Source organism: Durio zibethinus, chromosome 6, assembly GCF_047325235.1.
Source record: "Durio zibethinus cultivar Kanyao isolate XHJ-2024 chromosome 6, ASM4732523v1, whole genome shotgun sequence".
Classification (NCBI taxonomy): Eukaryota; Viridiplantae; Streptophyta; class Magnoliopsida; order Malvales; family Malvaceae; genus Durio; species Durio zibethinus.
Genome location: NC_143167.1, coordinates 20966640 through 21110818, shown reverse-complemented (window position 1 = coordinate 21110818; position 144179 = coordinate 20966640). Strand labels below are relative to the sequence as shown.

At 30.6% G+C, this 144179-nt stretch overlaps 2 protein-coding genes across 8 annotated transcripts; one reads left to right on the top strand and one right to left on the bottom strand.

Moving 5' to 3' along the window:
- Nucleotides 1-74785: 74785 nt before the first annotated feature.
- Nucleotides 74786-91929, top strand: LOC111285785 (protein DETOXIFICATION 27-like). Of its 7 annotated transcripts, XM_089762260.1 has the most exons (9): nucleotides 74786-75407; nucleotides 75503-75621; nucleotides 81767-81823; nucleotides 82565-82627; nucleotides 82724-82797; nucleotides 82881-82931; nucleotides 83632-83806; nucleotides 85142-85219; nucleotides 91377-91929. In XM_089762260.1, exons 2-7 carry the CDS (start codon nucleotides 75578-75580, stop codon nucleotides 83643-83645), a joined length of 303 nt encoding a protein of 100 aa, XP_089618386.1. In that variant the 5' UTR covers nucleotides 74786-75407; nucleotides 75503-75577; the 3' UTR covers nucleotides 83646-83806; nucleotides 85142-85219; nucleotides 91377-91929. The 7 variants fall into 7 exon arrangements, with proteins under 7 accessions (XP_089618386.1, XP_089618387.1, XP_022731124.1 ...); XM_089762261.1 differs by lacking the exons at nucleotides 85142-85219; nucleotides 91377-91929 and adding an exon at nucleotides 84592-84710; XM_022875389.2 differs by lacking the exons at nucleotides 83632-83806; nucleotides 85142-85219; nucleotides 91377-91929 and adding an exon at nucleotides 83186-83364.
- Nucleotides 91930-92060: 131 nt separating this feature from the next.
- On the bottom strand, nucleotides 92061-125459 carry ISA1 (isoamylase 1). Its single transcript, XM_022876093.2, has 18 exons — nucleotides 125011-125459; nucleotides 124428-124610; nucleotides 124205-124297; nucleotides 121538-121690; nucleotides 119933-120024; nucleotides 116603-116744; nucleotides 116414-116521; nucleotides 115057-115142; nucleotides 106620-106691; nucleotides 106401-106527; nucleotides 105424-105510; nucleotides 104623-104715; nucleotides 104205-104363; nucleotides 102756-102839; nucleotides 95684-95764; nucleotides 95517-95599; nucleotides 95305-95422; nucleotides 92061-92508 (listed from the first exon to the last, which is right to left on the bottom strand). Exons 1-18 carry the CDS (start codon nucleotides 125353-125355, stop codon nucleotides 92245-92247), a joined length of 2370 nt encoding a protein of 789 aa, XP_022731828.1. The 5' UTR covers nucleotides 125356-125459; the 3' UTR covers nucleotides 92061-92244.
- Nucleotides 125460-144179: the final 18720 nt, after the last annotated feature.

The following is a 144179-nucleotide window of genomic DNA, read 5'->3' as shown; positions in this document are numbered from 1 at the left end:
CTTGTAATTAATCACCAATCTTAATTTTTTACGAACTTGTTCTAAATGTTTATTGACATAAAATGTGTCACATGCCTATGAAAAAGAGGTTGGTTCAATTAATCCTTGAGCCTGGATAAGGAAACATTATTGGATTGCCAGTTTGAAATGATCTGGGTTCATGCTTGAATAACTTGCTTTTGTGAGATTGGAATTTTCATCTTTTTGAAGGGAAGGGTAATGAAAAATTCAAAGTTTTTCCAAAAAGGGTGGTAGTATTTTTGGAGAAATTTTGAATAGTTTTCTACACAAAAAAAGTGAATGAATTTCTGTCTAAATTCTTGAATGACATGTGAATGAATTTCTGTCTAAATTCTTGAATGACATCTGGTTGGATGGTTAAGGTGAAGAGGTGGAGAAGGTTTTTTCAAGGTCTAAAATAACTTTCAAACTTTATACCTTTTTCACTAAGTCTTAAATTTGATATACTGATTATGACATCAAAACCAATAACAAGGTCTTTTTGGAAAAGTAGAGATCTTAAAATCTTTTGAGTTATTTAACAACCTGAGAAAATCTGAAAGGTAACAGAGTTGTTGATAAAGTCTGTAGATAATACATTCTCATCAATAGTCTTGAAAAAAAGTTTTTTGTTTTTTTGAAAGGTTTTTGGTAAGACAAAATAGGATTTGCTATGGTTTGTGTTGCACCAATGTCAAAGAAAGTGGTAACTGTTATGGAAGGAGAATATTTATGAGTGAAGATCTGAACTGGAGCTAGAGGTAGTTTTAGAGGTTGAAAGGTTTGGATTTTTTAAAGTTCTTAGATTGTCATATACTCATAGCATCAATCATTTGTAAATTCATCTGAGTAATCAAACTGCTTGATCATAAATAATGTTCTTTCATTCTGCTCATTATCAAGGGAAAAGATTGATTCAAGGTTATTATCAGAGAGATTAATACTAGAGATATTAGCAATGTCTTAGATTATCTTGACTGATCTTTTGTCTGACTTTGGGTAATTTTTTACAAAATGTCCTCATTTTCCACAAAAAAAAAAACATTTTAAACTTTTGATCTTTAGGTTTTTTTTTTCTTGCAAACTTGAATCTTTTGAATCTTCTAGGCTTTTCTGCTTTTTTGAACAATTTTTTGGATCTAAAGAAATGTGAGTTTTTGGGAAATCTGAATTTTTTAAATTACTTTTTTTTCTTGTGATTGCAAAGAATGTGGAGTTCTTAGAAGAACATTTGATTTGGAGTCCAGAAAAAGAGTAAGAGCATGGTGTCTCTAACTTTTTGGAGTTGTTCACCAAGTTTTTGATGTATTTATGCTCTTTGCAATTCTTGTCAAGGGTTTTTAACATTAACTTGTAAATATCTCCAAGGTTCATGATTCTAAAATCAAGAGATCTAAGATTCAATTATGTCCTTATTTACTGTGCAAGTTCTTCTGAAATAGAGTTAAGAAAAGCTTGTTTCAGGTTGACATCATCAAATCCACCAAGTATACAGCAAACAAAGACACAGCTGAATCTTAGATCTCTTGCTATTAGAACCATGAACTTTAGAGATATTTACAAGTTAATGTTGAAAGCCCTTGACAAGATTTAGAAAGAGCATAGATAGATCTAAAACTTGGTGAACAACTCCAAAAAGTTAGAGACACCATGCTCTTACTCTTCCTTTGGACTCCAAATCAAATGTTCTTTTAAGGACTCCACATGTCTTTGGAATCACAAGAAAAAGAAGCATTTTAAAAAATTTAGATCTCCCAAAAACTCACATTTTTTCAAATCCAAAAAATTATTCAAAAAAGCAAAATACCCTAAAATATTCAAAAGATTCAAGTTTGCAAGAAAGAAGAGAGACCCAAATATCAAAAGTTCAAAATGTTTTCTCTGTGGAAAACTAGGACATTTTGCAAAGAATTGCCTAAAGTCAAACAAAAGATCTATTAAGATGATCCAAGACATTACTAATATCTCTAGTATTAATCTCTTTGATGATGACCTTGAATCAATCTTCTCCCTCGATGAAAAGATCACTGTTTATGATAAAGCAATTTGATAATGATGAGTCTGAATCTGCCTCAAATTACTCAGATGAATTTATAGATGATCAATGCTATGAGTACATGACAGTTCAAGAACTCTAGAAAATCTAAACCCTTCAACCTCCAAAACTACCTTTAGCTCCATTTTAGATATTCACTCATAAATATTCCCCTCCCATAATAGTTACCATTTTTTTTTGACATAGTGTAGCCCAAACCGTAGCAAATCCCATTGTCTTACCCAAAAACCTTTGGAAAAAACAAAAAACTTTCTTCAAGACTACTGATGAGAATGTATTCTTTATAAACTTTATCAACAACTTTGTTACCCTTCAGATTTTCTCAGGTTGTCAAATAATTCAAAAGATTTTAGGATCTCCACTTCCCTAGAAAGACCTTGTTATTGGTTTTGATATCATAACCAGTATACCAGGTTTAAGACTTAATGGGAAAGGTATAAGGTTTGAAAGTTATTTTAGACTTTGGAAAAACATTCCCAACCTCTTCACCTTAACCATCCAACCAGATGTCTTCTAAGAATTTAGACAGAAATACATTCACTTTTCTTATGCAGAAAACCATTCAGAATTCCTCAAAAAATGCATCACCCTCTTTAGAAAAACCCTAAATTTTTCATTGCCCTTCCTTTAAAAAAAGATGAAAATACCAATCCCACAAAAGCATATCATTCAGGCATGAATCCAGATTATTTTAAGCTAGCAATCCAAGAATGTTCCCTTTTCCAAGCTCAGGGATTAATTGAACCAACCTCTTATTCATGGGCATGTGAAGTGTTTTATGTCAACAAACATTCAGAATAAGTTCATGAAAAATCAAGATTGGTGATTAATTACAAGCCTCTTAACATTTTCCTTGCAAATGATAAATTCCCCTTTTTAGACAGAAAAACTTTGTTTGTAAATTTGGCAAATGCAAAAATCTTCTCTAAGTTTGACCTGAAAGTAAGATTCTGGCAATTAGGTATACATCTACATGATAGATACAAAACAATATTTTGCATCCCTCAACACCATTTTCAGTGGACAATTATGCCTTTTGGATTAAAAGTTGCTCATTCATTGTTCCAGAAAGCAATGACAAAGATATTTACTCCTATTCTTGATAATGCATTAATTTAAATTGATGATATCATACTATTCTCTCTAGATGTCACTTCTCATACACAGCTATTGGATAAATTCTAGCAGATTGCTCAACAATATAACATAATGCTCTTAAAGAAAAAGATGATCATTGGTGCCTTGAAAATTGATTTATTAAGCATGCATTTAAATTATGGATAGTACATAGCTAAACTGCATAGGTGGCTAGCATGCCTAGCCATGTCAAGGTAAGAGCAAATGCTTCATCATAGATCACACTATGATAACCCCTGATCATGATTCTGACTGAATCTTGTTCGTAACTATTATTTTCTAGGAAATTCTAATTCTTCATTACAAAAGCTAGTCTAGATTTTATGAAGAATCAACTTTTTTAACTCAGAAACTAGTACCTAATATCACAAGTTGTCTAACGCCATGCGTAAAGAAAATAAGAAATTTTTTTAGGGTACAATATAATAAAGAATATAGAAATTTGATTGCTAGAATAAAAGATAAAAATAGTATCACTCATGACGATTATTAGTACAGTATTAAAATTTTAATTTTAATAATTAAAATTTAATTTTCACTATTTCAAATATTAAAAAAAAAAAGAATCTGTGTAAAAGGAAAATCCTTGCATTTTAAAATTTGCTCATTATATCAATAAGTTTTTTTTATACAAAAATATCTTTTTAATGAATTATTTAATTAACTTTACATAATTTACATTTTAATATTTCCATGCATTTTAGACATTTATTCATAAGAGTCTAAACTTATGTCTTTTCTATAAACAACCCTTAAAAAATAATTTATTTTTAAAATTTTTTTGATTAAAAATTATAATTATAATAAAGTATTATACCAATATATAAGAAATCATTAAATAATTAATCAATAAACCAAATCATAATTAGACAAATCTAATATAAAGTTAAACCAAACTTACATTTAATGGGACTTGAATATGGGATTTCAAGATTTTAAGATATTTTCCTTACCACTAAGAGAATAAGTACTTCATTGGCTCATTTTTTTTTAAAGTTACAGTATAATGAAAATGGATATTGAATGCGAAAAGAAAATCGGTTGAGATGAAAAACATGAAATAAACAATCATATAAGTGTTTGATTTGCAATTTTAGGTGAAAATTTTAAAAGAAACTATACCTTCCGAATATATATTTTCGAATACTTAGGTCTCTTACAAAAACAAAAGTCCGTATATATAGATCATTTCTGGTAATGTACATTTGTCTTTTTTAGATATTATAATTTTATTTAGCAAATGAAATGCATATTCGATTATTTTTAAACGTTATCGAATTTGCACATCTAGTAATGTAATAACATTTTTGGTTATGCATTTTCAATTTAGGAGTGAGAATTTATGGATTTTAACCGAATTAACTGACAAAAAACTAAAATTTAATTAAATTATGTTTTGATTTTTTAGAGTTTAGCGGTTTTGTTGGTTAAGGGGTCAGTTTGGACTGTTTAATTGGTCAGTTTGTGATTTTGCAAATTAAAAACCAAACTAATCCAAAAACTAAAAATTAATACAATTAATGTGAAAATACCCATCTACCTAATACCAATTTATGTTATGAAACCCTAAATTTCCTTCATCTCTTTCTCTCATTCAAGCACACTTCTTAGCCCTTTACCCCTCTTTGACTCTCAGCCTTTTTTTCACACCACTTAACCCTCTAACTTTTATGCCTCTGGCCTTTCGGCCCTCTCTTAACTTTCATGCCTCTGGCTTCTTAGCCTTCACCCTTTACAACCCTTTCTACCCTTACGATTTTCAACCTCTTTTCAACTATCAACCCTTACGACTCTCATCCCTTACTCGACTTTCAGCCTGGTATGTCTAGATTGACATTAGTGTCTAGTTTTTAATGTTATTGTTTTTGGATTTATGATTCCTAATGTGATTGTTTGATTCTTGAATTTTGATTGGGTGTATTATTGCATTGTCTAATATTGCTGAAAGTAAAATGTAAATAGAAAAGATAAAGTCTACATATTTCTTTCATTCTTCTTTCTTAAGAATTATGTTTTACTACCATCATCTTTAAATGAAGTGTTGAAACTTCATTCTTGTTGAATTATGACTAGCCTATATTATTAATATGGTATATTAAATTAGTCTTCTCTTAACATTTCTTTTTCTCCCATTTAATGAATATTCAATGTTTTAAGGCTTGACGCACTTATTTTAAAACTTTTTTAATGTAGGTGGATCTCTAGCAATTGTCTTAGTTTTATATATTTTGCCATAGCTAGCTATAAGATGCATGCATCTACACGTGTGAATTTCTTTTATTTAGACTTCATTTACTTTAATAAGTGACACTTATACTCTTGTTTAAGTTTTTTTTTTTTTGTAATTTCATTTGAAAAATGGAAAAACCAAAAAAAAAGATAGATTTATTTTAGTTCAATTTATTTTGTTTTTTCCTTTAATTGATTGGTTTAATTTTTTATAAACTAATTCGATTAAATTGGTTTTGAGATTTTTAGAATTGAATTAATTGAACCAATCAATTGTTCCAATTAATTAATAAGCCTACAAAAATTACATTACAGAAACATAAAAACATACAAGATATGTATATACATATATGAAAAGGTATAAAACATATAGGATAACATACAAGATATGCATATGTATATTTGAAAAGGTATAAAACATATAGGATATGTATATGTAAAACTTATCGAATATGCATATCAAAATGTATCAAACCTATCATATATGAAGATTTATTGTCTCATTTTTTCTCCATATTCAAATATGTAGAATAATTTGGATATTGTTGTAGTTAAGTTGCATTAATCACCAAACAATTTGGATAACAAAATTGGTTATAGTTGTACATTTACTACTAATGAGGTGAGATTGCATCTTAAAAGTTAGATTATCTTTCATTCGAGTAGAGATAAAAATTGACAAGTCAGTTATGTTGTACGGTGTTTTGAAGCAACAAAGCCTTTATTACATGGGTTAAAGAGGTTGGAAAAGAGAATGTTTCATTGTTGTGATTACTCTAAGTCAGGAGGTTTTGGAAAAACTTAAAATACGATTGGCATGTGAATGAAGTGAAAAATGCTGACAACTAAAAGATAAGTCTAATATAGAACAAATTCATTGTAAAGGAATAGGATGAAAAAATGTGGTTGCCTATTTAAGATACATGAGATTAAATTAGCAAGGGATGATGGGTGGGATTTGAAAGTTGTAGGTATGTTTCATAATCATCTATTAACAAAATAATTAAAGGGTCATTCATTTATAGGTCAATTATCTAATAAATAAAAAATTGTAGTGGCTAATATGTTAAACAATATAATTAGACCAAAGAACATACTTATGACACTAAAATAACATGGTGAGAAGAATGTTACCACTATAAAGATTATATATAATGTATGCTAAAGATACAGATTTATTAAGAAAGCTGTAGATTACAACTAAAATAACTCACAAAAAAGTTGAACGAGTGTAAATATTGGAGTGGCATAGAAGTAACGAGTCTACTGACTCTGTAAGAGAGTTGTTTTAGGCACATCCTACATGTATAGATTTGTTGTATGCCTTCTTTAGTGTTCCGTTTATGGATTAAACCTATAAAAACAGATAGTATCTTTTATTGCTCGAGATTGTTGGTATGGCATTTACTAATCTTTCATTTTTTGTTGTATTTGTGTACATGAAAATTGAGTGCTATGAGAACTATACTTTGGAAATGATGATTTTAAAAAGTTTGATGTCGTTTAGTATAGTACTTAGTGTTATTGTTACTGATAGGGATTTAGCATTGATAAATGCCATAGAATCAATGTTCCCAACATAACAAATCTTTTATGTAGATTGCATATCTTAAGAAATGTACTTGCTAATTATAAGAAGTTTTTTTTTTTTAACACAAGGAGAAGTGGAAGACATTCATGTTAGGTTAGAGTGTTTTTATGTTCTCTTTTACCAAGGATGATTACCAAAGGCATTTAAGTTCATTAGAAATTGGTTATCACACTTATTTAGCAGCACTTAATTATGTGAAAGATTAGTGGTTGAATCAATATAAGGACATATTTATTGTTGCTAGATAGAAAAAATAATGCACTTTGGTAATTTTACAACAAATAGGTATGATGTAAATCATTTCAAGATTGTTTTGATTTTCACAATTTATAATAAAACATTTATTGTAATATACCTTTTCAAATTCGTATAGGCCGAGAGTGTTTATGCAAAGTTAAAGAGACATATTGGATCCTCTTAAAAGGATTTTGATTTATCTTGAAAAATAATCATCTTTTTTATTGAGATGCAATATACGGAGATAATGGTTTCATTTAAGAGAAGTCTAATGATTGTGGAACATAATTACAAGCCAACATTGTTTAAAAAGTTTTAGTTTGGTGTTTAGGAATGCAGTAAATATGATTTTGATTGGGGTAAAATGAGCAAATCAAGTTAGGATTGACAATCAGGCTTGTAGTTACGTGATCAAATGCATACATAGATTGTCTTGTGTGCACAAAATTGTAGAACGTATAAGGGTAGGAAGCCCAATTTCCTTATTTGTAATGCATCCTCATTGGAAGAAGTTTGACTTGATGAAGAGCAAAGTTAATGAGGTATCCTTTAAGTTGACAATTGTTTTTCAGGTAAAGTGTATTGTAAAATGGTTCATGGCATATGATGAGGTCGATAAATTAGCATTGAAAAGAAAGTTAATAGAATTAGGTGATCCTTTAATGACTTTTCTGGTTCCATCACTAGAAAAATGCTAAGATAAAAGGATGCAGAGCCGTAAAAATAGACACATCTACTCAATGTAACCTTATACACTAAGAAATATTGTTATCTGCTCAAGATAGTACATTTCCAACTAATTGTTCCTATTTATGCTTGGAATGGCAAAAATGTAACAAGATTAAAGCAAGAAGTACTAAATGGCAATGAGCAATATGGAAGCAATTATTTATCTAGAGAGTGCATAAACATAGCAAATGACATAAATAGGCAAAATGAATCAATAGGAGCCGAATGCAATGGTATAAGTTTGGATGAACAAACAACTTAACTAGAAATCTTAAGAGCATGTAAACTAAATGAACATGGAATTACAAGAATGGAAAAGTGATTAAGAATGGCATATGAAGAAGAGACAAGTATTTAAGGCAAGGTAATGAACAATAAATGTCATAACAAATTTGTCGACACCTAATTTTGTCTACACAAAATCTTGATCATTTGTGAAGCTCTTAAAAGTCAATTTGATTCAAATACAATATTTCTTTAATTTTTACAAATTTCTAAAATCAAAATTTAGACCAATTTGATCAAAATGCCTTAAGGTTAGATCTGATCATATTTGATTAAATTTGGTTAAACTTAATCAAATCTAGTCAAAATCAGCCAACAATGGTCAAATGAATGAAACTCGGGTCAACTTTTAAAATTCACAATCAGATTGAAATCAATGTGGATTAAGATTGAAATTTATGGTTTTAAAGTATTAAAAAGTCTAATTGCACTATGGGAAGTGTAAAATTATCGAAATATTGTTATGTGTATTTTCATAATTTAGCCTCATCAAAGTTGAATTTTTGTGAAAACTTTTAGATAATTAAATTTTTTTAGGATTTTTGAGGCATTAAAAACCTAAACCACACCTTGAGAGGTATGAAATTACAAAAATACATTTAGGGGCATTTTCGTAACTTAATTTTCCCAAAGTTGAAATTTTGTGAAATGCTTTAGAACAAGGTTTGGTATTAGTAGATGAATTTTAGAATTTTGAAAACTTTGATTGTACTTTGGGAGGTATGAAATTACCAAAATGCCCAATTAAGGGTAATTTGGTAATTTGACCTTTTTGATGTCAATTTGTCACAAAACTTTCAAAATCATATTTTTATAATATTTTATGATTTTTGGTGCATTCAAAACTATAATAGTACCTCGAAAGGTGTGAAATTATAAAAATACCCGTTATGAGTAATTTTGTAATTTGACTTTCCCGAAATTAGATTTTCATGAAAATTTTTAGATCTTAATTTCATAATATTTCATTTTTTTGGTGCTTTAAAATCTCAAAAATGAATATGAGAACACTGATTTTCAAGAAAATAGCTTAAAGATAAAAAAAACTTTGTATTATGGGTGAAATGATGTTTTCACTTGATCCAAGAGCTTTAAAAATTACATCTTTAGCATTAGATAATCTAGACCATTGGATCACATTGAGAATCTTGATCCAATGGCTAAAGTTAGCTCTTTGAAATCAAAACAAGAGAGAAACTTGGACGCTTGGATGAGTTTATGATCCTAAGGCCAAGATTCAATTTTAAAGAGATATTTCATTGCCTTATTTTGAAGACAAGTCACATTTTTTCCAATTTGAGGATGAGAATAGAAGAGCTTATGAGAAAAATAGAGGAGGGAAGAAAAAAGATAAAAAAAATTATGAAAAAAATAAAAATAGAAAAAATCCATGTGAAAAAAGTTTGAAGGTTTATTTCCTTGTTATCCATTTTGCATTTTTTGTACTTTCATCACATATTCCATTGCAACTTCATATTGTTTCTTCTATTTTCTTTGTTTTCTTAAAGCTTTATTGTTCATTTTTGTTTGTTTAAAGCTTGAATCAAACTTCATCTAATTAATCAATAATTGGATTGAAGTTAAAAAATAAGAAAAACAAAATACAATCCACCATTAAAAATCTAAGTTTAAGGTTCGGCCAAATCTCTTCCACCATGGTCGAACATCCTTTTAGCTTTACTTTAATGTTTTCCATGCTTTTTATGTTACCCATGAATGTTTTGGTTTAATGATTAACTTGTTATTTGCATGGTTTATGATTGGTTTTGTGGTATATGGATGATGTTTGGCTAATGTTCATATTTTATGATTTTCTTGCTATTTTAGTTTATTACATGTTTGGTGGAATTCTCTTTGAAGTAAAAAAGGCTTTTGAGTCTTGGTTTTAAAGATGTTCAATGCATGCTTAAGTGAAAATGAGCGAAAATGATCAAAAAATTGCCATGAAGGTTCAACCATGGAGGTTCTTGTTTTGGCCGAACCATGTCTTTCATTTTATAGTAATGGTTGCTTGATTTCATATGTGTTTGATTCTGTTTTTGGTTGGTTTATTAAGTTTTCAATATTTTTTTTATTTAATTTTCAATGAAGAATATGTTGATTTAATGGTTGGTTTGAGTGATTTTTGTGTTTGTTTGGTTGGGTTTTGAAAAACATGAATAATGAAACATACTTTCAAAAAAGTTTTGTGTTTGATTCATTTTTCTCTTGATTTTCATAAACAACTTGTTTGTGATTTAGTTTTGTAATTGCATAGGCTTGTAATTAGTTTGTTTCTTTGTCATGTTTTTGTCACAGTCATCATTAATGGCATTTTTGTAATTTGTAATTGTAACATGCCTAATTCATTAAAACCCTAAATTTTGATGAAACCCTAAATCCTGAACCCTAAATCCTAAACCATAAACCCTAAACCCAAAATCTTAAATCTAAAACCCAAAACCCAAAACCCAAAACCCAAAACCCAAAACCTTAAACCTTAAATCTTAAACCCCCAACCCTAAATCTTAAACCCTAAACCAAACCCAAACCCCAAAACCAACCCTTAAACCCTAAAACCAATTTTGCATTTACATTTCATCTTATTTTCCCATTACATGCACTTTTATATTGTCATGCATTCATTGTTCATCATTCATGTTTAAATTGTCATCCATCTATCACATTATTATATTCATACATTTCATGCACATGTTTTCAAAAATGAAATTTAAAAGTAAAAATGTTTTAAAATAAGATAACATTTCAAGTAAATATAGTTATTGAGGTATGGCATAACTATAGGGAAACTCTTTGTGATAATTATTTATGCGAGCTATTATCTCAGTTTTTTGGGGTAATTTGAAAACCCTTAAATTAGAAATTTTTTGAAGCAATACCTAATTATAATAGAGTGAAAGAAATGTTTTGATATTTAATGTGTTTTTATCTTGGTTTAAAAATAAAAAAGTTATTTTTTAAAATTTGATTTTTTTTAATTTAAAAAAAAAAAGAGAGAAAGAATTAATTTTAAACACTAAAAAAAATATTTTTTTTACTAAAATTCAAGTATAACATGCATTCAATTGGCACTGTCTTTGACGGGCTCTATAAGGATGTTAATCTTTTTTCACATGTAACTAACTCCTGCATCCAACTTTAATTTCACAAACTGCAAATAGTTCTTTTCATAAAATTTTTAAACTTATTTTAAATGTTTTATTAAAAGGACAAAAAATTTTAGGTGGCTAATCACACCTTAAAAAAGTTTGGTGGTGACTCTTTATTTAGTTTTTATTAAAAATATTTTGAACCCTCGTTTTACAAATTTTCGCATTTGTTAGCTTTCAGGTCACACACTTTCAAGTCTTGAGATGTCGTGACAGCTTGACGACTCTGCTAGGGACACATTTTTTAGAGTTAGGCCAAATATTAATTGTACATTATCCTTAATTTTGGTTTAATAGTCCTAATTAGTGTTTACTCTTAATTCGTTGATCTTCATTTTCTTGTTAAATGAAAAAAATTAAAAAAATGAAAAATTAAAAAAAAAACAAATAAATCATAAAAATATGAAAAAAAATGTTTTGGCTTCAAGTTTTCTTGTTTTCAAAAGGCATAAATTGTTTTTAAAAAAGTGTATGTGTGTTTTGTATTTTATGCATATTTAAATTATGTCATTTATTATAAATTGTTATTATTCACTTTGTTTTTAATAATTGTTATGGGGGCATTTAAGATAGAGGTAGTTTTAGGAAAGTGTGAAAGGTTTGTATGTTCATTCACACACTCTTACATCTACACAATCAGCTTCTATTAGATGTCCTAAATGAAGCAAAATAATAGTACAGGCAAGTTTAGCACTTTTATAGGTCTAGTTTTAGGATGTTTTTTTATGTAGAATTGGGAACTTTTGGAATGTATGAGAACTTTTGTTGATTTAAAAATTTTCTAAAAATGAATACCCCTATTTATATTTAATAATATATTTAAAGATGTTGACAAAAAATAATGATGGTTGCAAATATACTTCTATCAAATTTTAAGGTGGAAGGAATGTCTCTAAATGACCCTACCTAAATATTAAAGAGAATTTAAGCTCATTTTCAACAATAATAATAAAATTAGACTTACACATCTTGCATCATTTGTGTGAACTCATTGTTTTTCATGCTAGTTAAAGACAAAGAACGGTGATTGTAAGTATACTTTTGTTAAACCTTTGAAACAAAGAGATATTGTTAAATGTTTTACCTAAATATTGAAAGATTTTTAAACCAACTGTTAAGGCCAATAATAAGATTCATATAATGTGTTTTTGACTTTTGGAAATTTATAAAAGGTTCAAGAATAGCACATTTTAAAAATCATGGATCGAATAGGCCTAAGAAGGGATGAGGGAAAGGGTTGTGGATATATGTCAGGATGTTGAGAGGTAGTTAATAGAATTGACACATATATTGTGAAGGTTCTCAAAAGGGAATAGAGTTGTTGAAACATATGGGGCATAAGAAGAAGTTGCTGTTGAGTAACTGTTGTACTCACCTAGGTTCAAGCATCCCTAGGTTTAGAATCCTCTTACTACACAAGCATCATTAGCAAACTACCAACCTTACATTTATAATGGTACTTCTGTTAGACCATTTCCAATTCAGATAAATGTCAATCTCGAGTTTACTCTCTATGATCCCATTACGATACCCAACTTAGATGATCCTTAAGAATAAGAAAAGTTGAAAAATGTGCTAGAGTTGGTTAAGAACATTGAGATGAAAAACAAGTACAATTAGCTGAAAGAAAAATTAGGGTGATAGAAGAAAATGATGTCTTAAAGAATATCGATGCCAAATAGCTTAACCTAGTTCTTAACCCATTAATCTCTAAAAAGTTCAAGGTTTTGACAATTGAGAAATATGATGAAAGTGGATGCCCTAAAATGCATTTGGCTCGATTGTCATAAGAAAGGTGGGTATGCCTATGATGAAAAATTGCTTATTTATATCTTTCAAGAAAGTTTGACTTGGGTAGCAACCAATTGGTATTATAGTTTGGAAAACAGACAGATTCATACTTGGATTGATTTATCTCATGTATTCTTAAAGTGATCCCAACATATGATAGAGATAACCCCAAATTGATTAACCTTTCAAAGCATGAAAAAAAATCCCAATGAGAGCTACAAAGAATATGCCGCTAGATGAAAAGAGGTACCATCACAAATAGAATCATCCCTTACAATAAGAAGCTAAATTTTTTATTTGTGGATGCCATTCTTTCTCTTTATTATGGTAGGTTGATTGACAATTCTTTTTTGAAATTTACAGACATACTACTCACCATGGGTGGAATTGAGGATGGGATAAAAAAGGAAAGAATTATGGGTATTGGTGGCAAAATTCTTAATGAAAAAAAGGAGTTATTTTAGGTGAACACACTCGAGAAACAACAGTTGAAAAGTGAAATGAGGGAAACTTTGGTGTAATGCAAGAAGAGTTGGTGAATGCTCATTTTCACTGGTCACCACATTTATCCCAACCTTGTTACAATTCGACACCTCAAGATAGTAATGTTTCTCAATCATTTCATCCTTATGTTCTAATGTCTATATCCTAAGCTCTTTTACCATGGATATTCACAAAACAAAAGATCAACTCAGTTCATCCACAAACTCATAAAAGAAAGAGAGTAAAAACATGCCACTCACTTCCAATGTCCTGCAAAAGGTTTTTCCTTCTGCTTGTCAATAGTCATATGATTTTCCCTATCCATGTAAAGCCTAGAAAGCCTTCTTACTTAAAGTGGTACGATCCCAACACTAAATGTGAATAACATAATGTGGTCAGAGGATGTTTCATAAAAAATTACATTGCTTTCAAGTTACAATTTAGTCATTGATTGATGCAGATCCTACGAAATTTAAAGAACTGGTTGGTGGCTATGATAATTGATAAGAGTGGAGTTATAGGTTAAGCTTGTATAGGTGAGGCACTAAATATGCGACCCTTTCTTATTTAAACTTATATACCATCTTGAGAGCACCATTGAGGATGAGAATTTGGAGTTTGGTTTGAATATTTGTATTGAATAAATGGAAATAGTGCATTGCATTATCTCATTGTATTTGTGAATATAGTCATTTGAAGTTTTAATTTGTTTTAAGTTTGGGTTTTTAAGATTTTTCCTGAAAGAAAGGAAATTATTGGATTTGGAGTAAAGTCTCACATGGTTAATTTCCAAAGTCATAAAGAAAAGAGAAAATAAGAAGAAAAGAAAAAAGTGTCTTGAAAAGAAAAAAAAATAAAAGAAGAAGAAAGTTTTTCTTTTCTAATAAAAGGTGAAGGAAGTTTTGAAAGAGTTAGCGATCACTATTAGAAATGAGCTTACTAAAAACCTTTACACCTTTTCAAACTATTCAAATGATTTTACTCCTCAACCATGACCCTTCAAGAGGTGTGAACTTGAATCTGTGGACCTTACCTTGACTTGATAATATTGTCATACAAAAGAGTGATAAATCTTTTTTTAAGCAATGGATAATAAGATAGTCAATTTTGAAAAGAAAAATTGGATTCCTCGAAGATTAGGCAAACACAACATTTTTTAAAAGATTTTGTATATGGTAATTTGATAAATGTCGAGGTTATGCTATACTTTAAGAAGTCTCCCAAATTTAGAGCTACCCAAATCCTTTAAGATGATCCTAAACTCACCAGCCTTTTAGTCATCTACACTAAAAATTATCCTTATATAGTGTCTTAAGGCACATTGGCCAAAAAGAAAAACTTCATTACCCTCAAGATAACTTAAATTGTGATCAACTCATTTTTTTTTAGAGTGACATAAACCGTTTAACACCTTAAGCAAGTTCATTCCACAAGACTCTTTTGTTCAGATTAACCTTCAATAAGGATGGATTGTTAAAGCAAGGTGTCTTTCTCAAATGGTGGTAAAGAAAAAAGATAGAAAGAAAGAATAAAAGAATAAAATGATAAAAAAAAGAAAAAAACATTTGATTGTGACATCATGCACTTGAAACATTCAAATAAATCTAAAAAAAATAAAAGATCTCAATAAATTTATAAAGAAACCAATGAGAAAAGACCATAGAGTTTAAAAAGAGTAAAAGATTAGGAAAATAAAAAAAATATTTGTTCAAACTTTTTCTTCCAAAAAGAATTGCTTTTCAAATTTAAGCAATTGTGCTTGAGATGATAAATGACTATCTTTCATCATCCTTTTACAAATGTAAGAAATTTATCCCTTACTACCCTTTTAAGCCTAATAAAATTCTTTCAAAATAAACCTAGCCAAGGATTACTCTTCACACTAAGAGGCAAAAAGGGATGCATATAGGGGTTAAGAATGGTAAAGTTTGAAGAAGGGACCCTATATGCTAAAGGCAAAAGTCCAATAAAAGGTTTCTAAAAGTTTTGAATCCACTAAAAAAATGAGAACATAAGAAAAAGGAAAAAAATGAAGCAAATAAGAGAAAAAAAGAAAAAAAAGATCAAAAGAAAAGAAGAAGAAGAAAGAAAATAAAACAACAAGAAGAAATGAATATTAAGTGAAGAATATGGGAAAATAAAAGGACATATGCCTCAAAGTGAATTTTTCAAATGAAAAAATGATCATTTGTTTAATTACCTTCAAACACTTATTTTGGGTCTATTTATCCCTGTCTTTGAGAACCTTGAGCCTTAGCCTATGTTATGTCCCAATAAAAGTTCATATTTGTTCAAATATGGATGCTTAAAAGTGAAGAGTTTTTTTTTTTAGAAATAACCATAAAACTCATGAACTTTTTTTGTCTCTCTTTATTCCATAATTACCAATTTGGACCGTTATCTCATTTTGGAGAGGTTTGAATTCTTGAGTATATGATGTAATAATAAAAAAAGAAAAAAAAAGAGAAGAAGAAAAAAAGAGAGAAAGAGATGAATGTGACTCTAAGGTGAAAATCCTACAAAAAGATAGTCTAAAGCAAATCTTGAAGCCCTTAAAGTCACTTTTAATATTGACCATAGCCCTTTGAAAGATCCAAAAATATAAAGGTCCCAAAAGTTTAAGATACATAAAAAGGAATTGATTTTAAAAATTTGAGCTTTCTTTCCTCATCCTTAAATAACCTTTCAAAACTTTAAGCCCACTATAGCTAACCTTGACATCTATCAAAATGCCATATTTGAATGCTAAAGAAAATATCTGACATGTTTGATTTTTAAGGAGATTTAGTCTTGTTTTAAAAAAAAAATTTATGCTTCATTTATGAGCAGACAAAGAAAAGTATAACTCCTCTTTTATTCTCTTTAAATGGTGAAGCCTTTTTGAATGAACTGAAACCTTCACATCGTTGAATCATCTAATTCATTTGGAAAGAAAAGTATCACCTTTTTCATTTCTAATAGGGAATGCCAATTCCTAAAGGATTCCCAAAGTCACATTTGTTTAGATATTTCATTTCTTTTTAACTATGGAATATTATAATATGGGGCAAATTTTGTTGTCCATTTTAAAAAGTTTTTAAATAACCAGTCACATATTCTTGTGAAAAATAAAGTAACACAATTTTTTTTTGTAAAAGAAAACTGTTAAATTGTGACAATCTTTATACCAAGTTAGATTCAAGAAAAAGTAGGTTGCTTTTCATTAAAGAATTATGAAAAAAAATTGTCAAAAAATGATGGTATGTTGTCTTGTTTTTGCAATCAAATCCAAAATGCATGTTGCATGTTGCATATTGCATATTGCATATTTTGTGTTTGTATGTTGAAACTAGAAAAAAAAAAAAAAAGAAAGCATGTTGGAAATGAAAAGAAAGTCAAGAGAAGCTAGAAAATGGAATTGGTGAAGGAGCAGGAGAATAGTAAATTAAGATCATTTTGAAAAAAATGAAAGATCGTAATGAGTAAGCAATGGATGATCAGTAGAATTGAAAAAGATTCTTTAGAAAAGAAAGGTGTTTTTGTGTTTACATCCATGATTGGGGCATATACATCAAAAAGTTTTGGCATTTGCATTCATAAGAGGCCTTTGCATTGTAAAAAAGAAATTTACTGGTGAGAAAATTTATCATGCACTTGTCTAAGTAATTTATGTCATAAAAAGAAATTCACATTGGAATCATTATAGGGTCATCCATATGGAAATAATATTGGCATCTACATCATGAAAAAGTTACTTGTATTTGCATTGAATATTGGCATCATGAAAAAGTTCTGTCATGGATCCATGTATTTTGCATGAAGATATTTGCATTTACATCATTTGTTGAGATTTGACATTTGTGTCATTGTTGTATTTGTCAATTTTGTAAATATTAAAAGAAGATAAAGAAAATAGAAACACTTTAAGTTATGGCAAAGCAAAAAAAAAGAAAAAAAAAAGAAAAAGAGAAAAAAAAAGATAGAAAAAAAGTGATATCCTAGTTTAAGAGACAAGAAAAAAATGAAAAAAAAAGGAAAAGGGAGAATAAAAAAGAGAGAAGAAGAATAAAAAAAGAAAAAAAAGGAAAAAAAAGGAAGAAAGAAGAAAAAAAAGAGAAAAAAAAAGTGGAGGAAAAAAGAAAGAAAAAGAAAGAAAGAGAATGCCATAGGAAAAGAGAAAAAATAACAAAAAAAGAGAGAAAATAGTTTAACTAGAAACAAAAGTGATAAATGAGTTTGAAGAGTAAAAAAAAAAAATCTACAAAAAAGGAGGGGTAGCTAAAAAAATAAATGAAAAAGATGAGATATGATAACAAGTTGAGTTCTTAGAAAGAATGAATGTCAAGAAATTTTGGAAGAGGAGAACTAAGCCCAATTTAGCTAACATAAGAGAGAATTAAGTCTAGTCTAACTGGTATAAATAAAAATTACGCCTAGTCTAGCTGTTACCTATGGAGAATTAAGCCCAGTCTAGTTGGCACAAAGGATAATTAAGTCCAATTTAACTGGCACAAAAAAAAATTAAGCCTAGATTAGCTGGCACTTATTGACACCAAGGAAAATTAAACCCAATCTAGTTGGAACCTATGTAGACTGGCACTAAAAGAAATTTAAACTAAGTTTAGCTAGCACCGATGAGAATTAAGCCTAAATTAGTTGGTACCTATGAAAATTTAAGCCAAGTTTAGTTAGCATCGATGGAGAATTAAGCCCAATTTAGCTAGCACAAAGAAGAATTAAGCTTAATCTAACTCGTACCCAGGAGAATTAAGCCCAACTAGCTGGCATTTATGAAGATTTATGCCCAATTTAGCTGGTAAGCCTAGATTAGCTAGTAGCAAAAAAAGATTTTTAAAGTTCATTGTCTATTTTCATATGGGCCCTTTGCAAAAAAAGTTTTAAAAAGACAACAAAAAATAACAAAAAAAAACAAAAAAACAAAAAAAGAAGGGAAAAGATAAAAGAACCCTCAAACATGAAAACAAACAAGCATTCAAGCACAACCCTTTCAACCCTTAGCCCTGGATAAAATCGATGTCTTTGGTCTTTGCATTATTTCTTATTCTCATAAATGTGCAAAGAGAATAGTTGTAGACACTTAATTTTGATCAAGCAAAATCTCAACCATTTGTGAAGCTTTTAAAAGTCAAATCGGTTCAAATCCAATATTTCTTTAATTTTGACAAGTTTCTAAAATCAAAATTTAGACCAATTTGATCAAAATGGGCCAAGGTCAAATTTGATCAAACTTGGTCAAACTTAGTCAAACTTGGTCAAAATCCATCAACAATGGTCAAAATGGATGAAACTTTACTCAACTTTCAAATTTCACAATCAAATTGGAATTAATGAGGATTAAAATTGAAATTTATAGTTTTAAAACATTAAATAGTCTAATTGCATTCTAAAAAGTGTAAAATTATCGAAATGCCGTATAGGTATAATAATAATTTAGCCTTCTTGAGGTTAGATTTTTGTGAAAGCTTTCAAATCATAATTGAATATTTTTTTGAGGATTTTCAATACATTAAAAGCCTAGATTGTACATTAAAAAGGTATAAAATTATGAAAATACCCTTAGAGATATTTTTATAATTTAACCTTTCCAATGTTGAATTTCATGAAATGCTCCAGATCATGATTTGGTATTATTTTATGATTTTTAGAATTTTGAAAACCTTAATTGTACCTTGAGAGATATGAAATTACTAAAATTACCTTTAAGCATAATTTCATAATTTGATCTTGTCGAGATTGGTTTTTCACAAAACTTTTTAGATCACGTTTTTATAATTTTTTTTATAATATTTGAAGGATTCAAAACTGTAGCAATGCCTTGAAAGTTGTGAAATTACTAAAATACACTTTAAGGGTAAATTCATAATTTGACCTTCCTGAGGTAAGATTTTCACGAAAATTTTTAGATATTTATTTCATGATTTTTGGTGCTTTGAAATCCCAAAAATGAACATATGAACATTGATTTTCATGAAAATGGCTTAAAAATTGAAAACTTTATATTAAAAACAAAATGGTATTTTCACTTGATCCTTAAAATCACGTCTTTGGTAGTAGACAGTCTAGATCATTGGATCATATTGGGAATTTTGATCCAATGGTTAAAGTTGGCTCATTGAAACCAAAAACATGGGAGAAACTTGGACCCTTGGATGAGTTTATGATCCTAAGGCTAAGATTCAATTTTAGAAAGATATTTCATCACCTTTTTTTGAAAAAGAAGTTAGGTCTTTTGCAATTCAAGGCTTGAAGAGAGGACCTTGTGAGAAAAATAGAGGAAGGAAGAAAAAAAAACAAAGAAGAAATCCTAAAAAAATAGAAAAAAGAGCCTTATGAAGAAAGCTTAAAGGTATACTTTCCTTGTTATCCATTTTACATTTTTTGCATTCATTATTGTCTAAATTCTCATGAAACCCTAAATTTGAAACCCTAAGCCCTAAGCCTTAAGCTCACAACCTTAAACCTTAAACTCTAAACACAAAACCCAAAACCCTAACCCTAAATCCTAACCCTAACTCATGAATCCTAAACATAAACCCTAAACCCTAAACCCTAAACCCTAAACTCTAATCCCTAAACCTTAAACTCTAAACCCTAAACCTAAAACCCTAAACCCAAAACTTAAATCCCTAAACCTTAAACCCTAAACTCTAAATCCCAAACCAAACCCCAAACCAACTTAAACCCCAAAACCAACCTTTAAACCCTAAAGCCAATCATGCATTTGCATTTCATCTTATTTTCCCATTACATGTATTTTTATATTGTCATGCATCCATTCTTCATCATTCATGTTTAAATTGTCATCCATCCATCACATTATTATGTTCATGCCTTTCCTATACTTGTTTTTGAGAATGAATTTTAAAAGTAAAAATGTTTTAAAATAAGATAACATGTCAAGTAAATATAATCATCGAGATTTGACCTAACTATAAAGGGACTCTCGATGATCATTATTTATGCGAGGTGTTATCTTGATTTTGTAAGGTAATTTGGAAATCCTTAAATTGAAAATATTTTTGAAACTCTACCTAATTATAAAAGAGTGAAAGAGGTATTTCGATATTTAAGGTGTTTTCAGCTTGGTCTAAAAATAAAAAAAAAAAGTTTTTTTTTTTAAATTTTGATTTTAAACACTAAAAAAGAAAGAAAAGGAATTAATTCGAAACACTAAAAAAATAGGACCCTTTTTTACCAAAATTCAAGTATAACATGCAATCAATGGGTATCATTTTCAATGGGTGTTGAGGGGGTGCTAATCCTTTCCCATACGTAATCGACTCTTAAACCTAATTCTAATTTCACCGTTCATAAATTGTTCTTTTCTTAAACTTTTAAACTCATTTTAAATGTTTTATTAAAAAGATAAAAATTTTTGGGTGACCAATCACACTTTAAAAAAGATTGGTGGTGACTCGTTATTTTATTTTTATTGAAAATATTTTTAACCCCCGTTTACAAATTTTCCTATTCATTCAGCTTTCGGGTCACCCACCCCTTGGTCCCTAAATGTCGTGACAAAATTAAAGCAGTAATACTAGTTGGCCAAATAACATGAACATTAAAATGAGCAAGGATGCTTAAAATATTAAACACAAAATAACCATAGCAGTAAGTGGCGTAAAGTAAATGAAATTGAAATTACTATATAAGCTTAAAGTGATGAGTAAGTTGGCAAGACAAAGCTAGAAGCTACCACTAACCGAATGTGCTAGTATGAACTTAAGAGAAAAAAACTGAGTAGAAGTGATGCTTTAAAGGCTAGTTGAATTGCTTCACATGATGATCAATGCTAGCACTTAAATTGGCCGAATGTTAAAAAAAAACAAGAAAGAAAAATGTTACAAAGTTGAATTGAGATGAAAGCAAGGGAAACCAAAAGATGTAAAATGCTTTTAAGAGAGTAAATTGGTAAAGTGAAGTAAAAAGAACTTGAATTTGACTTGAGTAGAACTTTAACAAAACTTGAATATAACTTACAAAAAACTTGAATTGAAATTGGAAAAGTTTAAAAACAAAATTTTAAGGGCTAGTTAGTCACCCTAGCCAATTTTACATTAAAAAAGAACAAAGAAACTTTTGCCAAAGAGCCTAATGGTGCCTAAGAGAAAAAAAGAAAAGAGAAAAAAGTTATGTCTTTCCTCTTGAAAGCTAAGCTATTTATAGGTGAAAAGCCAAGCTATGGAGGATCAACCTAAACATTTTGTTTTATTTAAAATACATTCAAATCAAAAGCTTTCTAATTCTAAAATGGTTCAAATGCAAACTAGGAGAGAGAGGTCTAGGTGGCCAATTACATGGCTTGTTCCTTGAATGTGATTGGTCCAACTAGCCATCCAATGCTTATGTGACCCTACCATGTCTCCTTTGTTTAAATTTTGAATGGAGAGATTAAGAAGATTTATCTAAGATTGTGTATCTTTCTTGATCTTGTTTGATTTGCTTTAAACTCTTTCAAATTTAGACTAGATTTTGCATGGTTTTTAAATTTTGAGGTTTCCTCTCATCCTTGTGCATGCATGGCCTAATTATACTAGGCTTTTCAAATTAGGGCCGGTTGCACATATGGGCTTAGTGTTTGGGCAAATGCTAGCCATCACCTTGTAGGGATTTTTCCTTTCATTCAAACCATGAAATTCATGCAAACTTTTAAGCATTTTAGGTCTAATTTTGCTAGAATTTCTGAATTGTTCATGTAAACATATAAAATAAGAATTTGAGCACAATAAAGGATAAAATGTTAGGAAATAAACAAATATCACTAAAAATTTTCAAAATTTAAGATAATATTGACCTACAAAAAACTTTAATTTTTACAATCATCATACCCCTACACTTAGCTTTTCACTTGTTCTCAAACAAAATAGTCTTAAATCAATTATGCTACAATCAAAATATATGGATTCAAAGTCAACGTCTTATAAGTTCTCAATCATGTACTATGGTATTATTTATAGACAATTATGAATATAGATAAGACATAAAATTTATTTAAGAGCGAGATTCTAATTTTTGGCAACTTTCATATGTATGTATTTATCTATCTTTAATCTATGCATGTAATTTAAACAAAGGGTATTTAAAGTATATTATCAGATATTAATTCAAAACAAGAGCATACTTTATAAGCTTGTTTTCTTTATACCTTCTCCATTAATATAATACATACTTAGCCAAAGATCAATAGGCCTTTTGTTGGCTTGTAATGTAAAGCTTGGGTTAAAGGTATGATAAAAGGATATTTAGGCTTTGGAACCTTTTGCTCATGCATTACTCTTAAATATTTCTTATACTTGAGAATTTTTTAGACTAATCAAGGCTAAGGCATCTTTCTAACTTTGGAATTTTTCTTTTTCTCATTTCTTTTTTCTTTGGGAGTTTTTTATTTTTTTCTTTTTGAATTAGCCATTTTTAGCTTAGCACATCATATTTCTTATGCATCCCTACCTCTTATATGTATATAGCTTTTTCTCAAATTTTGTCATTAAAATCCATAAGCATGTAGGGTTGGGTGGAAAAGATGGATAAAACAAAAATGATTAGGCTTATTTTATATGGGTAATTAATGAAGAAAGGATGACATAGGCTCAATCAAAGTTACTAAGGATAAATATTTAAAGGTTAGCTTAAAAGGCTCAAGCTATCCAACAATAGTCTAAATAATTTTTTTAATTAAGTATCGTCTAAGATTTTCACTCAAGGGATGAGTAGGCAAATTCTAAAATAAAACTCATGTTTTAAATTTCTATGCAACTTTATAATTACATAACTTTTCATAAAGAATGATGCATGTCATAGATCTAAACTAAAGTGCACACAATGTGGAAATTAATAGTCAAAAGAAAAGCATATTCATGACATCATTCTATGCTTTCACTACATTCATACTTTTCCAAGAATCATACATAAGTCAATCATGATCATATTATGAAAAGTTAACCAATAATACATTATCATGATTCCAAGCATATCAATTTAGTTTGAAAAAAAAGATTGTCAAGGGGTATTTCACAAAATTTAAGAAAAGTTTTTGCATAAAAAGGTCTTTCCCTCACACTTGAACTACACATTGTCGTTAATGTGAACAACTAAATAGTTAAGTGTTAAGGGAAAAAATGATACTCCCTTATCTTTTCTTCTTGAGGTCAAATTCTTTAAGCTTCTCTAGCTTTAAGTTCTTTTCATCCCTATAAAAATAGACAAGAAACAAAATCAAAGTATACATGTTTTAATGAAATAACAAAATAATAAAAAAATTGTAAAAACTTGGGTTACCTCCTAAATAGTGCTAGTTTTAGTCAAGTTTGACCATTGCTAAATTTTAATCAAAACTACCACCCTCTTTTCACTAGTGTCCACAATCTTCTTTTAGTGAGTATAAGATAGAACTCATTTTTTTGGAGTTATATTTTCAAATAGATTTTTCTTTAGCTGATTTTAAATTGGGGGTCTTATAGAAGTTTTTCACTTTCCCATTTTTTACTCTAGTAACATTTTACACCTCTTCTCAAATGCTTCTTTGTTTTCCTATAATGAAGGTCATTTCTTTATCTTTGAATCTTAGAGTAATTATACAGTTGAAACATTTACTAAGGCTTTAGATGTTGCTAAAAATGGTCTACCAATAGGATAGGGGCGTTTATGATATCCAAATGCATAATTGAAAAATTAACAAAGAAAGTATAGTTACACACCTTTACCATTAGGCATGTGATTGTCCTATCTATTAGTCTTACTTGGTATGTTACTGGCTTTAGTTCTCCAATTCCAAGCTGTAAATAAACATGCAAAGGCATTAGATTGATGCTTGAACCTAAGACATATAAAGCTTTATCAAAGTACATAAATCCAATAGTGTAAGAAATGTAGAAACTCCTTAGATCATTTAACTTGGTGAGCATAATTTCTTACAATTCATTACTATATTTTTTTGTCAGTGTCACCTTCTTTAATTCCTTAAGTAGCTCTTTTCATTTGGGCTTTGATAGTTTTGGTGCTACTTTAAAGGTTTGGTTAAAGGTGGACATTCTTGTAATGATTTTCATTCTCTTGAATTCATTTTTTTTATTAGATTTTTGCAACTAGAACTAGGCTCTTGGCATCTTTTACTATTTTTATTTCTTCTTCGGGTTTTTCTTCATGCACTTTTTCTTATGAGATTTCTTTAACTTTCATTTCTTTTTTAAGATCTTTCTCTCTAAGATCATATTCTATCTCACCTTCTTCTTTCATTTTCTCAATTTCAACTTCCATATCTACCTCAATTTCAATATTTTCCTCTAACCTCTTTAGAAAGTTAGGTAAGTTAAACACCATTACTTTATCCATGATGTTATCATCATTAGAGTAGTATACCTCTTTATCTCATAAAAGAATATAGTGATGCATTCTTCTTTGCCTTATCTTTTTAGGTTAGATTTAGTGTTGTTGGGCAAGGTTTCTATTAGATAATTGGTTAAGGCATTAGCTAGTTGGTCCATTTGGATTTCAAAATTTTTTATGGACGTAGCTTTGTATTCAATTGTAGTTGTTTGGTTTTACAAGATGTGTTAAACCATTTCCTCCATGGATAACTTTTTTCTTATGGTGAAGGTTAGTATGATGGCTATTGTTGGTGAAAATTTAGGGTTTATGCCTAGTTGGTGTTAGAGGCATAGTTTTGTTGGTTACTTTAGGAGAAATTTAGGTGGTTCTTCTAGCTAGGATTCTAAGTATTGCTAAAAGGGCTGTATTATTACTTGGAGAGGATAGCATGTTGGATAGATTCAGTTCTAAACTAGCACTTATCAATTGAGTGGGTTCTTTCATAAATATCATAGGTCAGGAAAAGGCTTTGTATGGCTTAGACAAAGGCTATGGAAGATTAGGTACTTTAGGCTTTTACTTTTTTAGTCAATGTGATTAGTTGAGAAGTAAAGTTTGGGTGTCTAACTCATACACTTCAGTTGCCTTCCTTTGGACTTTTTTTTGGTAACCCTCTAGTAGTTGTTGGATACTATTCCTTTATTAAGTCGTAGGTGTCATTAATGGACTTGCTCATCAATGTACCTCTAACATATAAGTCAATGGTTGTTTTTGTTAGTGTTACTAACTTATAGTAAAAGATTTGCAATTGCAACTATTTAGGCAAGCCATGGTGTAGACACTTTTTTAATAGCTCCTTGTACCTCTCCCAAGAATCATACAGTGACTCTTCCTCTAATTGTTGGAATGTTGTGATATCATTCTTCCACCATGCAATCTTGGTTAGGGGAAAAACTTGGTTAATAACTTATGCACCAAATCATCTTAAGTTGTAATTGAACCAGGTGGAAGTGAAACTTGTCAACTATTTACCACTATTGTGCTTAAAAGTATCACACAACTCAAGAAAACTAGATAAGTGAATATTATGATCATCATTTGGTAGACCATTGAACAGCATTGAGGTTTGAACCATTTGGACGATATATGGCTTTATCTCAAAGTTGTTCACTTGGATTGCAAGCCTCTTATGGACAATTAGAATACATCAAAGTGGAACAACATAGTCTTTTAATGTTCTATGATCTTCTCTAAGGTCTGCGATTGGGTTAGGAGTTATTGATTGCTTTCTTTTAAGTCTTCTAAGAGTTCTCTCAATTTCTTTATCAAGTGAAGCTAAGTCAACATTTCTAGTCCCACACATACAAATAAAAGATTAAAATTGATAAATAAAAGTAAAATATAAACTATAAGGAAAAAGATTTAGTATTAATATTGGTAATCTTATATCGAAATTATCCCTGTCAATGGTGCTAAAAACTTGATCACTACTATTTATGCCTACAAGTGCATATCATTATCAAGTAATAAAATTGTAAGTAGAGATCATTCCTATAGGGATTATATAAGGGTTGTAGATATGGCTAAGTACCAAAATTGATCTTTCTAACCTTATATTTTAGATGATGTGAGAATGTATGATTGGAAATGGCAAAAATGTAACAAGATTAAAGCAAAAGGTACTGAATGAAAATAAGTAATATGGAAGCAATTGTTAATCCTAAGAATGTATGAAGCGTACCAAGTGACATAAATAGGCAAAATTAATCAATAGAGACCAAATGCAATAGCATAAACTTAGATGAACAAACATCTTAACCAAAAATCTTAAGAGTATGCAAACTAAATAAACATGGAATTAAAAGAATGGCAAAGTTATTAAGAATGGCATATGAAAAAGAGACAAGTACTTAAAGCACAGTAACAAACATTAAATGGCATATCAAATTAAAGCAGTTATACTACTTAGGCAAATAACATGAATATTAAAATGAACGAGGTTACTTAAAACATGAAACACAAAATAACCATAATAGTAAGTTGTATAAAGTAAATGAAATTAAAATCATTATATAGGACAAGAATGGTGAGCAAGGTGGTAAGAACAAAGCCAAAATCTACCAATGGTCAAATGTAATAGTATGCACTTATAAGAAGAAAACCAAGTTGGAGTGATTCTTTAAAGGCCGGTTGAAGTGCTTTACAAGATGATCAATGCTAGCACTTAGATTGGCCAAATATTAAGAGAACAAGAAAAAAAGATGTTACAAAGTTAAAATAAGATGAAACAAAAGGAAACCAAAAGATGTAAAATGCTTTTAAGAAAGTAAGTCGATAAGTGAAGTAAAAAAAAAAACTTGGATTTAACTTGAGAAGGACTTTAAAGAAACTTGAATATAACTTAGATACATGTTGAATTAATATCGAAAAAGTTTGAAAATAGAAACTTAAAGGCTAGTCTATCACCCTAGCAAATTCTAAATTAAAGAAAACAAAAAAAAAATTTGCTAGAGAGCCTAGTGTTGTCTAAGAGAAGAAAGATGTGTCTTTCCTCTTAAAAGCTAGGCTATTTATAGGTGAAAACCAAAGCTAAGGAAGATGAACCTAGACATTTTGTTTCTAGCTAAAATACATTTAAATTCAAAAGCTTTATAATTCTAAAGAGATTTAAATGCCAACTAAGAGATAGAGATGTGTATGTGGCCAATTACATGGCTTGTTCCTTGAGTATGATTGGTCCCACTAGCCATCCCTTGTTTGTGTCTCTAATAACACTTAAATATATAGTGATTTACAAATTCAATTTAGTGAAAAATTTAAAAATTTGATTGAATTTGGTGCATTTAATGTTTATTTTCTTAATCTTTAGGTTTTTCTACTTATAGTAAGATTTCTATCATTTTTATGTAAGAAATGATGTAAGATCAAGACAAGCATTATCCTTGTAATTTTAAAATAAGTATGTAATTATGGAATGGAATTTGACTTAAAGTAGAACTATAAAATTGACTTAAGGTAGGAGTTATGATGCCATGAAGACACCTACATGTATTTGGCTACATCATTTACAAGAGTATTTCATGCACATATGTGATAAATCAAGAGTTTTATGTAAGTAAAAACTTTAGGAGACATTCGACCAAAGCAAGTTATGTTTAAGAAAAACTCTTTTGATCATCCATTTAAAGAGTTATAGTTTAAGAAAGATTGTGCATGATAAATATCAAGAGATTGGATGATAAACAAATACCTATTCTTGGATTACAAGCCTTAGCCAAACTTACCAAGAAGCGAGATTAAGATAAAAACATTCTAAGATCCAATGTCCAAGATGAGTTCCTAAGATAGCATGATTGACTAAGATGATTCAAAAGGTAAGAGATCACATTCAACCACCTTCTTTACTAATCAAGATAACTTCAATCTTTAGAGTTTGATAGGATTAAAACTTTGAGCTTGTATTTACCCCTTTAGCCGAACCCAGCTCTATAAAAGGGGAGGCTAGTTTTTGTTTCCATCTTTCCACACTTCATATTCTATTCTTTTATTCTTCTTTTGGTTTCTTTAGTTTATAGTTTTTTTTAGTTCTTTTTATAATTTGGCTAAGGTGATAGATTAGCAACAATTAAAATTGTTTTCTAAATTTTTCTTTCAATACAAGTATTATTTTATTTAAGATCTAGTTTTCTCAAAGCAATCTTTCTTTTCTAGTTTCGATTTACATTTTGATTTATTGTTTACAAGTTTCAATCATAGTTCTTTTACAAGTCCAAGCTTTTGGTTTTCATTAGATCTTTATTTCTATTATATCTTTTATGCTTCTACAATATTCGGCCTTCACAAATCTTTTTTCTTTCAAAGCATTCTTTATTTTAAGTTCTAGTTATATTTGGCCAACTCTAATACTTGCTAAGTGACATTTGGTTAAATAGATCTAGGACTATACAATCTTTCTTTTATGTTCTTGTTTACATTTATTGCAAATCAAATCAAGTTTCACTAGCTTAGATATAATGGATTAGTTTATCAACTTTGGTACTTGAAATCCACCAAATATTTTAATTCTATAATCCTTGTGGGACAATACTCTTACTCTCATCACTTTATTACTTGATTACGATTTGTGCACATGCAAGAGAAAATAAGCAATCAGTGTCTATGTCATGTCATTTTTGTTTGAATTTTGAATGGAAAAAGGAAGAAATTTAGCCAAGATAGTGTATCTCCCTTTATCTTATTTGATTTGCTTCAAACTATTTCAAATTCAAACTAGATTTTGCATGGTTTTTAAATTTTGAAGTTTCCTCTCTTCCTTGTCTATGCATGGTCAAATTATACTAGGCTTTTGAGAGTATGGCCGATTGTACACATGGGCTTGGTGTTTGATTGAGTGCTAGTCCATCAACTTTAATGGATTTTTACCTTTCATACAAACTATGCAATTTATGCAAACTCTTAAGCATTTTCAGTGCAATTTAGCTAGAATTTTCAAATTTTTCATGTAAACCTATAAAACAAGAATTTGATCACATAAGGGACAAAATGTTAGGAATTCAACAAAGATCACTAAAAAATTTCAAACTTTAAGGCAAAATTGACCTAAGAAAAACCTTAATTTTTACGATCATCACCAACCACTGCCAATTCAATGAAAATGACGAATAGGAATAAACTCCCTTGTTCATTGCTCCTAAGTCAAAAGCAAAATATGATATATTGATAGTTTTTTTGTAAAGCTATAACCATACATACAAGATATCATGGATATTGAGCTGGTTACATTATGGTTTCTATTCTATTACCGGGTTGTTGGGTATGGGTTAAGATAGTTGGTCATAAGTGCAACAAGATTTTATTGAAGAGCTTATTAAGTATTGAGGTGATTATGTTAGTTTATATAAATCCATTGTGTTTCAAGACTTTTGCTCTATACAATAAGTGAATGATCATACATAATATGGGTCATTGATAAACTTAACAACATAATATACTTCTTATGTACAACATATATAAGTATATAAATCGTAATATAAATATTCATAAAATTATAAGTATATAAATACAAATAAAACCCTAAAAGTTTGATAAAAAGCCTTGAATTCTTTTATTTTTCATTTGAAAATATACAAGTAAAAGGTTAGTGGATGATATTATAAATGTTAGAGGTGGAAAGAGAGTAGACGATGCCATAGATTCTAAAGATAGAAGAAGAGTGAGCTATGCTATTGATGTTGGCGATGGAAGAAAAGTGATAGATGCTATCAATGATAGCAGTTGAGTGTAAAAGGGTTAAGCTTGAAGGCGAGATGATGATGGTCAAAGAGGAGGAGTGCCATATGTCACTATAGCTAGTGGATGGTCTAGAAATATAAGAAGCCTAAATAGTTGAAAGATAAGTTAAGGAATCAAAGTTTAAGGTGATGTAGTTGGTTTAGACTGACTATTATTGGCTGCACTTAATGACTCAAACAATATAGCACTCACATTAAGAATTACTCCACTTCTTATATCCACGCTTTCATCCAACCTATAAAAAATAATATTATGAAAAACAAATAGTGCCTTCATTATACGCTACATTACAATAACAAGATAATCACTATCAATTTAAACCTAAAAAACCTATCAAACAAGAATTTGATCACACAGGGGATAAAATGTTAGGAATTCAACAAAGATCACTAAAAATTTTTAAAATGTAAGGCAAAATTGACCTATGAAAAACCTTAATTTTTATAGTCATCACCAACCACTGCCAATTCAATGAAAATGATGAAAAGGAATAAACTCCCATGTACATTGGTCCTAAGTCAAACGCAAAATACGATATATTGATAATTTCTTTGTAGAGCTATAACCATACATATAAGATATCATGGATGTTGAAGTGGTGACATTATGGTTTCTATTCTATTGCTAGGTTGTTAGGTATAGGTTAAGATAGTTGGTTACAAGTATGACAAGATTTTATTGATGAGCTTGTTAAGTATCGAAGCAATTATGGTAGTTTGTATAGATCCATTAAATGTGTTAAGGAGATATTTGAAACATTATCATGTTTTGAGACTTTTGCTCCATATGATAAGTGGATGATCATACATAATATGAGTCATTTGATAGACTTAACAACATAGTATACTTCTTATGTACAACATATATAAGTATATAAACCATGTATATAAGTACAAATAAAACCATAAAAGTTTGAGGAAAAGCCTTAAGTCTTCTTTTTTTTCAATCAATTATATTACAAGTAAAAAATCAGCGGATGATATTGTAGATGTTGGAGGTGTAAAAAAAAAATGGTGCCATAGATTCTAGAGATGGAAAAAAAAAGTAAGCTATGTTGTTGATTCTAATGATGGAAAGAGATTGATAGGTGCTATTGATGCTGGTTGTTAAGCATGAGAATGTGGTACTTGAATGCAAGATATTGATGGTAAAAAAGATAAAGTACCAGATGTCACTGTAAATAGTGGATGATATGGAAATGTAAGGGGCCTAAATGGTTTAAGTGTAGGTTAAGTAATCAAAGTTTGAGGTGATACAGCTAGTTTAGACTCATTACTATTGGCTGCACTTGATGACCCAAAGAATATAGCATGCACATTAAGAACTACTCCTCTTCATATATCCACACTTTCACCTAACCCACTAAAAATAACATTATGAAAAATAGATTGTGCCATCGTTATATGCTACATTACAATAATGAGATAATCACTATCAATTTAATTAAAACCTAAAAAACATAATTGCTAATAATATTAATAATAACAAATAAATTGATAGCTTAAAATATCATTTGTTAAGCCATTATCAGTAGGTCATGACTAAAAACTTGATCTATGTGTTGGGTTTTGAATAAATTGATGTGAGAAAGATACATACCAAGCATTATAGTTCGATGCGCACTTGCCTAGTGTTCGACATCGTTGCTTTCGAGGCTTTTCAAGCAACACATATATATCCTATATATCTTAATACTGGTTCAAAAAGTCATACGTAACCTAATAAGTGTTTAATGATGTACATCATTTGGCTTGAGAAGGGGCCAAAGGGGTTTAAAGATTGGTTTGTACAAAACCTAATTGTCGTAAAACCCTTTTTGGATGATATGACTTAATAATAGCCCCACACTTGATACAAGAAGAAAAAAATGTAATCTCAAGTAATGGGTGTTGTTCTTGTTTATCTATATAAGGTTATCAACAAACTTAAGTTACTTGCAAGTCATCTAGTTTCTCTTATATTGCTTGCAATGTATCAAGATAAGTGTGAACCTTCTAACATTAAGTACGAGGTAAATCATCTGACTATGATAACATAACTACTAGACTCAGTAATGGAAAATGTACATAAACCCATGCCTACATCAAATACACAAGTAATCTTTAATCTAATGTTCCCTTGCATAAAAGAAAGCAAATAAATAAAATCTCATATAATAATCATGTATATATACCTAAAAAAAGTGTTAGATAATTAGCAATTTCGTGCATGTTAGATTTACTTATAATACTAAGCCATCTATATAAATATTTAAGGCAAACTACATCCTAAGCATATGAACTAGTGGCATTAAATCACTAAATAGAGTTATGTACGCTATTGAAACTTTAACTACACTCTTATCAACAACTAACGTACACCCTACCACATGGGGCACAAATGCCCTAGTAGCACACTATATGGCCAGATCAAAAGATGTCTTAATCACATCTTCAAAACTATTTCACAACCACTACAGCTTTACCAATGACTTATGATAAACCTTGGTCTTATTAGCTACTTGAGCTTTTGCCACTTTAAGTAACCAGATCAACATGAGTATATGTCATATCAACCGTCATACTAAAATGATACCATCGCTCCTATTATTGGTGTGTGAAGAATGACTAACTTGTCATCCATTGAAATTTTATCCCATAAAATGGTTAGTGAAATTTGTTTGTTGATGCCACTGTTCACAAAATGCTGATACTATTGTGTTATTCTCTAATCAATAAGTGCACTCAATCAATTATGGCAACCGTGATTGAACTACATTAGCATGAATACATGGGCAAGAACCATTAAAAGGCAAGTGTTATAATTTTAGACCATGGCTAATCAATTTCAACAAAGCTTGATTCTACAACAACATTAAATAGAATTAAGTTATTAACTTTACAACTATGTTAAATATACATAAATTAAGTAAGAGGAATAAATAAACAAATTACATGCATGTATTGATTACCTATCCATTCTATATATCCTTTGTAACATGAGATCTAAAGCTCTTTAAGATAGACATATCCGTCAAGCCTCTAAGAAAAGGCTCAGACATCTCATCTACACTATTTTTACCTCTATTACAAAGCTTGTGGGTGGAAAGTTCCTCTTCAAATACAATATCATTCTATGAAAAGTCAACTACTACTTCAACATCAATTTGTTAGATTCGTCACTCTTTTCAAAGGCATTCAAATGGTTTTAACTCATACTTGGGCCAAGGTCGACTGCTCCACGTCCCCCACCTTTTCCATATCACATCTTGTCTATTCATGCCATATTTTTTGTTACATAGAATGAAAGGACAATGGTTTTTCACTCAACCATTCCATTCAAACAAATTCAAAGCTAAAAGATAAATGAACCACAAACCATTTTATGTTACCTATTCTTCATGTTATCTATCTTTGGTCATTACCAATATCCTTAAGATTTCAAATCCATATGGATATGCATATCTATTCACATTTTGAAATTGAGTGATATGCATATTCATAAGGTTTTAAAACTATACAAATATGCATATCGATCAATTTCAAAGCATAAATGGATATGCATATCCGTTTAGTTTTAAAATCCTATGGATATGTGTATTCATTGGCATTCAATTTAAAACGAATGTGAATGTTTGTAAGCTTTCAAATAAGGACAAATATGCATTTTCGTCTTTTCTTAAAAACTGACAAAAACATAATTTCGTAGGTCACAATAGCACATAAAAGTTAAACAAAAACTCAAATTTCATTTAAAATAAATTACTCTTATCTCGAATTGATTTACTTTTAGCTGTCGATTCCATTTGAAAGTTGCCTTAGTATTGAGAATGATTGAAGTTTTTAAGTTCACGAGTGAGGGTTTTGTGAGATTGATAAATGAGAAAAAAGAGTCCATAAAAATTATAGACTTTTAGAGATTGAAAGCTTAAAGGCAATAAAGGTGTGAGGATAAATAGACATGATGAGGTCTTGGTTGTGAAGAGCAAATGTTTCTATTTTATGTTAAATTTTGATTGTACTTAACATATTGTATGAATAGTAAACTTTTGGTTGTATTTAGAATTTTCCTTTGTAAAAGTTTCAAATACTTGCACATAACACGTAGCACAAAAAAGAAAAGGAAATGATGGGGGAATTTTAAATATAATGATTTTATTTACACACTCAAAATGGTGAAAATTTGCACTTCCTTTAAAATAAAATTTAAGGAAAAACTAATATGATCAAATTTTTATTTGAAAATCTTCTAATATCCAACATTTCTTAAAATCTAGAGTGTTTGGAAGTAGCTATTTCTTCAACTATGTTATTTTGTAAATAGATAGTGAAACAAACTAATTGTCCCAAGCTTAACTCGAAATCACAATGTATCTCAATCCACCAAAGGTCCAAGTTCAAAATGCCAAAATTGAGCTTTAGGTTGGAACAAAGATTTTGTTATGGGTTAAAAAATGCCTAAATATATGTCTATTTTGATGAACCTTAGACAATATTTTCTTTATCGAGATATTATTGCTGATTGTTTTTAACTACTAGACATTTGGATATATACCCAGATGATGAATGAAATGAAAAAGAAATCATTATGGCAAATTTCTCTTTTTACAACTTCTTTTATTTTTTTACCCTTCTTAACTACTCCTATCATTAGAGCTTTTCTTGACCTTCAATTATGCATCCTAAACCACGTTTTACTATTAAGGAATCCATTAGCAACCTCATTGACACTATAACTTCTCAAATTCAATAGCTAGTGAGGCCTTAGAAACCATATTTGACACCAAATGTATTGATTTGACTTTACATTATTTACGACAAATGTTTCAACCTCCACAATCTTCAAGTTAAGATAACCAATCTAGAAAAGAGCTTTATCTCTATCCCTTTACGGCCTCTCCCTCCATTGTTACCTACCCCAACATCTTTTTCTTCAAACTCATTGTTTTTCTATAGATTGATCAATTCCCTCACATGTTTTTATGGTTAAATCTCAAAATTTTATGTCACCATTTTTTTTTATTTAATTAGCTAGATTGGCTTCTCCATGTTGAGAACTATTTTGAGTTTCATGTTATTCTTTGAACTTAATGCCTGTCAATTGCTACCTTTTATATGATAATTTAAGCACTAAGTTGGTACTAATAGATGCACTAAATCAACTCCATGATTCTTAATTCAGGTTTAGCTTTATCTTAATCATCATGCCACATGCTTCAATCTCAAACAAACTTTTAAAGTCACTTAGTATTAAATCAAATTTGAAAATATTTTCAATTGTGTCTGGGGTCTTCTTATTGAGTATTTGCTTAGCGTTTTCTCTAAGGTTTACACCCAAATATTCAACATGACCTTTTCATTCTATAACCCCAACCTTTTACCCAAGCTTTAGGTCTTGCTAAACTTGCAGAATTCAAGCTCTTGGATTCACAATCAACTTCATAATGGTATTTCTAGAATTTTTCCTCCCTCCAACATCAACCAAACAATTTCCACCTCTATCATGCTTATCTTTTTTTGAAATGAAAGCATGTCGAGTGAAAGGCCTTTATTTCAATTGTAATGACCAGTATAAATTAGGCACCACTGTTAGACAATCTTATTTTTGTTAATCCAGGCTAATGACATTCCACTTCTTTTAGACCTGACTAAACATAACTCTTCTATGGCTTTATCATTGACATCATTTTAGCTACAACTACCACTTTGTTGTTTTTCATAAAAAGACCTTTATTCAATCTAGGTTTCTCTCCAAGATATTTTTGGCCAATCATGGCACAATTTTGGGGATTAGGTCTTTGTTTTAATTGATTCTGATAGTGCCCACAACCTAATTCGAACTCGGAATGCCAAACACCTAAGCCAGTTGGCTCAACCTATGTCATCTTTCTTTGTAATTATTGGCAACAATAACTTTTTAACTTGCATTGGGCTTTGCTTTATTGTAACATTGGACCTTTAAGGCCATCAATTTCAATTGGATATTTTCTTATTAGATGTTTACGAGGTTGATTTCATATCGAGTATTTTGTGGTTCTCTCACCTAAGACAAATTGTCTTGAACTTTTATGCCTTTTACATGATAGTTTACCTATTGGATTGACCATACTTGTCATATAAACATACATTCAAAAATTGAATATGAGCTACAAAATAAACAAAGAAAACCAAATCCACACACAGGATCAATTTGTTGTAACCTTTCTATCAGTAAGCATACAAAGTATATAACAAATATTAGCCAGTTGTTATCTTATACATAATCCAAAACTCAACATCCTCCACTGTTATCTTGTACACCAAGGCTCAATTGATGCAAACTAAAGTCGTCCAAGAATTTGCCTCTAACAGTAATCCACAGATATGAGAAATTAAAATCTTTTAAAGATTAGGATTGTGTTTAGCCAAATACTATGCTAGTAGTTTAGGATTCAAAATTCTTCCCTTTGTTTGTGACTTTCACAACTAGCAGTTGATAATCTTAACAACACAAAATGTTAGCTTTGAATTGATCTAAGTTTTGATATAACCTAAAATTAAGTTAAATTTAATGATTTTCCAACTTATACCACTTAGAAAATTTTTTCTTAAAAATTACTTTTGGTTGAATTCTTTGAAAAATTACAAAATGTTATTAGACTCTAATTTTCTAATAAATTTACTCTTTTAAAATGAACATTATTGGTAAATATATGTTTGAGAAAAATAAATCATTTTTCCTTGGTCAAAATGTCAAAATATACAAATTTAGGAAGAAAGAATCGACCCCAATAGAGAAGATCAATCTCCTTACTTTTGGAATGGTTATCTTCTATTTTTAAGATTAAGGATCGATCATATATATAGAAAGATCAATCCCCTAAATAATAGGACCTTTAAAGTCAGAACGCTCTTCCCTTATTTTTAAGCTAGAGGATCAATCCACAATGGATCCCTGCATTTTTAATGGTTACATTTTTTTATCTTAAAGCATGAGGATCGATCACTTAAGGTAAAGGATTGATCCCCTCACTTAAAAAAGTACGAATAAAGATAAAATTTGAAAGAAATAATGGTTATTTCTCATTTTCAATGACTCACAATGACTAGAAATAAAAAAAAAAAAACCACATCAAAAGAAAGCCTTTAACACATTTAATATTAAGAGATTACATTCAAAGCATCATAAGTCAAGATTTTTCATTTCTAGAGCATTCAAAAAGCAAAAAGTAAATAAAAAAATTCTTATATTATTCAAGCTAAGATTCTTATTGTATAACCTCTTCATCTTGGTACTTAAATCTTGTAAACACCCGCTTATTAGAGGTTTTCTTGGCTTACAAATTGCTTTAATATCCAAATAGGATTATAGGCAAGAGATGTGGTATCCTTTTGAGAGCTTTGTAGTGAGGTTGGGTAAAATCTTACAAAGGGTAGAGGTTAGTATCTTGTGCTGTGTAAAGATAGAGATTGTAACTTATAAAACAACATTCTACTAATGAATTTGAAACTTGGCTAAGAAAGCTAAGGGAGAAGACGTAGGCACCTTCCTAGAGAAGGGTTGAACCCCTATGCACCATTATGTTTGATCTTTTTTCCCTATTCATTTCTTGCTTATTTTTTATTATCTTATATTATCAATTCTTAATATTTGAATTTGAGTGTGCTTAAAATTTTGATAATCCAATTCACCCATATTGGATTGATTTACACATTTGATCTAACAATTGGAATGAAAGCTTTGGTATCTTTTATAGGTCTAGCAACCTTGTGAGAAAGATCCTGTGACTCAAATCAATATTGTTTAAAGTGGTGAAAAAGAACACATGGCTTTAAAGTTTAAAAAATATGGAGACAAAAAGGAAGTGGAAGATATCTAACATGAAGTGTATCATCACCCTTAAAATGATTACTACTTTCATTCGTAGTGAAAATCTCTCTATTATATGGCCTCCACTCTTCATTGGTAAGAATTACTCATATTGAAAGATAAAGATAAAGCTTTTTATTCAAGCAATGATTATGAATTGTGAAGGGTGATTGTAAATGGTCCTCTCATTCCAAAATAGATGGTAGAAGGTAGAGAAATCATCAAAGAATAAAATGAGTGGGATGCCAATGATATCAACATGGCCCAACTCAATCTAATGGCTATGCATAATTTTTTTTGAGCATTAGGTCCAAGTGAATGCAATAAAGTCTCATTCTATGACAATGCCAAGCAAGTTTTTTGGAACAACTTAGTAATCACGCATAAAGTTATAAATTAAGTTAAGGAATCAAAGATCATCATGCTCACACTTGATTATGGACTCTTTAAAAACTAGAAAAAAGCATTACGGATAAGTCAAATCACTTCTTTGATATTTATCAATAGCTTAAAAGCTCTTGGTAAGACTTATTATATTATTGAAATGGTAAAAGAATTGTTAAATAGTCTACCAAAGACTTAAAAAGGAAAGGTAATCTCCATTGAGGAGTCCAAAGATCCCCACATTTTATCCTTATATGAGTTTATTGGTTCTTTCTTAACTTATGAGATAAAAATGAACATGGGCAAGAAAATACAAAAAAAGTAAGAATTATTTTGAAATCAACCATTCAAGAAGAATAAAAGGTTGAACAAGAAAAGGTTGATAAAGATGATGAAATGGTTATATTTGTAAAAAGGTTTAAGAAGTTCATAACGATGAAAAAATTTTCAAATAAAACAAGACCTCAAAAGAAGATGATAAAAAAAATCTAGAGAAAATGATCCAATTATATGCTATAAGTGTAAGAAATTGGGTCATATCAAGTTTGATTATCTTTTGTGAAAGAAACAAAATGCAAAAAAGCCTAAGAAGAAGGTAATGGTGGCTATATAAAGTCATAGTGATACTTTTGATGATAATGACTCTTATACTAAGGAAGTGACCAACAAATGTCTCATGGCTCTTGATGAGCTCAAGGTAACTTCCAATTCTAATGATTCAAATCCATATACATTTTATGAATTGTAAGATACCTTTAATGACTTGACCATGGAATTTGAAATAATGAAATGAAGTATAAAAAAATGATTTTCAAATTGAAAGTAGAAAATAAGTTCTTGACTAAGACAAAGAGTGAATTGGAAAAGGAAATTAAGGTTTTGAAATTCAATGTTAAAGATTTGACTAGGAAGAATATGAATTTACAAAAAAATTTTTCTAGATTTTATATAGGACATCAAAAGCCAAATGACTTGCTTGAAACTTAAATAGCTTTTTGTTGACAAAGATGGATTATGATATAATGGTAAAGATAATAAAACTCAATTAAAGAACTTTTTTGTTAAAGTAAATGATTGAATTAAAACATCTAGTTCATATGCATATTGTCATAAATTGAGTCATTCTATACAATATTGTTCTTTAAAGAAAGTCACTTATAGAAGTAAACTCATTAGAAGTATGCGAATTCTAAAAAGAATCAAGACATCTCAAGATGAGATTACCAAAATGAAATAGATTCCAAAAGGCACAAAATTATAAGTACTAACACTTAGGGACCCAAGAAAATTTGGGTACCTAAAGCAAAAGTTTGATTGTCATTGTCAGTGGATGAACATAGTTACAAGATAAATTCAAGCAAGAATAATCCATGGTGCCTTAAAAGTATATGTTCAAGACAAATAATTCAGGGCAATAATCAATTCAAGGACTTAAGGCCTAAATGTGATAGAGATGTTATATTTGGAGACAACTTCAAAGTTAAAATTGAAGGAATTGGTTTCATTGGTAACAATACTTCCATGAATATTGAGAATTTCTTACTTGTTAAAGGAGTCAAACATAACTTGATTAGTATTAGTTAATGTATAGTAAAGATTTTGAAGTTCTTTTTGAATTTGTGTTGTTAAGTGATTAATGACAAGACTAACAAACTTGTTTTTAATAGATATCATCAAAGAAATTTTTATGTAGTTTATTTAGATGATTTATATTCTAAAACTGTTTGTTTTATAGCTTAAAAAGAAAATGAAAGTTAGATTTAGCATAAGAGACTTGGACATGCAAGCATGCATGTGATTTCAAAACTTTCTCAAAATTATTTAATAGTTGGCTTACCAGAATTGAAATTTGAAAATGAAAAGGTTTGTAATGCATGTGAAGGAAAACATAGAAATGTTTCTTTCAAACCTAAAATTGTAATTCAACTAAAAGGCCATTAAATTACTTCACATTGGTCTTTTTGGTCCTACTAGAACAATGAGCCTTGATGGTAAATAATATGGATTTGTTATTGTTTATGATTTTATTAGATATCCATAGGTTCTCTTCTTGCATTGTAAGAATGAAGCTTTGTAAAAATTCATCACTTTTAGCAAACAAATTCAAACTAAAAAAGAATATGCAATTTATCATATTAGAAGTGATCATGAAAAAGAATTTAAAAATCTTGGTTTTAATGAATTTTATTGTGAAAATGGTGTTAGGCATAATTTTTTGGCTAGAACTCTTCAATAAAATGGGATAGTAGAATGGAAAAATAGAACTTAAAAAAAATTGTCTATAACCATGCTTGTGAAAATAATTTACCTAGATATTTTTAGGTGGAAGTCATAAATACTTCTCGTCATATCATAAATAGAGTTATGGCTCGACCAATTTAAAAGAAAACTCCATATTAACTTTTTAATGGTAAAAGGCCTAACATAAGCTATTTTAACCACTTTGGTTGTAAATGCTTTATTTTGAACAATGAAAAAGACAATATCAAAAAATTTGAAGCGAAAAATTATGAAGACATTTTCTTAAGGTACTCTTTGAATTCAAAAACTTTTAGAGTCTTTACCAAAAGAACTTTGATTGTTGAGGAATCTATACATGTCATATTTGATAAATTTAATCCTCTTTCGAAAAAGTTTTTTTTTTTCATGTTGATGATATAAGTATACATAAAGGAAATATCGATGATACATCTCATGACATTGAAGAGAACAATAAAAAAAAATGATGAGTTTTTTTGATAAGTTCCTAAAGTAACTACCAATTGAATAAGAACCTAGTCTCCCTAGAGAAATGAGGTATGTAAAAGTTAGTGAGGTTATTGGTGATCCATCTCAATAAGAATTAGATCTTTATTCAATATTTGCAATTGTGTTGCTTTTCTCTCCTAAATTAAACCTAAAAATATTGATGAAGCCTTTAGAGATGATCATTGGATTTTAGCCATGCAAGAGGAATTAAATTAGTTTGAAAGAAGTAAAATGTGGAATTTAGTGTCTAAGCCTAATGCTCATCCCACTATAGGTACTAAATGGGTGTTTATAAATAAAATGGATTAGAATGGTAATATGATTAGAAATAAGGGTAGACTTGTAGTTTAAGGGCATAGTTAAGAAGAAAGAATTGATTATGATGAGACTAATATATCGATTATTAAACTAGAAACTATTAGGATGCTTTTAGCTTTTGCATCCATTAAAAATTTCAAACTTTTTCCAATAGATGTCAAAAGTGCTTTCTTAAATGTTTACATTAATGAAAAAGTTTATGTTGCACAACCTCCCGAATTTGATAATCCTCATTTTCTAAATCATGTTTTTAAGTTGTCAAAAGCTTTGTATGGTTTGAAGCAAGCTCCTAAAGCTTGATATGAAATACTTTCAAAATTTTTTATTGAAAAATATTTTAATAGAGGTAAAGTTGATCTACTCTTTTCATTAAGATTAAAGGTAAAAATATTCTTGTAGTGTAAATGTATGGTGATGATATTATAATTGGTGCTACTAATGAATCTATTTGTTAAAAAATTTCTAAAATTATACAAGGTGAGTTCAAAATGAGGATGATGGGAGAATTTACATTCTTTTTGGGACTACAAGTAAAGCAAACAAAAGATGGCATCTTCATAAATAAAGTAAAATACATTAAGGATTTGCTTAAAAGGTTTGGTAAGGAAAGCTCAAAGCTTTACTCAACTCCTATGAGCTTTTTAACTAAGCTTGATAAAGATGAAGAAGGTAAATGTGTCAACTCTAAACTTTATAGTTCTATGATTAGTTCATTGCTTTATCATACCACAAGTAAGCTCGATATAATGTTTAGTGTATAATTAATTATATGCTAGATTTCAATCATCTTTTAGAGAATCACATTTGCTTGTTAAACGTATATTTAGATATCTTAAAGACAATCCTAATAATAGATTATGGCATCCAAAAAGCTTCATCTTTTGCTTTGTATGATTATTCCAATGCTAAATTTGGTAGGTGTAAAGTAGATAAAAAGAGCATTTTCGGTACTTATCAACTTTTTAGAAATATGTTCATATCATGGTTTTTCAAGAAATAAAATGGTTTTCTTTTATCCACAACCAAAACAGAATATGTAGCGTTTAGAAGTTATTATGGTAAAACTTTTATAGATTAAACAACAAATGGAAGATTTTAGAATTATCATGGACTGTATTCTTATAAAGTGTGATAATACTAGTGCCTTAAATCTCACTAAGAATCATATCCAACACTCAATGACTAAACACATTGAGATATGACATCATTTCATTAGAGATCATGTGTATAAATGAGATATAGTTTTTGAATATGTTGATACCTTGCATCAATTAGTAGATATTTTCACTAAACCACTTGATAAATATAGATTTTGTACAATTAGGGATGAGTTTGGATTAATGAATGCACCTTGAATGCTTTGATAGCCTATATATTGCTTACTTTGGTGTTTTAATGATTTAAGTAAGGATCTTCTTTCCTTATTCCTTTTTTGCTGATTGTTAATTATTTTACTTATATTATCTAATATCTTAATATTTGAATTTGAGTGTGCTTAAAATTTTAATAATCTAATTTACCCCTCTTGAATTAATTTACGCATTTAAGCTAACACAAACAAGAAAGAAAAATCTTTTCTTCTTGAAGGAAAACAAAGTTACGGCAACTCTTAGAGTCAAACCCTACAGTCGCCAACCCTAATGGCTTTATCTCCTTCTTGTGTTTCTTAATTGCCAAATTCTCTTATGCATTCTACAAGGGATAGTTAGACATGTGTTTTATAGTCAAGATTAAGTTCCTTGTCATACAAAATTGCATTTTTATTCTTTTATGTAATTCAACCTTTTAGTTAAGTTTTAATTTTGAAAATTACAATTCCACAACACCAATCCCATTTTAATTCATCATATCATCCTATTATGTATAACCCATTAGACTCAACATATTGGCAATATATATAATACAATTCAATTAAGAATTTTTTTTTTATATTTCTAGACCATGAACGCATCTGGTAACGCATCATAACCACCCAAATGTTAGAAAAGTCAAGATGGTTTGACTAACTTTTCAATGTACATCATGTTAGTCTAATTCAATGCTTTCATCATATATCTTAAAAGGACAAAATGCAATGTCCAATGTCTTCTTTCTGATCTTTTCATATTAATCTTGCAACTTCTATATTAACTTTTTAGATCTTAGCTACCTTGGCCAATGACTTCACAGTTAATATTAGCTATGAATAAATGAGATATTTTCCTTCATATCACTTGAGTTAATGAATATTCTCTAGATCACTCATCTACCATTGTATGTTTCATGCCATACCCAAAAACACCTTTTTTAAGCATTAGGTGCCCTGACCTTTATAGTTGCAATCAAGGCATGACAATTAATATATAAAATATCTTGATATCATAAGTTAAAAGATTACTTACACTACTAACGCATGGAAGTATACTCCATAGATACTTAAATGAAATGCCAAATTAGACTCGCATAGTGGGTCATGCTTAGTTTTTAACAAGTACCCACATGCTATCTTTAAATATCTTTATATTTCAACTTATTAGATTAATTGCTTACTTCATAAATAAGGAGGCTTAGCATGTACTAATCTTTAAGCACTATTCTGCCCTTGTTCACAACAATATAACTACTAGTAACATATTTAGGAACAAAGTTTTGATGCATAAGGATCAACTAATTATAACACTTTATAATTCTTTTGCAAGGCTTATAGTTTTCTAATGGCTTTATCTACACAAGTAATTAATAACAAATTATTTAATAGAAACTTATAGATTAAGAAATAATTCATATATTAATAGAAAATAATGTCTATTACATGATATAAATGACTAATAAGTGTTTTTACAACCAACCACAATTGGTTCACAAGGTTTACACTAACATTACCATCATAGGTTTTTTATCACTCTATTTGGAGAACAATATTATAAGCCTTTTTCCTTTTATAATCAATTATGTTGCCTAGTTTACAACAATGCATTTGCATCCACCCATTTTCTCTCTATCTAGCCCACCCAATCCATTTATCAACCTATTAACTAGAAACAATTTCATCCAAACTTTCAAAAGTTACTTGACAAATTTCAAAAAGTCTTTGACACCTTTCAAGGTTTTCCATCTTCTTGACCCTATGATCATTATATACACCACTTTCCTAAATCTAAATCAGTGAATGTTAAGTCGTATCAATACCTTACAATCAAAAGAATGATATGGCGAAACTCATTACAAATATGCTATAAGATTGTATAATTCGCCAAGCACAAGTCCATTCTTTTCCCTTGTTTTATTAGTCTACAAAAAATATTGCAGTTGGCAATTTTATGTTGATTATAGAGCAGTTAATGCTATAACGGTTAAATATTGCTTTCCAATTTTAATAGTTGTTGAATTACTTGATGCATTCTATGATACTTCAATTTTCTCTAAAATTGATCTCTGTGCTAGCTACCTTCCAATTTGTGTGACTCTTGAAGATGTCTATAAAACTTCTTTTCACTCGACTGATAATCATTTCAAACTTTTGGTTTACCTTTTGAGTTGTCAAATGCCTTGTCCACTTTTCAAGTTATTATGAATGATTTTTTTTTACCCTTATTATAACGCTTTTTATTGGTTTTTTCAATGATATATTGTTATATAATTCTACTTGGTCAGATCACATTATAAGCTTTTAGAAAAACATGGTTTTTATGCCAAAATGTCAAAATATTCTTTTAGCTATACATTTATTAACTATTTAGGCCATGTTATCAATGGATAAAGAATTCAAGTTGATTCTTCAAAAATCACATCCATAGTCAAGTAGCCCTAACCAACAACTCTAAACGCTTTATGAGGTTTTCTTGGACAAACAAGCTATTATCACAAATTTATGCATCATTATGCCATAATCGTAGCTCTTTTCACCGGTTTGTTAAAGAAGGATAAATTCTCATAATTACCTAAGGCATTTACTACCTTTACCAATCTTAAGATTGTTATGATTACAGTCCCTATCTTAGCTCTCTTTTTCTTCTCACATTCACAATTGAAATAAATGCTTTTAATGTAACAATAGGCAATGTTCTATCACAACATAATCACCCAATAATATTTTTTTAGTAAGAAATCTGGTTTTTAGATGCAAGGAACCTCCACTTATGCTTAAGAAATGTTTGCAATCACATAAGCAGTCCATAAGTGGTGCTTGTACCTTATTAGTCATTCTTTGATCATATACATTGACCAACAAAGCCTTGGAGGGCTTATGTCCCAAACAAAACAAATTCTTAAGCAACATAAATCGTTTATCAAACTTCTAGCTTTTAAGTACACAATCTAATATAAATATAAAAGACAAAATTGAGTGGTAGATGACTTTTCTTGTCGCTGCAGCTTCATTGATGCTTGTTATGTAATTTTTTCTATTGTATCTCTACCTTAGATCAGTTTTGACACTATCAAATAATGCCACTTCTTCAAAATTTTATGTTGTAGATTGGTTGCTTTTGTATCAAGGTAAGGTGGTGATATTTGCAGGTCATGACTTATAACAAACACTACTTAATGAGTTTCACTGTACTTTTATAGAGACGATGCTGATGTCTCAAAACCCTTAGTTTGGCTATCAATTAATTTTTATTAGGTTGAAATGAAAAACTCAGGTAAAACTTTTGTTAATGCATACGATATTTGTCAACTAAGTAAAATAGGTTCCAACTAAACAAGGAGATTTACTTGAGCCTTGACCCATTCCAAATCATATTTGGTAGGATATTGCAATGGACTTCATTACTAATTCACCATCATCACAAGAAAGTACTTTAATTTAGGTAGTGATGGACTATCTCTTTAAATATGTCCATTTTGTTCTATATCATTTTCAATCACTACTTCTTAATTGGCTAATGTTTATACTCAAAAAATTAGGGAACTCCATGGAAGTCCTTGCTCAATAATTAATGGTAGATACCTTTTACTTGTCAATATTTTTTGTAAGAAGTTTTTCAAGTTGTGGGATACTAAATTAAAGCTTAGCAATGCCTATCACATTCAAATTAATGGTTAATCAAAGGTGCTTAATCATTGTTTAGAATTTAAAAAGCCCTATATGTTTGTTATCAATGAATTAAAGCTTAGCAATGCCTATCACCCTCAACCTATGTTTTTTCGTCAGTGAACAACCCCAACTATGTGCTTGCATCTTTTATCGGGTTGAATGGTGGTATAATATCACACCACTTTTCTATCAGCATGAAACCATTTAAGGCAATTTATGTTTTTCCACCACCTAAAAGTGCTTTTTATCTCTTTGGCAGCATCAAGATAGCTTAACTTGATAATAATTTCAGCATAAGATAAGAATTGGTTGACACACTTAAAGGCTAATCTTGTAAAGGCCTAAAATCACATGAAAATGTAAGCTGGTTGCCATTGCATGAAAAGCTTCTTCAATGAAAAGAATTGGGTATTTGTTAAACTTTAACCATATTGCAAATGCTTTGCTATCCGCTTCATCAACCAAAAGCTACTAGAGAAATATTTCTTATTATTTTGCATCAATTGATGAATAAGTCCTATGGTATATGAACTTAACCTTCCTCTTATAACAAAAATTCATATGGTATTCCTTGTTTCTCTCCTTAAAGCTTGCCATTGACAGCCAACTTCTTTTTTTCTTGACCATTACTAGACACTACTATCACCAATCAACCCTCTTAGAACTAGAGAATTTCTAGCAACATGAGAAATTCAACATAATGGGATTTATCTCACTCAATTTCTCATTCATTGGAAGAACTTGCCAATAGAGGAGACTACATGAAAATGAGGACTAGACATGACTACAAACTACCCACACTTCAACATTGAGGTCATGGTTGCTGTCAAAGAGGAAAGCAATGTTACAAATCTAACTCAAAATCACAATGTCTCTTAATCCACCAAAGGTCCATGTTCAAAAGGCCAAAGCAAAGCTTCAAGTTGGACCACACTTTTGTTATGGGTTGAAAAAAGCCTAAATGAATATGTTGGTTTTGGTGATAAGATAAGAATACCTTAGATAATATTTTTTTTAGCGAGATATTCTTGCTAACCTTTTTTTTTATTGTTGGACATATAAATATATAGCCAAATGATGAATGAAATGAAAAAGGAATCATTCTATCCAATTTCTATCTCTATAAGTTCATCTTTTCTTTTTTTTTTTCCAACATAACTATTCCTATCACTAACTGTTACAGCATGTAGTCAATGCTATGTTTTTCATTTTAAAATTTTCTTAATCATATGTCAATATATTTCATATGTTCTCATAGCTTAATTACATTACATTTTTCAATAAAATACGATATCTTCAAATATTCCAAATATGAACAAGAAAAAATTAAAAACCTTTGTAGACACTGAATTTTGTTTGGAACATTTTCAACATGATTGATTTAAGTTCATTTGTGAAATGGAATGGAACCATTAATATAGGACCATTATGCAAATCATTTAGGAGGACTATTTACAACCTATAAAGAGCCCACAAATTAGCCCATTTGGAGATCCAAAGTCAACTTCAATCAAATTTGGTCAAACTTGGTCAACAAAGTTAAAATTAGTCAAACAAAGTCAAAATTGCACAAAACTTAGTCAAAATGGATAGAACCTAGGATAATTCTCAAAATTCACAACCTAATTGGAATTAATGGGGTTTAAAGTTAAAAATGGTGATTTTTAAAACACTAAAAATTTTTATGGCACTTAGGGTATTACAAAATTACTAAAATACCCTTAAAAGAATTTTCTTAGTTTGGCCTTTTCGAGCTTGGATTTTCAAGAAACTTTTCATATCTCAATTTTATAATATTTCAAGATTTTGGTGTATTAAAATCCAAAAAATGAGCAGGGAACATTAATTTCGAAGAAAATGGCTTAAATACTGAAAACTTTATACTAAAGATAAAATAGTCTTTTCATTTGGTTTATGGACTACAAAATCGAACCTTTGCAATGAATAATGTGGACCATGAGATTTCCTATTAAATCTTGTTCCAATGGCTAAAGATTGCTTTTTGAAAAAAAAAAAAAAAAGAAAGGAACTTTGGCCCTTGGATAAGATTTGATCCAAATGCCTATTTTTAGCCTTTTAAAGATATTTTGGTGGATTTCTTCTTGATAAGAAAAAAAGGGTGGGCTCTTGCAATAAAAAAGGATGGTTTTTGGAGTTTAGGGAAAGTGGCCAAAAACAAAATAAAAGAAAGGGGTGGAGGACTAGTGGAAAGGAAGGCAACCAATAAGGAAAGTCATGTTTTTTAGAGAAGTTAGTAAAAAAAGTGACCTTTTTTCTTTTCCAACTTGATCTTATACGTGTGAATATTTTAAAAAATTCTGGATTCTCTCTTTTGCTTATATGGTTTCACATCAAAATGGAAAACTTTCTTTATGTTTCAATGAGCTTTTAACAAATGATAGGAAAAGGTAGAGTTCATAGCTTTTTAAAAAGCTTTAGTTTAGGTTCATGGTGTGGAGATTTAAAGTTCTTTCTTTTGGCTTATATTCCTTTGGTTAACTATGAAATGAAACACCCTTAAAAACTTTTCCTTTTTTTCTTTTTTATTGTTGTGCTTATATGCTAATGACATGTAGAAACTTGAAGCTTCATCTTCATTTCCTTATTGATGGTTTCTCATTGCATGTGATATTTTGCAAGAGTTTAAAGTCCCAAAATGATCTTGTTTTTTTTTTTTTTTTTGGCTTAGCTATTATTTATAAAAAAGTTGGAACCTTTAAAACTTTTTCCTATTTACTAGTGGATTAGTATAGGAAATGTGTCTTTCATTTTTGAAAATGCAGCCATGCTTTGTAAATATTGAAAGCCAAAATGTGGAGACCAATGGGATAAAACAATTGGATTTGATGTTTACCTTTTGGGTCCTCACATGAATTATAAAAAGTAGAATACTAGTTTAGAAAATCACTTTAGTTGGAATTTTGTGACAAATAAAATTTTATAAAAATATAAGGCTTAAAGTTTTGTTTCCAATAAAGTTTATTTCTATGTATGTTTGATTTTAATAATTATGCGCATGCAATTTTTATGATTGTTTAAATTTAATTATAAGTTTAAATTCATGCATTGTTAATTTTTTTATTGTTTGGATTCTCATGGTTATTTTAATTTAAGCTTTCATACTTAAATCCATGTTTGATATATTTTATTTTTCATACACTTTAAAGTTATCTATAATAATAATAATAATAATAATAATAATAATAATAATAATAATAATAATAATAATAATAATAATAATAACAATGATGATGATGATTTTAAAGAAAAAAGAAATATATACAAAATATATAAGAATAAAAAAAAATTCATTTTTAGAAGAACTATAAAAATGAGCTTGCTCCGAATGTCTACCTAGATGTTAGATACTTTAAAAGAAGTTAATAAAATTTTAAACTTATCGAAAACCTTAAACTCGTTTTAAATTTCCAAGGATTTGCATGAAAAACTTTTATGAAGTAATCTGTTTCCAAATGCCGCCTAGAGGTTGAGGTATTTAGGAAATTTTATTTTATTAAAAATTTTTATACATTTCCACAACTCAAAATAAATTTGTTTTGTTAAAACCACGATTATAAAAATACAAAATAATAAAAATAATAGGATGAGATTTTAAATATAAAAATTCACACCCAAACTCTACCTAGATGTTAGAGAGTTCAAATGGTCTCTTTATATATGAAAACCTGATTCTTAAATTTGTAATTTATCATCATTTGTATATAACTCTCTTTTTTTTTTTAAATAATGTGCACATTTATAATTCATATATGTTTGTTGATATTAATTATATTATTCTTTTTTTACTGCATTAAAAAATTATTGGTACTCTGCCTAGAAGTTAGAGAATCATCAATAATTATCATTTACAAAAATGTTATTTTATTATTTTAAAATGAACGTTATGATAAATCTTAAATAGAAAGATTATCTTTGAATTTTACCTTTATGTCGGAGACTTTGAAAGTATTTCTTTAATTTGAAGATTTTCATAATATTCCTAAATAAAAACTTTTAAAACTAATTTTTTTTCTCAAAAACAAAGGGAATTGAAATTAAATTCCATATAAAAACCATTTTTGTCCAAAATTACAAATAGTGCATGATTAATTAGTACCAATTCTATGGGCGTTGTAGGGTGCTAATCCTTCCCTACGCGTAATTGACTCCTGAACCTAATTCTGTTTTCATAGATAAAAATTATCTTTCTAATAAACTAATGATTTTTATTAAAAAGATAAAATTTTTAGGTGGCCAATCACTTCCGAACAAATATTGGTGGTGACTCTCTATGTTTTTCATGATTTTAAATTTTTACATCTAGCAGTCAAGTCTTCAGACCGTTATGTTATGACAGCTTGGTAACTCTACTAGGGATATTTTGAGGGTCAAGCTAATAATTTTAATTATTTGCTATTAAAAATTTTGGAATCAATTGGTTTTAATTGATATTTAATTTAATTTTCTTTATTTTATTTTTTTTAAATAAAAATGCCTAAGTTAACAAATAAAATAAATTGTATGTTAGTTATTACTTTGCCTTGATTTGGTGTTTATGATTTATTTATGTTATTTTGATTAACACATCACTTTGCACATCTTTGCATATTCACTTGTATAGATGATCTTTAGACCCAAGCTTTGTCCTTATCAAAAGGAAGTGAAGTAGTTATGCTCTTGTGAGGTGATAACCTCCGCATTTGCTAGTGAAACACTTCCACTCAGATTGAACCATTTCTGTTAATAGCATGTAATGGGTGAGGATCAATGAGCCTTACTAGTTTATGATGGATGATGATGTAAGGATTAGTTTGGGAACCTTTAGACATATAAATCCTAACCCAGCATATCGTGAACCTTAAAGATCTAGCTTAGGATAAAGCCATGCCATCATTCTCGAAAAAATTATCTAAAGTTAGGACACTACATATTTTACTCTGTTATAAGCTATGCTTGATTGTTTATTTATTTATTTACTAACATTATTGACTTATTTGGTTCTTTTGTTATCCTTAATCTTACGGCATGCATCATATAGGCATTATATTTCTTAGATGGGGTATTTATTTTGGATCAATCAACAGTAAAGGAAGCACTTATGAAGCCATCAATAGCATTAGCCCCTAGCAAGAATTATTTGGAAGTTAAAGCCAATAAGAAAGCACCCAAGGAAAAAAAAAAAGATTGCTTAGAGGGCAGTTATGTGTCTACATATCCATAGTCAATGTACATGGATTTGAGTCAAAATGATGTAGTCGAGTTGGAATCTATATGGCAACAATGGTGAGTAGAAAAGAAAGAGTCATTTCCAAAGAGATATGGGGATATGGCATTGCTTACATTAGTGAAGATTGATCAAGCACTAATTAAGGCTACCATACAGTTTTGGGATCTATTTTATCGGTATTTCATATTTAACCAATAAGACTTGGCCCCCATATTCATGTTTACTCTGGATAGAGTCTGTTAATTAAGATATGATCTATTAAAAAGTGTAGAAGACCATCAAATATAGAAAGAAGTTAGCCAAGATTATGCAAATAGGGGTTGAAGAGATAAACAAACATAAGAAGAAAAAGAACGTGGTTGAGAATATTCTATCAACCTTTTTGTTTGAGCATATAAAAAAGTATATTGATATTGATTAAAGGTTGGATGTGTTTGCTTTGGCTGTGTATGGGTTGATAATATTCCCCAAGGTATTAGGAGATGTAGAAGCATTAATGGTTGACTTTTTTAAGCAATTGGATAAAGGTATAAATTCTTCGCCAACTATTTTAGTAGAGACCATTAGATCGTTTAATTTTTGTTGAAGGAAGGGTGATGGACGATTCATAAGATGTTCTCAATTGATTTTTATTTAGCTTAGAAGTCACTTTTGAGGAAAACAGAAGATATTGTTTCGGCCATTCGTCATTCATTTTGTTCCCATCAAGGAGTTTGTCACTAAGGAATGGTATAAGGGTTAGATAAAAGGTCAATGGATGTTGTTCTTTTTAGAGTTTACTAGTAAGGATGTAATATGGAAGGCACCATGGATGCTTTTTATGACTATTTTGTATAGTTGTGGAGATAAGTCATGGGTACCCTTGTTAGGGATATGGGGGGTAGTGAGTTATGCACCTTTTATGGTTCAGAGACAATATGACTTACGTTAGTTCATCTCTATGACTTATGAACATAGTTCACTCGAATTTGATTATAGAGCACCTAGTTAGATGAAAGAGGTTCATAAAGTCATCAAGGCATGAAACAACTTAACTGGATAAGCTTGGCCAGATTTACAGATAATATAGTAAAAGCATACCTTGCATGGAGAACGAAAAGGCTTAATAAAGTTAAGCCTTTATCAATCGATGTTTCAGATAAGTTGCCCATTCTTATTTTAGGGTCAGTATTGTCAACTCTTGAGATCGCCCAACGATAGTTCAAGATTGAATAAAAGAAGAAGAAGAAGAAAGAGAAAATGGCAATGATAGATCAAGTCAACCAATTGAGGTATGATTTTAATGATGAAAGATGATGTAGAACAGAAGTTGACTAAGAAATGAAAGGTATTAAAAAAAGATTTGCAAGATCTTCATAAAAAAAGTAAGAGATTGAGGTTGGACATTAGACCTTTAAAGGGACGAAGAAGGATGTGGAAGAATTAAGAAAAATGGTGGAGTCTTAGAAGAATAGAGCATGGGAAAACAAAGAAGTGATTTCTACACTCACCAAATAACAACACACATGAAAAGAAAAGTTTTTTAGAGTCTCTACAAAGGTAGCCAAGTGTAAAAAAAAACAAAAAGCTAAAGGCTGAATTAAAGAAAGAACATAATAGAAACTCTGATTTGCAAAATAAGGCTTTGGAATAAGAATTAATGAGCTTGTAGCTTTAATTGGTCAATAATCAGAATCACATAGATAAGATTTTGACTGAATGGTAAGAGAATGAGGATTACTAGGCCCATACTTGTAACATAAAAGTAAATGCTCGAGAAATGTAGAAAGTAGAGAGTTTAAGAAGACAGTAATACATAGAGCATTTGACTTCACAAATCTACAAAGCAGTGCAAAAAGCTAATGAAATGGTGGCAAGAGCCAAAAAACTGGAGCAGGAGGTCATACCAACTCAGCATGGCAGTCAGCACTTGTTGAGTTTCTTGTATGAAGCTAAAGAGTAATATGCTCAAATTAGGTGTTTTATGGTTTCAATACAAGAATGATTAGATAATGTATAAAGATTTCTATGGTTTATTTTTTTCCTTAAATTGATCCAAAGCAAAACAATATTTCTTTTGCATTGTATTGCATTACATTACATTCATTGCATTAATAATTACTAAAAATATTAATGGTAGCAGTGACAACAATAATTGGACCATATGTTCTAATTTATTATCAATAAAAAGAGGTTAAAGATAGGGAAGCCAAAGAAGTTTGGTCAAGCAATTTCACACAAATATAATAGTTGTTCTATTTTTCAAGCTACGGAAGAAGAGAATACAACTAGTTTGAGAGGGTAGAGAAGCCATAAAAAAAGATAAGGGAAAGGGTGATAGAAACTCAATTGAATATTGAAGCACAAATGTCCAAGTTAAGATAATTATTAACTAGCTTCCTAAAAGGCAAGGAAGTTGCCAGTACACAAAGGTTAGGAAACAAGGTTAATGTGGTGAAATTAGCATATCCTCTGGAATTTGCTACATCATGACTTCATACCTCCTAAGGAATCTATTTATAGTCATTAGCCACATAACCTTTCATTGGACCTTCTGTTAATCAATCCTAGCCTTTCACTTTTGTTGAACCATCTTAAATGCATGTAAATATTGATCTTATCACTATACCAAATTTGGATGAGCTTGTTGAACAAGAAAAACTATGTGGCATGTTTTTGCTAGTAGTAAGTGGTGAGATGAAGAATAAGTATGATTTGTTAAAAGAAAGACTGAAAGTCATTAAAATGAATGATGTCTTTGGGAATATGGACGCAATTGAGCTTAGTTTGGTGTTTGATGTAGTTATCCCAACAAAATTCAAGGTTCCCAACTTTGAAAAATTTGATGGAACCAAGTATCCATCTGTTCACATTACAATGTTTTATCGTAAGATGGTGGGTCATACTTATAATGACAAGCTTCTAATACATTATTTTCAAGATAGTTTAACAAGATCCATAACAAGATAGAATGTTTAGTTAGCTTAGAGCCAGATTCATACGTGGAAGAACCTAGCCAAATCTTTTTTAGCTCACTATAAGCATATCATAGACATTGCCCTGAATAGGCTATCTCTGTAAAATATGGAAGAGAAGTCAATTGAGACTTTTTGAGAGTATGCGTATCATTGGAGACACATGTTGTAAGAAGTCAACCAATCCAAGAAAGAAAAAGCAAGAGACACATGTTGTGTCTATAAGGAATCCCTCATTTCGTCCCTTTATCTCGTATAATTTGAGACCATAATTCTTCATTTATTAACTAATGACTAACCAAGCTACCCAACTATCATACTATTCTCAACCCTTCCAACAATTGCCATACAGACAGAAAGTCTATCCACAACCACTTAGTTATACCTTGGTAATGGCAACCCAAGTAGCCAATCCAAGTCCAAAGAATCTACAAGGTAGTGGTAATAAGGTGAAGCTTAAGTTTGACTATATCCCTATATTGTACACTAACCTGTATCCACAGCTAATTAAGGGTCATTTTATTACTCTAAAGTATATAATGCCATTGAGTTCACTACACTATATTCATGGACTAAATTTAGAAAACAAGGAAGGCGAACTCACGATGAATATAAAAAAAGTAGGAGGAATGACTAGAAGTGGTCATTGTTATACTCTTGAAATTATTGAAAGGGCTAAGAAAGGAAAAAGAAAAAGAATGAGAGGAAGTCGTCATAGAAAAAGGTCATAATCCTATTGAAATGAACCCAGAGGTCTAGTATAAAAAACCTATATCATAAAAGGAGGCTGTAAGTTTCTTAAAGTCATCGAGCACAGTGAATATAGTGTAGTGAACTCAATGAAGTAGAAAGTTTTTAAAAATATAATATTGTAAAACCACATTTGTCATGATGTGGTTCAAAGCTTAACTTAAAATCTTTTGCCAGTATAGGGTACCATATAAGCACATCTATTGCATTCAAACATTCATACATCATATGTTTTTTCTATTTAATGTTAGTGGTGTTGAAAGATTAACTTTTGAAGGCAATTCTATTTTGATACACTAAATTTGAACTTTGACACTAATAAAAGTGGTTTTCCTTATTTAGTTTGGGTTTTGTATTATATTCTGACATTGTGAAAATAGATTTTGAAAAAATAGTGTGACAATTTTTTGTTTAAAGATTATTTTGAATAAAAAAATCTCGCATAATTTCATTTTTGGATTATGAGAAAAAGGCCAAAAATTGTCTTGCGAGTCTCCAAATAATTGGTAATCATCATTGGAATAGATTTAATTCAAAATTCATTTTTTTTGCCAATCGCTTTCTAATCCATTATTTTAAGAGGCATAAGTCTTAGACTCATAATCTAAATTCTCATGGTACTTGAAAGATGAGTTTCTATATGGGCAATGAACAAAAGAGGTCAATTTTAAAAATTTGTTTTGAATTTAAAAAACCAAGCAAGATGCTCTTGCAAATTTTTAATTAGTAATCTAATGTGTGTCAAATTTTACCAATATGATTGAACCATTCAAATTTTTTCAACAACAATAGACACAAAAAATGCTTGAACCTTCTTTCTCAAGTAACTCTTATTCTATGTCTTAAGGTATTTTGACCAAAAAAAGCTAAATTTCTTCTTGCCTAAGAAAATTTGTTTCATGCATAAATACCTTTTCCCTCATTTTACCAAAAATGCCAGATAATTTGGAACTAAAAAAAGCTTTTTTGTGAACTGTGTAATCAAATTTTGGGATATCCCATACAGCTTAATCTTCACCATCATAAGAACTTTGAGTGGAAAACAAAATGGGCATCAATCACGCAAAAATGATTGATGGTTATAACATAAAAGAAAAAAAAACCTTTTATCTCTTTCTTCAAATAATTTGCTCTTCTAACTAAATGATCATGTTTGAAATGATGAATGGCCCTCTTTCTTTATCCTTTGCATATAGAAAATTATCCACTTGCTACCCATTTGAGCCTATTAAATTTCTTGTTTCAAATGAACCCTAGCCAATGATCATTTTTATGTTAGGAAGCAAAATAAGGATATCTTCAAGAGCCTAATTTCAAGAAAAATGTAAGTTATTAAGAGTGTCTAATGTGCTCTTTAGATATGAGAGCCTGGGGTAAAAAGTGAATGAAGCAATAGTTAGAATTTCAAAAAGAAAAAATTCAAGAAAGAAGAAAGTTGAAATCAAATATTTTCAAAAAAAATGATGAAAAAAAAATGAAAGAGGACTCATGACTAAAAGCCTAAAAAGGGCTATTTGAGTCAAAAGAAGGATCTAAGTTGAAAGCCTGAAAAACAACTTAGATGCAAAGTAATACCGATTTGTATGGGGCAATGCCCAGTATAACGAACACGAAAGAATCAAGGGCATCAATGGAATAAGTTTTTAAAAGAAAAAATTTTAGAATGTTGTTTATGATTATCTAAATGTTCATTATCTACATACAATTCATTCATTAAAAAAAAGCAAAGAAAGAAAGACATACACCTTGAAGATGAAAGTACAAGGTGACAAGTGAATAAGGCTTTAGTTAGAATCCCAAGTAAAAAGAAAAGGGAGATAAAATTCAAGAATATTAAAGTTGAAGTCAAATATTTTCACAAAAAAAAAAAGGCAAAGAAAAAAAGACATGCACCTTAGAAGTAAGAATCCAGGGTGAAAAGTGAATAAAGCTTCAATTAGAATCCTAAGTAAAAAGGGAAGATAGAATTCAAGAATGAATGTTTCCAATATAAATAAAAAAAAAAGAGAAAAAATAAAAAAGAAAGACATGCACTTTAAAAATGAGAGTCCGGGATAAAAAGTGAATAAGGTTTCAGCCCCAATTAAAAAAAAAAAGAGATAGAATTCAAGAAAGAAGAAAGTTAAAGTCAAATGTTTTAAAGAAAAAAAAGAACAAAGAAGAAAAGACATGCACCTTAGAGATGAGAGTCTAGGCTGAAAGTAAATAAGGCTTTAGTTAGAATTCCAAGTAAAAAAGGGACATAGAATTCAAGAAAAAAGAATGTTAAATTTGAAGTCAAATGTTTCCAAAAAAGAAAGAGCAAAGAAAGAAAGACATATGGCTTTTTGTCTAAAAAATGCTCCATAAGATCCTAGGCCTAATTACCTTAAATAATATAATTTTGAGCCTATTTATCCATTCTTTCAAATCTCTGAACCTTGGCTTGCATTACATATCTTGAAAAGTCCATTCTAATCAAATATAGACACTTGAATTGAAGAGCTATATCCTTAAAAATTTGTATATACCCATTATTTGGCAAGATTTTACTAAGTTTTTAATTGATTAAAAATATGCTTTAAGATGGAAACCCAAAAAAAATAGTTTAGAACTAGAGCCACTCTTGAAACCCTAAAAGTTTCAAGGTTCTTTCCAAAATAAAAAGTCATGATGCATAACCTTTTGAAGGATCAGTACCCATTAAAAACTTTGCATCTCACCAAAGCGTGAAAATAAAAAATTAACTTTTTACTCTTTTCAAATTTTTTTTGAAAAATAATGATTAGTTTTGACACACATTGAAGTATTATGTTTTCAATAAAAAAAAAAGTGTTTTAGAAAAACTATCTCTTTTGTGAGCCCAAGAGAAATCTTTGTAACCCTCATCAAGCCTTGAAATGTGCCTACTAGTGAAAAATTAAATTGACAATCATCTCATCCACAAGCATTTCAAATAGTAATCATTGAGCTTTCTTGAAATATACCCACTAGTGAAAAGATTGAATTGTCAATCACACCATCCACAAGTCTTCCAAATAATGGTCATCAATTTGCAAGAGATTTGAAAGTTATGTGTTTTTAACTTTTATCATTGATTATGGAAACACTTTATGTAGGCAATATTGTGATTACTTTGGAAAAATTTTGGAGATTAGTTGAGCATTTTGTAGAAGTTATTGAGATCATTTTTGATAAAAAGTAAACATTAAAAATTTGAACAAAGAATTTTCAAAAAAAAAAAAGAAAAAAAATCACATTTGCGTCAATTAGATTTACATCTTAAGAAAGACATTTGATTTACATGTTGCAAAAACAAAAAGAGTCTTCGCATTTGCATCACTTGCACTTACATGTGCATCATAATAGAAACATTTGATTTGCATGTTACAAAAACAAAAAGAGTCTTCGTATTCACATCACTTATCCTTACATATGCATCATAAAAAAGAATTTGAACTGTATGTTGCAAAAAAAAAAAGATACACATTCACATCACTTGTGTTCATATTTGGATTTGATCTACATGCTATAAAAGATAAAAAAAAAAGAAGGATACATTTACATTTGCTTCATTATATCCATATCATAAGAAGTGTTTGTAGGGGTATCTACATGAAATAAGGATATTCATATTTACATCACTTGTATTGGCACTTACATGTGTATCTTGAAAAAAAAAATTCACATTCGCATTTACATCATGAAAAAGACATTCACAGTTGCATCACCTGTAAAAGACATTCGTATTTACATTATTTGTATCATAACCAAGATATTCGCAGTTGCATCATAAGAAAGGCATTTACATTTACATCATTACATTTGCACCTTAAAAAGTGTTTATAGGGGCTTTTACATGAAAAGAACATTGGCACTTGTATAAGGTAACCTTTAGGATTTGAAAAAGTGGAGCTAATCTTGGACTTAAAATTGATACGATCAAGAAACGCATGGTATAAACTATTGATTGCATCTCTACCATTGAAGCTCATTTTAGTAATCACATGTATTACATATATTCTTCTGATAAATGATGTTATAGGTTTTCATGAGAGGATATTAAGTGATATTAGAATTTTTTTCCTCGGGTTTCTCTTACATCGAGAAGAAATTTTATTCTTTATCTTCTTGACCATTGGTGTCATATTGGTCATCTTTATCTTTCCAACCGTTGGTGTTATCTGGGTCATCTTTCTAATAGTTGGTGTTATTCTTTACTTCTTGATCATCTAATCATTTTTATCTTTTCGATCGTTGGTGTTGTCTCAGTCATCTTATCTTTTCGACCATTAGCATTGTCCCAATCATCTTTATTATCTTGATCATTGGTGATGTCCTAGTTATATTCATTTTTCTAACCATTGGTGTTGTCCTAATCATCTTTATCTTTTCAATCGTTGGTGTTATCCCGATCATCTTTATATAACTGACCATTGGTGTCATCCCAGTCATCTTTACTTCTCGACTGTTAGGGATGTCCTGATCATCTTATCTTTCTAACCATTGGTATTATCCCAGTCATATTTAGTTTTTTGACCATTGGTGTTATCTTGGTCATCTTTAATTTTTTTACTTGTAATGTGGTCCCAGTCATATTCATTTTTCTGATCGTTGGTGTTGTCCTGATCATTTTTATTTTTTTAACCTATAGTGTTATCTCGATCATCTTTATTTTCTTACTTGTGATGTTGTCTTGATCATATTTATTTTTTCAATCGTTGGTATTGTCCTAGTCACTTTATTTTTTGACTTACGGTGTTGTTTCGATCATATTCATTTTTCCAACCGTTGGTGTTGTCTTGATCATCCTTATTTTTTGACCTATAGTATTGTCCCAGTCATTTTTACATCCCGACCATTGGTGTTGCTCGATCACTTTTATCTTCTCGACTGTTGGTGTTGTATCTCGATCATCTTTACCTCCTGATCATTGGTGTTATCTCAATCATCTTTATTTTTTTCACTTGCGGTGTTGTCCCGATCATCTTTATTTTTTGAACTTGCAATATTATCTCGATCATATTTATTTTTCTAACCGTTGGTGTTATCCTAGTCATCTTTATTTTATAACTTGCAGTGTTGTCCCGATCATCTTTATTTTTTGACTAGCGGCATTATCCTGATCATATTTGTTTTTTTAATCATTGGTGTTGTCTTGATCATCTCTATTTTCTAACCTGTGGTGTTGTTCTGATCATATTTGTTTTCTTGAGTGTTAACGTTGTCCTTGTCATCTTTATCTTCCCAACCATTGGTGTTGTCTTAGTCATCTTTATTTTTTTCAACCTACGGTGTTATCCTGATCATCTTTATTTTTTTAACTTGAAGTGATGTCTTAGTCATTCTTTATTTTTCAAAAATAAAAAAAATACAAATAAAAACAAAAAAAATACAAACATACAAAAAAACAAAAAAGGGAAGGAAGGGAACAAGGGTTCTCTCTCTCACTCGAAAGCATCATTTGGATAAATTTATCATCTATGTCATTACATTATTTTTTATTCTTAGAAATATACAAAAAGGGACAACTGTACACATCAAATTTTGTCCGAAACATTTTTAACATGATTGACCTAGGCTTATTTGCAAACATGGGTTGAAACCATTAATATAGGACCATTATGTAAACCATTTAGGAAAACCATTTACAACCCATAAAGAGCCAACAAATTAGCACATTTGGAGACCCAAATCAACTAGGGTCAAATCCAATCAAACTTGGTCAATAAAATTAAATTAGTCAAACAAAGTCAAAATTATACAAAACTTAATCAAAATGGATAGAACCTGAGTTAATTCTCAAAATTCACAACTAATTGGGAATCAATGTGGTTTAAAGCTAAAATGAGTGATTTTTAAAACACTAAAAATTTTATGGCACTTAGGGAATTACAAAATTATTAAAATACCTTTTAGGGGTATTTTCATAATTTGACCTTCTCGAGCTTGGATTTTCATGAAACTTTTCATATGTTAATTTCATAATATTTCATTATTTTTGATGCATTTGGAATCACAACAGTACCTTAGGAAGTGTGAAATTATCAAAATACCTCATAGAGGTATTTTTGTAATTTGGCATTCCTAAGCTCGAATTTTCATAAAAATTTTCAGATCTAAATTTTATAATATTTCATGATTTTTAATGTTTAAAATCCCAAAAATGAGCATGGGAATATTGATTTCTAAGAAAATAGTTTAAATACCAAAAACTTTGTACTAAAGGTAATATAGTCTTTTCATTTGGTTTAGGGGCTATAAAAATTTAACCTTTGCAGCGAATAATGTGAACCATAAGATCTCTTATTGAATCTTGATCCAATGGCTAAAGATTGCTCCTTGAAAAAAAAAAAAAAGAAGGAACTTTGGCCTATTTTTAATCTTTTAAATGCCTATTTTTAATCTTTTAAAGATATTTTGGTTGATTTCTTCTTGATAAGAAAAAAAAAGGGACTTTTAAAAAAAAAAAAGAGGAAGGCTTTTGGAGTTTAGGGAAAGTAACTGAAAACCAAAGAAAAGAAAAGGGTGAAAGACTAGTGGAAAGAAAGGCAAGCAAGAAGGGAAGTCACATTTTTTGGAGAAGTTGTAAAAAAGCTGACCTTTTTTCTTTTCTAGCTTGATCTTATACATGTGAATACTATAAAAAATTTTGGATTTTCTCTTTGCTCATATGGTTTCACATAAAAATGGAAAACGTTCTTCAAGTTTCCATGAACTTTTAACAAATGATAGGAAAGGGTAGAGTTCATAGTTTTTTAAAAAGCTTTAGTTTAGGTTCATGGTGTAGAGATTTCAAGTTCTTTCTTTTGGCCTATATTCCTTTGGTTTACTATGAAATGAATCTCTTTTAAAAACTTTTTTCTTTTTCTTCTTTTAAAGCTTGTTTTTTTTTTTATTATTATTGTTTCTATGTGCCAACGGGCATTTAGAAACTTGAAGCTTTATCTTTATTTCCTTATTGATGGTTTCTCATTGCATGTGATATTTTGCAAGAGTTTAAAGTTCCAATATGATCTTTTTTTTTTTTGGCATAGCTATTATTTATAAAAAGTTGGAACCTTTAAAACTTTTTCCTATTTATTGGTGGATTAGTACATGAAAAGTGTCTTTCTTTTTTGAAAATGTAGCCATGCTTTGTAAATATTGAAAACCAAAATGTGGGAACCAAGGGATAAAGCAATTGGATTTTATGTTTCCCTTTTTGGTCCTGACATGAATAGTAAAAAATAGAATACTAGTTTAGAAAATCACTTTAGTTAGAATCTTGTGACAAATAAAATTTTGTAAATATATAAGGCTTAAAGTTTGTTTCCAATAAAGTTTATTCTTATGTACATCTGATTTTTGTCATACCCATGCAAATTTTATAATTATTTAAATTTAATTGTACGTTTAATTTCATGCATTGTTAATTTCCTTGTTGTTTGGATTCCCAAGCTTGTTTTATTTTAAGCTTTCATACTTAAATCCATGTTTGATATATTTTGTTTTTCATGCACTTTAAAGTTATGCATAACAATAATAATAGCAAAAATAATAATAATGATGATTTTAAAGAAAGAAAAAATATATACGAAGTATATAAAAATATAGAAAATTCATTTTTAGAAGAACTATAAATTAAGCTTGCTCCGAAAGTCTGCCTAGGTGTAGGAGTTTTTAAAAAAGTACATAAATTTTTAAACTTACCCAAAACCCTAAACTCATTTTAAATTTTTAAAGATTTGCATAAAATCCATTTATGAAGTAATATGTTCCTGAATGCCATCTAGAGGTTAAGGTATTTAGGAAATTTTATTTCATTAAGAATTTTCATACATTTTCACAACTCAAAATAAATTTGTTTTGTTAAAACCATGATTATAAAAATACAAAATAATAAAAATAATAGGATAGGATTTTAAATAGCAAAATTCGCACCCAAACTCTGCTTAGATGTTAGAGAGTCTAGGTGGTATCTTTATATTTGAAAACCTAATTCTTAAATTCGTAATTTATTATCATCTAAATATAACTCTTTTTTTAGAATAATGTGTACTTTCATAATTCATATATGTTTGTTAATATTAATTATATTATTCATTTTCTTACTGCATTAAAATGTTTTCTTAAAAATTTTTAGTTTTGAATAAATAAAATAAAATAAAGATTTCATAAAATATAATTGTTGGCACTTTGCATAGATATTAGAGAGTTATAAATGATTATCATTTATAAAGAATGTTATTTTATTATTATAGAAGCAATGTTATAATAAATCTTAAATGGAAAGACTATTTTTGAATTTCGCCTTTATGTAAGAGACTTTGAAGATATTTCTTTAATTTGAAGATTTTCATAATATTCTTAAAAAAAATTTTAAAAATAATTTTATTTCTTAAAAACAAAGGGAATTATAATTAAATTTCATATAAAAACCATCTTTGTCCAAAATTACAAATAGTGCATGATTAATTGGTACCAATTCTATGGCGTTGTCGAGGAGCTAATCCTTCCTTACGCATAATCAACTCCCAAACTTGATTCTATTTTCGTAGATCAAAATTATCTTTTTAATAAACTCACTATTTTTATTAAAAAGATAAAATTTTTGGGTGATCAATCATATCCTAAAAAAAAAAAATTGATGGTATGTTCCTGTATTTTTCATGATTTTAAATTTTTATGTCTAGCGGACAAGTCTTTAGATCGATATGTTATGACAACCTTCAGATAAAGCTAGGACACTAAATTAGTTAAACTAGCTATTTAATCTGCAAGCACTAAATTTTACATGATAATAACTTAGTGTCACAAATAATTTTGAAAGTTAATGAAGTGATTTTAAAAACTCAAAATGTTTTTAGGCTTTTGAAACTAGTTTGAATAAGTGACAACTTATGTGATTATTTTTTCATCAAAATCACTTTGAAAATTATTTAGAAGATGTTTACCTTAATTGTATGATGTCATTTGATTCTATGATTCATAACTTTTCAAATATAATGAATAATTAGACAAGTTTTATATTGTTGAAAATAGCATTAAACACTACAACAAAAAAACTTATTGCCACGTTTGTCATATGTTGCTAAATAAAAAAAAAACTTTGTATAGATGATTTTTTACAAACATAGGCTATATGTCACTATTGCCACCATTAATAGCATTTCAAGCGAAATTTGAAAAACTAGTACCTATATTTCCTACATAATTCGTTATGATATTTCAAGTTGCTAAAAATATATACATTTTCCAGCATTTTTAAATATTCATAATAACTATGTTATTCCAACATTATGTGTTACCAATATAGTATTTCATTATTTATTGTGACATATAAACTTTTGTACAAGGTACTAAACATTTTTATAGTGATAATATAGCAACATTGGTGAGCGTTATTAAAAAGATTATATTACAACATTTGTTAAATGAATTTTAGAATTCCTATAACAACTTTATAAATGTTGTTTAAACAATATATTTATTTGATCAATTTAACGCAACATTTGTAAGTGTCGAAATAGGTACAAAAATTGATTTCACAAATGTTAGTATAAAAAAGATATAGTGATGTTTTTAAAATGTTAGTAGTAATTTTATCAATTTAAATAATGTTTATTTAAATGTCACTCTAATACTAGTTCTATAGTTTAATATTTAATAATATTAATTGCACTAAAATTTTAATATTTTATTACCTCTTTTTAGTGCAATTTCTATTGAAAATTGGCTTTTTCCTTGAGAAATTTGGCAACAATGCACCTAAATGCATAAATATTCAATATGTAAGTGAAAATATGAAAATCGAAGAAATTTGGAGCTTTTGGACTCATTTTGGAGGAAATTTGGTGCAAAAAGCTGTGAAAAGCCAAAACTAGTGTGTTTGTGCTACATTGCCACTTGTGGTAGTTTTCCTCACCCTTTCTCGTCTATGATTTCATTAGCTTAGTTGAGCTCAATTCAAATTTATTTCAAGCCTTAATCCTCCTATTTTTAATTTGGAAATGTTCTTCATAGTTCATTAGTGCATTGTTACCTTTGTATTAGTTTTACAAGTGTTAGAAAAGTAATATGTGCATCAGTGTAGTTTGAAGCCTTCTTTGGAAAACATTTTTCAAAATTTTTCGTGCATAAATTGTCCACTAAAAGGTTTGAATTTGGTAGCAAATTAATTGAGAAATTGGTTACAATTGGTGCCAAAATTAGGGAGCAAAATTCAACCAAGGCTGTTGGATGCATGAACTATGTGATCAAGATCTTGTGGCACCATTTTGGAGATTCAAAGAAGGACCAATTGGAGCTGCTTAGCTAGCCATTTGAAGACTTCTAATTGGACATTATGTTGACATTTTGTACCTTACTAGATCTTGGGAAGAAGGCTTGAAGTAAAGAGAAGTAAGAATAAGCAAATAAGGAAGTAAATAATGCAAAATAATTGAGATGGAAAGATCTAGAACAGCTGGCAATTGAGCTGGATTTTTCCATCACTTTGAGTGGTTGAAGCATCTCTCATTCGCTTATAAATAGGGGAGAGTGGCCAGCCATTAGGAGACTTTAGCTAGTTTTTACATTTTCTTTTTCCTTGCATTTGTTTTCTTTTCTCTCCGAATAATTTCCTCCTTGTTCTTTTAGAGGGGTGTTTGGAAGAAAATTGCATTTATTTTCTAGCAAAATTTAGTTTTTTTGCTTCTCTTTTCAATAAACTTTAAGATTCTTTCAATAAATGTTCAAGATCTTTAAGTTTTCAATTTCAATTTGATGCATTTTCACTTGTTTCTCAAATCTGTTTGGCAATTCATGTTTCTAACTTATGTGCAGTTTTCTATTGAATCCTAATCAAATCTTACTTGTTTCTATCCATTTTTTATGGATTCTTGATTCATTGATCTATAATATTAAAAAGATCACACTCAAATTCAATCTAAACAATTCTAGAAAAAGCTTCAAAATTTCAGTTAAATCTAGAAAGTGAGCTGAAGCTTACATGAATGACAGCACTTCAAGTGACCTCTCTCCTAGCAAAGCATTTGGTTTGCTATTTCTTGACTTTTCACTCTTTAATTCATCAATTTACTTGTTAAATTTCATTTGGTTGTATTTAAAATCATACATTTCAATTTTATTTGGTTAAATTTTCTTGTAAGTACTCTGTTTTTGGTGTTTTTGCATTCAGTTTGAATTTGAGTTCAATGAGCTAAGTTTTTTGTTGATTCAAGTGATTTCTTTGTTGACACAGGAAGTAAACTTTGTATGTCCATGTTGTCTTAGTTCAGTTTAAGTTCATTCCATCTAGAGAGTTATAGATCTAATTTTTTTTCTATGAATTAGTGGTGTCTAGTATTTAAATTCAGTTTTGGTTTTTTATTCTGTCGGTTAATTCTTGTAATTTCCTTTAATTAATTGTGCTTCAATTCTATTTTTACTTTAGATCATTTACTGGTTGTGCAATTTATAGTTCAAATTCATTCAATTTGTATTAGCTTAGATCGACATTCTTTGTTGAACATTCGGTCTTTAGTTTTGCACTTAAGTTTTGATTTGCATGTTCTTCCTTAGATCTTCCTTTTTTATTATTTCAATTGCACTTTAAATCTATTTTGATCTTAGTTTAGTTACTGTTTTTGCAAATTACAAGTTGTTTGGATCATTTCTTAAAAAGTTTCTAGATATTTCTTTTGTTAAAAGTTGAAAGGTAGTTATTTTCGATTGTATCTTAGTTAATTTTTGTTAAAGCCTTTAAGCTACTATTTTGTTGGTTAATTGTTCTTTTTATTTTTGGTTCTTTATATTAGAATTATATTGAAAGCATGTTGAGTTCAATTCAATTCGTTTTAGCTGTTGTTTTAGTTAATTTTGCTAGTTTGCTTATTTTACATGTTGTAACTTTGCTTTTTGCTAGAATCATTTATTATTCTTGGTTGTATTCAATTGTTCTTATTAGTTTAGCCTAGTATACACCTTTCGATTGAATCAACTTTAGAGAGAGTATGGGGATAATAGATAGTTAGACTAAGAATTCTTTAGCTAATCCTCATGGGAATGATATCTTGACCTTTGGTTACTATTATTGCTTGAACGATCTGTGCGCTTGTAGAAAAGTCTCAATCAAGTTTTTTGCATCATTGTTTGGGATTAGAAGTCAAAAGTCTTAGGCTATTATTATGCTCCACCATGCTCGTCTATAGATTGATTCACCCGTAGTGTCCATATGCTAGGTTGGTTACTAACTTGTCTTGTTTTTATTTCCTTATTTTGAACACAAGCTAGCTTACTTTGTTGTCTCATTTCATTAGTTGTTGATACTTAGACTAGTTACTTAGTTTACATAGCCTTGGCATAGCTTAGACTAGAATACATAGCTTTAGTGTAAGTAGTTTAGAATGCATCTTCATTTAGTTTACATAGCTTTAGTGTAAGTAGTTTAGACATAGCTATTATATTTTTGTTTAGGTTTTATTTTATTTTTCATGTAGGAGTCCAATATTTATGAGGTAGCCGAGCACCATAAGGATCATGCTAGACCTTATTCTTATAAAAATTACTCGGTACTATGGCCAATTGATGAAAGGGAAGCTAAAAGAAAATTGGCTTTTAAAGATTTAGATGTGAAAGTAAACTCTCCAGCAAATAACTTATAGGCCATTGTCCATCAATTCTAAAGCCAAAATGAAAATGGTAAAGTGCGTGGTAGAAATGACCATACTCATAGGTGTACCCTTGACCAATAATTCTAATTTTATTTAAGCACCTATACTACTTAAACTTGGAAAGGTCATTCCAAGAACATGTGGGATACTAGCCCAGGACATTATTTTAGTTCACCACCTAAGTATACCTTGATTTATCCTACCATACCTTTATTTCCACAATACTCTCCACCACCTTAATATTCTCCTTCATTACCACAAATACCTTAAGTTCAACATGATGTTCCACCATAACAAACTTTTTCTTCATCACAATACCTTTCATCTTCATATTCACCACTTTCTATCAACACCATATTCACCACCATCTCCCACACAAGGAAAGAAACCATCCCTTGAGATAAACTTGGCGATTTGTGCCATCGTATCTTATAATCATATTCATGTCATGTTTTATACAAAAATCATGTGTCATAATTTGTGTCGATACGAAAACATAAAATATAATTTTTTGATTGTATTAAACCTATTTATGGTTTTTCTAAAATTTTAAGTCGTGTTATCTCTGTATCCTTTATTTGTATCATTTTCGTATCGTGTCATCATGCAATGTTCAAATTGCTAAGTTTACCTTAAAAAGTGTCAACTACAAAACTTCAAATTAAAAAAAAAAACCTCATTCAAGACCAAGGTGCACTCAAGAGGAATATTATGCAATGTGGTTAAAATGCACATAACATAAATACTTGCCTTCAATATCCTATGCCTAATACTATAAAGTCAAAATCTAGTTGGTTTGATGATGATAATGAGCTTATTATGTTGAAGACACCTTATTTTGTAAATGTTATAAAAGAAGAAATAGTGGAGGTTAAGGATAAGCATATGGCTAGTGGTTCGCATAAGTCACTAAAAGGGTCAATCCTAGCAAGGTCACCACCCTTACCCCTTAATAATGGATCTCGAACTTTTGACAACAAATAGGTAGGCCTATTTTAAGCAACTTTGCTCTCATGAAGTCATTATCCCAACTAATGCCTTCTTGTCTACTATAAGCTTGAGCCTATTAGCTAACAACTAAGATGAAAATGATCCGAGTTCTTAAAACTTTAATGTGCACTCTATTCATTTATCTATCATTAGTTGGTATCGCTACTAGCAGTTTCACTAGTCACTTATGATGTTATAAAAACCAACACCCAATCTAGCTTTCATGTTAACTAACTAATAGAGGACTGGTGGGGTTAGCCCTGTAGGGGGTCTATTAAGAGTTCCTCTGTTCCATCGGGGAATGTAAGGGTCTCGTCGAAGGGGTTCGTTTAAAGGGAAACTATGCCATGGGTTCCTGGAAGGGTCTGAAAGCAATACCATATTCTATTTAGTCTTTTTAGAATCTAAAGCTAGGAGATCCTTGGTTAAGAAAGTATTTTACAAGGTATTGTGTGTATGATATTTTGTTTAACTATCATTCTTTACTCAAAAAAGTAGTCTCTTATTCTTGATCGTCTACCTTAAGGGAAGGAATAGAATAGGGACTACACCATAGTTATAGGAAAAAGAAGTGAGAGTGTTATTCTATTTTAGCACTTTCATGAGTCTAGATTTCACCTATGCCATCAGGGAACGAAGGGGTCTATACTATCCGAAAGGAATGAAAGTGACTAAAGGGGTCTTACCAGAGTGAACTTTCAATGGGTTCACATAGAGGTCTCCAAAGCTATAACGTATTCCATTCTATATTTTCTCTAGGGTTTCAGGATTTCAGTTATTAGTAGTCAACTATAGTATCTTAGAAACAAGGTATGGTATGCACAAGATATGGCACCTTAACTTTCATTATCAGACTCATACTCGTAAGGGTAATCCTCTATTTCATCTCAACTATTTTCAAGGGATGGAATAAAGTAGGGACTACTCCTTTCTTTTACTAAAGACTCGAATAACCCCTCAAAACCTTAAGGAAGATAGGAGCATTCAAGAAAAAAATTGAGCTTGATATTCCAATCATGCCATTTCTCGAGTTCTTTAAATATCACATACCCAGTTGTTTGAAATTGAAAAAAATGGATAGATATGTTAATAAGGCAAGCTTACTAGATAGATCATTTAGACACATTTCTTCTTGAATCTAATATTAAGCTTAAGAATGAAGATGAACTTATTAGCAAAGAACTTACTTGTCTAGTAGCTTCTTCATTCCATGATCTTATACTTGAAGCTATAAACACCACATTTTTAAAGCTTCTTTAAGAAAGACCATCCATGGAAGAAAAATTGATGATAAGGATTTTGGTAAGAATGGAGCAATTTCCTCTATTGATTTGCAAAGAAGGTCTTAGCAATGATCTTAATCAACAAGAAAGTGAGCTTCATGTTCACCTATGCTATTTTCTTAGTTCTTTGAGAATCCATTATTTAATTAATTGAAAACACATCTGGTTGAAAACTCACTTGTTGATACCATTGATGAGCTTAGTGAAAAGGATAAAGATGAAATAGAGGAAATAGTAAAAGAAAGGTTAAATTTTGATAATGTGAAAGATTTGGATGATGATATAAAGGGACTAGTTGCTTAAAAATTTCCCCAACCTTTACTTCTCAACTTGATACCTTTGACTTCTCATCCTTTATGCTCACTCAATTTATACCATTCATGGAGGAAGTTTTCATTTTAAAGCTAAAAATTATATTCTTCATAATGATACCTAATTCATTGGTACTAAAGCCAATGACCCTCTTTATTAGTCCATATTGCACTATGCTTAGAACATTCATAGATGAGTGATGCATATCTACCACAGTACACCATATTTACCTAGAGATTATCATTTCATATTTAGTGCTAAAGAAGAGAATGAAATGGGTAGATGCGGGAACAAAGTGTGGTGTGATTCTCTAATACTAATGAAAGTCAAGCTACTGACTTTCAACAAGTGTTTCTTGGTAGATAACCCAAGTTTTACATTTCATGTCTTGTTCATTTGTTTTTTGTTGTTTTGCTTACATTTTCGTGTACGTATTGATGTTAGTTTTTCTTGTAGGTGTTTTCATTTGCTTTGTAGGAGGGATAAGAGTTTGAACATTGAAGCTAAGAGCATAACATGGTTCGACTATACTTGCATTTTGCATTCGATCACCATACTTCCAAAGATGATAGAGGAATTCCCTTTTCTTCTTATGTGCTTTTTTTTTTTTACTTACACATTGAGGACAATGTGTTCTTTATGTTTGGGGGTATGAAAAACTTACTCAAAAATTTTTAAATTTTTCTTGAGTTTTGCTTTGAAATTGAGCTTAACTTATTATAGGTTGAATCATTAATATGCTTTCTTAATTAGTTTTTCATAAAGCCAATGATAGGTAGAAATTGAGAATTAATATAGTTTTAGAAAAAAATTAAGTATTGTGTGAAATATGAGATAATGCTTAGGTTTAGTAACTTCATGAGTATAAGTTTTCATTTGTGAGTTAATACTTTGATTAGTAAATTATATTTTTTATCTAGTGCATGATTATGAGAGTATGAAATGTTTTTTTCATTGGTCTTTAAAGTTGTGTTTCATGTTCTAGAATTTATTTTAATCATCTTTTGAGGTAAAATATTAGAAGACACATGATTACGAAAATGATATAGGCCATCTTTGGATTTATTGAACCTTTGAAGCCAACCTTGATACAATTCTTCCATAGTCACCCATTTGAGCCTAATGATACTTTTCTTTGTTATGAAACTGCATTACAAGCCCAAAGCCTTGATTTGTATATTTTCTATCTTTTGGTCCCTCACCTTATATGCATTAGGACATTCATGCATCATTTATGAGTTATGCATTATTACAGATGAAGGGTGAAGCTATGAAAAAGAATGGGAAAATAAAAAGAAAAAAAAAAGTCAAGCTAGCTTCCAAAAGAAAAAGAAAAAAAAATAAAAGCAATAAAGTGGTGAAATAGCAAAGAAAGAAACAAAAGTGAACAAAAGCAAATATTGTTTCCTAAAGCAACAACTTTAGGAAACAAAAACAATAAAAGGAAGAAAAGAAAGAAAAAGTAAGCAAAAACTAAGTTTAAGGGTGATTTTTAGAAAAGCTTTAACTTCTTTCCCTTGAGAGCTCAACAATGAATGATCATAGACAAAGTAATGCATAGTTAGGATAGATAAGCCTAAAATGTCTTTCATCATAACTTGACCCTAGCATTACATTACAAGCTTATAAAGTCTTAAATGACCTTTAGTCATATGTTTGACTACATTAGTAGAGAAAGATGTGATAAGCAAACATATGAAATGTGATCACACTTTATTGATCTTTGTTTTAGAAGTTTCATGTTTTACATAATATCATTAGATTTCAGGTAAGGATGTGCGAGATGTATTGCTTTCATTTGGAATAATAGTTAGGAATGAAGTTATCTTAGGTTGATTCTTGTATAATAGCTTAAGTTCATGATTTTGCATTAGTTATATTCATGATGAATGAAGCATTGGAATTTAGTGATGATTCTAGCTCAATCTTGTTTTGTTTAAAGAAAAGAAAAAGCTTAAGTTTAATTGCACTAAAATTTTAGTATTTTATTACCTCTTTTTAGTGTAATTTCTATTGAATATTGGCTTGTTCTATGAGAAATTTGGCAAAAATACTCATAAATGCATAAATATTCAATGTGTAGGTGAAAATACAAAAATAAAGGAAATTTGGAGCTTTTGGACTCATTTTTTAGGAATTTTGGTGTAAAAAGCCATGAAAAGCCAAAATTAGTGTGTTTGTGCTACATTGCCACTTACAAGAATTTTTCTCACCATTTCTCTTCTATGATTTCATTAACTTATTTGAGCTCAATTGAACTTTATTTCAAGCCTTAATCATCCTATTTTTCAATTTGAAATGTTCTTCTTAGTTCACTAGCGCATTGTTACCTTTGTAGTATTTTTACAAGTGCTAGAAAAGTAATAGGTGCATTAGTGTAGTTTGAAGCCTTCTTTGTAATTGATAACTTTTTAAAATTTTTCAAAATTTTTCATGCATAAATTGTCCACTAAATGGTCTGTATTTGAAAGAAAATTGAAGGAGAAATTGGTTACAATCGATGCCAAAATTAAGGAGCAAAATTCAACTAAGGGCATTAGATGCATGAGCTATGTGATCAAGATCTTATGGTGTCATTTGGGAGATTCAAAGAGGGACCTATTAGAACTACTTAGCTGGCCATTTGAAGGCTTGTAATTGGACATAGTTTTGATTTTATAGAGCTTACTAGATCATGGGAAGAAGGCTTAAAGTAAAGGGAACAAAGAAGAAACAAATAAGGAAGCAAATGATGCAAAGTAGTTGAGATAGAAAGATCTAGAATAGTTGGTAGTTGAGCTAGATTTTTCATTCACCTTGAGTGGTTGAAGCACTTCCCATTTGCCTATAAATAGGGGAGAGTGGCCGGCCACTAGGAGACTTTAGCTAGTTTTTACATTTTTTTTCTTTTCCTTGCATTTACTTTCTTTTCTCTTTGAACAGTTTCTTCCTTGTTCTTTTAGAGGGCCATTTGGGGGAAATTTGCATTTATTTTCTAGCAAAATTTACTTCTTTGCCTTTTATTTTCAATGCATTTTAAGATTTTTTCAATAAAAATTCAAGATCTTTAAGTTTTCAAGTTTAATTTGATGCATTTTCAATTATTTCTCAAATTTGTTTGGCAATTTATGTTTCTAACCTATGTATGGTTTTTCTATTGACTCTTGATCAAATATTACTTGTTTTGATCCAAATTTTTTTCCATGGATTCTTGATTTATTGATTACAAATTTGAAAAATATCACATGCAAATTCAATCTACACAATTCCATAAATTTCTTCAAACTTTTGATTTAACCTAGAAGGTGAGCTTAAGCTTGAGTGAGTAAGCATTTCAAGTGACTTCTCTCCTAGCTAGACATTTGGTTTGCCATTTCTTTACTTTGTACTCTTTAATTCATCAAATTACTTATTAAATCTCATTTGATTGCATTTAAATTCATGCATTTCAATTCTGTTTGGCTAAATTTTCTTGTAACTACTCTGTTTTTGCTATTTTTACATTCGGTTTGAATTTGAGTTTAATGAGCTGAGTTTTTAGTTGATTCATGTGATTTCTTTGTTGATCTAGGTAGTAAACTTGCAGATCTATGTTGTCTTGGTTTGAATTTGAGTTTAATGAGCTGAATTTTTAGTTTATTCATGTGATTTCTTTGTTGATCTAGGTAGTAAACTTGTAGATCTATGTTGTTTTAGTTCAATTTGAGTTCATTCTATCTAGAGAGTTGTAGATATAATTTTTCTTCCCTGAATCAACAGTTTCCAGCATTCAAATTCAGTTTTTATTTTTTACTCTTTTGGTTAATTATTGCAATTTCCTTTAATTACTTGTACTTACTTTAGATCATTTATTGTTTTTGCAATTTCCAATTCAAATTCTTTCAAATGCATTAGCTTAGATCTACATTCCTTGTTGAACATTCAGTTTCTAGTTTTGCACTTAAGTTTGGATCTATATGTTCTTCTTTAGATCTTGCATTTTTGTTACTTCAATTGCACTTTAAATCTATTTTCATCTTAGTTTAGTTACTAATTTTGCAAATTACAAGTTGTTAGGATAATTTCTTAAGAAGTTTCTAGATATTTCTTTTGTCAAAAGTTGAAAAGTAATTATTTTTAGTTGTTAGTTATTTTTTGTAAAAGCCTTTAAGCTACTATTTTGTCGATTAATTATTCTTTTTATTTTTGATTTTTTATATCTATAACTTAATATAAAAACTATCCCGTTTCTTCCATTTATATTACACCTAAGCAATATCATAAAGAAAAATTACAAGGATAATTTTGGAAAAAACTAGTTCCCCAAGCTTCTAAAACTTCAAGGTTTCATATATGAAAAAGGTGTAAGAGGGAAAAGCCCTACCTCCTCTTTCTCCCAACTCCTTCCTCCTACTCTTACCCTCACCCATCTCTGTTTCTCTCATTTTCCCTCACTTTCTTTCTTATTTTAAAAACTAAACTCCCAAACTGGACATATACCATATAAATATATTTTGAAGGGATGAAAATGAATATGTGTGCTTAGACATTGGATGGGCCAGAAGGGCTAAGGGTGAACCGTATTTAGAGTTGAAATTACTTTGATTAAAGGGTGATAGACAGAGTCGGTTGGCGTGGCTGCTTCTTTTGGCATGGGTTTCACGTGCCATGGAAACACTGATTACTACTATTTTTTTTCCTTTTTTTTTTCTTGTCTCTTGCAAAATTTTTCATTGAAAATGGTATGGACTTTGAATTTGGGCTCAATTCTTAGTTGGAAATTTACGAGTTTGAAGTTTTTCCTCTTTATTCTAAACTCTTATCTTGGCATCTATAGGGTCAATTTGAGAGACCAGCAATAATGGCTCTTGCAATCTAACTAGTGGTCTTAGTGTTTCCCTTGCCAGTCCTGATGGTCGCATCATTGGTGGAGGTGTTGGAAGAATGCTTATTGCAGTAAGCCCTATTCAAGTAACTCTTTGGTTGTAGTAATATCTATGATGTTATTTTTAATTCTCATTTCTAATTGCCGATTTATCTATATTCATATGGGTTTTGAATTGTAGGTTGTCAATTTATGAAAGGTATCAATTTTATGTTTGATCATTTTTTTTTCATGCATATTGTTTTATGGGTTTTGATTTGATTTTATTATGGTTTTTGACTTTGAATTTGGTGGTGGTGGTGACAGTAGCTTTGTCACTACTGTCGTCAATATTGATTTTATTGTTGAAATTTAATAATTTCATTGTTTAATTTTGTTCTTGATGTCGAAAGTGAGTTAATTTTTTTTCTATTGGTATTTGTTTTTAGTTTTTTAAATAGCTATTACACTGCATGTTTATTGTGGTTCGTTGTTCTTTCTGAATTTTGTAATAGTTTTTTTTTCCTGTAATGAGATGTGTCATTTGCAATTTTGTGAGATTTTTATTTATAATGAATGATGAGTGTTTGAATATTTGCATGATTCAATAAATTTATATTGGAATGTACTGTTGTTTCTATGTGAAAGAGGCTATGTACTAAATGTTTAGTATTAGTAATTATTTTGTTTGTTGATATAAAGGTGTACAGATAAAGGACACGTGCCATGCACCAAGTGGTTTCTTATGAATGGTGAGTGTTGATGCAGTGATGGGGATGGCATGGCCCATGGCTACATTCAACCATTCCCATTTAGCCATTCCCTTTCTTTTTCTTTAAAATCCTGATGTCCACACGTTATTTGACTAAGTTTTCTATTTGAGTCGGGCTTTGCCTTTGTCTCCTGGTGTGTTCTCACTTCTCAATTTTCGTTGACTCTCAACTCTTTAGATTCCCAAATTGTGGATTAAAAATTTATTTGATTATGACTTTTTTTTTTATTTTGATTTCAATGTTGTGTCATTTAATACTTTCTAACTCTTAATTTTTTTTAGTAAAAAAACAAAATTCACTTTCAAAATCATTAATTACGTGTGATAGAGTATTAGATTAATAAAAATTCAAATTGTACAAAAATAAATCACTGTCCCAAAATCTTAAAATATTAGTAATTGTTTAATCCTTGGTTTCTTTTAACAAAGAACTATGGATTGAGATTGAGATTGAGTCACTATTCAATAATTTAATGTAGATATTTATTTTTTCTGTGAAAATTGAATGTATATTGAAAAATTGCTTATTTACAATTATACAAGAATCTTAAGTTTATATACAACTAACTAGGAGTTAAACTAGGAAACTAAATCTTCCTTAATTCTAGGGATACAAATACTTAATTCTAGAGATACAAATATAAATATACAGATTACAAGATTACAACCAACTGTAAATAAGTGTTTTCCCACACTCCCCCTCAAGCTGGTGAATAGGTGTTTTCCATTCCCAGCTTGGAAATAATTTCTTGAAATGTTGCACTGCTGAGACCTTTAGTCAACACATCTGCAAGTTGACCCTTGGTTGATACATAAGGTGTACAAATCAACCCACTGTCTAGTTTCTCTTTTATGAAATGCCGGTCTACTTCAATGTGTTTTGTTCTGTCATGTTACACAGGATTGTGTGCAATGCTTATTGCAGACTTGTTATCACAGTAGAGTTTCATTGGTCCATCCCACTTGATCTTCAAGTCTTCTAGGATAATCTTTAACCATAATAGTTCACAAATTCCTTGAGCCATTGCTCTGAACTCTACTTCAGCACTTGATCTTGCCACCACATTCTGTTTTTTACTCCTCCAAGTCACAAGATTACCACCAAGAAAGTGTAGTAGCCTGAGGTAGATCTTCTATCAGTTACTGAACCTGCATAATCAGCATCTGTATATGCTTCTAGAACTAACCCCGAATCTTTTTGAATAAGATACCTCTCCCAGGATTGGCCTTCAAATAGTGCAATATACGGTAGACAGCCTATAAGTGCACTTCTTTAGGACTATACATAAATTGACTTACCACACTCACAGCATATATTATATCAGGTCTAGTATGTGAGAGATAAATGAGTCTTCCAACTAATCTTTGGTACATCTCTCTATTTACAGTAGCATTTTCATTAGCTTCTCTAATTTTATGATTAGGATCTATAGGGGTATTTGCAGGTTTACATGCAAGCTTCCCAGTTTCTTTCAGAAGATCCATCACATATTTCTGTTGTGAGATAAAAATATCATGCCGTGAGTGAGCTACTTCAATTCCTAGGAAGTACTTCAATCTCCCTAGCTCTTTTATCTCAAATTCTCTAGCCAAACACTGTTTTAGAGCTTCTCTCTCTTTTTCATCATCTCTAGTTACAATTATATCATTAACATACACTAATAAAACTGACTCTCCCTGAATCAGAGTGCTTGATAAACAATGTGTGATCTCTTTGACTCTGTTTATATCCCATTGCTAGCATCACTTTGGTAAATCTCCCGAACCAAGCTCTAGGAGACTGTTTAAGGCCATATAAAGCCTTTTTTAATCTGCATACTTTATTTGCTTCTAGATGACCTCCAAATCCCGGTGGAACCTTCATATATATTTCTTCTTCCAAATCACCATGTAAAAAAGCATTCTTTACATCAAATTGTTGAAGCTGCCAATTGTAATTTGCAGCTAATGATAACAAAATCCTAACTGTATTCATCTTGGCAACTGGAGCAAAGGTTTCCTGGTAATCCACTCTATAGGTCTGAGTGTAGCCCTTAGCCACTAACCTGGCTTTATACCTTTCAACAGTACCATCTGCCTTGTATTTTACAGTGAAAACCCATTTACACCTTACTGAATTTTTTCCTTTAGGCAACTCTACCAGTTCCCATGCCTGATTTTTCTCTAAGGCCTCTATTTCTATTTTCATGGCTTGCCTCGATTTCTCACTGAATAATGCCTCGGATAATGTAGTTGGAACAAAAATAGTGTTTAGGCTCACAAGAAAATTTTTGTGAGATGGTGAGAATTTTTCAAATGACACAAAATTAGATATTAGGTATAGTGGATGCTTGGTACATTCTCTGGTTCCTTTCCTAATGGCAATAGGCAAATCATAATCACTAGTTATAGTTTTAAGAGATTCATGCTCATTTTGAGAAACAGAGTCAAAAACTGTAGTTACCTCATTTCCAGAGTTAGGATCAGGTTCTTGGACTAGCACTGGTTCAGGATCTGAAACTTTTCTTCTTGAGTACACCTGTAATTCTTTCATATAATCAAGAACAATATTATCCTTTGTCACATCTTCCGTATTTGGAATCGGTTCAGACTCAAATTCAATGTTTGACTTGAGCTCAGCAGAAACAGGTTTCGACTCATAAGAATTAAAGGGTGTAAATGTTGAAGAATGGGGCAAATCAAGCAAAAAGAAGTCTTTATCCTTATCTTCCATGAATGAAGTCTCCCATTGAAGATAAGGTTGGGTAAAAAATAGTTTATTTTCTTCAAAAGTGACATCTGCAAACACATAAAATTTTTTGGTTGGAGGATGATAGCACTTATATCCTTTTTGAGTTAAAGAATACCTCACAAAAATACACTTAATCGCTCTTGGATCCAACTTTCCCCTATTATGACTGTGAACATGAACAAATGATGTACAACCAAATATCCTAGGTGTGAGATTGTTTGTGGTATTGAGGTTGGGATAAAATTGTGAGAGTAGTTTCATAGGAGTTTTAAATCCCAAAACTCTTGAAGGTAACCTATTTATAATGTGTGTGGCAGTGAGAACAGCTTCCCCCCAATAAGATTTAGGTACATTTGCTTGAAAAAGAAAGGCTCTTGTTGTGGCTAATAAATGGTTATTTTTTCTCTCTGCCACTCCATTCTACTGTGGAGTATTAACAAAGATGACTCATGGATAATCCCCTCTTTTTGGAAATAGGTGGATAGACTCTGGTTGAAGTAATCTTTTGCATTATCAGACCTAAATCTCTTGATTCTTACTCCAAATTGATTTTGGATCATGTTTTGGAAGCTTAAAAATATACTATTCACATCTGATTTATATTTAAGTAAAAAAACCCAAGAGACCCTAGTACAATCATCTATGAATGAAACAAATCATCTCGTACCAGAAATATTAAGAATTGTAGAGGGACCCCAAATGTCACTATGAATCAAGTAAAAAAGAGTAGAACTTCTTTTGTTACTGATTGAAAAAGACACACGTCTATGTTTTGCAAATTCGTAAATATCACAATGAAAATCTTCAACATTTAATTTTTTGAACAAAGAAGGAAACATGTTTCTCAAGGTTCCAACAGAAGGATGTCCAAGACAAAAATGATAAAGCCAAATTTTATCTTTATTGAAAGATTTTTCAGAAAGAAATGACAAAGGTAAACTATTTTTTATACTACTTGTGTTATTTGATGTCTCAAGATAGTATAGTCCATCCTTCTCCTTAGCAAGTCCAATCATCTTCCCCGAACTCTGGTCCTGAAATTCACAATAAGAGGGATAAAAAGTTACTTTGCAATTCATATCTCTGGTAAGTTTTTGTATAGACATCAGATTAGTAGATAATCCAGGAACATGAAGAACATTTTTTAGAACAAACGAGGGATTAACTTGAACATCTCCTAATCCTGTCATTGTGGTAAGTGAACCATCAGCAACAACAATTTTCTTATTACTAGGACATAGGTTATATGTACTAAACTTTTGTGGGGAATGTGTCATGTGGTCTGTGGCTCCCGAGTCAATGACCCAAGAACTCGTAATAGGCTTAGCCGAGACATTTAATCCATGAGAACCGGAAGCTTTACCTGAACTAGAAACTTTACCCAAAAAACATACCATAGTAGGCTTTTCAAGGATTTTCAATAAGTTTATCAGCTTTTCAATCTCTTTCCTGTTGAACTCTCCTTGTTTTTGAGACATCTGTAGTACTCCAGTGATTTTCCCAGTTAACATTTCCTCAAATTGGGTGATAGTGATATCTTTCTTTGAAAGGGTTCGGCAATGAAGGCCTAAACAGGATTCGACAATGAAGGCCTAAAAAAGTCAGCAATAAAGGCTGAAAATTTTTCTTCCCAAGAATAGCCTAAAGCTCTGATACCATGTGGAAACTGAATGTATATTGAAAAACTGCTTATCTACAATTATACAAGAATCTTAGGTTTATATACAACTAACTAGGGGTTAAACTAGGAAACTAAATCTTCCTTAATTCTAGGGATACAAATACTTAATTTTAGAGATACAAATATAAATATACAGATTACAAGATTACAACCAGCTGTAAATAAGTGTTTTCCCATATTTTCTTTCTTTATTTAATCTTTATTGCACGTATGATACATGATATATTTTTTTATACTCATGGCATTTATGTTGGTAAGATATTAAGAGTATATCTTCAAATGGTTTTTTTTTTTTAATTTAAAATCATTAGAATTTAGATTTTGATTATTAAAATTAATTTTTATTAACATATTACTGATTGTTGACAGCGCATTCATTTTCATTTTCCTCTTAACTTAATCACTTCCAATTTACTCATAACCTTAGGATTTTATAATTTTTAATCATTATTTTATGTTTACAGTTTTGATTACTTCCATAATCACGTTTAAATATCACTAGAATTGTTTTGCTCATTATGTAAGTTTTGGTGTTTGCTTTTGTAATTGATAGAATTGGCATGGTTATTATCTTTGTTTTATCTAAGGTTTTGTTCTATATGATTTTTGTTTTATTGATGTAGCTTTGTTCTCATTTTGTTTGTGGTTTTCTAGTTTGTAGAAATTTGTTGATCTTGAAGTGATTCTAAAATCTTTGTTGTGAAGATTGAAGTTGAAGTTTGATCATTCTTTATTTGATTTTTCTGTGAAGAATGGTCTTTTTTATCTATCCTTGATTTATTGATAATTGAATCTCTTATAATATTGAAGTATTTAATCAAAGTTGGTGGCTTTTTGATGTTTCATGTTAAAGAATTTCTATTACAGAATATTAATTATAGTGTTTGTGTATTTTCACAATACTGACATTGCAATTGATGCTCTTTCAGTTTGGTTGGTTCCACTTCCTTGATCACCTTTACATTCTATTATTTTTTTAAAATTCTACTATTTGCTTGTTGTTTCATACCTTGCTGCATCTTTTTGATAAATTTTCAATTCCTTATTTGGCAGCATATCAATCTTCATTTCTGAATCCATGATTCTGCTGGGATTTTTTGCTGGAATTGGGTATGTTACCTGTTGTAAGGCCCTCCCCATTTCACTATACAAGTGTAATTAATTGAAATAGGAATTTCCAAAAATTAAAAGGAAAAAAGGAAGATATAAATTGAATCTCAATCTACAGCCTATTAACTAAAAAAAGCTTTAAGTTGCTCATCATGAATATGCATTGCAATAGATTTATAGCTGAAAAGAGTGCTTATGCAGAAATGGTGGCACATGTGAGATCAAACATCACATAAAAGTAAATAACTTCTATTGTCTTTAACTTAAATTTTAATAGAACATTTCTCTCTCCATAAACATTGCATTGGTCTTATTGATGAGTAATTATGATTCCATTTTTTGTGGTTTTCTGGCATTCATGTTCTGAAGTAGTTTACTCTGATATTTAGGTTTTGATGATGATCTTATTCATTGTAGTGTCTCCGGTAAAATGATGAATCGCTATAGCACATTTATATGATAGATTCTATAAAATATTGAATTGTCACCTTTTATATGTCCGGCATTGGATTACACAAAAAGCGTTAGATCCCCACATAGTTAGTGTTACTCTTTTAATCGGAAATAGAATGAATTCAAGTATACATATAAAGTAAAAAATTTTCTCTTTGAAGCATTTGTACTGTTATACAACTGATTTTGAATTTTTTTTAGTGCCTTGATTGTTTTCATCTCTCACCCCTCCTTACTGTTTCATCCATCCCTGTTTACGCTTCTTAACACGTTGTGTTTTTAATACAGTGTGCGTGTAGTAAATGAGCTTGGTGCAGGCAATGCCAAACGTGCCAAATTTGCAACTGCAGTGTCTGTGATTACCTCTCTAGCTTTTTTTTCAGACATTTCTTAGGTGTAATGTTCACCTCAAGTTCTTCTGTTATTGAAGTTTGACCATTTTTGCAGGGACCAGGTTGAAATTCCCACAACCTTACTAGCATTCAACATTCTTCTCAACTGCATTCAACTAGTTCTTTCAGGTAATAAGCCCAATAAGAAATTTCTATTTGGAATCATGATTAATAATTTGTCATATTATTTGATCATTGTGCTTTGTTTTCAGGTGTGGCAGTCGGATCTAGTTCACAAGGTGTAGTGGCATTTGTAAACATAGGTAGCTACTATATAGATGGAGTTCCTCTTGGTGTCTTCTTAGGATGGCTTCAATTTAGTATCACAATAAGTATAGTTATTGTGCCACAAGTTTTTAGCAAAAGAGTCTTCTCATTTCAAAATTATAAAAAATGACAGTACTCGAATTAGTTTATATACTTGAAACGTGAGTTCGGTTCATTTTTCTCTACTATATTTTGAGCCTGATGCTCAGTTGGGGCGTCTCAGAGCTTTTCCTTCTGCTTGGGCTATTAGGTTCATATCAACACTTCTGGGTAAAGGAATAGCTTTCAAAAGATGGATCAATTGCAGCAGTGACTGGACTACCTTTCTCAAATTTTTTCTGTATTAAATCTCTTTAATTTGCATTGTTATAATATGATTTTACATGCAATGAATTTTATCATGATTTTATTTATGTTTTTTTCTTCAAATTGCCTGTTTTGTTCGCCACTGTTATTCGATGAAGTCAACAAATCAAGGTGTTTTAAACTGATTCTGTTGTTAATATTTTAACATTTCTTGATGCATGTAGCGTTTTATAATATTAAACAATGAATTTTTGGTTCTTTTGAAGATGCAATGAATGCGATATTACAGATATTGGATTTTTTTAATTATGTTATTTAGAATGTTATAGTTTTTATTATTCATAGAAATACTGATGTTGGAAATGGAGTGTTTGGTAAATTTTTATGTAGATCTTAATCGTTGACAATAATGGCGTCAACAGCTGAGGCCATGGGATGATACAAAAGGAGAGTCAAAACAGTTCCATCTAGGGCTTTCTCGGTGGTAACAACCATGTTCAGTAACAGGGTTGGACTTCCACCGAAGAAAACCATTACCTTGGCATCTTTCATTGCTCCTAGACTGGTAAAGCTCATTTGAATATACTTTTGCATTTGGCTTAGATCCTTATTAAATTTAGGGGTTTTCTTGTTTGCTTGACATTTTCTTACTGATTAATTTAGTTTTTGTTTGGACAATGATTTTGTGGGATGAGAGTTACTTTTGAGAGTTTATATTGGGTTATTATTTTTTATTTTTGAAATTATATTTTAAATGAGAGCTTATACTGGGTTATTGTTTTTTATTGTTTTTCATCCAATTGCACCATTTGTTTCAATCCACCATGCTGAATATGTGGATCCATTTTTTCCTGGATTAAGTTCGTTAAACAGTTTAGAACTTTTTACAAAAGCTATGAGAATTGAACCCAGGAGCTTTCTATAACGATCAATCTATTGTGATCATGCTCGGCATCTCACTTTTTTAGTTTCACTCAGTTATGTTGTTCAAATGCTCGCAAATATTCTTTTACCTTGTGAGCTAGGACGTTTAGAGCAAACCTACATTGCCTGGAATAAATTAAGACACCCTATGAATTTGATCATGACACCAAGCGTTCTTACAAATCTGTTTGCAAAAAGCCAGTTATATTTTTCCTCAAAGATGTAACGAAAGATGGTAATGCTACATTGGGTTCATACGCTGGGGCCAAAGCCAAAGATGACCTGAAAAGAATGGTTTTCTACTTTCCACGTTCCCCTTGGTTGTAATACGTGCATAACATCCAGGTTTTAGGGTATCATTTTGGAAAGAATTGGCATTTGGTGTCTTCTAATAATTGTTTCCTAAGTTTTTTTTTTCCTCTTTAGGTAGTTTCTATCCTTTTCGGTTTCATGACGATTTCTAAGTATTATGGCAAGTGCCACGTCAGTTATGTTGCAAGATAAACGGTACTGGTGATGAACTCCTTAGATTAACAGTCGGGCAATGTGAGAACAAAGCTCTCAGTTCTTTTACTGATTCTTTATAAATGATAGAGGGATGTTGTTAAGCATACATACAGGCTTCAAGATGGACCTCAAACTATTTGTGTTTTATTCTTTTTAGCTGCATGGAAGTTTTTTGGGTTTGCCTTGAGATTGACATTGGAAATTTTTCTCATAAGCTTACTTCCCTATATTAGATGTTGGAGTGCTTTGTTGTACACAGCTGATAGAGTTAAAGATTAGTTTGCAACTTCAGTTCAATCATTCAATTGTTTGACTTCATTTTTCTTCAGAGGATATAATATTTTAAATAATTATTAACTCATTGTAGGGTTAAATGTTCTATGGCTCAAGATCTCTTGTAGTTGTTTAACTTTTTAGGGAGTTAAATGTTCTATGTCTCAGGATCTCATGTAGCTGTTTATTATTTCAGGTGCATCACACTTTTGCCATTACAGGGTCTGATGATACTTTTAACTTGTGGGACGAGGATAGCAAACAAAGACTAAAGGTATCTTAAATCCTTTATCAATTTAAAAAACAAAAAGATTATTTATGATACATAACTGTTCCCTTTTTTTTGGTGAATAGCCTTCTTTCCTACTTGTGCTAATTGTTAGGAAATCAACATGCACACACAGTGCCTACACACAAAATAGCAAGCTCAAATCATGAATAAAAGTACATAAATATATTTGTTTCGGTCCAACTCAAAATGACTTACCCCAAACCTAATCCACTAACAAATAAATTTTTACAACTGTGAGATTTTTGGAATGAAAAAAGTCTCTAAAAATTCCTTACTCAAAACTTAACCCAAAATCCAATTACATCATTTTAATAACCTACTCACCTAGCTATTTTTTTTGTGTCTAACTATCTGAGACTACCAAATCAAGACCAAAACATCTTATTTATAAGGGTAAAACCCCTTATACCTTTACTAAACTCTTGATATGAGATACATGACAAACTCAAAACTTTTATAACTTTCGATGTAAGATTATAAGATTCAAAGGCAAACTTCAACAAATCTTCCCTTGACTTGAATCTCCAAACGCTTCAACAAAATCTGCAAAGCTAACATGCTTGCCCTTCTTCTTTTCTTTCATCACAGGAATCCCAGCAACTGAGCCTACATCAAGTATGTACAAGTATTTTTGATCTTATTCCCTTGTAGAATCACACTACCATTCTTGTACACTTTCAACGAATCATTACTATCATAATATGTATACCTCCGAGAAGCTAACTCACCCAACACAATTAAATTGTAGCTACAACTTAGTACATACCTTACATGATGAAGCGTCCTAACAACACTATTGTGAGATTTAAGGCGAACACTCCCAATGCTTTGAATTTGCACTTTTTCATTGTTAGCAACCACAATATCCTCATACTTTTCATTCTCATCCAACTTCACAAAGCAACTCTTTTCATTGCAAACTTGAACTGTAGCAGCAGAATCTAAAACCTAACCTTTATCACATTTCAAAGTCTGAGTCTCATCCACACAAGTCGTCGAAACGACATCATCATCATCAGACATAACAGCAACTGTATCACTCTTTTCTTCATCGAATTTTTCTCATCATTTGCCTTTTTGAAAGCAGTCATATCCCGTCTCAACTTTTGCAGTGCATTTGGATATGTCCTTTTTCACCACAATAATAACATTTTATATCACTGTAATCTCTGTCTCTTGACTTAGATCTTCCTCTTGATCCATCAATCTTCTTTTGAGTCCTCCCCCGATCAAAACCTTCTACAGCTAGTGTACTTTCCCCAAGTGATGAGTTTTGTGCTCTCATAAACCTTTCGTTCTCACGTAACAAGGCAGTCACATCATCCAACTTCAAAGTAGACCTATCCACCAACAAAGTCTAAACTAAAAGTCTATAAGACTTAGGCAAAAATGACAGCAAAATTAAGGCCTTCTCTTTATCTTTTAATTCATCAATAAAAATTGCTAGCAATTAAGAAACTAATCTATTAAACTCATTCAGGTGATCATGAAGACTTGTACCTTCATTCATCTTCAAAGAATATAGATCCATCTTCAAACATAATTTGTTAGTCAATGACTTCGATGCATAAATACCCTCAAACTTATCCCACAAACTCTTTAAAGTACTTTTAGTCAATACACTATACTTTACCTCTAGGCTAACGCCAATCTAATAGTACTAACAGTTTTCTTTTGAATTCTATTTCAATTACCATCAGATTTTTTCTCGGACTTACTATTTTTTGATGCCTGATCCAACCTTTATTGTACTAATAGATCTTGAATCGTACTTTATCATAACATAAAATTATTCTTTTCATCAAATAATGGAATTTCAAACTTAGGCATAGGCATACTAGACATACTTTCTTCAGACATATTGAAACACTGCTTCACGATCTCCTCGAACCTCGAACCTCGCTCTGATATCACTTGTTAGGAAATCAACATACACACACAGCAGTCACACACAAAATAACAAGCTCAAATCAAGAATAAAAATACATAAATATATTTGTTTAGTCCCAACTCAAAATGACCTATTTCAAACCTAATCCACTAACAAATAAATCTTTACAACTGTGAGACTTTTGGAATGATAAAAGTCTCCAAAAACTTCTTACTTAAAACTTAACCCAAAACCTAATTACACCCTTTTAATAGCCTACTCACCTAGCTATTTTCTTAGTGTCTAACTATCTGGGACTACCAAACTAAAACCAAAACATCTTATTTATAAGGGTAAAACCTCTTATACCTTCACTAAACTCCTGATGTGTGATACAAGACAAACTCAAAACTCTTATAACTTTTGATGTGGGATTATAAGATTCAAGGCAAACCTCAACACTAATATGGTTTAAAAATTAGTAAAAATTGTTGTTTTTTGAAAACTAATAACCAAGAAAACAGATAGCAGAGTTTCTCAACAGTGTTAGATTGGTTAAGGTAGGTGTGTTAGAAAGGTGGCACTGATTGTTAAAACATGGAGTTTGATATTGCTAATAGTAGCAACAAATACCAATTTGTCACTGACAGTGACACCATTACGTATTTGGCATCAAAAATCCAAAAAACCTTTCAACAAGCTATATTTTTTTTAAAAATCAATTCTACCAAATGAAAGGAGAATCAACATAAAATTGTTTGTCATTTCTTAAAATTAATTGAAAATGATAGCTCCAACAAAATGATCATCTATGTTGCTTTCTAGTTTAGTTATATAATGCTATCGTTTTTTATTTTCAAACCATGTCAAGGTGCAGTTGGCCCATACCTTGTAGTACCTTCAACAATGATGGGCCAATATTAGTATACTTGGTTTCTCCTTTTCTGCAATACTGATTTTCTCTTTGCACTAGAAAAGATTTGGACAGTGATTCTCACATTGAATTTGCTATAGATTTGTTATGATTGGAGTAAGTGTGCTAAAAATAACAACCTTTCAATAACAAAGATCTAAATTTTCCTTCACTTGCCTCAGGTACATTAACAAGCATTATTCCATACTTGAACATTTATTGTATTCATTAAGCTTTTATTGATAAGAAATTTTCACTCTTGAATGCAACCGGTAATGCCTTTTGGAATACAAGAATATGAAGTTAAAGGCAAGCCAAGAGTCGAACAAGTGGTAGAAAGTGAAGGATGATTTTGATTAGAAAATTATCGAACCTAGAGGAAAGGATTTGCCTTTTTTTTGTCGCCATTCATTCTCTCTTTCCACAATTAGGATAAGAACAAGTTTTCTAATACTAGGAATGCTTCGCCTTGGGTCATTTATCTCTTTTAATTTATGTTTAAATAATATTTTTTATAATGTTTTGATTGCCTGATTGCTTAAATGATGTATTTTAGGTTTTTTACATATCTTTTGAGATACGGTAGAAAGCTTTTGAACCAAAGGTTTTCTTAAGAAGAGTTCAATGTTCAAGGCATTAAAGACTTGAGATCTCTTTCCTTATGGTTGAGTTTTATTGAATATATGTTCCTATAAGTAAGCTAAGATATAGTAAACGAAACTCTCCGAGTCTTAAATTAGGTGACACCAATTTTCAGAGCTTTAAAAAATAGATGTTTTTCTTACATTTTGTGCTTATTGCTCCTACAGCGAAGTGTGGGTTTCTTTATCTAGTTAGAATTATATTCAAAGCATGTTGAGTTCAATTCAATTTATTTTAGCTATTATTTTAGTTAATTTTGCTAGTTTGCTTATTTTACATGTTGCAACTTTACTTCTTGCTAGAATCATGTATTGCTCTTGGTTTTATTCAATTGATGTTACAGCTTAGCCTAGTATACACCTTTTAATTGAATCAATTTTAGAGAGAATATGAGGATGATAGGTAATTAGATTAAGAATTCTTTAGCTAATTATTGTGGGAACGATATATTAACTTTTGGTCATGATTATTACTTGAACAATTTGTGTGCTTACAAAAACGTCCCGATCAAATATTAATTTAAAATTTATTTGTCAAACATTAACATAGGCCTAATATTTTTTATTCTAAGTGTCATCATTTTTCAAATATAGTGAATAATTAGATAAACTTTATATGATTGAAAAAAGCATCATAATCTTTTTTTCTTTTGACATATTATAAGTTTAAATATGATAAGTATTCAATAAGATATGATTGAAAAAGTATATATAATAATTTTAAATATTACACGAAAATTATATGAAAAAAGACACGAAAATTATATGATTTAAAGTTTTAACAAAAATTGTATATAAGTTAAAAAAAACAAAATAAATGTCTTATATTTGACATGTCATCATGAATTGTTAAATAATTTTTTTTATTTTACATATATATTTAATACGAAATAGACATAACATGAATACATGAATTAGCATATCTATGAAAAAATTAAAATGCTAAAATTAGTTATGGCCTTTAAATTTACACTTTTGTTCTTTTGTTATTTAATCCATAATTATGATAATCGAATAGAAGAATGAACCGTTCAAGGTGTCGGGTCACTAGGCCACTAATTCAATTGACCCACTAATTCAATTGCTGGTTTGATAAGGTCAATTGTCAAACTCATAAAGATATTAAAAAATATAAATATTTCAAAAAATTAATCCTATTATGTAATAAATAATAAAATTTCATTGTAAATAATTTCATACTTAAAAAATTATAATATATAATATAATATAATAAATGTGAAAAAAGTATATATTTTAAAAATATATAATAAATTTAACTTACAAAAATATATCTAAAATTCAAACTCCTAATTCAAAATTTCAAAATAATAGTCAAATAATTTAATCATATTAATTAAAAACCAAACAAAAATAAATACCCTAAAAATTTGAAAAACACAAAAAAATTCTCAAAAAAAGAAAAAATAACTATATTTTCTAAGTTGATATTTTTATTGTGCATAAAGTGTAAGTGGGAGTAATACCATTTTATTTAGATTCTAACTTTTTTAGTTTCTATTTTACTTTATAATATGTTATTATAGTTAAATAAAAATTTAATCCATAATTTCAATTATAAAAACTAAATTAATCATAATTTTTAAATCAATTTATTAGCATTTGAAACCCAATGGGTTTAACAAAAATCAATTAATTCACCATTTTATTAATTAAATTGTTGGTTCAATACAATTTTAAAGCAAGTTAATTACAATTTCAATCTACTAAAAAATCAAATAGGTTTAGGTATCAGTTCAACTCGTTCAACCGATAGTCTTGTCCACTTCTAATAACTATAATTTCATCTAAGAAAATTTATTAAATATATTGACAATGGAGGTTTTAAATAAGGTATATGCCATTTTGTTAATCCGTTTTAGATTTAAAATACTCTATTGATAGTATATCAAATAATTTCTCATAAACATAATCTAATCATTAATGAAATTAAAAGCATTGTATCTATTAACCGAACTCACATAGTATTGATCAAACCGATTTGGCATTGACAAAAATAGCTTGAAAAAAATTTTAAATTAAAAAAGATGATATAGATTTTTTAGTTATGTGACCTATTTATATGGCTTTTTCTACCTTCGTCCTCCTTTTTCTTTCTTTTTTTTTTTTTTAATATTTTTGTTAACAAAATGTTGTCTCACTTTTTTAAAATATATTTTATAAAATATACACAAAAAAGATGTGTATTATTATAGTAATTTGGTTTGTGAAATTTAAAAACTTCATTATCAATATGTTTGATAATTTTTTTATATTTAATAATTCATAAAAGTTCATGAATTCAATTTTGATACATTAACACATACGGACTAAATCAACCATTTCATGCACTTACAAGAATCAATTGTACGATTTCACCTATAAGAAATAATCACTAAGTCAACAAGTTCCATGAATAAATTGCAATTAGAAAGAGATTCTAACCCTTGAATTTGGGAAAGTAAGTTGTAAATTGTAGAAGAAAAATAACATAAAAATTAGACCAACGAGACCTTAGTTTAATCGTAAAAAAAAAAAAAATCTTAAAATTTTAAAATTTTAGATTCAAATCTTATTATACATAAATTTATTTTAATTTTATGTAAATACTTAATTATAATTATAATTTGTACTTAATTATGATATTATCAACCTTGATTCTATGCATTGAAAGGTACTATAACTAATTTAATACCGAATGTATGGTGTGTATTGTAGATATTCTACCCAAAGTTGTTGTAGACAAAATGCAAAATCATGTAAGTCAGACCGTTGAGAACATATGGCAGAGGGCGTTGACGGCCGTTTGTGTTGACAAGAAGATCTCGATTTGTGAATTGCCCACAGTGACCGGGCCATATCACTATGTTAGTCCTCCATTGCCAGTTACCCTTCTACCCCTTCTGCTAATTACAGTGTTTGCTTAATTATTCGAGAAATAAATAGAGAAATAAAGAGAAAGGGGTAGTAACTACAATAAACGGATTCCTGTGAAAGAGACTAGCACTTGCGTATATATATTTTCTACATTTAAAATTATAATCTACTAAATAATATCTTATAAGAATAATTATACAAACCAAATTAAAACCACCTACATATTTTGACCAAATGGAAGAATGAGATTCATAAACAGATTACTTTGCAACAAGAAATTCACGGTTTGGCAGAATATGTAATCGTATTTTGACCAAATGGAAGAAAGGAGTTTCAATGGTTTTTGCTTGATGCGATAGTGATTTCAATCTCAAGAATTACTATTACTGAGTCACGCAATCTTGCAATCTTACCAAACATATTCACAAGACAATTGTAACAAAGTTTTCTTCTGCCCAAACATGTACCATAAAAATATCTTCAGCAAACAAGAGCTGTTATTTGCTGCAGGCTTTAGGACTATAATGTACAAATCTGATAATAATTTCATTTAAATGGTTTGCTGCATAGATTGAATATACAATAAGCATGTCATCCATCTATTTATAACCCTTTAAATTTACATCTCGGGCGGACAAGAAGGGATTGGCTTGAAAATCTTGGTAGGACACTAAGGTTTCAGGCCTTGTGCATATGTACATATCTTAGACTAAGCATTTTCATCTAGTGAAAGTAACAGAATAATTGAAGAATAACTGAGCATTGGATATAGATTGGCATCAAGGAATTGAGCATATTGTTTGATGGCAATATCTCTTTCTGGGAGTTCACTGGATAGAAAATCAAATGGTACAGGCTTACTGGTGTCCACCAATGGCTCCCATCTATATCCTGGACGCTCTGGCAATGTAATCGTGACAGGTAAATGACTGGTATTAAAAGCAACATAGATTTCTCCCTTCACAGAATCAATCTGGGTAGAAGCAAATGATAATAAAACTCAATCCAGTGAATGTACTGAGACAGAAAGAGAGATAGATAGGATTGAGGATACAGATAAAGATTTCACAGTAATCTAATAAGAAAACAGTACTATAAGCAAGGATGAACCATGTTTACAGATCTTTATTCTATTAACATCTTAATTCCATCAAATCTTAGTACCTTATGCCTAGTTTTTCTGTTTTTTGCACCAACTCGTGGAAGCAAAAGTTCATTGTAAGAAGAAAGAACGCAAGGTTCCCAGATATATTAAGCAAACAAATAGGCCTCAAATTTGAGGTTTTGGCAGATCATGAACCTCCTGCTGTCACATAAAGTCACCCTAAACATTTGAATTATCAAGCAAGTTACTGTTTTCTAAGTGTTAGAACCATCTTGAATCCAAATGCAGAACTGCTGTTATGATGTTTGCATAAGTGCTAAATTACCAAGATATTTCTTGCATTTGTTTAATATAATTTTATGGATTCAATGGTCCTGTTAGTATTTAAGGGATTATTGGGATGGCATTTAAGGTTTTGTTTGGTATTTCATATTTATGTTGGGCTTAAGAATTAGCCTATAAGTACCTATGTTATTTCAGCACTTAATAGATATAAAGTTCTATTTTTTTTTGTATTCTTTTTTGGTTTTTTTTTTTGGGGGCGGGGGGGGGGGGGGGGGGGGGTTGTGGTGTTATAAAAGGGGTGATATCAAGCTTTCGATTATTGAGATATTTAGACTTTGAAAACTAATTGAGACATAAGAAAGACTTGAGTTTTTCCAAATTGAAATTTCGGTAGAATTTCTTTAGTGTTTAGTTTTTTTGGTGGTCTATTTTGAAATTGTTGGTTTTGCATCAATTTTAATCACCATTAAAGCTCAGCAGAGCTCGCATCACCCTTTTCCAGCCATGGTGGTTCTTACTACCGACCATCAAAAAAGAAAACAAAATAAGAAGATGAAAAGTCCAGCCAAATCCAAAAAAGATCACTGCAATCATATGATCTCAATAATATTCAATAACTCTGCCTGCAAACAAGATTCATTAACTGATTCAACTGAGTTGCTGAAGGCAGAACAGAAAAGTGATAATGAAGATGTTAAGTTGTGGATCCATCATAGATCTTTAATTATTGGGGTCGAAGGAACCAATAATGTGAAAGACCAATAAAGTTTTAAGGAACTAATATCAGAGAAGCGAAAGCCAAAAGCTAATAACTAATGAAACAATGTGAAATCATTTATCTGAACAGTTGGGCACAAAGAACAAGATTTTCAAAGTGAAAATGCTGATACTGAACAAATTGGTTTGAAGAATTATAATAAAATCCAAGGATGTCCTTGCAAGTGAACACTTTAGTTATACACTACCCAATGAAAATCCTCCCATTTACATTATTCTTCCTCTTCTGAAGAACAAATGTTGCATTTCGTGCAAAAGAAGATGTTTAAGGAAGGTTTTTCAATCAACTTCCTTCTTCTAAGCATGTTCAACTAGGCAAAAGCAGCATGCTGATATAATTCAAAACTCTACCATTTATGTTGCAGTTCAATGATTGTGTTTGTTTTCTTACAATGCAGTACTTTAAATTTTGAATCTATTTTCTCTGACGTAAGGAGACTGATCTGGTTCAGAAGCATGTTTGTGAAGGATAAAATTTATCATGAGATATTTTATTGATTATATATTTTTCGGTTCACATGTTAATTTATAATTCAAGGAATTATAATGGCATTTTAGTGTAACATTTGGTATTTTTTATTCATGTTAGAATTTATGTTTCAATGTTATTTCAGTTTCGAAGAAATTTAGATTATTAAAATTAAAATATGGAGACTATGAATGTTGATATCAAGACTTGAGAATTGAGCAATTGGCAATTGACATTTCAGGTTATATATTCAGTTTCACTAGAATTCTTACAACAGCATTTAGTTTCATTGGATACTAATTGAGATTGGTTCTACATCATGGGGACAATTCAATAATTAAAGCATTTACTTTCATTCTTTCATAACAGGTGAATCTTTGAAAACATAGCCCCCTTCTTCTATGAACTTGCCTATTTTAAGGAGTAAAATACATCAAATATCCATCATCTTTATCCAATATTTCATTTTCATCTATAACTTTTAAAACTCAATTTTTTTCATGCATAACCTTTTAAAAATGTTCCAAATTCATCCATTCCACAAAATTTAACAAAATTTGTCACCTCAAAGTCACATGTATCTGCATGTGGATGTCCACATGGCAAAGAAGGTGTGGGCTCCTTTGATTTTTGAGCTAAGATTTACATCATGTGGACATCCACGTGGGTTGACACGGTATATTCTATTAAAATTTTAAAAACAATAGACAAAATCGATGAAATTAGAACATTTTCAAAAGGTCCTAATAAAAAAATTGAGTGTTAAAAGATGTAGATGAAAATAAAATATTGCACAAAGATTATGGATATCTGGTGCATTTTACTCCTATTTTAAGCTTGCCCAAAACATTGTCCAGGATATTTTATATTTCTATACTTATTCTTGTAACATTCAATTATGGTTACTTCATGTAGGTTAACATGTTCTATAGCATGTGGACACTGTAAAATAGAGTAACCTAATTGCAGTCAAAACTAGTCAGCTAGAGATCAGACCACTGTGTTTTTAAAGCTTGTTAGTAGTATAATTTATACTAGATATAATATTCCTTATCCTGCAAAACAAGCTCAAGTACCAGCGAGTAAGAGTCCAAATTTAAGGATACAGCATGAAGGTTCGATAAGAAGGGTACCATTGTAAAAGCCACAAAACGGCTCGCATCAGACCAATCTGGCATTCCAGGATTGTGACCATGCCACTGCAGCCTCTCTGCTGTTGGGAAGTCATTTAAGCCAAGTGACTCACATTCACTGCATGATTTCAACTCATATCAAATGAGAAAAATGCAGAACATCAAGAAAGAAAATAACAGAGGCAAATTCAGTGTCTCAAAAAGGTGCTTACTGGCGGAACTTTGTCATGAGACAGCAGAACCTGAAGAAGTCTGATGAAGACTCTTCCTTTTTATCCCACCGGAAGTAGTTAATCTGTATGGTGACTTACGATTATTTAACAATATCAACAATAAGGTTTAACATAAATTTGGACCTCATGAGGGAATAGAGGATCACATTATTATCATGGCAGTATGTATTGTTGTTTCCTCCTTTTGTATGACCATATTCGTCACCCATGCAAATCATTGGTACACCCTGGTTAGATGAAGATCATAGTTAGCAAGAAATAATCAAAGATGATGAAAAGCCAACCACAAGCTACAGGAATAAATAATTTAGTGAAAAGTAATACAAAAAAATGGCCCCAAAGTTTGAACCAATCTTTATATCTTACTATGATTTCAAATGGGACCCTGCAAGTGTTCTATTGTCATTAGTTTAGGCTGTGTTTGTCAAACTGGCAGCAATTGCCATATACGGCGATATCGCCTTTAAGTGGTAGATGAACAGACAGCCAAATTGCAGCCTTTATCTCCCACAACTTAGATTTAAAATTCACTGCCTAGTTTTAAAAGGGGTATAAATAATTCTGATTATCTATGTTTCTGTTCAGAACAAAATGACACCCTTGGATTGAAGAGTCTTCATTTAAACTTCAAACTCAATGATTAGGATATTAAGAGGGCGGCTTCCAACTAGGTTTACTGAACTCAAGCTCAATTAAAGGCCACACTCTCATACTATTGAATGCAACCTCATATATAAAAGGAAATTTGAGCTTGAGTTGTAATCAAGCTCAAATGTTTGACCTGGAGCTCACATATTAAAAAAAAAAAAAAAAAAAAAAATTCAAGCTTGATTGCTAGAGCAAGCTCAAACTTGAGATATCTTTCGAAATCATAATTAGAACCATGTTATTGATTGTAGATCTAATTCTCCTACATTAGTGTAGCTTGATTTCCTAATTTATTTTGAGAATATTTCTCATTTATTCTTCTGATTTAGTCAACTCTTTTAATTGTCAAGTTTTTAGGGATTTGTTTCTATTTTAGAATAGAACAATTCTTCTTCCTTTTATTATTTTTTGTTTTCTGTTTCATGTAAGTTGTTTCCTAATAAGGAACTTCACTATTCCAATTTATTTAGATGTACTTCTTCATTCTAGATAGAATAAGAAGAAATAAAGACAATTATTCTTTAAGTTTTCTACATGGTATCAGAGGAAGTCAGCCTGAACCATTAGATTGTAACCACTCGAGTTTCCATTATGGCTAGCAAGAGTGAGAACTCTTCTTCTACAGAGGTATGACATGAGGAAAGTCACAAAGAGGTAATGCTCCAACAAACCCTTCAAAACAAGTCTACAACCTTTGGAACTAGTTTACTAGTACAAAAAGGTAATTTCCTAAATGCCTTAAGTGTTTAAAGGGGAAATACACAATCTTAGATTGTTGATTCAAGAGCATCAGATCACATGACTGGAGATGCATCCTTACTCAACACATAGACCTTGCTATGATAGTTCTGCTGTAAAAATTGCCAATGACTCTCTCTCAAAGGTGGCAGGAACAAGTTCTATTGTAGTTTCAAAAGACATAACACTTAACTCTGTCTTCCATGTCCCTAATTTAAGCTGTTACCTACTTTTCATCAGTAAGCTTATGAAGGATAGATGTTGTGTCACTAAATTTTTTCCCAACTTGTGTGAATTTCAGGAATTAGGCTCAAGGAGAATTATTGGCAGTGCTAGGATGTGTGTAGGGCTCTACCTTCTTCAAGATAATGCACTTAAGAGACCACAAAACTCCTGTACAGCTTTAGCCTCTACTACCAGTAAAGATGACCTTATCATGTTAGGCCATTATAAATTAGGACATCCAAATATTCCATACCTAAAAAGGCTATTTCCCTCATTAGTCAATAACATCTCTAAAGATTTTAAGTGTGAAATTGGTAAACTTTCTAAGCACACTTGAAATACCTTTCCTAGCTTTTCCTATAAATCATCTCAGCTTTTATCAATGATTCATAGTGACATTTGAGGACCATCAAGAGTTAACAATACCACAAGTTCTAGGTGGTTTGTTACATTCATCGATGATCATACTCGACTCGGGTATTCCTTATGAAAGAAAATTTCGAGGTTAGCCAAATCTTTCAAAACTTCAATAGCATGGTACAAACCCAATTCAAAGCCAAAATCCAAGTTCTAAAAACTAACAATGGAAGGGAATCCTTCAACTCTATTCTCGGCCCTTACCTTGCAAATCCTGGCATTATCCATCAAAGCTCTTGCGTCAACACTCCATAGCAAAATGGGGTTGTCAAATGCAAAAACAGGCTTTTGATAGAAATGACCAGATCCTTCTTGTTGACTTCCAATGTGCCTAAATATTTTTGGAGAGAATCTATCCTCACTGCAACTTATTTGGTTAACCGAATGCCTTCTCGAGTTCTTGGCTTTAAAACACCTTGTCAAACTCTCCTTGCTTCCTACCCACAAACTTGGTTGATCTCTTCCATTCCCATCAAACTCTTTGGCTGCATTGCCTTTGTTCATATTAGCCAACAAAACCGCAGCAAGCTTGATCTTAAAGCCTTAAAATGCATCATTCTTGGCTATTCCCCAAACCAAAAGGGCTATAGGTGTTACTCACCTATCACAAAAAAATTCTATAGCTCTATGGATGTCACCTTCATTAAGAATCTTCCATACTACAGCAAGAATGATATTTAGGGGGAGAATACGACTCAGGAATATCAATTCTTAGCTGTTGACTTGCCAATTTCCCAACCAGCCCCAACTAGCCCCAAATTCCCAACCAGCCCCTTCAAAACCAGATTCTCAACCCACCCAACCTGTTCAGACAACTCTTGACTCTTCAAACCCTAAGATTACGCAAGAAAAAACCAAAGAACTAATAGTCTACTCAAAGAACCAAAAACCATAGGAAGAAGTGGACAACTGTACATAGCCCAACACCAAAAATCAACCTAATCTAAGTCTCCAAGAACCTGAAACTAACACAAGTAATGTCCCTATTTAATCTGAAACTGAAACTTGTGAGCCAACTGGTGACCTTGACATTCCTATTGCATTAAGAAAAGGTGTAAGATCATGCACTTGGTACCCTATCTGCAAGTACATCTCATATGACTGGTTAAATCCAAACTTTCGAGCCTTTACTACTACCCATGACAATGTGCAAATTCCAAAAAATATTCAAGAAGCCCTCAATGAACCAGATTGGAAGGCAGTAGTTCTTGAAGAAATCAAGGCACTAGAGAAGAATGGGACATGGGAAATTTCATATTTGCCTAAAGGGAAAAACCGGGTTAGATGTAAGTGGATCTTCACAATAAAGCACAATATAGATGTAAGTATATATAAATTCAAAGCTAGACTTGTTGCTAAGGGGTTCACTCAATCCTATGGGACAGAGTATGAGGAGACATTTGCTGCAGTAGCCAAACTCAATTCAATTAGAGTTCTATTGTCACCAGCAGCCAACTTGGATTGGCTTCTCCACCAACTTAACATCAAGAATGCATGCTTAAATGGTGACTTGGAGGAGGAGGTCTACATGGAAATCCCTCCTAATTTCAAAAGGCAAGACAACATATCTTTGTATGGATTTAAACAATCTTCTCAAGCTTGGTTTGAACAATTGACGAAGGCAATGAAGAGGTATGGATTCCTTCAATGTCAATCTGACCATATTATGTTTGTTAAGTTCACTAATGTAGGAAAAAGAGTTATTCTTATTGTTTATGTGGATGATATCATAATCACTGAAGACCACAAGGAAGGAATAGATGATTTGAGAAACTCCTTGCAAAGGTGTTTAAAATAAAAGACTTGGGGTTCCTTAAATATTTCCTTAGGATAGAAGTGGCTCGGTCTAAGAATGAAATATCAGTGTCTCATCGTAAGTATGTACTTGATTTACTCAAAGAAACTGACATAATTGGATGCAAACCTGCTGATACACCCATAGACTCAACTAATAAAATTGAAAGTTAAAATGGAAGCTATCTCACGGACAAAAGGCAATACTAAAGACTAGTTGGGAAGCTTATTTACCTCTCCCACACACGACCTAATATCGGGTTTGCAGTAGGGATGGTGAGTAGATACATGAATAATCCAACCAAGGAACATCTCAAGGCTGTTCATTGCATCCTATAGTACTTAAAGAAAAGTCCCGATGAAGGTCTATATTTTCAGAAGTCAACGGACAGGGCAATCAAGGTGTACACAGATGCTGACTGGGCTAGATCAGTAACAGATAGAAGGTCTACTACTAGATATTGCACTTATGTTTGGGGCAGTTTGGTTACTTGGAGAAGTAAAAAGCAAGCTGTTGTAGCTAGGAGCAATGCTAAGGCCGAGTTTAGAGCAATGTCCCATGGTATTTGTGAAGGAATTTGGATGAAGAGGTTACTTGGAGAATTAAAAGTTCGGACTGTGACATCTATGAAACTGTTTTGTGACAATAAGGCTACTATAAGTATTGCCAAAAATCCTGTTTATCATGATAGGACCAAGCACATAGAGCTGGATCGACATTTCATAAAGGAAAAGATAGAAAATGGGTCAGTCAAACTAGCCTCTATACCTACAAGTTCACAAATTGCAGATATTCTTACTAAAGCTCTTTCTAGAGCGTTTTTAACAGATTGAAATCCAAGTTGAGTATGATTAACATTAATAACCCAGCTTAAGGGGGAGTGCAGATCTTATTCTCCTACATTAGTGCAGCTTGATTTTCTAATTTATTTTGGGAATATTTCTCATTTATTCTTCTGATTTGGTCAACTATTTTGATTGTCAAGTTTTTAGGGATTTGTTTCTATTTTAGAATAGAATAATTCTCTTTCCTTTTATTATTTTTTGTTTTCTGTTTCATGTAAGTTGTTTCCTAATAAGGAACTTCACTGTTCCTATTTATTTATATGCACTCCTTCATTCTAGATAGTATAAGAAGAAATAAGGACAATTGTTCTACAAGTTTTCTACATTGATGATTCATATTTCAAATAAGTTTTGCATATATAACAAAAATTAAGAAAAATTTCAAATCCTGTTTCTTAATCCAATTCAAATATAATGTTAGGGATACCAAAGTATCCCAAATAAAAGAATCTAAAAAGAAAGAAAAAGTTAAAACATCACAAATAGCATTTAAAATGATTGCAAATCAAAGTTACTAAATGGTGTTATTCCATACTGGTTAAGTTTAAATTTTGCTTAACATTATATTAGAAGCCAGATTGTTTGTTGTCCCATTTGTTACATTGTTTGTTTTCTTCTATTTGTTTTCTGACACATGTTTCATCTATTAGTTTCAATTGTTAGCATGTGACCTAAAAGTGAGGGGAAGTGATAGAAGGGCGCTATCCTACATTTATTTTTAGAATTAATTGTGACCTTTATATTCAAGTTAAGCCTCCCTACCTCATTGCCAATTAGTTTTAAGTTGAATGTTTATAGAAAGGATCATATTAAACAAGTTCTATAATCACAAGTAAAAGAAGGATATATGTTCTATCCCTAAAAATTATCGAATAGTATTTCTATCTCTCCCCTTAAAATGAGCTTATTGGCAAGTCAATAGACGAGTTTATGATAAGTTCATAAACAAGATTTACTGAAGCTGCTCATGAACATTATTTGTAAGCATGAGTGCATAACCAAGTTGAGCATGGGTGCTTTCGAACTCAACCTCATTTACTAAGACCCCATTTGGTTGTTACTTTTACTACCTTTTTGCCTCTGAAATCAAACAAAAAGTGTCCTTGAATCCAGAAGCCCAAAAAATGTAGCATTTAGTGTTAGAATGAATTGCATGGATAACAAAAAGAAAAGTTTTACTTTATTTAAATAGGTGTTACTTTCTAGAAATTTGATCATTTTTAACCACTTATAATTTTACTTTTACTTTATAACAAAATCCTAAAACAAAAATAGAAAATAGCCAACAACAAAAGCAATAACCAATCATAGCATAACAAGCTTGAAAGGTTCAAACCCAATCCTAATAAATAAATTTAAACTCAAATTAAGTCAAGTTCAAGTCTTGCAACCAACTTTGTACTGCTTGCTAAAGCAACAAGGCATGCTTTTTAGTTTAGATGATCATCATGATAGAAACATTACCTTCAATTTTATTAAGAAGCCCTATCAAATCAAACATATGCCATGTCTTGTTGGCGTTGCCAGGGTAATTTCCATTTCTGTTTAAGCTAGGCTCTATAAATTTTCTTGGTTTAGTACTTCAATTAACTGTCGTTCTTTCTTTGAAAGGCAAGGCAAAAAGAATTTTATTGATAAGGAAGATAGCAAGAGGAGATCCTCAAATAAGAGAGCATGAACATCACCCACCTGAAACTCCTACAAAAGATAGAAACAACACCTAACTCGAAAACAAAGACCCCTTTAGACAACCACTTTCAGCGAGAAAATAATTTAATTATCAACACAACAAAGGAAGCAAACATGAACTCTGAAGCCCAAATGCCTCCATTTAGAGAAAAGCCATGACATAACAAAATACTCTTAACCATTAAAATAATAGTATAATTATAGCAACCAAAACATTTATTTCCTCAGAAAGTAGTATTTTTCCAGTAGATATTGTGTCTCTTTCTAGCATTGTTGTTTTATATCGAACTACTTTCTTCCATTTAATTTACTTTAATAAACAGAAAACTTGCATGGCTATCTTTCTGTACTTAGTCACTGGTTGCCTAAGTTACTTTTGATAGAGTTTATAAGACATACAAATTCCATAGTATGCTTTTGAATATCAATAACCATTGATAAAATTCTTTCCTTCCTAGATCAACTATTAATGAGAAGATACCTCGGTAGAAATAATTCATTTCAAACGAAGTACAAACTACAATTTATTAGAGTATAACTAGTATGTTAACAAACTTGCCACCTATAACTAAAATAATGGAAGAACAAACAAGAGCTGATTTACAGTGTAGTATCAACAGTCATGATTTACGTAGGTCAGACTTTTCTATCTGATAAAACATGCCAAGAATGAAGTTTAATCTAGAGCCCTATGCTCAGGTGCTCAAGTATAGAATGTTAACGACTAAAAGTAGCCAACTTAGAGAAACTTACAGTCTAATCTGCTTTAATTGTTGTGTTTACTTCTAATGTAAATACAAATAATAGTAGTCCCATACGAAGAAAATAATGCAAATGTGAATAACAGTGATTTAACCTTACTTGGGAAACCATAAGGCAGAGGAAGAAATTCCGCATTTGGCGTTTCCTCAGTTTCTTCACAGAAATACTTGCAAACTCACCCTCCTAAATAAGCATGTGCCCACAAGTTAGTAGTCTATTAAAGCTTTAGTCCAAGTAAGAAAATTTCTGTAGCAGGATAAAGCATGAAAGCTGCAGAAAAGCTTTTGACATGAGCCAGGCATTCTGCTATCCCGATTGTCTTACTGATTCTCTTCCCAAAACAAGAAAGAATTTCTTTCACTACACTAAATAGGAAGTTACATTTGTAGCAGTTCAAGAATTGCTCTATCCCCGAGGTCACTCTCAAGAGTACGACCGGAGGCCCATCTTCTTACTTAACGAGTTTGTGTCGCATAAAATAATCAAATTAATGGATTTATGTTTGATGATCCAGTTTAGTAGTTAAAAAGTACAATGTTATAGATACAAATAATGTAAAAACTACAGACTGCATAACCTTTAATAAGCCCCCAAGATCTCTTTCGAGGTTTTCAGAGCATTCCCATATGGTTGTTTTTCCAATTGCCCAATCACAATATTGATGAACTCTAAATCAACTAATGAAGATCAAGGTACAGAAAGTTAAATTTTAGTTGCCACATTTTTTTCTTCATTTTGTTTTTCCTTAATGTATCTAATGGCAACATTGCCACAGATTTGTCAAATAATCAAATGCATAAGAAGAATTAATTAGCTCAATAAAAAACACTTTCTCTCACTATGTTTCTTCTTCAAGTAATTTAAACCATCAAAATCATTTGTTTCTCTTTTGGACCTTTCTGGTCAAACAAAAGGCCATTTGCTTTGTGTTCCGAATTTGGTCAACTCAAATCTAAATTAAAAAGTTACAGGCACTGAAATATGCATGATATCTTCTTTCTTGAACTAAGCAAACATGGTATCTTTCATATCATGAAAAGAATCAATAGATGCTTTTGTTATTTTGCAAAATTGACAAATGGGGAAAGAACTAGGAAACTATGCATGAAGAAAGATGCATCAAAAGACAAAACCAAATTAATTGTTGTTTATACAAAGTTTTCAAGATATCATATTTCCCTTTGTATTATTCTAACTTTATAAGGTGCAAATCAAGATATGTGCATCAAGTATATGAGCCAACATATTGTCAGCTACATCATACAATAGATTGAATGAATACGGTACAGTATAAATGGCAGAATAAAGCTAGAAAAAATTGTGTAGTTATCCATTTTCCATTTTATTATTAGATGCATGTGAATATAGATCCACCAAGCACACAGGCAACCGTAATGTTCACAATGTCACAATTCAAGCCATCATGTCACTGATTATGTCAATTTCATATAATCATCTGTGATGTTGGTGACCTCATTCCACTCTTCAACATCAAGCATCAAATAAAATCAAATACAAGCATGAATTTAAAGTTTAGCCAATATCTACCTGTCCACAGTTCCAGCTATTGTTATGACTTTCTCCATCATTGTTGTCTTCCCCATTTGCTAAGTTGTGTTTGTTGTTATAGGTAACTAGATCTGCCAAAGTAAAACCATCATGTGCACATACAAAGTTGACACTGTTCCATGGTTTCCTTCCTCCTTCCTGATTTACAGATACAGTGAGGATATAAAAAAAATGAGTACTCTGTATATAAAACAGAAGATTCCACTAGAGTTCAAAAATATAATGTATGAGAAAATGTATGTCAACATAAGCTGCAAGAAATGCAAAATTCTAATTTAAAGGTCAAAAAATATTTTAAGAAAATCTTAGGAAACTTTATAAGAAAGATAATAAGACCATAACAATCCGCTTGTTCTGTGGCGAAGGGTTTTCGAAAGACAGATCATGGAAGACAAACCTGATATAAGTTAGGGCTGCCACAAAGGCATTCAGCAAAAGCTCCAGAAAATCCATCTGTACCCTTGATGAACTGACGTACAATATCACGATACTGAAATGGAAAGGAATATGCATATCAATCCAGAAACAAAATTTCCATAAAACAAAATATAGATGCATTTAAAATGTCAGCTGGATTTGCGCTCAACTAGGAATCTTAGCATCAAGGAAGACAGGAAAAACAGAAGATTCAACATGGAAGGAGAAAAGTAGGATCACCCAAAGTTTTAGTTTGCTCGGATTGTCATTCCAGTACATTTGGAACCCAATACAAGAGTAAAGTCAATATCTGAAAATTAAGTATTGAGATATGGTTTGTAAAGATTAACTGCAGGTGGAAGTAAAATTTGGCAGTTAGTAGAGGCACCGTTATCAGCTCAAAAAAATACTGGGAACAGCAAAAGTGGTATATGACCAACTCCCAGTCCATTACAAACTCTAAACTCTAGCATTTATGCCTAAAGCAGAAACAAGAACCATAAGATCTCAAAATTTATTAATCTCTTAAATATTTAGGAGCTGAAAAGAAGCTATATTGATGGTTCTGGTCCATGCTCCAAGAGTGAATGCATCAACCTCAAGAGTTAACAAGTATTAGCACTTTCCTTGATAAAGAAGAAATACTTTCCTTAATAAAGAAGAAATAAGCAAAAGGGTATAATACAATGCTATAAACTTTGCATTGATCAGTGTTATTAAATCTCCAGTCACAAAAAAAGGATTGGACTGATATCATGAAGAGTTTAGCATCAGCAATAACCTTCCCATTCCATTCTGACCAAATACCCCAGTGAGGAAATGTGCCAACTTGATACAGGCCACCTGTATCCCATGCTTCAGCTATAAGCTAAATAGAAAGTAACAAGAAATTTGGTTAGTTTTTCTTTAAGTCAGGAATACAGATAGTAAAACAAAAGGAAAAAAGAAAAAGTGACACGGGGGAGAAAGGAAATAAATGCATCAGAAATGTCATATAGAAAGAAAAGAAAGGAATACAAAGGGCAGTTTGATAATTTTGCAAGGGCATTGTACTTAAATTATTTTATGTGGTTAGCTAACAATTTTCTTGAACATGCTTCAGTCCAGTGTAACTAACTGCTTGGATAGATATGTGCATATAGAATCGATAAGAAAAGAGTTAATTTCAAGAGGTTTTATTGATTCTGCACTTTATCTAAAGTACATAGATATATGTATTAATTGGGAGTTTTTTTATAGGTAAAAAGAACTTTTTCATTTTTGTTATTTGAATAAATTTATTTAACTAGACTTCACTCTATATTTAAATCATTTCAGAAGTAGAAAAAAATACATACTACTGAACATGCATTAGGTTGTTAAAGAATTTAATTTTATGAAGAAAATTTCTATCCATATATAAACTATGTTGAACTCAACTAAAGAGCATTTAGACTATTCATAATCATTCCAAATCACATATACGTATATCGATATATTTATTCTATTAATAAGTTAAACAAAAGAAAAAAAAATGTCTCTCACTGCAACGCACGGGCATACCTGCTTGTATCAACTATGAGACAGCTAAGTATTACTAGTGTCTATAACCATGTATTTTGACATATTCCTAGGGCAAATTCATTCCCTTGTGACTGACCACAACACCCAGACATTCTAAGTGATTCAAAACTATCTTCATGAAGGATGAATAATTATTCTGGAGTAAAAGGCTAGGGTTAACAAAGGGAAATAAAGACACAAATCTAAGGACTATACCTTCACCCCGCGAAGTACAGGATCATTACTCAACATGTCAATCAATGGGGGACTGCTGAGAGGAGTGCCGGTTGTTATCAAGTCACCTTCTAAAGTATTTCCATATACATTAACCGAATCCCAGAGACTGTTAACAGAGAAGGAGAAAAAAAATTGAGTCAGAGATCAGAGACTATACAAATTGAAGGAAAAGTGTACTGGTTGTTTGTTCAGATTAACCTGCTACTCCTGGTCATAATTGAAGCAAGATCAAAGCGAAAGCCATCCACATGCATTTCTGTTACCCAATATCTGTTGCAAGAGCAAGTAACAAATAGATCCAAGATGATGTGTTTTTACAAACAAATCAGCAATAGAAAGGAATAGCAAAAGATCATGAGCCTTAGCTTTTGTAAGAAAGAAGTCAAAGGAACAACTGGAACAACGTGATTAATATGAGCCTAAGTAGATAGTGGGGTGTATGCTATGCTAATGACCAATAATTTTCTTGAAGCAACTTCAAGAAAAAGAAAACAAAGTACTTTTACTAACATACCCAGCAGCGAAGAAAGATGAACATTTGAATCTAACATGGCCTTATTCTTATCCTATACTTGAGCACAGTCTTATCTGAATATCTGTGTGTAGCTTTCTTCAGTAAATTGCTGCTCTTAACATTTTGTGTGGTAAGAAGAGAACAAGGAAGAACGGAGAATGTGTGAAAGAAAAAAGAGGAAGAGACCCACTTCTCTCAGTATCTAAGGAGGAAACTGGGTTAAGGAAAACAGAAGGGGTTCCAAATCACAAAAACCCAATCCTTTAAAAGATGAAAGAAAATGGAAGAAACTAACTGAACTAACTAAAAATGACTCATTCAATTGATCTTTTGATCCTAACTTTCAATTTACTTCAGGTCCTCAACTTCTTTACTACTCAATCAAAAAACCAGGAGGAAAAATACTTCTTTTTTTTCCAATGTTTTTTCTTTCAATTCAAAACTTCCTTTACTTTTTTTTTTCAGCCAAATCTTTTTTCATATTTTATCTTTCATACCCTTTTTTTTTTTAAATTGGTACATACGAAAATAATATTACATACTTAATATATTCATTTTGTCATATATATTTTCATATTAGCATAGATAATTGTAAGCTTTGTTTCTACATATGTTGCATCTAAAAAAATATTTTCTTCTATCATCAGAAGATTTGATATATTTTGAAAAAAATAAAAATAATTTATTATTATAAAATATTACTTTATGTAAGTATTTGAGAATATTGACTTTTTAGGGTTACGTTGGATTATTCTCAAAACTGAAGGACTTAGATGAAATTTACCCTAAAAAATTCAATATAAAAAAATTTTCATTTTCTTATCAGAAAAGGGTTTGTCACCCTAATGATTTGTTTCTCCTACGAAAGGAACAAAGAAATTGTAGCTTCAGCTATGTCATCCCTCGAAAAAAATTGAATCAGTTAGTCCCTAATCTTTTTTATGCCATTGGACTATGAGTCTTGTCAACTGGGAAAGCATCATCAGCTTCCTTTTGCTTCCCAAGTCAACAAAAAGGTCCTAGATCCTTTCTCAGCTTGTTCAATATGATATTTGCGATTGGCATCATCTGACCTCAAAACTGGGATTTTGTTATTTTCTTATCTTTTTAATGATTTTTCTAGAATGACAAGGTTCGTGATTAAATATTGTTCTAAATTGTTCATATTTCTGTGCTTTTCTTTTATATAGTCAAAACTCAAGTGCGTCTCTTCACATATTATATAGCATGATATTGAAGAATATATTCTAAGCCCTCCTACAGTTACGATTAATTTTAGTATTATTCACCAATCCTCTTCCCTTCATACTCCACAACAAAACATAATTGCTAAGGAAAAGATTGGACAGCATGTGGAAACAGCTCCTAGTATTTTGTTTCAGATTAATATCCCCAAAATTGGTTGGAGCTATGCATTTCTTACTGTATGTTATCCTGTCAACCATATACCTTCCTCCATTTTTTGTGGGTAAATTTCCTCATCCAGTCGTATTTCCACAAGAGCCTTCTTTTGTTTTACTTTTTCACATCAGTTGGTATATTAATTTTGTTTTCCAATTTATCGGAAGACAAGATTACTTGGATCCTAGTGCTAACTTTTCAATTTGGGATTTCTCAGGTACAAAAAGGTTACAAATGTTACAGTCCCTACTCTAAATTGGGTCTTTACCTGTTCATATGTTACTTTCTTTGAATCTACTCTTTGTACTCTTGTCAATCATTAAATCTTGTAAACTCTTAGCTTATACCTCTTACTCCTAGTTTCTCAACTGGAAGTCTACTCCTGCTTCCCCTAATTCTGAGTTCCCACCAAAAGCCACTTGTATCATCCTAATATGCAGGTATATACCCGTTGGACACAACAAGGAGTTGAGACAATCACTAGTGGATTCAGCTATTGCTTCTTTTCCACCATATCCAACTTGTAACAATCAAGATCTTCCTATTACTCTTTGTAAAGGTAAACAATTGTCATATGATTACTTTTCATTTTTCAACTACTTATTATTTCTTTACGTATCATTCAAACAGTTTCTGACCTAAGTTTGTTATTGAAACTTTTTCTCATTCTAGTTGGAGAGCTGCTATGGAAGAGGAATCTTTGTTGGGAACTTGTCACTATCCTTGCTAATAAATTGATGGTTCACAAAAGTTAATCCAACAGGTACAAATGACAGACTCAGCTCACTTGCTTACTAAAGGCTAAACTTCCTTAGAGACAAGCTTTCCTGTGGCTAAACTTCCTTCAATTTCTTTACTTTTCTTGCTACCACATTAAATTTGCGCATGGGAGATTTGAAGATGAAGTTTAAGTGAAGCAACAATCAGGGTTTGTTGCTCAAAGAGTAATTAGGTTCAGTTTATTGTTGAAAAGGTCTTTGCAAGTTCAGAACAATCTCCCAATGCTTGGTTTTTTTATTCAAAGTAGTGCTTGAGTTGTGAATTTAAAGATGGAAAGTCATTTTCATTTTTATTGTCACACCACAAGTGAAATAAAAGTGAAATAAAAGTGGTTTTTTATTTATGTTAATGATATGTCATCACAGATGATAAAGATCTTGGAAGAATAAGAGTTGAAATTATATTTGGATGGTTAATTTCAAACTAAGAATTTTAGGACAGCTGAAAATTCTAATGTTGAGGTGGCTAGTTATCCCTTGGGAGTATCCTTGTCTCAAGGAAAATATCTTCTTGACTCAGAAAAGGGTTTTGGAGTCTTATCTACAAATAGAGCTTTTAGCCAACACACAGACAACATAAACAGTACATGCACAAAGACACATGCACGCGCATGCACACACATAACAGCTTAGTTAATGCGTTATCATTGATAGGTTGAGAATGCACGAATACTGGAGTTGTCCAAGGGTTGGTCCCTAGCACCCTTTAAAAATTTAGGCCTAGTTTGACATATCAATTTTATACAATATTTTATCATTAAAAATTTTATGTTAATATTTTAAAAGTTATAAATATATTTACAATTAAATAAATATGTATTACTTACTAATAAAATAATAACTTCAGACTAACTCAGGCTTGAGATTAAAATTCTAAACTCAGCTTGGTCTAAAAAGAGCCATACTTGTGGACCTAGGTGGGTACCTAACCATTGGACAAGTCTTAACAATTATTAAAATAAAACTACAGATAACAACATGATTGAGAATACCTGTAATATATCATTTTTATTTTAAAAGTATTTGAAATAATTAAACTTGTGCAAGGCTTGAACATAATACTATCAATAAACTTGTAGTAGATCATACCTAGTTGTTATAGAATCCAGAATAATATATGAGGTTTTAGTTGGGAAATTGAATTGTTTCATAGCTGCATGGCAAATGTCTCTTGCAGCAAGTGTAGTTAGTTTCTTGATGCTCCACAACTATAGTTACTGGCATGCTATGATATTGCCATTTTGTTGTATCTTAATGGTACTCTAGTGTAGAAAACTTAAAGAACAATTGTCCTTATTTCTTCTTATTCCATCTACAATGAAGGAGTACATCTAAATATATTGGAACAGTGAAGTTCCTTATTAGGAAACAACTTACATGAAATAGAAAACAAAAAATAATAAAAGGAAGGAGAATTATTCTATTCTAAAATAAAAACAAATCCTTAAAAACTTGACAATTAGAATAGTTGACTAAATCAGAGCAGTAAATAAGAAATATTTCTAAAACAAATTAGGAAATCAAGCTGCACTAACGTAGGAGAATCAGATTTCTACACTCCCCCTTAAGCTAGGTTATGAATGTTAATCATACTTAACTTGAATTTCAATCCGTCAAAAATGCTTCTAGGAAGAGCTTTAGTGGAATATCTGCAATTTGTGAACTTGTAGGGATATAGGCTAGTTTGACTGACTCATTTTCTATCTTTTCCTTTATGAAATGTTGGTCCAGCATTATGTGCTTGTTCCTATCATGATAAACAGGATTTTTGGCAATATTTATAGTAGCCTTATTGTCACAAAACAATATCATAGATGTCACAATCTGAACTTTTAATTCTCTAAGTAACCTCATCAGACAAATTCCTTCAACGAATACCATGGGACATTGCTCTAAACTCAACCTCAACATTGCTCTTAGCTATAACAGCTTGCTTTTTACTTCTCCAATTGACCAAATTACCCCAAACATAAGTGCAATATCCAATAGTGGACCCTTTATCTGTTACTGATCTAGCTCAATCAACATGTGTACACCTTGACTGCCCTGTCCATTGACTTCTTAAAATATAGCCCTTCACTAAGTCTCTTCTTTAAATACTGTAAGATGCAATGAACAGCCTTAAGATGTTCCTTGGTTGGATTATTCATGTATCTACTCACCATCCCTACTGCAAACCCGATATCAGGTCGTGTAAGGGAGAGGTAAATAAGCTTCCCAACTAGTCTTTGGTAATGCCTTTTGTCCATGAGAGAGTTTCCATTTTCACTTCCAATTTTATTAATTGAGTCCAAGGGTGTATCGACAGGATATTCCATTCTTAGACCGAGCCACTTCCATCCCAAGGAAATATTTAAGGAACCCCAAGTCCTTTATTTCAAACTCCTTTGCAAGGAGTTTCTTCAAATCATCTATTCCTTCCTTGTGGTCTCCAGTGATTACGATATCATCCACATAAACAATAAGAATAACTCTTTTTCCTTCATTAGTGAACTTAACAAACATGGTATGGTCAGATTGACATTGAAGGAATCCATACCTCTTCATTGCCTTGGTCAACCGTTGAAACCAAGCCCGAGAAAATTGTTTAAGTCCATACAAAGATTTCCGAAGTTTGCACAATTTACCCATATTGTCTTGCCTTCCAAAACCAAAGGGAATTTCCATATAGACATCCTCCTCCAAGTCACCATTTATGAATGCATTCTTGATATCAAGTTGGTGGAGAGGACATTCTAAGTTGGCTATTAGTGACAATAGAACTCTAATTGAATTGAGTTTGGCTACTGGAGCAAATGTCTCCTCATAGTCTATCCCTTAGGATTGAGTGAACACTTTTGCACCAAGTCTAGCTTTGAACCTGTTTATACTTCCATCTACATTGTGCTTTATTGTGAAGATCCACTTACATCCAATCGGGTTTTTCTCTTTGGACAAATTTGAAATTTCCCATGTCCCATTTTTCCCTAGTGCCTTGATTTCTTCAAGAATTGCTGCCTTCCAATCTTGTTTATAAAGGGCTTCCTGAATATTTTTTGGAATTTACACATTGTCAAGATTAGTAATAAAGGCTCGAAAGCTTGGATTTAACCTGTCATATGAGATTTACTTGTAGATAAGGTATCGGGTGCATGATCTCACACCTTTTCTTAATGCAATAGGAATGTCAAGGTCACCAATTGGCTCACAAGTTTTAGTTTCAAATTCAATAGGGACATTACCTGTGTAAGTTTCAAGTTCTTAGAGACTCGGATCAGGTTGATTTTTAGTGTTGGGCTATGTACAATTGTCCACTTCTTCTTGTGGTTTTTGCTTCCTTGAGTAGACTATCAATTCTTTCGTTTTTTCTTGCATAACCTTAGGGTTTGAAAAGTCAAGAGTTGTTTGAACAAGTTGAGTTTCAGAATCTCCATGGCTGATAGGTTGGGTAGGTTGAGAATTTGGTTTTGAAGGGGTTGGTTGGGAAATTGGCAAGTCAACAACTAAGAATTGATATTCCTAAGTAGTATTCTCCCCTTGAATATCATTTTTGCTATAGTATGGAAGATTCTCAAAGAAGATGACATCCATAGCGCATTAGAATTTTTTTTGTGATGGGTGAGTAACACCTATAGCCTTTTTGGTTTGGGGAATAACCAAGGAAGATGCATTTTAAGGCTTTGGGATCAAGTTTGTTGCGATTTTGTTGGCTAATATGAAAAAAGGCAATGCAGCCAAAGAGTTTGATGGGAATGGAAGAGATCAACCGAGTTTGTGGGTAGGAAGCAAGGAGAGTTTGACACAGTATTTTAAAACCAACAACTTAAGAAGGCATTCGGTTAACCAAATAAGTTGCAGTGAGGATAGCTTCTCCCCAAAAATATTTAGGCACATTGGAAGTCAACAAAAGGGATCTGGTTACTACTATCAAATGTCTGTTTTTGTGTTCGACAACCCCATTTTGCTGTGGAGTGTCAATGCAAGAGTTTGATGGATAATGCCATGATTGGTGAGGTGAAGGCCAAGAATAGAGTTGAAGTATTCCCTTTCATTGTTAGTTTCAAAGACTTGGATTTTGGTTTGGAATTGGGTTTGTACCATGCTATTAAAGTTTTGAAAGATTTGGCTAACCTCAAATTTTTCTTTCATAAGGAAAACCCAAGTGAGTTCAGTATGATCATCTATGAATGTAACAAGCCACCTAGAACCTGCGATATTGTTAACTCTTGACGATCCCCAAATATCATTGTGAATCATTAAGAAAAGCTGAGATAATTTATAGGAAATGTTAGGGTAGGTATCTTGAATGTGCTTGGAAAGTTGACAAATTTCACATTGAAAATCTTTAGAGATGTTATTGAATAATGGGAGAAATAGCCGATTTAGGTATGAAATATTTGGATGTCCTAATCTATAATGCCATAACATGTTAAGGTCATCCTTACGAGTACTAGAGGCTAAAGCTGTACAAGAATTTTGTGGTCTCTCAAGTGCATCATTTTGAAGAAGGTAGAGCCTTGCACACATCCTAGCATTGCCAATAATCCTCCCCAAGCCCAATTCCTGAAATTCACACAAGTTGGGAAAAAATTTAGTGACACAACATCTATCCTTCGTAAGCTTACTGATAGAAAGTTGGTTACAGCTTAAATTAAGGACATGGAGGACAGAGTTGAGTGTTATGTCTTTCAAAACTACAATAAAACCTATTCTTAACACCTTTGAGAGAGAACCATCAGCAATTTTTACAGCAGAACTATCATAGCAAGGTCTATATATGTTGAATAAGGATGCATCTCCAGTCATGTGATCTGATGCTCCTGAATCAACAATCCAAGATTGTGTATTTCCCCATTGAACACTTAAAGCATTTAGGAAATTACCTTTTAATGCTAGTAAACTAGTTCCAAAGGTTGCAAACTTGTTTTGAAGGGTTTGTTGGCGCATCACCTCTCTATGACTTTCCTCATGCCATACCTCTGCAAAAGAATTCTCACTCTTGCTAGCCATAACAGAAACTCATGTGGCTACATTCTAATGGTTTAGGCCGACTTGCTCTAATACTATGTAGAAAACTTAAAGAACAATTATCCTTATTTCTTCTTATTCTATCTACAATGAAGGAGTACATCTAAATAAATAAGAACAATGAAGTTCCTTAATAGGAAACAACTTACATGAAACAAAAAACAAAAAATAATAAAAGGAAGGAGAATTATTCGATTCTAAAATAAAAGCAAATCCCTAAAATCTTGACAATCAAAATAGTTGACTAAATCAGAAGAGTAAATGAGAAATATTTCCAAAATAAATTAGAAAATCAAGCTGCACTAATGTAAAAGAATCAGATATGCACTAATGTAGGAGAATCAGATTTCTACATCCAGGATTCAAGGTAGAGGTATACTTTATAAGAACCATGGCCATACTTACAGAAGATAACTATAATGTAAAGTGGGCAGGTTATTTTGTGTTTGTTGATGGAACATTAAGGTCAAGGACAAAAATAAGAAACATGAAAGTTGGTGGGAGATTGAATGCTGAATCTAAGTACAGTGCTATAGATCTAACTTTGTCTGAAATGGTTTGGTTAGAGGACTTGATAGAGGAGCTAGGATTTGATCATTCCAACCTAAGGATTTCCTTTGCGATGTCCAAGCACCTATATATATTCAGCATATGTAATATATGAGCCAACCTTTTTGAAGGAGTGGCATCAATGTCTTATACAAAAGATTGTTTAGTATTTTTCTTTCAAATAAATACAAGAGGCTACCACAGTGTTTCTAGTATCCCCAATCTTCATTTCTATCTTTCTTTTCCACTTGAAGGTAAAGACTATCATATAAGAAATTTTCAAAGAACAAATAAATAAAACATGTAAGCCCAAAAAAGTTAAGATGAATATGAAGAAGTAGAAAGCATTAAAATAGCATGGCACAAATGAATTTCAGTCACCTACCTTAAGCAGTCTAAGATAAATTGACGCACCACAGGATGGTTACAATTGAGTGTATTTCCACAACCTGAATAATTATAGTACTCTCCCTATAAAAGCATAAAATTTAGATTGAAGTCACAACAATCATTGACCTCAAATAATGTTATAATAACAAACGAAAAAAAGTGAAGGACAGGATCAATTGACACTAAATATGTTCGAGCTAGCCACTCTCACTGTTACAATTTTTAGTCATTGTTCATCAACACAAACTTTTCTTTTGCTATAACACCAACACAACTATTGGAACTAGTTCATTATGTCTTTCAAGCCCCTTTTGCAGCCAATAATATATCTGTAACTATTGCATCAATGAAACTTGGTTCTATTCTATTAGTGATTAAAAGTTCTTATGACACCAATGGAAAAAAAACAGAAAATTCAATGCTTGAAAACCTAACATGCAAGATCAGCATAAATAGGGATAATGCTCATTTTAGCCCTCAAACTTTCACCAAATCTACAAATCACCCTTTGAACTTCTATTGTGTTCAATTAAGGCTTTGTGCTTTAATTTGTGTACTTACGGAATAATGAATATTCTGTTTGTGATAGCCTAGTTGGCAAATTTTCATAAAATAAATAATATAAAATAAAGCTAACTCTTATTTTCTCCTAGAATGGATCTTTTTTTCTTTTATCTTTCCCCTTTTCCCTTTCTATATTTTTCCTCCATTCTCTTCTTTGTTGTTTGATCTGGTGACCTAAGATTGATCTCGGAATGGACCAGCTTGATGTGACCAGCCAATTGCATATTGGATTGACCAACCTAGGCGATTTTCAACCTAAACAAGCCACATCTAGTCGACTATGATCTAACCAGTCAAAACCTGAAATGGCTTCAAATGGCCAGATCCAGCCAAGCTGGATCACACTCAACTTCAGATTCCAGTGGAATCTGCAGGTAAGTTCTCTCTCATTCTCTCTTCTGATTTGAGTTTCTCATTTTTTTAGTTTTCTTTTCCATTTTGAATGGAAGATAAATGTCTTACTTCAATTTCATTAATACAATGGAAGATAGGAATATTAATCACCAAATATTAACAAAGATTTCTCAAGATAGTCATTATGTAAGTTAGAAGATGAAACAAGTAAATAAAACAAATGACAACTAACAATGAATAAATTAAAAAATAATATAGAATGCAGACATTAGTATTATGTGTTTAAATAAAGGAGCAACATGCTACTACTACTACCTATAAGGATTTCATTAACAACCAATTAACGCATAGAAAACAACTGCAACAGTACTACATGTGTCTATGTGTGTTACATATACACAATAAAGCAATTGCAAGGAATTGAACAGTTATACCTTAGGTGCCAGCATGTAATAGACACTGTTATCAACACCTCTAAAAGACAAAATAGGACCTTTCTCATTGCCTTCAGCTGTGTGATTGAAAACAACATCCATGAAAACCTGCTCAAATATATTAAATGAGAAAAGCACTCAAAATTTTCTCAAATGAAATTGCTTATTAAGATTGGAATCAGCACTAACCTCAATTCCTCGTTTATGTGCTTCTTTAACAAGATGTTTGAATTCATTGATTGCATCACGACCATAGTTATCAATACCAGCAGATGAATATCTTATCATGGGAGAAAAGTAATTGACTGTTGAATATCCCCAAAAGTTCAACCTTAAAAAGAAATGACACTTTGGTGTAAGTATGACGATTGCCAATAGGAAATTTCTAAGTTAGACAACACGTTGCCAACATATCACTTTTCAAACTTCAGAACTTTGTCAATAAAGATGCCAAACTGTTACTCTTTTTCAATCAAGGCAAAAAAATTTGGCAAACTGAATAAATCCAGTGTCCTATTAATGTCCCCTGGCTTTTAAACAGTAGGCATCTCATAAATCAATCTTATGATTTTTAGATTTGAACATAGCACAGATTTTTTTTTAGCAAATTTAACTCTTCTGAATTGTCTGGACTATTGTGCGTTGTCTAGAAGAATGATGCTTGTGATTTTCTCAGAAATGTCTTCCTTTTTAGTATAGACCACATGCAAAAGATTTTTCTTGTAAAGAGCATTTGATTAGCAGACCCTTTGGAAAAGCTCAAGGCTTACCACACTTGCAAGAGTTGTCCATGAAATCTGCAATATATTAATGCTCTTTGCAGATCTTATGCAGGGCTCTGAGCATGTATTTGTAGAAAACGTGGAGGGTCATCCATCTCATCAACTAGGATCGAGGGCTTGAAGAGGCACCAATAATGGGACCAGGTGGAATGTTTGTGGACCTCTTAGGTGGTAAAGTTTAGGAGGATGTCAAAATTGGATGTCCGTTGGATAGTTGCCTATTGTAGTTGCTTCAACTTTTACAGCAATTCCTCTGTTGAGCCAAAAGCTCATTCAGACATTAAAGCGGAAATAGATAACTGTTGAGTCATCAGATATGAAAACAAATATGGATGATGAAATTGAAGTGGCTGATGAAAGCTTGACGGTTATCAAAGGGTTAGGTAGCGGTAGCACCAATACCAAGAATACTGCTAGTATCAAAACTAGAAAATTTATTGCTGTTTTTGTTGTTCAAGTTGCTCATTCACAAAAAACTTCAATGCCCAAAGTCGGCAAAAAAGCTATGCTGACAATCGGGGAAGAAATCTGGAATTTACTGTTGGTGATCATGTATTATTGAACGTATCTCCTGCCAAGGGCAATATGAGATTCACGAAGAAAGGAAAGTTGAGTTAAAAGTTTCTTGGAGAAGTTTAGGGTTTTGAGATTGTGGTAGACCTGTTTGTGGAAAATTTTACAATGCAAGTTTACTTATATGAAGCATCTATAAGAAATTTTCCAGGAACAAGCAAATCCAGAGAATTGGTGAAGTTGCATATAAGTAGCCTTGCCTCATAAAATTTCAAGTTTTCATAAACGTAATTCATGTTTCTATGTTGAGGAAGTATGGAGCTGATCCGACACATATTAGTGATTATGAGTCTTGAAATCAGAGATAATTTGAGTTATGAAGAGAAATGAGATTTTAGATCGAAAAGAAAAAGTGATGCAGTCTCAAGTGATTCCCCTTGAAAGTTTTATGGCAGCTCATTCCACCAAAGGTGCTACATGTAACTTGAAAGTGAATTACCGGAGAGGTATCCACACAATTTAGATACCAAAATTGATCAAATCATAACTAACAAGTTCACTTCGAATCCCCAGGAACCGCAATCTGGATATAACAACCCAGATCACTATAATTTTGCAACCGTGGATCCCTAAAACTCGGGATCCAGATTCTTACATGAAACCTAGAAATTTTTAAAGAAATTGAGAATCAAAACATGTATGACTGAAAGAAATAAAGAAAAGAAAGTAGACCTACCTACTTGTTTTCTCATAAGATAATAATGAACTTTGAATCTTTATTATACAAATTTGAGTTTCTGACATTTTTCTTGTTTTTGACAAGAACTTCATACTCCATAGGTACAGGCAAGTAGTACACAATATATGGAGCCTTGAGACCCAAATTGGAATTTGGAGGTAACAGGAAATCTGATGGGGTAATCCTGGTGTTGGAAGGCAATATTTCTTCTTACTTGGCAGTGGAAAACGGAGTTAAACAATTGTTGATTTTTTTTTTTTTTTCCAAAGGAAGGAATACCTTGTCATGGGAGGAAGAGAAAACTTTCAACATGCAAATCTTAACTACAGAGGAAACAAGGTGCTGATCAAGAGGAGGTACAAGGGTTTTTATTTTGGTTTTCTTTTCCAAAAGTGACCTGAACCTAACTCAGCCTAAATTGATTTAGAAATTACGAAAGCCTAAGTAACTTGAAACCTGAAGCAACCAGAAACGAAATGATGAATCTAGCATGACCTAGAATCCAAAACAATCCAAACTAAAACAAGCTAGACCCAAATGTAGTACAATCTGAACCCAAAATGTTTAGTTTGGGCTTTCAGTTTTGCCCATATTAGTCCAATGATTGGGAGTTGATAAGCCCACAGATTGTACCTTTGAATGGAGATAAAAGGGACTATCAGTCCCTATGAGGACTAAGGTTGGCTCACCACACCATTATGGTAGCGGTAGCCATTGGGGCCACACTGCCAGGAATGGGGGTCCGGTTGGTTCAATCACACTGCTGGGCAACCAATTTCCCCCAAGCAAGCACATGGTGGCCAACGGGAGGAGCCTGGCCACATGGAATGTCATACTACCGCCCTAACAAACAGGCTCCAAAGACTTGCAGAATCCTATTCCAAGTAGTTAGTATTTGTCTTTTTACAATTCTTTGCAATGCCAAAATTGATTGAGTGAATAATGATAAAAATTCGTTGAGAATACTTGGATAAATTTGAGCCAGGTTATATTCACTCTTTTCCTATCTCTACTATCATAGTACGTTGAAATACTGTTCACAGCATAGGAATAGATTCACCAACTTGCCTCATCAGAGTATTGCTGACGCCAATATATTCCAGCAGACTTTTCCTTCAATTTTAGCCCTCCTTTCAGATCCAAACTCAACTGAATCAATCTGTAAGTGATTCATACAGCCTAACCTAGATTCCTACCAGAGCCATAAACCCTAAATCCCTAACTTTTTTCCCTACCATAAACAGTAAGCATATAGATTACCTAACTCTATTATAACATCACAGAGTTTAGCAGATTTGAATGTCTTCTACCATCTGGGCAACTTTGAGGTAAAAAGAGTTAGATATGTCATGGGTCAGCTAGAAGCTAGGTTAATTGCACATAACGATTAAAAAAAAAAAAAACACTTTTCAAAACATTCACTAGTTAATTAAATCTTGCATGGTAACTGAAAATAGCTCTAAATCAAAGGTTGAAATATCATACTTATAGTCACCCAAGACAGAATTGTAGCTATAGTGCTCCAACTCATTGAATTCATGACATGGCATTAACTCTATGCAGTTGACCCCCAATTCCTGCAAGCCAAATAAACACCTAATAAATAAACAAAGCAAGTAATAATTCTTATTAATGTTATTTCATTTCATAATGTCAAATAATGATATGAAAGATACAACTTGAACATTTTGAAGTGTACAGGGAATGTTAGTTAGTAACTCGGTTAGCACAGTAACTCAACAATCTGAAGTGTAAAGTGTATGGTAGTACTGCTGAAGTGAAACTTGTATTCCATTTAACAACAAACAATTCCTAACATTGTTCTCAGTAAACTGAATTGGGCACACTCTCATGCACAGGCAAAAAGAATTTGCCTTGTAGAAAATCTGCTTTCAATAAATAGAATGCTTCCTTACTCTATTCTCTTGAAAAGTACCACCAAATGAGAGCTGGTCAAGTACCAAAACCCAGCATTACTTGTCTAGACCTATACTTAAAAATCTGAAACCTATTACTTCATTGACTTTTCTCAAAAAATCCTTGTCTATGGTTGCACTATGAACTTAACCAGATTCAAATGTTTTAGTCTGAAACATTTAGACTGGACAATTTTGTACATCCAAGGTTCTGCCAAAGCTTCTCTTTGAAGCAATTTAGTCTCATCTGTTTCATAACACCAAATGGCAACAAACTGCAATTTCAACAAGACTAAATATTTGAACTCATTTATAGAATAGAAACACAACACTACCTGCTTCCTTCTCTCTTTTATCAGTAGATTATGAAAATTTAAAAGAGGGACCAAGAGAGAGAGCTCAGTTCCACATGTAAAGAACATATACTACAGTATACAAAACAGAATAGAGTTATGATGTTCTGGTTGATTCATTTTCAAGATCCTGTTGTTTCATCTATAAGGTTGTTTAAATTGAGCAATTTGACTTCAGGTTACTTCACATCCCAAGTCATTTTGAATCTCAAGTCTTTTTGGGCTGGATTAATTTAGGTTTCATTACTTAAAATTTCATCTCACTTCGGTTCTCGAGTTGTTTGAGGTTAAGATGCTTTTATATTTAAAAAATTTTAAGTTGGCATACGTAGCTATCCGTCTTTTCTTTCTTCTTTTAATATTCTAATATGCCTCATTTAAAATTTTAATAGCTATATCAGTGTCATCTTTGGATCCACTGAAACCATGCATCTTGCCCTCAAGGCACTTCAGCTCAAAATGCCTCCCATAATATATATAGGGAGAAGGAAACTACAATCAATCACTGCATCTAAACTGTTTATCTTTGGCATCTTATTGTCAACAATCATATGAATTTTAGTCTTGATGGCAAAACAGTAAACAAAAAATTCCCTATTGGAACTTCACATGGTTATCTGTGATGCTTGATCAAAACATCTAACTTTCCAGTGTTTTCTTTTTTTTTTTTTTTAACTGACTCTCTTTGTTCTTTCATATAGCCCAGTTACTCACAAGGCACAAAAGGCTATTATTACCACTAAGACAATTTCATCTTATAGTGAAAAAGAAAAACCCTCGAAGAAAGCATCACAGATAACATACAATGCTATAAGATCTACCTTCAAGTGATCAAGCTTCTCCACCACAGCACGGTAAGTGCCAGGAAATTCTGTCCTGCTAGATTCATGCCTTGTAAATCCACGGACATGCATTTCATACACTATGAGATCTCTTTGTGGATACCTCAGAGGTAAATCACCTTCCCAGTCAAACTGAAAGCATCAAATAACCAATTACACAAGTCAAGGAATAAAAAGGTCAAATACATTGATTCAGAAAGTGTATTGCTAGGATGAATGGGAAAATTTTAAAGAACATTCAAAACTTTATACATATAAAGTAATAAAAACAACAATATAAGTTTGACTTTTTTTTTTTTTAATCCAAGACAGAGTGCACACCACCAAACATACCTTATATAGTAGTTGAGGTTGCCAAAAGAAAATTTTAAAGAACATTACAAGGTATAATAAGACGAACTTGTGGCTTTCATAATACCACAAAATCAGGGAAATAAGAAATTTTTAAATATATTTAAAAAAGAAGTAGGGGGCTGTAGGTGCCAACTACAGGCTATCTGCTATCAAACTTTTACGGATGTGAAAAGAAACCAGGAGAGGAGGTACTAGATGAGTTAGTTGGAGCTCATAGCAAGCATGTCAATTTACACTAAGATAAAATCTTTAACACATAGGCGTCCTCTGAGAATACCTCAATAACATTAAGGTTAAGGTCATTAAGAAAATCTTTACACCAATAGAAGGTAGGGTGCTAGCAGATGAACTGCTGCAGGGTTTTAACTTTAGATTTTAGTAAATTTGAAAACGAAACAAAGAGAAGATATGGTAAATGAATAAGTTGAAGCTCATAGCATCTGCAGCAACATTATTAGGTGGAAACTTCATGGTTTAGGTCCACTTTTTTGTTGGCTCAGTTAAAGTAACGAAACTCTTATTGGTGGCCTAGGAAGCATAGACACATACACACAATATGAGTACAACACAGACACGGTGACACGGTAATTTTAAAAAACTGACACAGGTACAACAGGACACAGCAATAAAAAATATTTTTATATCCATAAATTTTTTATATATTTTTTGTAATCTGTTAATTTAATTTTTGTATCAATAAAAAATTCTTTTTTCCCTCTTTTTTTCTTTTGTTTTCTTTTCTTCTTTCTTCTTTCATCTTTCTTTTTCTTCTTTTACTCTTCTTTCTTTTTCTCCTTCCTGCTTCTCCTTTTTCCACTTTTTCCTATTTCTCCCCTCCCAAAACGCACTGTTTAGGTGCTTCATAAATACCCCCAAGTTTTTTTTTTTTTCATTTTTGCCTTCCCTCTCTCATCCTCACTTCTATCTACTCTCTCTCTCTCCCTCCTAACCAGCCACCACTCAACAAATCCAGATTCTGGCAGCACCTGCAGTGCCGGCCACCATCTACCATCGCCAACTACCGTATGCCAACAACCATTTTACACCAAAAAATCACTAGAAACTCGTCTCAACCTCACCTTGTTCCCATCTAGCTAGATTTCCCAAAAAAACAATTAAAAAAGCCTAGATCTACAAAAGAAGCGTGGCCTCCACCACTTTTTTACTGTTAATCGCCTCCTCTTTCCTTCCTCTACCGTGTCCTGACGTGCCCGTCATCGTGTTTTGACCATGTCCAAACTTTTTTTTTTTTGCTCTGTCCCGGTGTGTCCTGTACATATTTCAATGTGTCAGTGGCATGTCTGTGTTGGACACCGGTATGAAACCAGTATATGTGAGGTTCCGACGTGTCCGTGCTTCATAGCTGGTGGCTTGGCATCCAAAGCCAAAGGTGCAACATGTGGATACATGTATACACATCAAGAACATCTGTATATGTCAAAATTTTGAGCTGTCTATTGGTGTGCCATGTCATGAAAAAACTATTCATAAGATTAGTTTAAAACCAATTCTTGAATAGAAGGCGGGAGACTAATTAATAATAATTATTGGGATCCTTTAGCAAACATTTGGCATTACAGGCTCAGGATGAAACTGTGGAAAGAGCCACACTCTCCCTAATACCTATGTATTTCTAGGAAGGCGACATGATTCCATAAATACATCTCTATTTCTAACCAATCTAAACACTTATTGCTCTCATTATGAAGGTCTCTCAATTCAATGGAAGATTGTTCTTCCCCTTTCTTATTTTAAAGTGAGGTTCCTTTCCTGGAAATCTGGGCATTGCTGAGCAAGAAACAAAAGGAAAGACACATCCACAATTTTAAAAGGAAATTCTCTAAGGGGAAGCAAGTAGGATGAAAAGAAGGCAATGTATTCCACATAAAATTTGTAGATTTAAACTAAGTGGATGGAGAGAACAGATCAAATACAGTCCTTTACTTATTTACATTTCCCTCAAAGCTTTTCATTTTATTCACCAGTATCTTGAAGTAAACTTAAAAAGAAAGGAATGATAATTTTCGACATGAAATTATCATCACAACATAGCAAACCATGCTTCATTAGTTCAAACCCATATCATAAAGTGAGAACACTGAAAAAACAATAGATACTTGGACTGTACACCCCCTCCCTAATCAAAATTTTGAGAAATAAATAAGGGAGGACTTTTTTGGAGGATTCAGACAAAGGCCATACAGTAGTATACTATCATGACACAAATCTATATTTGTCCTCACATGGAAAAGCAGTCACTGAAGTATAGCAATAAGTTCAGATTTTAAGTACCTGAGCTTCAGAAGTAGGAACCATGCAGGCCATTTGGGGCCAACAATTGTCTTCAGGCCCTAAAGCCCCAAACTCCCCTCTGCTTATAACTGCCTAGAAAAGTGACAAGCAAATCAGTGCTCCATTTCACAAGACAAGAGGCAAACTAAAAATAAAGGAAATTTGGTCAGATCAAAAGTCTTATATAATAGAATAAGTAAAAGAGTTAAAGGCGCTATGTTACCTTTGCATATGGATCCAATAGTATCCTGGAAGAATCATAGTAATGACCTTTTTCAGGAGAAAACTCGCCGTCAAATATGTAGCCATATAGCATATCTTTGAAATCTCCTCTCAAAAATACATGCCAGACATCTCCAGTCTTATTAGTCAATGGATCAAGAGATATCTGCTCTGTAACTCTATTCTGGAAGCAAAAACAGCCATTTTCATCAAATTAGTCACTTATCAAACATCCAATTCTTTTTAGCAGCTAAATCCAAAATGAAACAACTCCCTTAAATGGCAAATGGTAGAAAAAAAAAAAAAAGCCTCAGTTTGGTTGTTCCTTTTACTGCTTGCGCTTAGCCTATAGAAGAAAAAGAAAAAGCAGATATGGATAGAAAAGTAAATAACATGCTTAAAAAATTAAATATATATTTTAACTTTGATAAGAATCAAGATGGTTGATTAATATGTTAGAATGAGTATCACAATTTAACTATTTGCTTATTGTTCAACAATCAAAGGAGCCTAAAAGTTTCAAATTTTAACATACTGGTTACTGAACAAAAAATTATGTAATGTAAGATCAATAATTAAGTAACCTGGTGCAAATCCGAGAGAATAATGAAGCAGAGAGAGGCGGAAACGGCATTGGCCGAATATATCGCAAAATTGACGCCACCGTCTCGAAGAGTGGCACCGAATGGAGCGGGATGGCCCTGCGACACCTGAAATCTCTTTATTACCTTAGACTTCTCAATCACTGCAGTTTCGGTCTCTGCCGCTCCTCCTCCTCGTGCTTTAACCACCATTGTTGTGGTTGATATTGTTGCATGGTTGTTGGAGATTGTTCGCAAGATAGGTTTGGGAGTGGTTTGGTGGCGGAATGATGGAGGGATGAGCTTGGGAGCATATTGCAGGGAGCAAGTGCAACGGGTTAAGCCCATTTCACTCTGATTAACTGAGATTGTTCATAAGAAACGAAATTCCCTCTGATCTGAAATCAGTGGATTTGGTTCTGCTGTGCTTTGCTCTGCTCAACTTCTAATCCACTCCAGCCTGTGTCTCGTTCTATGTTATCATTGCTGAATGAGACTGACTGTACCACTACTGTTATACTTGTGTGTGTGCGCGTTTCCGTCCATTTGTCAATCGATTGACGGTGCTAGTTGCATTATCATCGCATTTACTTCTTTTTTTTTTTTTTTTTGAAGTTATGCGATTAATCCTAAACTTTAGTCAAAATACAAATTTAATCCCTTTACAATAATTTTAATATGGCAAGTATCTTTATTTTTTTATATTTTTTAATTTTCATCCAATAATAAATGGTGTTCAAATTTTTTCATTAATACTGATGACATGGTTATTAGTGTTGATTATCTTATTTATTTTTAATGATATTGATTAAAAAATTTCATGTCACTTATGAGCATGTTTCTAATTTATTTATTTTATTTTTTTTAATTTTTATAATATTATGTTAAATACAAATTTAATATAAAATTAAAACATTTTATTCAAATAAAACACCTAAATTAACTCAAAAACTAAATTTTATATTTCAATAATATCTTTATCTTTTTAGAACAAAAACAAAAAAATTACAAAAATAAAAATTATAACCATAGTAGTCTAATTTGAAAAAATCGACAACCATTTTGGTTCTGTGCAAGAAAGAACTCTTTAGTTTATCAAATTTTTAAAAGGTTTCTCGGTAAATAAAAAGAATGGTATAGTTGTCACCCAAATAATACAATATTCAACAAAGAAAAAGAAATTTTAAGATTGGATGAATAAAAAACATTTACATCTTTGTTCAATATAGAATGAATAAAATCTAAAGCTAAATCATTCATAAAAAATTTGTATAAAATTTTATCAATCTCTATTTTTAACATAATTCATTTACATATCAAGACCCAAATAAAAAAAAAATGTACATGACCATTAACACTTGAAGTGAAAATGAAATGAGACAAAGCTAAATAGATGCAACTGAACTAACTCCAACCAATCTCCACCATCATTCCAACTAATCTATTCATTTTTTACCCTTGTCAATCAATATTTACCTTCGATCTTCAAAACCTAAAAAACCAAGAGTAATGACCAATAAAAAAAAATCAACTATAACAAAAGAACAAAATAGTTAAAAGGGAGCATGGTGAGAGGACAAAAATAATAAAAAATTCAAACTATTTAGAACGACAAAAATGAGTATTTTGGGTGGAACAGCCGTAACCTTTACTTTAGAACTAGACATTTTAATGTTGTATTTGGCAAATCTAAGCTGGTAGAAAACTAAAGGAGGTCAAATTGAATTTTTAAATAAATTTTGGGTTGTTTTTTACATTCAAGGCAACAATAGATGAAGGTTTGGAGACTAATTCTGGAATTAGGTAGTGGTGATGAATGGGTTGTTCTTGAATGTTTAAGAGGGTAGAGAGACAATGATACTTAGAGAGAAGGAAGAAAAAGAAGAAAAATTTTAAAAATTAAAAGAGCTAAAAAGCCATAATTTGGTGGTCTATATGGACTAAAAAGTCCACGTCATCATATTCTCAAAAAATATATGATGAAGTCTACTGTATCAATAAATCAATATCATATCATTGGATAAATGTATATGTTAATAGACTTAACAGAGGAATTTAAAAACTATCAACGATTGGAAGAAAATTTTGAATTTCAAAAAGTGCTAATAGTGTCAATATTGAAATTATTATAAAAAGATTAAATCAGCATTTTGATCTAAGTTCGGTGACTGATAGCATAATTTGACTTTTTTAAGTTTCTTCTTTTTAAAATTCCTAATAGATAGGTTGTTACTTATAGATATTATGCTTTAGTTTGCTTTGTGGAAATGCATTTCAAAAAGAGGGTGCATTTTGGTATTTTATTTAAATGCTTATTTGTGCAAAATATATGGAATGTAACATACAAAGGTTACTATTAATGGGATAAATTTTATTCATGCTCTCTAACGTTGAAGAGAATCAAGACCTTGAAGAGGAGGAAGAGGTAACCTATGGTGATTATAAAGCATCTTTAGTCATAAAATGCAGCTTTAGTATCACACCTACTAAGAAAGAAGATTGATTGCGCAAAAATGTGTTCCACACTCGATTTATTGCCTAGAAGAAGGTATGTGATGTTATAATCGATAGTGAAAGCTTTGAAAATGTTGTTTCTATTTTTATGGTGCAAAAATTAGGCCTTAAAGCCGTAGACCATCCCCAACCATGCAAGCTATTTTGATTGCAAAAGGGGAATGAAATCAAGATCAACAAGAGATGTTTGGTTCTTTTTTTCATATGAAAGTAATACGAGGGCAAAGTGTGGTGCGATGTAACTCTTATGGATACTTGTCATTTGCTACTTGGAAAACCTTGGCATTATGATAGGAGAGCCCTTTATGATGGCTATTGTAACACTTACACATATGTTAATGATGGTTGCAAAATCATCTTAGGTCTTACCAAGCCCATAGCCATGCTAAAGCCAACCAAAGAAAAAAAAAAGTAACTTATTTACCAAGGCCAATTGCATAAGGGATATTGAGATAGGTGGTACTATACATGTACTAGTGCTAGGAAAATGAAGATAATAAAAAGCTTCCTATGGTTATAAAAGCCATTATTGGAAGAATTTCAAGATGTTCTTCAAAAGGAGATGCCAACTGATCTACCACCAATGAGGGATATTCAACAATGTATAGACCTCATCCCTAGAGTTATTCTACCCAATAAGTTAGTCTATATGATAAGCCTTAAAAACATGAGGAGTTACAGTGCCAAATTGATGAATTGGTGAAAAAATGAATGGTGTAAGAAAGCATGAGCTTTTGTGTAGTCCTAACCTTTTTGGTGCCTAAGAAAGATGGATCATGACGTATGTGTGTGAATAGTAAGGCAATAAAAAAATCATGGTTGACTATCGCTTCCCTATCTTGCTTTTAGATGACTTGTTAGACCAATCACATGAGCAATCACCTTCTCCAAAATAAACTTATATAATGGCTATCATCAAATTAGAACAAGGACAGAAAATGAGTGAAAAATAACCTTCAAGACAAATGATGGCATATATGAATTGATGGTAATGCATTTTGGTTTATCCAATGCTTCTAGTACTTTCATAAGGTTTATAAATCATATCTTTAAACCTTGCATCAATAGATTTGTAATAGTATATTTTTATGACATTTTGGTGTACAATAAAGATAAGGGCCAAAACTAGTCATTACACTAACTATTTTGCTTATTAAAAGAGTAAAAACTTTATGCTAATCTTAAAAAATATAAGTTTTTTACTTCTAGCTTTGTATTTATAAGAGATATGATGTCAAATAAGGGAATAAATATAGATCCTAGCAAGGTTAAAGTAATTTTAAATTTGTCAACACCAACATTTTTTCATGACATCCAATGCTTTCATGGCCTTGCATTTTTCTATAAATGCTTCATTAGGGGTTTTAACTCTATTTTAGCTCATATCACCAAATGTTTGAATAATAAAACTTTTAAATGAATCAAAAAAGCTTGACATAGCTTTGAGCTTATCAAGATAAGGATCATCGAAGCTCCCATCCTATCTTTGCTAGATTTTGATTAAGTATTCAAGGTAGAATATGATACATCCAATTCGGGAATACGTGTTGTTTCAAGCCAAAAAGGAAAGCCTATTACATATTTCAATAAGAAGCTTAATAAAGCCAAAAAGAAGTATATGGACCTTTTATTCCATTTGAGTCAATATTTCATTGCCAGCAATTTCTCTTATATACAGACCATGAGGCTTTAAAGTTTATCAATAGTCAACACAAACTCAACTGAAGGCATGTAGCTTAGGTGAAGTTCTTTTAAGCCTACAACTTCACTATCAAGCACAAGTCAAAAACTCAAAATGTGGTGGTAGATGCTTTAAGCCAAAAGAACTCTTTATTAGGGACTATGGCCATTAAAGTAATTGGATTTTAGGTGATAAAAAAATTATATCAGGCAAACCCTTACTTTAGTTGAATTTAGAAAGAATGCAAACAAGGACCATACAACCAGTTTTTATTAGATGAAAGATATCTCTTTAAAGCTAACAACATTTGTATTCATTTATGTTCTTTAAGGTAAACCTTAATAACTAAGACTCATAATGATGCACTAGATGAACATTTTAAAAGAGACAAGACATTTACTCTTTTGTAAAATAGGTTTTATTAGTCGAGAATGGAGAGATGTGGTGAAACACATTAACTAATGTAGGATGTGCCATATTACCAAGAGTTACGATCAAAACATTAGATTGTATACCCTACTACTCATATCTAATGCTTATTGGGAGCATGTTATTAGGGTTTTGTAGTGGGATTATCGAAAACTCAAAAGAACAACACCTTGATCATGGTGGTTATAGATTGATTTTTCAAGATAACATATTTCCTTCCTTTCAACAAAACTAGATACTTCTCATGTTTTTATTTGTATTTTAGGAAAATTGTAAAGCTATATAGAATTTCTAGGTCTATGGTGCCTATTCAAGATTTCAAATTTCTTAATTACTTTTGGTGCACTTTTTAAAAAAAGCTTAGCATCAATCTTAAGTATAGTTTTATCTCATCATCATTAAACAAATGGTCAAATAGCAGTGATCAACCGTAGCTTGGGCAACATTTTAAAAAGTTATGTAAGGAAGAACATCAAGTAAAGGGATCATGTTTTACCCTAAATAGAGTTTGCCTATAATTATTCACCAAACCAACCTATTGGTTGTAATTCTTTTGAGGTGATATATAGTACGAATCCAATAAGCCTTTTGTATTTAGTTCTTTTCCCTACTAACTAATAATTTAGTGAACATATAAAAGAAAGAACTAAGGGCATCAGGTGGTTGCATGAGCAAGAGAATGCTAAAATCTTACAACAAAATGAAAAGAACAAGAAAGCAACCAACAAGCACTGAAAGTATTTAGAGTTTAAAAAAGGTGACCTAGTACAGATTCACTTATAAAAGGATAAGTTCCTATATGAGAAATATGGCAAGCTTCAAACCAAGGTAGATAGCCCATTTAAGGTACTACAACATATTAGAAAAATATCTATAAGATAAAATTGCTCAAAACATATGAAGTATTTTTCACTTTCAATGTTGTTAATTTGTCACCTTACCATAAAGAGGAGACTAATTCAGAATTGAAGATAAGTTTTTTTCAACCAGTAGAGATTAAAACCAGAGTGTCTTTACATTTTACAACTTAAGTTAAGACCAAAGACTTATCTAAAGCTAAAAAAGCCTATCCTTAGTTCTAATTCACTAAACAAATGAAAAGATCATATAGCCTAAACTAAAGAGGTTATGTTTACATTAGCTGAAAAATGATAGCGTAAAGATGTTTGAAAATATGGCCAGATTCATGGATGAACCTAAACATAAGGTATTAGGCACATCTTTAATATGAAAATGCTATATTTGCATAAGTAAATAGACAATTAATTGTGTTCATACCACAACTTATTTATGTTTACATGCAAATTTCATGATTTTAGGTACTATTTCAATAAGACAACAATCTGATGTAAATTTTTTAATTTTAGGATCCTAATATCAGTATTTAAGAACTTGATGTTGATTCCTTAATTTCAAACACAATCTCAGCATTCAAAAGGTGTGATCAAGTTCCTTAAATTCAAAGATTTGTAATAATATGCATCAATAATGTGTTTCCTATGCTTGGAGGGATGTTTCAAGTTTATTTAGTTTCAATCATTACTTTGCACTAGGCATATTAAAGATTTTTTTTATCCTTAACCAATTTTTTAAATTTTTCTAAAGTTTTGTATCTTTTCAGCATATTTCTAAAGTGGTAAACTTCTTTAATTCTGTATCCAAGCATAGTATTCCCGAGGTGATGATTTTTTGTATCATTTGGAGATTATTCTTGGTGGTGAATTTGTTCATATACAATTCAATAAACAACCCCTATTTTACAAGTCATATCCGTTATTAATAATTTTTTTTGTTCTATAAGTTTACCCATTTTCATTAAATACCTTAGAGTGTTCTTGTAGTTTTCTATATCAACTAGCCTTAAACACCTTAACCATCCATTGCTGGTATAGAGACCTTATTTTATCTCAAGCCACTTAAAATGTTCTTAAGTCTTGAGTTAATTTTAATATATTGATTCATAATGGTGTAGGCTTTAAGGTTTTAATTGGGCTTTAAATAGTTAATGTGGGTGTGGGCTTTAACTTGGTTTTAGTTCAAAAGCCCTATTTTCGTTTTTTTGTTTTTATGTGTTTTACTTTTTAGTATTTTTGTCAAATGATTATTTATTTATGAAATTTTTTTTTTAATAAGCAAGATAACTCATGAAGTTATTGGATTGGAGTGGTATTTCTTTATAAATAGAGTTATAGAGTTAATTTTCAAAGATATTGCAAACTTTCTAAATTTCAATCCCATTTTAACTTTGTCTTTTATCATAATTGGGGTTCATGGCTTAAAAAAAGAACATCAACAATGAAAATGGGGAAAAAAGAGTTTCAAAGTCTTCTATTGATTTTGCAAATACAATTCACAAAGAATAAGCAAGCAAGGAGATATGGAGGGAAAAGGAAATGAAAGCTAAAAATCATAAAAAATAAAAAAGTAAAAAGTTGCTAGGGCTTTTGGTTGAGTTTTTTAAATCTCATACAAAAACACCACCCAATACTCAACAATCGATAGGCAACAGCCATCACCATAATAGTCGTACATAGCCAAAGACACCATAATAAACACAATAATCGATTCAACTAAAATTTTTTAGAATCTATCCATCCTTAAACAATCCATCACCTCCATTATCTATTCTTTCAACCTCAACCATCAATAGCCATACTCGTCTTCAACTCATTACCTCACCACCTCTAACTATACCATCTAATGTGAAGCCAAAGAGCATGAAGCCTCATAAGTATTTTATTACCAATAGACTTGAAGTTGAAACAAATTGACAAAAAATATCTTTGCTCATTGATCACTTCAAAGTTTGTGTCAATACCACAAATGTAGTATTTTTTTAATATACCATTAGAATTTCTTCAAAGGATAATACAATTGTTGAAAGCAAAAGAATTGTGAGAAAACTTGTCAATAAGCTTTACCAAACATACTCTTTTGAGCTTGTTGGGAAAAAGTTCGTATATGATGGTGAGAAAATTTTGTAAACTATGGGTCCTTAGTCATAAAACATGCTTGAATTTACCATAATGCTAAAGGAATCATTTGCAAACGAAGTCCTAATGGTGATAGGACCTCTATTGGGATTGGTAAATGAACAAAATATTTTTTTTTTATCAAAAGATATAAAGTAGAACTAAGCTATTATGCTAAAATACCTTTGAAGTTAATATGTTTTGCCCTCCAAAGAGTTGAGTCAGATAATCACATTCAGGATGCATTGAAAGTGTTTAGCATCATTTTAAAGCCACAAGCTGCTAATTAGGGATGTTTTTTTGGTGAGGTAGTCCTTTTGAGATGATTCAAATAATTATATTGATGTGGGATAAAGGGTATTGGGCATGTGAGGCTTCCATTCAAGTTTTCATCCCAGTCAAAAAGCTTTGTCTCTAAATATAGATGTATCTACAACAATGATTCTAAAGCCTGGACCAATGATCAATTTTTTAAAACTTAACTTGAATGTAAATGATGTTAATTTCTAGTCGAAGGCCAAACAGATCTTGAAGAATAATAAGGGTTAAAACAACACACCAAACCATAAAATCTAGAATAATTGGTTTGAGTGAGAAGTTGTGTGCTGAACAATTCTTTTTAATGAAAGTGAAAAATGGTGAATCTAGTAATGGGTAAATTGTTTTGATCACAATATATGAGTATTTCAGTAGACATTGTGGCATAGAACTTACATATTTTGCAAGCATGCCATGCTTTGGTGTTGATAAACCAAAATGGCCTAATATTTACCATTGAAGGAAATAGCAACTGCTATAACTTCTAATAAATTTATTATTGAAAACTAAGATTATTGATTTGAAGACTAGTGGTGAGAAACCTATCCCAATCTTTATTGGTGATGAAATCTAACATAATGCTTTAGTATCAAATCTAAAAAAACTGATATAATGTGTTGATTAATCATAATAAAATTTTATGTTTTTCTTTTCAATATATTTTTTTTTTACTTTTGCCCCTATCATAATATGACATCAAGAATTAATTCAAATTTATTTAATAAAATTTAATATTGTTCAGTAGTGCTTTTAATTGTTGGCTTAACCACTTTACTTATCTTTTCTAATCATTATAATACACTTTCTTTATTGAATTAAAATAAGTAAAAAATTTTATACTTCCACTTAATTAATTGTTTAAAATTTGAATTTCTTTTGGCTTTTGTATAAAGTTTGAACTCTCTTTTGATTTTTTGTAAGCATGACCAAATGAGAAAGAAAATGATAGGAAAATGTCATTTGGTCATGATATATAATGGTGTGGAATTTAAGGTGATCAAATTTTTATCTTACTTGATTGATAAAATGTTTAATTTATGTTACAATTATGACAACGTCTTTTGAAAAATAGTTAAATGTTGATAGAGTTGGTCAAGATTATGATTTTAAAATTGTTATAAAGTTAACTAATAAAAATCATGTGCGTCTAAAACTATTTACCCAAACAGAGTTTCAATTGTTGGAAGAGGCTTTAGAGTTCTATATTAAGTATGTAAAACATGAAAGATTTGGAATTCATAAGAGCTGTATAACAAAATCTCAAAAAACTTAAGTGATTATTGGATAAGAATTTGTTTGATAAAAAAAAAGTTACGTAACAAAAGCATCTTGAAAAGGAAGATAGAATTCCAGCACCACCAAATAAAACTTGAGTGGGAAGCAAAACCATAATTTATGTTTCTAGGAAAAATAATGATAAATGGTTAATTTGTAGATTTATAAGAGATCACACACATGAGGTTACAACTCCAAAAAATGCTAAATTTTTACGTGCTCACAAAATAAAGACAAGATTTCAATGAAATTTAATTGATGTACTTGCTGATTCAAGAATTTATCCTAAAAAAATAATGTTAGTTTTAGCTACTGAAGTGGATGGCATTAATATGGTTGATTTAACTGAAAATGATATTCAAAATTATTTGAGTAATAAAAGGTAGAAATAGCTTGAGAAAAGAGATACAAAGTTACTACTTATTTATTTTAAGGAATGTTAATTGAAGAATTCAAGATTTTTTTATGCAATACAAATAGATGTGGAAGGTCAACTAGCAAATTATTTTTAGGTTGCTTCTAAGTCCAAAATGACATATAAGTATTTTGATGATGTTGTAGCTTTTGACCCAACTGATTTAACAAACAAGTATGAAATGACTTTTGTTCTTTTTACTAGATATAATCACCATTACCAATCCATTTTATTTGGTTGTGTTTTGTTATGGGATGAGACAGAGGAAACATTATTTTGGTTATTGAATATTTTGTTGGAAGTACATGTTTGGATATCATCTAAAAAAAATCATTAGAAATTAAGATGTTGCTATAAATAATGTAGTTGAAAAGGTTTTACGATATGTTAAATATCATTTTTGCACGTGACATATGGAAAAAAATTTTCAGAGAATCTTAGCCATGTTTACCATCAATTTGATGATTTCAAGAATCAATTTTTTAAATACGTTCAGTATACACTCAGATGAGTTTGAATCAAATGGGTTGAAATAATTGAAAAATATGGTTTGTAGCAAATAGTTGGCTTAAGAAGTTGTATTCCATTCGAGAAAAATGGATTCCTCCTTATGTGCAAACTAACTTTTGTTCTAAAATGTCTACTACTTAGAGAAGTGAAAGTATAAACAAGTATTTCAAAGATTATGTTAATTCAAACACGTCAAAGATTAAGTTTGTTATTTAGTGAAAAAACCCTTAATGCCAAATACAATAAAAAATGGGAGAAAAATTTCAAAATAATGAATTCCAAACCAATTTTAAAGACATTTTATCGAATGGAGAAATAAGCTTCAGAGGCTTACACAAGAAAGATGTTTAGAAAATTTCAAGATAAGTAGAATCATTCTCAATAGAATATTGCAAAAAAAATCGTTGTAAATGAGCAAATGTATAGTTACATAATGCATGAGTATGACAAAGAGAAACCTAAATATATTGTGATCTTTTTTTTCCTTATTAGCAACTACAACTAATTCATGTCATATATTTGAATTTGTAAGCGTCCTTTGTAAGTATCGATTGACAGTTTTGATTAAAAAAAAAGTGCACAAATTACTTGAGTGTTATGTTTTGAATTAGTGGACAAGATATGCTAAAAAGAGAGAAGTAAAAAGCATCTTGGTTGAACATGATAATGCTTCAAAGTTTTCAATGATGTTTAATAATGTCATGATTAATTTTTTAGAGTTTTTAAAAAAAACTTTATGATCTCAAAAACATTATCATATGTCAACATGATAATGCTCCAAAGTTTTCAATAATATTTAATAATGTCATGATTCATTCTTTAAAGCTTTAAAAAAAGCTTTATGATCTCAAAAACATTATGATATGTCAATTGGAGGTTTACAAAACTTATTTGAAGACTTGATGCTTTGAAAATTAAAAAAGAGAAAAGTAGTAGCATTGGTGTTTCGACTAATGAGAACAATCTTAAAGATATTTCAAAAGATCATGAAACTCATTTTTTTAGTCATAATATAACATTGCTGGATCTTCCTCATGCAACTACTAATGAGCATCCCCGAGCTTTAAGAATGAAAAGGGCTTTGAGCAAAAAAATAATTCAAAAACATGTTCATTTTGTAAATAAATGAGTCATACAAAATGCACTTGCCTACTATAAAAACAATCAAGGTACTATTTGATATTTTAAAATTTGGTATAGTTTACAATATTAGCATTTCTTAATTTTTTTACCTTTATTTTTTTTGAAGGTGTGATTCTAGTCAAGATAGTGTCAAATCTCAATATTGCTAAAACTTATTGTTCCAGTCAAATAAATAAGGTAATAATAAGTCAATATTCTAAAGTTTTAATTACTTTTCTTACTTTGTTCAAACATGTTATTTAAATTGTTTAAACTATTAATAGGTTAATTTGTCTTACTACAATCTTGAATCACTTGAAATATTTTTGTATATATAAGATCCAAGTGTGGCTCAAATTTAGTGTCAAGGACAAACAAATATGTTTTTAAAGTCTATCATTATAAATTTTACGGTAAAATAATTTAATTTTTATATGATTTATCTCTTAAATATTGATAAAATTTTATAGAAATATCTTATTCATGTATTTCTTTTAATAAGAATTCATGATTAATTTCTTTTTATTTAATTTTCTTATAAGATTTGATAACTAGCAAGTAACAATTACCTATTGAGGCAACCAACAAGGTTTAGGCTTGATTGTGATTACAATGGCATTTTTTTCATTTCAAATTCATTATTAGTTATGAAGATTGGTTGTCAATTTTTTTCATTTCAAAATCATTGTTGGTTATTAAACTTGGTTGTCATAGATTCTATGATTTAAAAGCATTCAAACATTTATTAAATGTAATGTTGATTTGGAGTTTAAGTAAATTATTTCTATTGGTTATGAATCATAATGTTTAAAATTTAAGTAGTACATGTAACTGTTTTGTCAAAATTCTTGGACAAAAAATATATAATAGTTTTAGTTGTTGTAACTTCTTTTCTTTGGTATTGATAGCAAACAACTCGTGCCTCTTTTTAAATTCTTTTTCTTTTTTTCAAGTCAAGATTTTTTTTCTTTAAAATATAGTTTATAAATTACAATGATGGTAATAAAAAATAAATGAGTCAAAGAATGATACAAAAACTATATTAAAGGAACAATTAGGCCATTAAAAAAAACCAAAGAAATACATTTAGTTAGTACTCAAAACAATTCAAAATGATTGTTGAAATTGAAACCATAAGAATAAAGTATAGGGATAGTTGTGGCACTAGTAAGGTAAAAAGTTAAATGGGGATAGATTCTTTCTTATTCAACAAAGTATAAAAAGAATAAAGTATCAAATGCTTATAAGTTAATTATTCAAACATGTCAACCTTCACTACAAAATAAACCCATAAATATGTGCCCTTTGTGCTGTTAGGTAATTGCTTTGAAAACATGAATGCAACTATAAACTATACTTATCTATCAGTAGAAAAAAAAATCACCTGTTGATCATCACTAAGGTTATGATTAAATTCTCATTCATGTTTTTTATGCTACATCAATATATTTGTTCAAGTGCATTTTATTTCTTATGCTCATAATGGTTAATTATATAGCCTTTAACTAACTGTTTATCATTATGAGGTCCATCATATCCTCCACATCCATGACCATAAAAATCTTATTATCTTCCTGGACCTCTACCTTTAGCATAAAAGTAATTTTGATCCCAACCTCTATCCTCATACCTAGTAGAGACAAAACCATTCCTAAAAAAGAATACAACTAAATATTGCTTAAATCATTCTTCATATAACCTTCTACAATATTCAAAGGCATGGTAAATTATGCCCCTAACACTACAAAAACAACCTCTAGTAGGCTATATCTCAATATTCAAAATTGGTATACTTCCAATCATTGGCCTTCCTCAATTAAATTTTTTTTATTATGCAAATCAAATCTTAATTTTGCATAGTCTTAATGCCTAAGGTCATAGAACAAGATGATTTTCATAATTTTCTAATTGAAAAGAAGTCATACCTTAACTCATTATAATTTTTTTAAAAAAGATGTTTTATGAAATTTTTTTTCTATTTCTCTCTCTTGACCTATCTTTTCTTCATATACTTTTTGATAAAGGTAAAGTATCATTTTATAAGTAAAAAGAGGAGTATTTTGCGTTAGTATTCATTCATAAATAAACTTATAATATTTAATAGCTTTTATTCTCATATTCCGTCAATATGAGTCATTAACAAAATAACTCCCTTTTTTATTTGATTAATAAGTTTTTTTTAACTTATAACATTCATTAAACTATTTTATATTTTAAGTAAAATTAAAAGATATTTATTTAATATTGAATAACTTGCATGTAACATACATAAATTTAACATTCTCTCACTTGGCCTACGTGTTATTATTTAACTTTATAGTTTTAATTTTATGGTTTAATAACAAAACATAATGCACATAATATAAGCTAAGTCATTTATTTAATTGATCAAATCATAAATCATCATTTAGTATAAAACTAATAAAAATCATAACAATTGCATGTCATTAACTTTACATAATCTTTTTTAGGTATCATAATTTTAGTTTTATACTCAACATAATCTATAATGAGAACATCATAATGTTCGAACAATAATATCTTTGTTAAAGATAAATTTTGTTCACATTTACATAACTCAATCATATGTATATACTAACATAATGAAACATGATGTGTTAATATATCAAAAATAGTACTTAAAAGAGCTCAAAATGTCAAATTTATAAAAAAACCATAAAATTGTATCATAATGTTAATAATAATTTTCAATAAATAATGCCCATTCTTTCAACATGTTCATTAAATGTCTTTAGTGGTAAACTTTTTGTTAATGGATCTATAACCATAAGATTGGTGTTAATATATTCAATTGACACTTTTTGTTTCTAAACTTTTTCTTTAATGGTAAAATATTTTAATTTCATGTGTTTAACACCTTTCGCATACCTGTTTTTAGAAAAAAAAAACTGTTGCGCCATTATCACAATAAATTTTTAATAGCTTGGCAATACTATTGACAATTTCAAATCTTGAAATAAAGTTTCATAGCCATAAACCATGAACAATGCTCTCAAAGCTTGCTACAAACTCAACTTTCATAGTGGATGTAGTAATTATAGATTGTTTCACACTTTTTCACAAGATCACTCTATCGACTAAAAGAAACAAATAGTTAAATGTGAAATTTCTGTGTACACACACCAAACAAATTTTGAATCTGAATATCCTATCACATTAAAATGATTGAACCTCCTAGAAGTGAGCATGTGATTTTTTGTTCTTTACAAGTATCTCAATACTTTCTTTGTAGCTCTCTAACAATAGATACATAAGGAATTTATTTTACTTGTTTGTATTTTAATTCATTCTTTGGGCATTGCATAAGGCTATCTCTTTTTTGAATTGAAACAACACTTGTTGAGCACTTTTTTATTTTAAATCCTTCTAGAATTCTATTAATATATGTTTTCTAAAACAATCCTAACAATCTTTGTAATCTATCACAAAATATTTTAATTCTAATTATGTAAGACACCTCAACCATATCTTGCATTTAAAAATTCTTAAAGAGACATTTTTTGGTCTCATGTAATAAGCCAATAGCATTAGTAGCAAGCAAAATATCATCAACATACAAAATCATAAATATAAATTTACTCCTACTGACCTCAAAATATATAAATCAATCAATAGTATTTTTTTTAAATCCAAAAAAAGTAATAGCATCATTTAACTTAAGATACCATTGTCAGGAAGCTTGTTTAAATCCATATATTGACTTTTTAAGTTTATATACCATGTGTTCTTTTTTTTTTTTTAATTGAAACCCTTTTGAGTTGGTCCATGTAAACTTCTTCCTTTAAATTTCTATTCAAAAAAGCTATTTTTACATCAATTTGATGTAGCTTTAAGTCATAGTGAGCCACTATTGTCATAATAATTCTAAACGAGTCCCTTTTAAAAATTGAATAAAAAGTCTCTTTATAGTCAATGGCATCTTTTTATGTAAAACCTTTGGTAACAAGTCTAGCTTTGTATTGTTCAATATTGCCATTTAAGTCATGCTTGGTCTTAAAAACCCATTTACACCTAACTCTTTTACAACCTTTAAACAATTCAATAAGATCCCAACCATCATTTTATGATTCATTGATTTCAATTTCTTTAATGGCATTTAACTATTCAGTAAAATTAACACTTTCTATGGCTAGTGAAAATAAAACTAGATCTTCATATATTCCTAAGCTAAATTTTAACTATTGTAGATAAACAAAATATTCATCGGAAATAATTGATTTCTTTTACCTTTGAGACTTTTTTAATGCTACCTCATATGATTCATCCATTGCAAGTTCATTGGTAACAATTTTATTATAAGGTGTTTGATAATTTATTTATTGTTCTTGTAAGTTGTTAAAACTATTCAATAACTGTAGGAACAATAATTTGAGAAAAAGTTATAGGTAAAGAAATTTGCATCCTAACTTATTGAGGTTTCACTTTGCATTATTTCACACTCTCACTTGTTTCACCATTTTTAATAAACTTAGCATTTCTAGTTTCAACAATTCTTGTATTATGGCTAGGTTAATAAAATTTATACCTTTTAGATTTTTTGGATAACCAATGAAAAAACCACTAATTGTTTTTTAATTCAGTTTCCTCTAATGTGGATTATAAATTTTTACTCTTGTCAGGCAACCCCAAACATATAAGTGCCTTAAACTGGGTTTCTTTCCTATCCACAATTCAAAAGAAGTATTTGGAATTACCTTGTTAGGAACCTTATTTAACAAATGGTAGTTTTCAAAGTATATGTCTATAAAGATAAGGGTAAAAAAGAATCGCGTAACATATTCCTACCCATATCCAAGTATGGTTATGCCTTTCTATAACATCATTTTGTTGCAGTGTACCTGTTATTGTGTATTGAGCATATATGTCATGCTTTTCAAGGAGTTTAGCAAATGGAATAAGACATTGTTTATTTTCATCATTCCTTCCATCACATTCACCACTTCTATCAGATCAAACAATTTTTACCTTATTGTCTAATTATCTTTCAACCTCATAAATAAATTCCTCTAAAGCATTTACTGATTGAAAATTTTTATACAATAAGTAGACATAACTATAACATGAAAAATTATCAATAAAGGTGATAAAATACTTTTTTCCACCAAAAAATAAAACATCAAAATATTCACAAATATCAATATTTATAATTTCAAAGAGCTATGTGCTTCTAGTGGCTACTTTCTTAATTATGTGTTTTATGTGTTTTCTGTTAATACAATTGATTACCTATTTTTGTAATATCTATAAGCAAATAGATCAAGTAATAAAGTGATAAGTATTCAAGTATCATCTCTCATAGGATTATAGATTATAATGTTGGGTGGATTCAAGTACCAATGATGAAATCCTAATCTTTTATATGTAAACTAGTGAAAAAGATTGATTTGGATTTGTAAAGGAATAAAGAAAGCATAACAGAAAGATTATATAGGCTTAGATCTACTTAACTAACTATCACTTAGTAAGTATTTGAGTGTGGCTGAAAATAAATCTAAAGAAAATAAGATTTGCAACTTGGAAACAATGAGATTAAGAAAGCCGAAAGTTGTAAAACCATAAAGCAAAATTGTATGAATCAAAACTTAATTAAAAGAAGTAAGATTGCTTAAAACCAAAATTTGAATAGGAAATAGAGTAATTGCTGAAACTATAAGATCTTGTAAATAATGTTGTAAAGTTGAAAATAGCATATGAAAAACTTTTAAAGAAAACTAGAATAATTTGATTAAAGAAAAAAATTTAAAAACAACTTGTATTGGCAAATCTGTTGACTAAGCCTATAACAATAAACTAAAAGAAACTAAAAAGTAAACTAAAGAACTAAAAAAAAAATAATGTAAAGAATGAGGGATGATTTAAGAGTGATGAAAACTTGCTATTTATAAGCATAGGTTCGGCTAAATGGGGGGATAAGATTACAAGAGTTCAAAACTTATTTAAATGCTAATGGATGGGGTTGATCGTCATCTCTAAAGAGCTTGGATGAACATGGACTCTTCATGGTTGAGTTCTTTGGTCGAATGAGGTTCACTAGGATTTCATCATGGCTATTGGTCAATGGGAAACATATTTTAATCATTTCTTCTTCATATGTTCAGCTAAGGTAGAGTTTCAAGATAATGTGGTTGAAGTTAATCCCAACTCTTGCAATTCAAATGGCAAAAGTTCTTTCTTTATCATAATTCTTCAAAAGATAAACAATGGAGTTCTTGTTGATCTCAAACACCATTGGTCGAATGTGATAATGAAGTAAGAATTCTTATATTTGCAAAATTCTTTCAAAATGCATCAATTCTCTTACATTTTGATCTAGCTGAATGGTGCAAGAGTCCATCATGAATGCAACTTTCTCTTTTGGCTATATGAATAGGTGATTGAAAGGCATTAGGGTTTGGCTACATCCTTGCATTGCATGGCTGAATGTCATTTTACATGTGTGCTTGCATGGATTCCATGTTTCAAAGACTTAAATCTTAAAAATCAAGAAAACAACATTCAGTCACCAAAAATGGACTAAAATTTAAAATTCTTGCACCTATTTTTTATATGTAAAATCACTATAATTTTAGGTACTATCAATAATCCACACAAATACCAAAATCAATAAAATCCAAATTAAGAAGAATTTTATTCTTTACCAATCATTGTATTCTTTCTTTGGATATATGATCCAAACATTTATGTCACAAGTAGACTGAACTTTCATTCATTAAATCACGTTTAGTACCAACATTATAATGCAAGGTCAATAAGGTTTCAGCACAAAGGTTATCAAGATTTAATTCGTATAAACCATCATACAGAATACCAAAGTCAATAAAATAATTATGCTTAAATAAATTGAAACATCCATTTCCAAACTTAAAGGAGTATCTAGATGAATTAAGTTTAGACAAAAAAAACTAAATTTAGAGAAACGAAAGGAACATAAAGAGTTTTAAAAAGATCTACATGGTGTCTTGTGTTTAAAATTAAATGATAGGTTATTGAAGGCTTCAATTAGAGTTTTGACTCAATTTCCCATAAAAACAAATCTTTTATTTGGATTTATGGTTTGAGTCATAGAGAGTTCCTACATCGTATTTGAAACATAAGTGGTACAACCAAAATCAACCTACCAAGTATTATAAATAACATCTGCTAAATTTGATTCAAAACCTACGAAAGCATTATGCTTATTTTTCCTTTCAAACCATGTCTTACGTTTTAAGCAATCTTTTTGATAGTGTCCAAACTTTTCACAAAAATGACACTTATCTTTTTTTTGTTCCTTCTTATGGATTTGGGCAAATGACATATTAATCTTTAGTGGTCTTTTATTATCATTATCATTTTTCTTTATTAGTTTTTTTTTAGCTCTAGATGGCCTACAAGATTAATTGAGTGAATTCCTTGCTTTAAGCCTTGCTTCCTTTTAAATAAGCATACTTTGTAATTCAGTCACATTCCATTTATCTTTTATAGTGTTGTAATTTATTTGGAATAGACCAAACTCATGAGATAATGAATTTATAATAAATTGTACAAGAAAAATTTCACTCACTTCCATTCCCATGGACTTAATCTTGCTACTATGTTTGACATTTCAGTAACATTTCAGTATGGTACGAGAACCATCAAATTTCATGATAGTTAACATACCTATTAATGTCCCCGCAAGTGACTTAACAGTAGATTCAGATTAAGATATATCTTTCACAGACTTTAGAAATTCCTTAGCATTATTAGTTTTAGGAATTGTCAACTTAATGTTTTTGCTACTATCATTCGCATGAACATTAAACTCAATCTATTTAATCGTTCTCAAGCATTATGAAAAGACGTTTGCTTAGTTATGCTAGAATCAATAATAATAGCAGACTTATCACTCAGGAGTACTGCTAGAATCAGTAATAGCAATAGGCCTATCACTTAT

Coding starts and splice junctions, on each gene's coding strand:
- LOC111285785 (XM_022875386.2), top strand. CDS start 75,578: ATGGTCGCATCATTGGTGGAGGTGTTGGAAGAATGCTTATTGCA. Junction 81,824..82,564: donor GGATTTTTTGCTGGAATTGG/GTATGTTACCTG, acceptor TTTTTAATACAG/TGTGCGTGTAGTAAATGAGC. Junction 82,628..82,723: donor GCCAAATTTGCAACTGCAGT/GTCTGTGATTAC, acceptor CCATTTTTGCAG/GGACCAGGTTGAAATTCCCA.
- ISA1 (XM_022876093.2), bottom strand. CDS start 125,355: ATGGGCTTAACCCGTTGCACTTGCTCCCTGCAATATGCTCCCAAGCTC. Junction 120,025..121,537: donor AGAAGCTTGATCACTTGAAG/GTAGATCTTATA, acceptor TTTGGCTTGCAG/GAATTGGGGGTCAACTGCAT. Junction 95,765..102,755: donor TCTGCCTTATGGTTTCCCAA/GTAAGGTTAAAT, acceptor TCATCTAACCAG/GGTGTACCAATGATTTGCAT.